This window comes from Sceloporus occidentalis, unplaced genomic scaffold (assembly GCF_023333645.1).
Source record: "Sceloporus occidentalis isolate IW3139 unplaced genomic scaffold, rSceOcc1.0.p SCAF_11, whole genome shotgun sequence".
Taxonomy (NCBI): Eukaryota; Metazoa; Chordata; class Lepidosauria; order Squamata; family Phrynosomatidae; genus Sceloporus; species Sceloporus occidentalis.
Genome location: NW_028316991.1, coordinates 18,762,754 through 18,906,932, shown reverse-complemented (window position 1 = coordinate 18,906,932; position 144,179 = coordinate 18,762,754).

Genomic DNA, 144,179 nt, shown 5'->3' with positions numbered 1-144,179 from the left:
ACATCGTGCCTCGAGAGGGAATTTTTTTTATACGCTTGTGACGCAATCTCCTTATGTCTTCCATGACTGTGTTTGAAAAACAAACACAAAAGTGGCACAAGTCACGTCATTCTTAGAAAATTTGGGGGGGTGCTATGTGCTTTAAATATCCCCCACGGGCACCTGGACGTAACGACTCTCCCTGCATTATGCAGCTTCATGCCTACAGACCATGGAAAAATGTTGATCAGTCTACGGCTGGGTAGACATAATTATGGATCGGCAGTAATTATTATGACAGCAGTATAGCTTCTCAGAAGACCGAGTTACACCTTCATTTCATTTAAAATCTATAAAGCCATCTATTAAGAAATTATTTGAGCAACACAATGGGTGGGTAACATTATGGACTGTAAAAGATTAATTGTAAGGAAGCTGTTAATGACTTTCACCTGACCAGGTTACAAGCGCTGACAGACAACCATTAAACGGTTTGAAATAAAACACATGGTACGCCGGGAAGTTGAAAACTGTCTTCTATTAAAATGTCTCTTTTTTTCCTTATAATTTATATGATTTTTTACTTGAATTTAGGAGCTTTCGTGTTTCGAGATTTCCATGTTTATTTGCCGAAATTCCAGCCTCGTCACGGTTTATTGAAATGTAAACGGCGGCTGCCGTTAGCTCCGTTCATTAAGCAACCAAAATAATTAACGCATTAAGCTATGTTCAATTCAGATTTGTTAACAGAGAATGCCCAGAAAGGAGCAGGTTAGAATGTTGTTACGTTGGAATAAAATGTGTCGTATAACTGTATTAAAACAACTGCAATGTAGTCCTTTGAGTTACGGGCTACGTAATGTATCACAAAAACAAGTTGCAGTCCTCATCTGGGAATTCTATGTAATTCTATGTAATTCTATGTAATTTGCCCCAGGTGGCCTGGGTTTGGCAACTGGTTACAAGACTCTGGGCAAATCTCTCCATGTAGGAGTTGGGATTTTTAGCTCCATCCACTTGATTCACCGATAAGCCCACTCCCTACACAATACACCCCTTTTCCTACCCCTGGCTCCAACAGCTAGACCCAAATCACGGACTGGAGAAGACCCCTTGAGCAATATGGCCAATACTGGTCAACCAATTCTGGGCCAGACACACTTCTAATTAATTGTGTGTGTCTACAACCATAGCTATTTATATATTTTTTCTTATTTCTAATTGTTCACTATAGTGCCATCATATTCAGCATATATGTGAGAAAGAAACCTACATAGCTGAGTAGCTTACACCGTCATCGAATATATATCCACAAGGTTGAGGGTGGAGGGGAACCCAACGCAGCTCGGGGCGAGGGTGATGTTCTGCTGCCTGGAGAGCATCCTAGGACGGCGAGGCAGGGGGGATAGTGAGATGGTGGTGGTGACCTAGGTAAATGCCAGATAGGGCAATAGTCCATACATGGGGAGTGCTTTTGCAGATTAGTTGAAAGCAGATCTCCCTTGAACCCGGCTTAAACTCACTCAAGGGAGCCGGAGGTCTGTTAAAGACCTCCGATACCGCTCCCTTGTGATACGCGCGGCAACAGCTGCTGTGCGCCGGGGTTTGTTGTCAGATCCCGGCACACAACACTGAAGCCGCGCCCACCGCTCTCAGTGCCCTCTGACCCGGAAGAAGACAGAAGAACTGAAGAAGAGGAGCGAAGAGAAGGAAAAGGAGCTGTAAGGAGAAAAGAGGAAAGGTAGGAAAGCATAGAGTGAGAGTGAGAGTGAGAGTGAGAGTGGATTGGTATAGGTGTGGATTGGTATATGTGTGTGGATTGGTATACATGTGTGGATTGGTATATACGTGTGGATTGGTATATACGTGTGGATTGGTATATATGTGTGGATTGGTATATATGTGTGGATTGGTATATACGCGTGGATTGGTATATACGTGTGGATTGGTATATAGGTGTGGATTGGTATATACGTGTGGATTGGTATATATGTGTGGATTGGTATATATGTGTGGATTGGTATATACGTGTGGATTGGTATATACGTGTGGATTGGTATATATGTGTGGATTGGTATATACGCGTGGATTGGTATATACGTGTGGATTGGTATATGTGTGTGGATTGGTATATATGTGTGGATTGGTATATATGTGTGGATTGGTGTATATGTGTGGATTGGTATATATGTGTGGATTGGTATATGTGTGTGGATTGGTATATATGTGTGGATTGGTATATACGTGTGGATTGGTATATGTGTGTGGATTGGTATATATGTGTGGATTGGTATATATGTGTGGATTGGTGTATATGTGTGGATTGGTATATATGTGTGGATTGGTATATGTGTGTGGATTGGTATATATGTGTGGATTGGTATATACGTGTGGATTGGTATATGTGTGTGGATTGGTATATATGTGTGGATTGGTATATATGTGTGGATTGGTATATACGTGTGGATTGGTATATACGTGTGGATTGGTATATATGTGTGGATTGGTATATACGCGTGGATTGGTATATACGTGTGGATTGGTATATGCGTGTGGATTGGTGTGCGTGTGGATTGGTATATGTGTGGATTGGTAAGTGTGTGAGAGTGATGGGTGTTATGCTGTACCATTTCCAATGTCTTTTTCATCATCTAATTATGCTCTAAAAGTACATCATAACTCCCATCATTCTATACTGTTCCATACAGAGCTGGGAGGCAGAGGCCTTGCACCCTCACCGCAGGACTCCTGAAAGGTAAGTGAACTTCAAAGAGGGAAAGGGTAGGTAGTTAGGAGGGGGTAGATAGGGAGAAGGGAGTGAGACAGGGGAAAGGGGGTAGATAGGGAGAAGGGAGTGAGAAGGGGTAGATAGGGCAGAAGAGAGTTGTTATTTAATTGTTTTGTCCTATTTTGGTGTGTTACTTACTTTAAATAAAAGTGTTAGATTTTTTTTATGATGTGGGGGGGTCATATTCGGTTTTGGCCAGGTAAATGCTGCACTTTCGGTTTCAGTCCAGAATTCGTTTCGGTGCATCTCTACTACTAAGCCAGACAATGAAGTGGTAGGCCTACACCACATCAATGTTTGGCGTAGTATATAGTGATTGGGGTTTTGTTACAAGTTTTGTTATAAGTTTTTATTCCTTTCTTTTTTTGGGATGGGGGGGCGCCAGAGGAGTAGTCCGCACAGGGCGCCAGAACACCTAAGGCCGGCTCTGGTTGAAAGGCCCATGGGCATTGCCAATGGTGTCAGAAGTGGCAGATGACCTTCATCTTCATAAAGGGTTGCTTTTTTTCTTTACATCTCTTCTAATTGACACAGAGACATTTTGACCCAAACCTTTGTAGAAGATGTCATTATCATAAAATTATTATCAGGATCCTCCAGGGGACATCTCCATCTCATATCTGAGACGATTTATTGGGATAATCAAGGTTACAGACCAATAACTTGGGGCTATGACACCATCGGAACATGATCATTGGAGCCAGTAATATTGTTTGGTATGTATCTGACCATTTGTATTTTAGAATATAAGCTTTTTTAATCAATTTTTGTGAACTGAGACCTTAGTTGACAGATCCACCCAAAGCAACAGGGATGAGTTATACCTTGAAAGGAATTGTTGACAGCAAAATAATATTTCTCCCATATACTAAAATTTATAACCCCAATAAAATCCAGACCCATGATTCTTAAGACTTGGAAATTATGTAATTGGCAAAGGGTAGGTTGTAGAATTGTTAGATTGCGTAACAGTTTGACTGCCTGCTCCTCTATGAAAGATTTTAAACCCATATTGGAGAATCATTATAAATTATTTTTCTAGGATGCCTACTTCTTGAAGGGGGGGCTAAGAACAAGATAGTCCTTCTGTGTGTAATAGTGTACGGAACCCAGAAAGTGATTCATGGTAAGTAATGTGCATTGGTGTGTTATTGGTCGGGTGTGATTGGATAATGCCATCATGATTGGATAATGCCGTCATGAGATTAACTGGCCAATCGCTTAAAGGGATGTGAATTTTTTTTATTAATCCCGTTTCCTTAAAATAAAGTAGCCTAGGACTTTCTGGAGCCCACCGACCAGTTTTAAAGTACACTAAGTAACCTCTGTCCCTTTATTGAACTCACAACATATAAGTATAAGGCCACTTGTTTTGTGATATTGTATGACATCATTCTCACCTTCGTTATTCTTTTAATAATACACTCGTATATACCATTTGCTCATTCTGTTTTATTTCACATTTTAAAATGTTCACTGCCAGTGGCGGATCTACCGGGGTCGCAGGGGTCGCGACTCCGACCGGGCCCCGGCGGCAGGGGGGCCCAAGCCAAGGGGCCGCCCGAAATCTTTTTTAAGTTTTTTTTTTATTTTTTAAATAAGGCAGGGGCGTCCAACATGCGGCCCGCGGGCCAAATGCGGCCCGCGGGCCAAATGCGGCCCGCGAGACCTCGAGGTGCGGCCCGCGTAAGATCGGCAGCCAGGGCAACCGATCTTACACGAGCCGCACCTCAAGCCCTGCTACTTACTTGTGGGAGGGTCTTCTGGACAGCACAGAGGAAGCGGAGTTCACGTGACATCCTACTTCCTCTGTGCTTTAGCAGAGAAGGCAGAGGGAGGCCGCGCCCCCTGCTGAAGTCTGTGAGCGGCATCGAAGGGAGATGCAGTATGGGGCCTGCACATCACTTACAGCCACCCTGTACCAGCATTTACTGGCTGACTTGGCATGATAGGAGTGTGATTGCTAACAGCAATCACAGCGAGCACAGTCCCATCATGCCTAGGTACCAGCATTTACTGGTTGCCTGGGTATGATAGGAGTGTGATTGCTGTTAGCAATCACACTCCTATCATGCCAAGTCATATTGCTAATTTTGTCCAATTGTGTGTTACCTACTTTTATTAAACATGTGAGTTTTTATTATTATTTTTAAAGGTGGGGGTCATTTTCGGTTTTGGTTAAGTGAACCCTGAATGTTTTGGTCCAGAATTTTCATTTTAGTTCATCCCTAGAATAAATCTAGGGAATCCTGAATTTGTAGTCGCAAAACTTTCAAGGCCCAGAAATCAGTGAGAGGAAGAGTAAAGGTTTTGTGTCATTTTACTTTATTTTAATCTGCATATTTTATTAAAGGCCATATTTTTTGTCACAGTGAAAAATGAGTGCGGCCCGCGCACGTATACAATTCTGATGAAGTGGCCCACTGCAGAAAAAACTTGGACACCCCTGGATTATGCCCTTTGTACATGCGCCCCTTTTTCTTTGATTTTTTTTACAGATATGATTCAATATGTAAATAGAATTTGTTGAATTAGTTGAAAAATAATTGTTGGGTAAAAATCATGTTTTTTGGGGGGGGTGGGGGGGGCCCTTAACAGATTCTCGCACCAGGGCCCTGAGGCGTCTAGTTACGCCCCTGTTCACTGCTATCATTGACTGATTTATAAACAACACCGGTTGCCGAATTAACTTCGCTGCCGTCCAGTGATCTCACTTTTTTTGTTTGCTTTGTGTTTTAGTTGCTGTTAACTTGTTCAAATGCCTTTATTGCCCCTAAGAGATTTGCTTTGGAACGTTTCTTTATTTTCCAACAAACCGTGTGAGATCTCAGCTTGTGAATCAAGGTATGCCCTCTGATTCCAGTTATATGAATAAAATATTCCTTAAGATATTCCTGCAAAAGAAGGAATAGAAAAGTGAAACCTTATGTAGTTCTTAGGATTTTTATCATTTTTTTAAATATAATTTAAAGTAATATTTACATGTGCGGCATGTGGGGGGAGGGGACGGCTGCGGATAGAACCAGTTGCGGAGTAGAAGATGCCACCCCCGGAATCAGTGAATTTGGTATAGCCCTCGCTCCTTCCATAGCAGAAAAATTATCTTTTGGCACTGATACTCCATCACACTATTGGACCTGGCATTGGTCCACAGTCTCCATTTTTGTTGCCATTGGCAACATGCATGTGATCGAGTCCTTGGAGGATCACATGCACAGAAGTGGCTCTTATTGGCTGCTGCTGGTCTGCCTAAGATTCCTGGCACCAGTCCTTCAACCAATTGCTCAAATCAATTCCGGATAATGTACTAAACAGAAAATTAAAAATGGAGGTGGTAGCCATTCTTCCAGACTGCAGCTGAAGACACATAACTCTTATTATCACCATTTAGAGATTAAGCCATTTATCCTGGAGTCCACATTAGGTGGAAATATCATATGTTATGCAGTTATTAGATAAAGCAGCATTTAATTCTTACTACTGAGTAGGCCTGCGTTTTATGCCTTACTTGTAAGTATAAGGCATCCCTGTAGCCTCTTATAAACGCATCCCTAACTTGTTCTGGGGTCATGTTCAGATGATTGATGGACTCCAGGTGTTGCATTTTTCCCCAGTTGTTGTGCAAACCCCTGCTGTAGTCTTAATTCGATCATGCAATGAATTTAACAACAAATCACTCTGTACTGGCCGATAAAGAGTCTGTCAGCCTCCTCTTTCTTCCAGATGATTTTTGCTTCTCGTTAGCCAATGTCAGAATCTATCAGAAGTCTTTACAGCAGAAGACTGGGGAATGGAGGAGGGCGTGACAAAAAGTACCAACCGTGAAAATGTCATCTTTGGTACCTAATGTGCAGTTGAATACGTCTTGAGTATGACATGGGGACCTTTGGGCTTCTCCTTCTGCTGCATGTAATAGCCTCATTATAGGCAGGGGCAATTTGGAGGCTGTTATTCCTTGTGTCTCTTTTCCTGCCCCCCGCTGCTCCGTGGAACAGTGAAGGAAGATGGTAGAAGGTGATGACATATAGAACTTCACTTATTCACTAGTGGATGGGCAGGGGAGGGCTGGCAGCCCAAGGCCTGGGGGGCAAGTCTAGTCAACTGGCCCATTGCGCCACCAAAGCAGCTGCGAGCGACATTGAAAGCGGCTGTCGTGCGGCAGTCACTCCACCGGCGCCTAATGAAATCAAAGCGGCCGGCGTGCACGCACCGCGCCGCCCAATGGCTGTGCCTCAGCTCTTCATCCCACCCCTTTTAAGACGTGGGACAAAGAGCTGAGCCACAGCCATTGGGTCTGACTGCTGCATGATGCAGGGGCGTACCGAGAGTATTTGGCACCTGTGGCATATACTGTATGTGGCACCCCCCACACACACTTTAAAACTGCATAGTTTCTATGGTTAGGCAAACATTGACAGGGGTACAGCATAACTATTATATACTGAGGCACACATTGACGTCAATGCGTGCCTATCACTATACATTGAGCCAGACACTGACAATACTGCACTACAACCCCTATCACTATATACTAAGCCAAACATTGATGTCAGTGACTGGCTTAGTATATAGTAGGGATGCACCGAAATGAAAATTCTGGACCTAAACTGAAAATTCAGCATTCACTTGGCCAAAACCCCCCAAAAAAACAAAAAAAATGTAAAATACTTTATTAAAAGTAACTCACCAAAATTAGACTAAAAAAAAAATCAACAACAATATTAATTAATTTTTAGATAAATATATATATATATATATATAATTAACAGCAATCACAATCCTATCATTCCCAGGTTCTAGCATGTGCTGGCTGACTTAGCATGATAGGAGTGTGATTGCTGTTTGCAATATATATATGTCAGGACTCGGGTGATCAGGTCGGGTAGGAGCCCATGCGCAGGGGATACTTGGGGTTCAGTATGTAACCCACGGTGCATGATTATGCAAACAAAGACACCACAAACAGAAATCCAGGTAATGCAGTGTATTTCATGTATATAACAGGGCCAGCAAATAAGGGTAATATAGTCTAAGCAAGTAACCGGACGTATGGCAAAATAAAATACAGGTAATAAGTCTTTTGGCAGGGAGCCCGCTTGGAAGGGCGCAACAGACAGAGAGCCCGCTTGGAAGGGCACGAAAGGCACACAGCCCGCTTGGAAGGGCACGACAGACAGAGAGCCCGCTTGGAAGGGCACGACAGACAGAGAGCCCGCTTGGAAGGGCACGAAAGGCACACAGCCCGCTTGGAAGGGCACGAAAGGCACACAGCCCGCTTGGAAGGGCACGAAAGGCACACAGCCCGCTTGGAAGGGCACGAAAGGCACACAGCCCGCTTGGAAGGGTACGAAAGGCACACAGCCCGCTTGGAAGGGTACGAAAGGCACACAGCCCGCTTGGAAGGGTACGAAAGGCACACAGCCCGCTTGGAAGGACACAAAGCAGGGAGTCCACTTGGAAGGACACAATAGCAGGGAGTCCACTTGGAAGGACACAATAGCAGGGACCCAGGAACAGTACAGGTGCAGAGCCACAGCAGGAAGGTCCATAGACTTCAATACAAAGGCCCTGACTCAAGGGCAGGGCAGGTTCATAAAGGCAGGGTAATCCAGGTAACAAGGCCCAGCTGGATGTATTGACTAGGGCTTAACCCAGGTAACAAGGCACACCTGAGTTCTGAGTGCTCCAGAGGGCGGAGGGTGGCCACTAGTGGTAGCAGATGTAAATGGCACAGGTATGAAAAAGCCATGGTTCAGGCAGCAAAAAAGTGGTTCCTGACAGTACCCCCTCCCCAAGGAGCGGTCACAGAACGCGAACAGTCTAAACAAAACCTGTACAACTTTAATAAACTGAGCAGAAGGGTGTACTTAATGTGATTTCTTTTTCTTCTTCTTTTTCTTTTTCGGTAAAGCTTGTTCACAGATCTCCAGGTCTTCCTTTCGGATTATATTGCCATTAGGGGTAATAACACAATCAAAGGAGAGGTTATCTGTGGTGCAATTGTAGGTCAAAGTAGGACTGGATGCTGAAGTTGAGGAGAAGGTATGGTTCAGTGCTTTCTCTGTCCATGTACCAGGGGTCACATAGCTGCCCTGTACCCAGGGCACCACTGAGGGCAGTTCAGTATGGGAAGCATTGATGGAAGGCCCCTTCTTACCCAGAGATGGAATAGGGTCATGCATCTTTGTTACCAGTCCAGAGGAGATATTAGGGGCTATGGTAGTCTCTGGTGTATCACACTTTGCTGAGGTAGCAGTGATAGGAGTTGCAATCACGGCTGAACAGAAAGCAATAGGAAGTTTATCCATATGGGAGCAACCCACACTGCCACAGACTGTAGGATCACAGACGCTGCATTCCATCACAGAACAATCATCATCATCAGGCTTCAGCTGGACATCCACTGGAGTTTGATAAGCATTAGGAATCACAGGGGTTGGTATATACTCCATAGGTTCACTGTCCTGGGGAATAAAGCTACTTCCCCTTTTAGCAGAGCTCTGTGGTTGTGACGTAGACTGTTCAACCGGTACAGAGGGTTTGGGAGGTTTCAGAGGACATTGGGTGATCCAGTGTCCCTTTTTGCCACAGTAAAAGCAAGATTCCTCATCACGCCTTTGTTGTAATTCGGTTGTGGTAAGGGGTTCACGTTTCCTAGATTTCCTAGGAGATTCCTTTTTAATACTGGTAACACGCTCGTTGGATTTCTCAGGTGCTTTAGCAGGTGTAGGTGAATGGTCTTCATGAGAGTGATTGGAGTTGGAGTCCCAGATTTGCATTAATGATTTGCACAGTTCAAGCAAGCATTCTCCTATCACTTTGATGACTGAAAGTAACCCCGCAGACTCCTTGTAATGGCCTTTGTATTCTGTCAGGACTCGGGTGATCAGGTCGGGTAGGAGCCCATGCGCAGGGGATACTTGGGGTTCAGTATGTAACCCACGGTGCATGATTATGCAAACAAAGACACCACAAACAGAAATCCAGGTAATGCAGTGTATTTCATGTATATAACAGGGCCAGCAAATAAGGGTAATATAGTCTAAGCAAGTAACCGGACGTATGGCAAAATAAAATACAGGTAATAAGTCTTTTGGCAGGGAGCCCGCTTGGAAGGGCGCAACAGACAGAGAGCCCGCTTGGAAGGGCGCAACAGACAGAGAGCCCGCTTGGAAGGGCGCAACAGACAGAGAGCCCGCTTGGAAGGGCACGAAAGGCACACAGCCCGCTTGGAAGGGCACGACAGACAGAGAGCCCGCTTGGAAGGGCACGACAGACAGAGAGCCCGCTTGGAAGGGCACGAAAGGCACACAGCCCGCTTGGAAGGGTACGAAAGGCACACAGCCCGCTTGGAAGGGTACGAAAGGCACACAGCCCGCTTGGAAGGGTACGAAAGGCACACAGCCCGCTTGGAAGGGTACGAAAGGCACACAGCCCGCTTGGAAGGGTACGAAAGGCACACAGCCCGCTTGGAAGGGTACGAAAGGCACACAGCCCGCTTGGAAGGACACAAAGCAGGGAGTCCACTTGGAAGGACACAATAGCAGGGAGTCCACTTGGAAGGACACAATAGCAGGGAGTCCACTTGGAAGGACACAATAGCAGGGAGTCCACTTGGAAGGACACAATAGCAGGGAGTCCACTTGGAAGGACACAATAGCAGGGAGTCCACTTGGAAGGACACAATAGCAGGGAGTCCACTTGGAAGGACACAATAGCAGGGAGTCCACTTGGAAGGACACAATAGCAGGGACCCAGGAACAGTACAGGTGCAGAGCCACAGCAGGAAGGTCCATAGACTTCAATACAAAGGCCCTGACTCAAGGGCAGGGCAGGTTCATAAAGGCAGGGTAATCCAGGTAACAAGGCCCAGCTGGATGTATTGACTAGGGCTTAACCCAGGTAACAAGGCACACCTGAGTTCTGAGTGCTCCAGAGGGCGGAGGGTGGCCACTAGTGGTAGCAGATGTAAATGGCACAGGTATGAAAAAGCCATGGTTCAGGCAGCAAAAAAGTGGTTCCTGACAATATATATATATATATATATATATATATATATAATTATTCTGTCCAATAAAAGTGTTGTTAACTCACCAAAGTTGGACCAAAAAAAACATTGATAACAGCAATCACACTCCTATCATGCCTAGGCAGCCAGTATATGCTGGAATCTGCGCATGAAAGGAATGTGATTACAGCCTCCCTATGCCATGCTATCACCCAACACTTACACATCCATGCTATCTGAAACCCTCATTCACAAACATTCAGCATAACCCCAATCACTCTCACACACTATCCACTCTCCCTGAATCTTGTCCTACCTTTCTTCTGTCACTGTCACTTTTCCTCCTCCTCCTCTTCGTTCTTCCTTTCTTCTGTGTCCTGTCCTTCCGGTGCGGAAGATGGTGGGCGTGGCTTCAAATCCTGGCGCACAGCCACAGTTGCCGCCCCCCGCCAGGTACGCTACCGGCACGACGGCCACATTCAATCCAGCCGCAAACTAAGCGGCTGCGTTGAATATCCGTCTGCCGGCCCGGATTCAGGGCGGCCTGGGGGGCAATTGCCCCCCTGCCCCCCGGCCCAGCCCGCCCCTGTGTATGGGGCCAGTGAAAGAGCAAGGGTCACACTAGATTACCAGAAATGGGGGAACAAAGGCTTCAGAATACTCTGGGGGTTAAGGGTCTTCTACACTTTAATGGTGAGTTGTTTTGGAATCGATCACATTTTTCTTTGGTATTTATGTCTGTATTTATATCTGTGCTATCACATCGAATCTAGTATTCTAATGACTATGGTTTTGTGGACACATCAGGCACACAAAACATTCCTTTTCTGTCCTCTTTCCCTTAGTTTTGTTATAATGATGTTAAGATTCCATAAATAAAGCATTTCTCTGACCTGCTTGATTGTTCTTTGGTGTCCTTGGTGTTCATCTCCGATTTTTGGCATATAGGACTCAGCTACGTGAAAAATTAGATATTTTCCTACCAAAATTCTCATAGGAAAATCTAATATTATTCAGACTAAATTTTTTTATTGCAGTCCAATGCATTTATTTCATATTTTGAAATATTAACCCCCGCTGTGATGTAGCGGGTTGCCAAATGTGTTAACCAAATGGCTTTTAAACCGGTCCTAATAGAAAACATTACTTGTCATTATTTAAAAATACACTTAATTGAGTCATCTGCATTGAAGTAGGAATATCCGCCATAACATACTGGTAGCCCGTGGAATCTGCCCCTGTACCCTGAGACCCTGATATTGGAGCAAAACCCCTGAGACTCCAGATCAAACCCCGAGACTTTCCAGGTATGCCAATTGGTTACAATATTATTACAACAGCAATAGTCTTATTTATGTTATTGACTAGCAAATGAATCAATAAATAGCACGTATAGAACAATCACAGAAGCGAATCCCACTTGGAATATTGTAGTTCATTCTGTAACACATCACCCACTTTTCCTCTAGGTGGCGCTGTTACCCTATTGTAACCCGTCCATAACTGTGTAGGTGAGATTGGCTACAATCATATGTCTTGATAGTCACACAATTATTATAGCCTACAATTCTACCCCATTTTGGAAATTTTTATAGATAGATAGATAGATGATAGATAGATAGATAGATAGATAGATAGATAGATAGATAGATAGATAGCTGGATAGAGGGAAATAGAGATAGATAGATAGATAGAGAGAGAGAGAGAGAGATAGATAGATAGATAGATAGATAGATAGATAGATAGATAGATAGATAGATAGATAGATAGGTAGATAGATAGATAGATAGATAGATAGATAGATAGATAGATAGATAGATAGATAGATAGGTAGATAGATAGATATGGTTTTAAGAAAGTACAGATTTCCAGGTATGAATGCTTTTTTTTATCATGTCACACTATTTTGCATGACCAAAAGACCAAAACTGTCAAGGCAGAGAAGTACTGGCAATTTATTTTAAGTTATTCTGGATATATGCAGAGTGCCTTGAGGCCAGATGAGGAACAAGTCAAGGTTTAACTAAGGATTTTGACGTGGGCTATAATGAAATCCAACATCATTTATTGAAATCATGGCTGGATTAACATAGAGCCTGATGGAGCAGAAGCTCCAGGCCTGTGTCTCTTTAATAAGCCATCCAGCATGTAGCACAGAGGAGCGTGTAAACATAGGGGAACGCCCGTCATTTTCGGGGTGATGTTTATATTGTCAGTAGGGTACATAGCAATGTACCTAGCAATGTGCGTCATTAGGTTTCTGTAACTTGAAGCAAAAAGGTGAAAACGTACATAGAGCTTTATATGGTTCCATTGTTCCTCCATGTTCTTTACCTACAGAGCTAGTGTTCACTACAGTTGAGTGTCACCTTTCCTAGCTGGTCTTTAGACAATAGGGGGCCGGAGTAGCCCGGGCTAATGTCCGACATGCTGTATCCTAAGCTAGAGTATTATTGCAAACAAAGAAGTGTCTTGTTATTTTTGAGACAATCCGTGGGTGAAAAACACCATTTGCAGCATAAATATATACACGATTACATGTGTCATGTAATGAAGGGCCAGAGAGCAGTACAAGCATGTGGAGCATGGCGGAGGTTCCTGGCCCAGTTTGGGGCTGTATTTCCTCTAATGGAATTGGCGATTTGGTCAGAATGAATGGGCTCCTTAATGCTGGGAAGTTAAGGCAGATACTTATCCACCATGCAATACCATCAGTGAGCATCAGATTGGCCTCAAATTTATTCTACAGCATGACAATGACCTCAATCATACAGCCAAATCTATTCAGAACTATCTTCAGTGTAAATAAGAAAAAGTCCTGATTTCAACATCATCAAGTCTGTCTGGGATTACATGAAGAGAAAGAAGCAACTAAGGCTGCCTAAATCCACAAAGGAACTGTTTGGAACAATCTACCAGCCGAGTTCCTTATAAACCTGTGTGCGAGTGTACCTAGAAGAAGTGATTTTGTTTTAAAGGCAATGGGTGGTCACACCAAATATTAGACTTGGGCACCAGGGGGCTCTTCGTGCTCTTCTTCGGGGAAAAAAAAAATCTTCGTATTCCGCGAATATTCGCCTGTTCCTGTCTTCTCTTTGGGCGAATATTCGTGGACATTCTTCGTGTTCGTTTTTTCTTCGTTTTTTCCGGTTAAGCGGTTAATACGGGGTTAACGCGTACCACAGCAGCTCTGGCGCCAGGAGTTTAAATGCCCGTATGAGCAACTCTATTGGTCGTCAGCAGGGGGCTCGTCTGCCAATGGTTGATGGCAAACGAGCCCCCTGCTGGCGACCAATAGGGTCGCTCGTACAGACTGTTAAACTCCTGGTGCCGTAACTTGTCCGGCAGATACCATTGGTCTCCCTGTTCTATCAGTTAAATGTCCGTACGAGCGACCAATAAAGTTGCTTGTATGGACATTTAACTGATAGAACAGGGAGACCAGTGGCATCTGCAGGGTAAGTTGCAGCATTGGGGTTTTAAAAGTCTGTACGAGCGACTCTGTTGGTCGCTCGTACAGACTTTTAGGGTCCTTAAGGGGTTAAGGGGCCGTGCAAGTGAGCCTATTGGTCGCTTGCACAGCCCTTTAACGGATTATAGGGCAGTGCGAATGAGCCTATTGGTCGCCTACAGGGACCTCCTCTGGCATCAACCAATTGAGGAAGACCCTGCAGGTGACCAATTGGCTCACTCGCACGGCCTTTGTAACCCCTGACAGCGAATCTACGGATTTCCGCTCCCGTTATCTAACGCAGCATCGAAGGGGTTAACGGGAGCGGAAATCCATAGATTCGCTGTCAGGGGTTACAAAGGCCGTGCGAGTGAGCCAATTGGTCACCTGCAGGGTCTTCCTCAATTGGTTGATGCCAGAGGAGGTCCCTGTAGGCGACCAATAGGCTCATTCGCACTGCCCTATAATCCGTGACGGCGAACCTGTGGATTTCCACTTCCGGGAACTGCCGCGAAGCCGCGAAGACAAGGTAAGTTAGAAGAGGGGGGGGGGATGGTAGACGAAGACGAAGAGGATCACGAAGATCTTCATGGTGTGTGTCTTCGTCTTCGCCTACGTTTTACCGCCGCTGTCTTCTCTTTGGCGTGTCTTCGGAACAAACACGAAAACGCACTCTTAGTTCGTTTTCATGTTCGCCCGAAGACGAATGCACAAGTCTACCAAATATTGATTTGATTTCGATCTTGGTTCACTCACTTTACACTTTGTTAAAGGATAAAAATGAATGATTAACATGTCTATTTTTGGTGGCCGGTAGCGGAAAAGGTTGAGAAGAAATCCCACGCGAGGGAGCAGCTCATGGGAGTCGTAACGTGGAGGTTTCCCCCTGTCGACAAGTATGGATGGCAAGCAATCTTCTGTGAAGGAAGCACATTGGAAGGAGGTTTTTTTTTTTCCTCCCATTCACAGTTTGCATTCTGCTTAGCTCATGCCTACCCCTCACTCCCATCAAGCTCATCCAGGCGGATGAAGCTGTTCTGTCTACCTCAAGTATTGAGAATTTTACGTTGCTTGCTTACTGCAAAAGTCACTTTACAGCAGAATGAATTGTCCTGCGCTCATCATTTGATATATCGACGACAGATTCCCATATGTTACTGCTTGTCAAAGACCGCATATTGTTTATCCTTGCCCTTCCCGATGCAGATTTTCTTTTATTTATGGCCATTTTCGAAGGTCAGCAAAAGGCTTGTGTACGGAGAAGAAAACAATACATATTTAACAGCGTCTGGGAGGTAACGGAATACTCCCTACCGACACAACATGGAAAAACCCACACTGATTGTATGAGTTGTCTTTAATTATATAAACACATTGTCTCCTGTAATGAGATTTCGCATCTATATTCCATCACGCATTCAATTTGTAATTCTAAATTTGCATAAGTCAACTTCTGAGATGGCGAAACTCCCATAAAGTGCAGCCGTCACCGAGCGGGACGCGGACTCGGGGCGCTGACGACAAAGATTTATTATCGCAGATCACTAGGAGGATAAAGCAGACAGAGCTGGGTGTAACTTTTAGAAACCATGATTAATGGTCTGGTAAAACACTACCTCAACAAGGATTTTGGTTTTATATTGAACTAAAAGACAAGTGTTTAACTCAGGCTAAGTGATTTAGTCTGCATTCGAATAAATGTGGTTCTGATTATCTGAATTCAAAATGAGCATTGTGGATTTCTTAATAAAATGGATTTTTTCTTAATAAAAATTATAGAAGCTGCACTGTCTAAGCCATGGCTGGAAATGCGTCACATATTTAACCATTGATAGTCGTTCACCAAGATTCCATTATAGTGATTTTCGATGTAGGCAACAACACCCTAATTCCTTATCATACTGAAGGAAACAAGAGAATGGCTCAGTCTTAATCACTCACATGTACGCTCTGCACATGCGCCATTTAGCAGCCACTGGCCTTAAAGTGCCAGGGCTGCTTTTAAACCACTAGTCCAGCCCGCATTAGATCCATTTAGCTGCCGTCATTAATAATGGGCCAAATAAGGGTTAATATTTGAAACGTGTCAGCTCGTTTAGAGAGTTTGCAGGTGTGATCAATCTTTATATCCTGACTTACACCATGAAGGCAATTAAAATGGTTTTCCTGTCGCCATGGAAATGCTTTTGCTCCTTTTTACACTTATGACATCATTTTCTAAGGCTTGACACCTTACTATCGCTTTACGATAATGAGCGAAATTTGAGACGTCATGTTAATTTTGTGTGATTATTAAGCATTATGCATGCCATTTTTTACATGTGACTCCCCCCCCAATGGCTTACGCCTGTGGGATCGATCCCCTTAATGGGCATTTGGCTCCGCTGGGGTCCTAAAGACGGTGGCACGGTTGCTGTTGGCTTCTGCATTTATTTATTGCCGTATTGGGCACAAAATATTCATTATATTTATATTTTGTATTTGTTCTAAACCTGAATGCCAAATGTATTCCACGTTAGCGTGGGAGGGTAGGAACGTTTGTGGGGGGAGGGGATTTTACGTTACACCGATGGATCTCTCATTTTCATTGTCTGTTGGTTTGTGAACATCTGGACCACCTATGAGAATTTTTTTTTTTTTGGACAGAATTTTTGTTTTTCAAGGACAGTGAGATGAAAGCGAGGGGATTAAATCCTAACCTACGACGTGATTCGCAGACAGCAAATGCCTTTTCTGTAACCAACAATTCCATCTACAATGGATCAGTGGGAACGAATTAATGGTTCACTGATCTTCGGATTTGCCGCAGCTTGTAATAGCAAGTGCAGCTTTTTTTTTGTGTTAAAAGGAAGTCTGTACTGGTATACTACGCCCAGAGGTGATCCCTTTCATACCCCAATCCTTTTCTATGCTTTTATAAAGAACGCAGAATGCGCCGATGGTCAATCCCATCACTCCTGGGCGGCTATAAGAAAAATTAACATGACCAGAATGTCAAGACTAAAAAGATTTGAGCAAGGGCCATCGTCACCTTTCCGTAGGACCATATTTGTATGTGAAGCGCTACTTGATATGTCCTGTTTGCCCCCCCCCCCGTACAGCGCTGTGGAACGACACTAATAATTACAATAATAATTATTAATAATTACATTATTATGGGACAGGGTTCTCCCTGTCTGAAGAAGCAGGAAGGATATGTAGAAGGGTCGAAGCTGATGGACATATTTTTTTAACGTTAATTATTACTAAGTTACAACGCACGGGACATATCGCGGCGTAATGTATCTATATTCTAGCAAGAGTAACCAACGCAGATTTAATGAACAAATCCGCTCTAAACATAAAACATGAAAATGGTGTTTAAAATATATATTCACACCAGCCTCAATATCATTTATTGACCGTAAAAAGCTCATTAAATACCTGATTTATTATAAGGCCTGAGACCCCTGGAATAGGCAGATCAGGGGGATCCTTTACTAAGGTCGCTTGATAAGAGCCTCCCAGGCGACCCACAGGGCTTGCACTCACCTGCCACCCGAGACAAGATTAAAATTACTAGAAAAGCAAACAAAATTTACCAAAAGCTATGCGTCACTGCACCTTTTTCAATAAATCCATTTTATATATATATCTATATAAATATATATATAAGGAGTATACGTCATTCTGGATAAGGTGTGCCCAGTTACACTTATACTACACATTTATTTTAGAAGTGGTGCAATCACCATAGCAACCACGGTAATATTTCACTCCACTTCTAACATTTTGTACCATAATGTTATCACAAGCTGACTGATGAAAAAAAAAGAGACATTGTGAGTTTTAAGTACATTTTATTTATTTATAAAGCGCCGGCAGATTCCTGGAAGGAGTGGAGATATCTATTCAACAATTCAATTGATGTCCCCCATTCAGCTAAGAGAGCTCTGGTTCATTCAAAATCTCTGCTTCCCTGGCAGCCATTGCTTATCTTGTGGCACACGGCACTGCCAGTTTTACTGCGCATGCACAGCTATGGGACATGCAAATTTACATGTTATCCTACCCTAGCGGTAGGGGTTATAGACTAAAGCCCATTATCATTTGTCTGGCCCAATATCACCTTATCTGGCTAAATAACAAGCAAAAAAAAGGACAGGGTTAAACATCTCTGCAGAGTATTTCACACAAAAGTGCTCCGCAGAGCATTGATAGCTGAGGAAGGAAGTCAAATGTATTATGTATAAAAGATGACATCACTATTCCGTTACTGTGTTACAATAAACCTTGTGGGCATATCAATGAATCCGCCCCCTGTACTTAATAATAATTTGTGCCAGACGTTACCCCAACAGTTTAGGACCCCTAAAAACCCACAGCCACCTTCATCCTACAGAATCAGTACCGAGCCCCCCGTGGTTAGGCTGCATCATTAACAAGGGGCATTTATTTAGTTAAACGCTTTTTTTTTTTGGTATTTTCTTTCCGTGTTACCACGGCCATTGAACTCGGAGTCTTGCTGAGATTCCGCTCCTGTAATATTTGTATTTATGTCTGGAGAATTCACCCTCGGACAGATGTCGCTGGGATCGCACGCCTTCCCTTTCTGTATGAAGTGCAAAGCGAAGTAATCTGGTCCTGTTTTAACGTTTACAGCAACAGAGTTAAACGAGGAGGAATAACCAGGTCTGTTTTTCTCATGTACAAAAAGGTATTGCACTTAATATCATATTAACATCTTAGGTCTAACGTGGATAATATTTTATCTCACATCATAAATTATAGGGAAATAGCACATTATAGTATTGGTGGCTTAGAGTAAATTGTGCATTGGGTATAACACATAGTTAGGGATAATAAAACCATCATGCGCTGCCTGTATCACACGCTGCCTGTATATGCTTTTTCACTTGGATGATCAGTCATCAGTTGGTCGCAGCATGTTTAAATTTCCTCACTGTATTAACCTCTACCGCCTCTGATGGGAGGCTGTTCCATTTATCTACCACCTTCTCAGTAAAGTAAAACTTCCTTACATTTAAACATCTGTCCGTCTAGTGGTAGATTATGACCTCTTGTTCTTACATTACTTCTCCTTTGAAATAAACTTCCCTCTTGCCATCTCCTCTCTCTCTTCTTTCCTCCAAGCATAGTGAGGCATAATGTCAACAACCGAAAGGGAAGTCATACTGCTTGGCAAACACTACCCGTTGGCTTCTAGCCACTCATAGCTGACTTCTATAAGCTGTGCCAGGGTCCCTGCGCATGTGCAGTGCAATGCGGTGCCCTCTCCTCTAGCTGCTGGATCCATGATTGAACCAAGCGGCTACCTATCTATGCTATTGGCACAGTAGCCTAGATGAGCTGAATTGCCATAAGTACTACTCTACTTATGATATGAGCGCACTCCCTTTATTTATATTGATAAAGCACTATTAACAAGCTCTGGGTGAGTGATCACAAATCCAGTGTTTTGTCAATAGGTTCCCATGGGGTAAAATGTTGGTGGAGACTGGAGCCCATCAACTTCATACACTACAAACACATCAGAGAGTGTGGCAGAGAATGGTGTGTATGCGTAAGAGTATCTGTGTGTACAAGAGATGCCGGATATTTGAATGTGATATTATATTTCAAAGGGAAAGTGAAAGGCTGTGGCACGGTCTGAAAATTCAGAGCCCTGTAGTAACATTAAGTTGGACCGTTTCTGTCTGATACCCCCTACAAGGCACTATCTCATCATGATTAGTTGAGTGTCTCGGAAACCGCAGGAGTGTGATTGCTCTCATGCAGACTGAATGGAAGCTGTTCTCCTTAGCCCCTGGATAATCCGGGGATTACCAAATGAATCTTTTCTATGGTGAAAAGTGACATCTATTGTCATCCTCCTGTCAACCCGAACACGAGAAAGTCCAGAATCCCATTCTAGGTGCAAAGGGTACACAAACAATAAATAATAAAAAAAAACTAAAAAAAAACAAAGAATAAAATAAAAGCTATTGTGAATTATAACAGAGACAAAAACATTAAAATGAAAAAAAAAATAAAATGTAGAAGATAACCTTGAAGGACAGTGGAAGATTCTGCAGAAACAGTTATATTAAGGATGTATATAAGTCTTAAAGCTAAACATCTGAATTATTTCAGGCCCATGAAGCACCTTAGGAACTTTAAGAGAAGATAATTACCCTGATACTCTTTATATCTTAACGCTTGAATTGCCTATCATAAAGATTCTATATAGCGGCTCATTTAATGTGTTGACCAAATGACTTTAATACCAGACCTCATGGAAAACTTGTCGTTATTTAAAGATGCACTTCATTGAGAAACATGTTTTTAAACAGAGATTGAATAAAATAAGAGACTCAGAGTGAACCCCCAGAGAATCTCCCCAACTGGCCACGATGCCTGCGGCCCACCAAAAACAGGACAATGGGGCAGTTATCTGGGACAGTGCCTCAAAACGTGGACTGTTTTATGAAAACTGGGACTGTTGGATGCGTTAATCCCAGTTAGTCAGCAGCGATGAGTCCTAATTACTACTGACGGAGAACTCTCACTTATTGTTTCATTATAATATTGAATATTGATGTTACATGAGCATATGCAGGATGGGGAACTAAACTGGCCTACAGAAGAGACAGTAGGCACTTGGGTTTTAGGATGCAGCAGACAGCTTTTAGTTTAGGTTTGCTCAGACATTATGTTAAGAAGGCAGATTGACCCGAAAGTCAATATTCTGCCCAAAAGCTGAAGCAAAGGAGAAGAGATTCAAGGCTGTCACAATGGAGTCCAGAACGCTTGTCGATGAGAAATCAGAGAGATTCCGGCTGATAAAAGAAACGTGATGCTTAACGTTACCGGCGAATGATTATTCCAATAAAAGGAAGCTTAAATAAAATCATTTCTATCAAGGGCCCACCAATATATTGATACACGCAATACAAGCTGGTTGGATTTGAGGACCGTATTCGGGGGAGAAGTAGGAGCGGATGATCGTAGCTGTACAATGTTACATTCCTTTAGTTATATTATTTATATATTTAGCTATATTCATGTTAATTTAATGTGCCTGCGTATCCCGTGTCAGTATCTGGATCATAGCGAGGGCACGTCAGTCTGGAGGTCCATGTAGTGACATCATAACGTGATTGACTTATTGTAGATATACATATTACATTTGTGGTCGATTTGATGCCGCTGTAGTTCTTCTAATTGATTTATTTACGTTGTTATAATGTTTTATAAAGGCAGATGTCTCCGGCAAAAGAGGAAACCAAGATCTCTAAAGGGAATACGTTATTCTTCTACGCTCCTACGTCTGCCTCATGCAAGGAACAGAAGAAAGAAAGAAAAAACATGGACAATTGCCAGCCTAATAAAACAAAATATATATACAAATGCATCCCGCCAGAGTGATTGAGCATCCTTAGCCGCGCGAGTGGAAGTCTTTTGTACATATAAAAGCGGTATTTCTTTCTAAGGTTTTTGTTGTATATGATCCGGACAGGCCCTGGAGGAAAACGCGCTCCTGTAATCAGGGAAATGTCTGAAATCCTTCATTCTGTGTTGGCAAAATAAACTCAAACTACTGAATGGGTCAGCACATGGCGACCAGATCTAGAAATTAAGGGTTTTCGTTATTTTTTTTGTTTTTTTTTTACGTAAACAATGATGTGGTTACTTTTATATACTGTTAGGTTCTGCTAATCTTTTAAGGATATACAGCACAAGCTTCAAAGGCTGTCAGTACGCTTTCAGCCTACCGCGGGGAATTCTGCGGCTATTATGTCGTTTCTACCGTTCGCAGATTATACGCAAGCCCATTGTTCGCCTATCCGCGCTCTGATGATTGTATAGAAAATTGTAATTTCATTTTTTTTTTAAAATGGCGGTGATTTAAGGCAATCAGACGGTGTTTTAGCTATGGTTCCTTTAAGTCTGATTGCCAAACCCGTCTCTCCCCACTTGTTTATTGTGACAATATATTGGCTCTTCCCCTTGACACCTATTAGTCTGCTTAACCTCTGCAGGGGATCTGATCTTTCTCTTTCATGCTGGCCTTCTGATTACTTGGCTAACCACAAAGGTCAGACCCTCTTGTGATCTCAACTTTTTTCCCTTTCTTTTAGTGGTTTGAGGCTTTTAACAACTACAGAGCCGGGGCATACTTGAACCGATTATTGTTAAAGGAGACAAAAGCTAATCGGGGTGTTTTAGTCATTAAATACAAGCACCTGTATCTGAATCGTCTGCTCCCGTCTAATTGCTGTGACCTTGTCTATTTAAAATTCCTCGCATGGGATCCAAAAGACCATTTTTCTACGTGCAAGCTTAAAAAAACTACCCAAGACCTCGGCGCTTGTGTGGTCTCAAGGGCGGTTAACTCTATGATCAGTAAAATGAACCTTGTTTTATCCTACAGTAAAAAAGTTACCGTCTTTTCCTCTGTCACGCATCCCTTAAGAGTATATACAGTATCTCAATATTTTTGTAAATATTTTATTATATCTTTTCATGTGATAACACTGAAGAAATGACACTCTGCCACAATGTAAAGTAGTGAGTGTACAGCCTGTATAACAGAGTAACTTTACTGTCCCCTCAACTATAACTCAACACACAGCCATTAATGTCTAAACCACGGCAACAAAAGTGAGTACACCCCTAAGTGGAAATGTCCAAATTGGGCCCAATTAGCCATTTCCCTTCCCCCGGTGTCACGTGACTCGTTAGTGTTACAAGGTCTCAGGTGTGAATGGGGAGCAGGTGTGTTAAATTTGGTGTTATCGCTCTCACACTCTCTCATACTGGTCACTGGAAGTTCAACATGGCACCTCATGGCAAAGAACTCCCCGAGGATCTGAAAAAAAGAATTGTTGCTCTGCATAAGGTTGGTCTAGGCTATAAGAAGATTACCAAGACCCTGAAACTGAGCTGCAGCACTGTGGGCAAGACCATACAGCGGTTTCACAGGACAGGTTCCACTCAGAACAGGCCTTGCCATGGTCGACCAAAGAGGTTGAGTGCACGTCCTCAGCGTCATATCCATAGGTTGTCTTTGGGAAATAGACGAATGAGTGCTGCCAGCATTGCTGAAGGGGTTGAAGGGGTGGGGGGTCAGACTGTCAGCGCTCAGACCATACGCCGCACACTGCATCAAATTGGTCTGAATGGCTGTCGTCCCAGAAGGAAGCCTTTTCTAAAGATGATGCACAAGAAATCCCACAAACAGTTTTCTGAAGACAAGCAGACTAAGGGCATGGATTACTGGAATCATGTCCTGTGGTCCGCTGAGACCAAGATAAACTTATTTGGTTCAGATGGTGTCAAGCGTGTGTGGCCGCAACCATGTAAGGAGTACAAAGACAAGTGTGTCTTGCCTACAGTCAAGCATGGTGGTGGGAGTGTCATGGTCTAGGCCTGCATGAGTGCTGCCGGCACTGGGGAGCTACAGTTCATTGAGGGAACCATGAATGCCAACATGTACTGTGACATACTGAAGCGGAGCACTATCCCCTCCCCTTCAGAGACTGGGCCGCAGGGCAGTATTCCAACATGATAACGAGCCCAAACACACCTCCAAGACGACCCCTCCCTTGGTAAAGAAGCTGAGGGTAAAGGTGATAGACAGGCCAAGCATGTCTCCAGACCTAAACCCTATTGAGAATCTGTGGGGCTTCCTCAAATGGAAGGTGGGAGAGTGCAAGGTCTCAAACATCAACCAGCTCCGTGATGTCTGCATGGAGGAGTGGAAGAGGACTCCAGTGGCAACCTGTGAAGCGCTGGTGAAAATAATGGTGGCCACACAAAATATTGACACTTTGGGTCCAATTTGGATATTTCCTCTTAGGGGTGTACTCACTTTTGTTGCCAAGGTTTAGACATTAATGGCTGTGTGTTGAGTTATTTTGAGGGGACAGTAAAGTTACTCTGTTATACAGGCCGTACACTCACTACTTTACATTGTAGTCATTTCTTCAGTGTTGTCACATGAAAATATAATAAAATATTTACAAATATGTGAGGGATGTACTCATTTTGTGAGATACGATATATATATAATATATATATACCGGTGTATATATATATATATATATATATATATATATATATATATATATACACATTTGAAATCAAATAATGGAGAACTTAAAAATGCTAATAAAATTAGATTAAAATTAACAATAGTGCAAAAAGAACATTTGTCCCTTGGTTGCTTGTGGCAAGGGCCCACATTGGCTTCTTACTTGTTGGCGATGGGGATCGAGGGGTAAAACCCCCTCAATTTGTAGCCTTTTTTGTTACAGTCAGTAAGTGTGGAAGGTACACGGTTCTCTGCTCGTATCAAAAAGGTAAGACTCAGAGTTCAGCCAGCAGCCTCCAGTCTTTGGAGAAGAGGAACTCTGCAGCTAGGAGCTTGGATCCATGTGTGTTGAAGTCCATGTGTATCATGTGTGTATTTATGTGAGATATCAATGTATTAATGCATCAGTGGCTGCATATCTGTGTATTTATGTTATTTAATATGCCTTTGGGTGTCAATGCACACCAACTTAGCAGCATAAGGAAAGACGCAATACCTCTGTGTTATTACATACTTAAAGGTTTATTTTTCTAACGTTATCTGATAAAATCTTGGTTAGTTAAAATTAACGTTTATTCATATTTGTAAGAAAAACTTGCTTTTCATGACAACCCCCTACCTCTCCTTACATACGATTCCTAGGAATGCGACTGGCCGGAGTTTTCCGATGCCAGGCTGAATTATGCTGTGTGTCTGTTGTGTGAATAAAGAAATATTGAGAATTGTAGAAGGGAAATTGAGCTATGCTTCTGAGTAGCAAAGAGCTAATACCGTATTGGCTCGGATATAGGCCGCCCCCGTATATAGGCCGCACCCTAAAAGTTTGGTGCTTTTTTAAAGAAAAAGTTTTTTTCTTTAAAAAAGCACCAAAAAAACATGCTGCCACTCTGCCCCCCCCGAGATATGCTGTCACTGTCCTCCCTCCCCGAGATATGCTGCCACTCTGTCTCCCCCCCGAGATATGCTACCACTGTCCGTCCGTCCCCCCCCGAGATATGCTGCCACTGTCCCCCCCCCGAGATATGCTGCCACTGTCCCCCCCCCGAGATATGCTGCCACTGTCCTCCTCCCTCCCCGAGAAATGCTGCCACTGTCCTCCTCTGCCCCCCGACTTACCAGAGCTGACTCCCGGGTGTCTTGCGAGGCCGGCGGGGGACATCTACGCAATACGCGTATACAACTTCCGGTGCCGGAAGGTAAAACGCATCGTGCGGTTAGACAACCGCACGATGCGCTTAGACAACCTCCCGTGCCGGCACCCCCCCCGTGGGAAGTGCTGGCAGGGGAGGCTGTCTGAGCGTATCGGGGAGTAGGATGCAGGTCCCCCGCACCGCTGCGGGGGATCTGTATCCTAACCCCGCTGCCTGCCCGGCGCCCGGGACTGCATGTCCCGGGCGTCGGGCGCTAGACCCCGAATATAGGCCGCACCCCCACTTTAAAGACTTAAAGTGGGGGAAAAAAGTGCGGCCTATATCCGAGCCAATACGGTACTTATATATTATACATACATCCCAACCATCCAGTGTTTCATGGGACATTCATGGTTGTAAGGTATTGTTCTGGTTGTCCCACCAAACACCACTGTCCTGTTTTTGGGATGATGGGGATCATGGGCCAACTGGAGAGATCCTATGATCTCCCGTGAGTGGTCTGGTAAGCCATGACATTGATTGGCATTGAGTAACTCATTAATCATAGCTCCCACTCGACGCATTTCAGCTGCCTCCAGGTCTCCAGACGAGTAAAGTAGGCGGCTGCTACCATTCCTCCAACCCACCCCAACATCTATCCATGCTCCCCAACAAAGGTGTCCAGAATCTGAATAACATGCATTCTTGGTGTGGGGGGGTATTTTACACACACACACACACACACACACACACACACACACACACATATATATATATATATACACATATGTATATACACTACAATTCAAAGGTTTGGAAAGCAAGGGTATTTCTGGCTGTAACATAATTACAAAAGGGTTTTCTAACGATCAATTAGCCTTTTAAACTTGGATCAGTGAACACAACGTGCCACACAGGAGTGATGGGAGTGATAAAGGGTCATTGGAACACAGGAGTGATGGGAGTGATAAAGGGCCATTGGAACACAGGAGTGATGGGAGTGATAAAGTGCCATTGGAAACACAGGAGTGATGGGAGTGATAAAGTGCCATTGGAACACAGGAGTGATGGGAGTGATAAAGGGCCATTGGAAACACAGGAATGATAGGAGTGATAAAGGGCCATTGGAAACACAGGAGTGATGGGAGTGATAAAGGGCCATTGGAACACAGGAGTGATGGGAGTGATAAAGGGTCATTGGAACACGGGAGTGATGGGAGTGATTAAGGGCCATTGGAACACAGGAGTGATGGGAGTGATAACCGGCCATTGGAACACAGGAGTGATGGGAGTGATAAAGGGCCTCTGTACTCCGATGAAGATATTTCATTAGAAATCTGCTGTTTCCAGCGACAATAGTCATTTACATTAACCCCGTCTTCGCTGGATTTCTGATTAATTTCATGTTATTTTAATGGATAAAATCCCCCCCCCCCAACCAAGGACATTTCTAACCGACCCCAAACATTTGAATGGTAGTGTTTTCTACAAACGTCCTTCGCCATTAGTGACAAAGTGACAATCTGTCGTGAAGCGCTGGGTAATGGAGAGATAAACATAAAGCCAGACACATTAAATCACCAGTCACAGAACTGGTGAACGCTTTAACCACTTGAGAGTGATTAGTGGTCCAGCTGCAGAGACATGAGAGATTAGACCGTGAAACATGCTTATAATTGTCTGTCACTTTCCCCAAATACTCTAGCTTTTTACACTACAAAATCCTATATATACTTAGTGTATATGACTTAAATTCTAAAAATAAAAAAAAACCAAAACTTTTCTGCACTAATTTTGCATACCTTAGGCAGCCAATCACTGCTAAATGCACATGTGTACACGGAGTGTTCATAGACCCCTTTTGCAATCTCTATGGTATTACCTGCAAGGCAAATAGCTCGCATCTGATTTAAAAAAAAAAAAGGTAAATTTAAAGTATTAAAGCGCATATGAGGGCTGGATTGCACATTTACTACGCACCTTGTACCAACAACTCCACACCAGCGGGTGGACAGGTACCTCGAACATTACCCTCAGGACGTGGCCCCCAGGAACTTCACCAATAAACCATAGGATGGTGGTGAACACACTTCACTACTGTATTAAATACCAAATATATTAACCACTGTTTTTTTCCATGCAAAGGCAGGGACCTCTTTTTCATACATATCTGTGAAAGTGAAGCAAAAAGGGTTGGAGCGCAGCAGGGACTAATGGGCGTTGACGAGGGGACCCTGGCATTTTAAGGGCAGCGGCAGCCTGATGACGTGAGCACGGCTGAAAGCTGGATATGTTTTTATGCTCCCGTAGCACTACCAGATAATCTGGTGAGTGTGTACCCAGATTTACATGGCGCACCAGATGGCCAGCCTGGGCCTGGAGAGTGCCAATGTACAGGCTGTCAAAAAATTAATAGACCCTGCCTCCAAGCCATGGTGGTCTTTAATAAGGTAACCAGAGTCTAACCCCTGACCGCGTTTTTTCATACCCCATCTTACCCTGACTGTCCAGCCTATCATGAGCCTCTCATTTGCTCCACTCCAGGGTCGGCCATGTTGCCCTTACCCTTACTTGGGCTGGACCAGGGCTTGCTTTCCATAGTGATTGTTGCTGTATAATAAATGACAAAATTACATTATACAAAACCCCCAATGTGTTCAGCCTCTAACTTATCTACAGTTTAAAGTATTACTAAAAGATACACAAAAACCCCAAGGTTTTAACAAAATTCAGAAAAATAATAGTATTTAAATCTAAGCATATGTGGGTTTTTTTTTTTGACCTTTCAAACCAGTGAATCTGACGGGGATAGATATAGATATCTCTGTAATGGTGTTTAATGAGTTCTAGGCATTTTAAGTAAAGCACGATAGTTTTTAATGGCATAAAACACATCATCTATTTACAGGTCACATGAAGGACTTCTAATTTTTGACTCAGAAAAAAAGATCACGCAACCCCTGATTCAACCTCGCTTTGTTTTTCCAGAACATATATACAATGACTCTTAAGACAAATACAATAGAGTGTTCGAGATGGGAGTGTTCATCGGACCGTCCAAGGGTCTGCTTATACCATCATTTATATGACTGATGTGTGCTTATGTGCTCAGGACCGCAGTATACAGATTTAATGTTAATACGTGATTGAATGAAGTATACACTGGGATGCTTACTATAAACTCCTTCGTCCCAGATGATTTCATTCATGTTTTTTTTTCTTCTTTCATGACATTTTTTGAAATATACCAATGTGGCGTATTTATTAAATATTATTTCTTCAGTGGAGAACGTGGGGGGGGGGGGTGACACTAAACTTTTGTCTTGACTCTTAAGAAAATGATTAAGCAAGCCTTACTTATGTCAAAAGTAAGGTTTGCAGAATCTGTCTTTTAAGAGTTTCCTAGAAAAAAGAGTCTATTTATTTAATTACCGAAGCTCACTTCCGTCTGCCGCCTTCTCTCTACTCCTTGTGTAGAAGCCAGACCCCCTTTTTTTATTTGGTTGGGAAAGTCATTTTTTTGGCACAAGCCTAAAAGTTATTTAATAAATGAATATTCAGTTTCCTCAATGAAAGGCCAGATTGGCTAAATCACAAGGACGTGGCGTGCAAAGTTAACCATAATTCACAGACATTCTATGGCGCCAAATTAAATGTCCTGGAGACCTATGCAAATTTTTTTTCAAAGGTCACTTGTAAAGTCATAGTGGAGGATTGTGGTGAGGACGTCACCGATGCCTCGCCATATTGCCCAAAGTTCACGTTAGGGAAAAATAACGGTGCTTTCAGTGATGTCCTCTCCCTTAATTGGAGGATCGGGGAGTGGGTGTCACTGCAAGCGGTGTCTTTAGGCTGAAGTTCCTGGCGGGTTCTGTCCGCTGAGATGCAGACGAAGATAGTATATTGAAGATAATAGATAGAAGAGAAGATAAAAGATAGAAGATGAAGCAGACAAAGATGCTGAAGTGGAAGCAGAGGCGGTCTTCAGAGAAGGTAAGGAAACATTTAGAGAGTATAAGAGAGTGAACAAGAATGAGAGAGTGGGTGAGAGTGTGAGAGAGTATGAATGAGTGAAATTCTGAGTTTTTTGCTTCATTTTGGTCCGCTTTGTGTGTGTGTGGGGGTCTCTGGCCTTGTTTTTTGTGCTTCGTATGAATCACTGAACTTAGCAAAATTTGGTACATTTGCAGTTTGTAGGAATCCAAATGCAAAGTCTAATGTATATATATATATATATATGGTATATATATGTGTGTGTGCACATTTCAAGTGCCATAATTCTATATCAGTTCCACATTGCAAGGAAGTAAACTTCCTGCATTTGCTCAGTTTGAATTTGCGCATTATTGCTAGAACAAGAAATTCCTATGAATCCAACGCATGTATGGCATCCAGGTCATATGTTTCTAATGGCAGCCAGTCAGGAAGTCAGTAACTATACCATACTCCAGACTCCCCCTGTGTGGTACAGAATGTGTGTATTTTAGGATTAATTTATACAAATTGCTCTCCAATAATATTGTTTGTGTGCGGTACTGCATCATTTTACTGGAAAATTTTACAGTTTTTCTGCACATAACTAGTCATTCAAAAAAAAGATATTTTAAAATATTGAGTAAGACTATTTTGTCTGTGATTTACTACATTTGCAATATTAGCACACCTTCAGGTACAGACTGGGGATTTAAATTAACCGCGGCTAGATATTTCAGGACCAAAAAAGTAAGTAGCCTATGTTAAGTTAAGTAGCCTATTCCATCTGGTACTGGCCGACTGGGCATTTGCCCAGATTGCATAATGACCAGTCCGGGCTCCTCATTCTTTTTCGGTTATTTTTCACTGTTAATGGACAATAGAAGTTTTATAAAAAAAATCCACACAAAGGAAAACAAAGTAAAAAAAAAACAAACACCTTAATTTGTGGAAATAAACTTTCTTGGAATGAATTTCACTTCTTCCTAAACCCTTGTTAACATTTATCAAGGGATTAACAGAATGCCCCTATAATAGTAATATAAGCATTGTATGGAATAATTTGCTCCTACTGGAAGGACTTAACAATAAAACATACGGAAATAAAAATAAACAGTAAAATGTATTTTAAAAATTGAAATTCTTTAGAACAATCTCCATTTCTAAGTTTTAAGAATTCTGAGAAGGGATATAGACAATACGTATTTTGATTGGAATAAGCATGATTGCAAGCATGTATATGTATAATGTACGACTGAGGTGTTGGACAAGCTATTTCTAGCACAAAAAAAGAATAATTTATTCACACTGTATATTATATTAAAGACCTAAAAATAAAAAAAACCTGCTTTTAAGATTGAAGATGTATTTTTTACAAACTGCAAAGGACTGCAATTCCCATGGTGCGTAACTAGCCTTAGGCTCTCCAGACCACTAGCTCTCAGCTGCAATTCTCATAAACATAAGGGAAAGGCTGGCTGTCCAGTTGCAAAGGCGCCAGGAAATAAGTTGGCCAAATGGCACACATGGCAGGAAGATATATTTTGCTCTGTCATGTGATGACATCATACTCCCCAAATGTCCCTAAACCTGGAATCTCTGTGTCCCTCTTTCCTAGGAGCTCAGGAATTTGTTCCCACAAAACATTAATTGAGTTTTCTAGCATGTTATTCTAAAGATGTTTTACTTTCTATAGGCAACAACCTATCAGCGTTTGTTTTGTAGCATATTAAGCATTCCCTTAAAAATTGTGAATGTGGCAACATTTACCTATTTAAGAATTATATCTGAAAAAGTATTAATTACTTATTATTAAATGGTGTTTCTGGTGCTGCATTTAGTTTAATCCAGTTTATATATACAACTATCATTAAATCCTAAAGTCACATAAAAATCTCATACCCTCCACTACACCCTCAAAAATGTCCTTTCTTGGCCAGTTAAATGCCGGGACTTGTTTTGTACCAATACAGCCATGTTAGCATTAAAGAGGATTTTAAACTGGGGTATAGTAATTTAATGGCGGGCTAAGAAATAAATGGCCATACAGTGGCGACCACTGGTTCCTGTCACCTCGTGCCAATTCAAAATAGTTTAGAAAGGGCCCCTCTGACCAATGCCAGTCCAGGTCAGAAGGGCCCTTTCTTATCTATTTTGAATTGGCACATGGAAACAGAAGCATGTCAGTGTCACGTTACGTCTCGTGACCCTACGGTGAAACCGAGGCTGCAATGGATGTGAGCATGGATGTGTAATTGTGTATGTATGAGCATGGATGTGTAATTGTGTGTGTATGTGGGCATAGCTGTGTATGTATTTGAGTATGAACATCGATGTGTATGTGTTTGTGTGTAAACATGGATGTGTAAGTGGGGAGAGATGAAATGTATGTTAGAATAAATGTGTATGTGTGTTAGGGAGTATGATTAAGTGTGTGCAATTTGTGTCTTTACATATGTGTGCCAGAGTTTATGTTGGAAGTAGGGGCAAAGAAGTCACAGACAAATTGATTGGGGCAATGATGGTGCAGACAAGCTATTTGAGGGCAATAATGGCACAAATAAGCAGGTTGGGGGCACTGACAATCTGGGCAAAGATGACACAGACAGGCTGTTAGGGGGTTAGGATGGCACTGATCAGCTGCTTGGGGCAAAAGCACTGACAAGCTGCACTTCTGATTACTATCAGTTATTGATTTGTAGTGCACCATGATTTCACGGTGCTGTACGATGGGATATCATTTCATATTTCTACATTTTTTAAAAAAAGACAAGAAAAGATAACGAATATATTCTTTGTTTAGATGTACATTAAAATTTGCTTTCATTTTAATATTCAGAGATTGACTTTTGAAGATGAATGAATTTGGGACAAAGTTGTAAATGTGGTAGAATGTTCCTGTAATTTGCTCATCATGTAGCAATCCAGCCTAATATTACTATATATATACATATATATATATATATATATATATATATATATATATAGTCCATAATCAAAAATGGTCTTTCGATAATGTATATAAAAAACTTTTTTTAGTATTCATAAAAATGATTCTAGTTTTAGTTAATATTAGTTTTATATGAAGGTCTGCGGCAGGCAATATTTGACATTAAACACAGCACATAACCGTAAATATGTAGTTTATTTATCGTCTCTTACATATCTACTTCATATGTTTATACCACGGATGGATGATCTCCAAGACGGCCTATTTCATAATATTCATAGACTAGTTATAGGACGTTTAAAAGCAACTAAAAATCCCAATTTCTGTTCATGGACAAATACGAAACAGATTTTTAACTGCTGTATAACAAGACTTTACAGGTTGTCTGATGGTAATAAAAATAATTACTTGCGTCATTCTCAAAAGGTTGATGCAGCTCTGAAGCATATAATCCCAGGTGTGCCTTTCCACGATCAGAAACCATATTATTTCAGGCCATTTCCAATAATCTTAGGGGGAAACAGAAGTAAGTTTGATAGGGCAACTAACACATGTGGCCAGTTTCTTGAAGAACCCATGCATGGTTGACTCATTTATCAGAACCGCAAACACGTAAAAAATTGTTTGGAATCAATAAAAAAGTTCTATTTTGAGGTCAGGAGGCATAATTTAATTTTTATGTGAATGGAACCTGGGAGCCGTATTTCCAGCCATCATGCTGACATGTGATTTACCGGCTATCTGCTTCAATTAGAAGTGAAAATCTTTAGAATACAGAGGCATCCCCGAAGGTCCCGTTCACCAATACATAATGTAGCAATATACATCGTTTCCTCTTAATCATTATTATGAACAGATGTAGGATGTTCTTTCACTCGTGTGATTCATAGGATACGCAGAATGGCAAACCAGCCAATGGATTCTCGTGAAACATGAAGACAATATCAACATTATTTAAGTTGATACATGAATGGAATGTATCTCATCTTTGGCGCTGCGAAGTAATTGCACTTGATAAACGTCCTTAGGGGTCTATGAGTTACGTGAATAATGAAGGTTGGTGTTCTCATATGTTTTTGCTTGAGGACCTCTTTCAAGATATGTTGGACTCCAAGGACCACCTGCCTCTTGTACTTTTTTTTCTGTGCAATTAAAAAATACATATTCAAAAAACACAATGAAAATAATTAGGCAGTCCAAAATTCTAGGTAAGGTTGCCTTCCTTCTAACCCATGCACACACACGCATTTGTATACACTCCTTGTAAAAGAGGATGACCAAATTTGAAACAAAATTGATCTGAATGACGGTCCCTTATGAATACATACATGTTTCTCTCCTTATTTCCTCTTACTTACTTTTACTGCAAATAAACCTTGGCATGTTTATCATTTTAACTTTCTGAAGGTTTAATCAGATAAAAATGACACAGGGATATATATACATATATATATATATATATATATATATATATATATATATATATATAAAGCATTTTAAGTAACAATTAATTGTTCTCAACTGGATTCTGAATATAACTAATAATCATTTTAGAGAGTTATTTCTGTGAAGGGTCTAGGCATTCAGCAGTTATAGGGGTAAAGTTTCTAATGTTCTATTTAGTAAACAGAATGTTAAATCCAGCAGTGGAACATCATCTTTAAAGTGGAATTGTCAACACTGTACTTTGTTCTTAGAAAAGTATTGTCATCTTGATCATAGGAGCACTGATAGTTGAACCAGGTTTCCGAAACCACCGTCCTGCATGTATTTGATTTCTAACACGGGGGAACTTTTATGGCAGCATCCCCTAGCAGCTTGGAGACCTTGTGATCTCCATAGCTTACCAATACTGTAGATCTGGATCTGCCCTCAACTAAGAGTATTGAGAGTTGGCAAGAGTCCAGATGCCATGTTGAGGTGAATGTTGGTGTTCTTAGTCAATATTATGACCCTATTTGATCAAGAACTCCTATTCTCCCTCTGCTTATTGCTGCATAAGTGCCTACAACTGTCACCACCATGCCAACTTCATCTGCTTCAAATACCTTTGGGTTGCAGAGCTTGATATATCACTCCTGCCCCTATGGCTACCCAAGCTCCCTAAGCCAAGGTCCTAATGGTTTCAGTGATAACACATAATAAAATATTTATTCTAATACAAGAATATCAACCACTGTATGTACAGTGCTACGAAATTTAGAGTTCCCAAATCACCCATATTGATTTCCACGGGAATGGTTAAATAAGCGATTACATAATTGGCAATATGCATGAAAAGAATGATCCCGTTTCAGATCTTTTATCCTTTTTTAGTGCTTTTAGATGCTAAAGGAATCATTCAAACAGACATTCATGGGTGGAGGCTCTGCAGTTGTTTTTATAATACAGATGATATACGTGAGAATCTTATAAACTATTACGCTTTAAAAGCATTATAAATCAAAAGTCTTTACATGTTGCGGATTTGGCACAGGGTTTGTAAAATTTGGAAAAACTTGCATTTTTTTTTTACATTTGCAGCTCTTATATTTGATATTTAAATATAAATAATAGAATGAGAGGGGAAATAAATTGTGCTTTATGTTTTAAAACACGGTACTTTGTCTAAACCACATCTATGCTCGATACAGATACTTCCAAGAGAATCTAATGACTCTGAATAGCGTTTACAATTTCATCTTTTCATTGTTTTTTAAGCTTGAAATGCCACCCAAATTCAGTTTTTTTTAACAGTATGGAAGCCCTGGGGCGGTTCTTACAAAATAATACTACTAAATGATTTAAAAAATACAAATTCTGGTTTTGTTCCCAAAGTTAACCTAAAAAGTTTGCAGTCCGCTTTAATTTATTCCAACATTTATATTGACCTTAAAGCAGTTTTACTACACTTTTAACTGAATTTTAAGAGACAAAAAATTACTTTTTATGACACAGTGACTTTAAATTACGAGGCAACTTGGATGAACAAGTGAGAAACTTGTTGGATAGAAAGCCGTTAACTTAAAACCATAGTTACCTACCGTAAGTGAATACCAAAGATCATAGATCTCCGATCTTTTATCCGATGTTTCCCCTACTTTGGAGTTTTTGGAAAGGTTTTTGGCACTTTGTAGGTGTAGGATGGTTTATTGTTATGTCATTGTATCTGTGGGGTCATTGTCTATGTGTTTTTGGTACTATGGGGGAATGTGTAAGGGGTGACATTGTTATGGTTTGCTGTTTGGACAATGGCTTATTATTGGAATATTTATGGTTTATGTTATGGTTTTTTTATTGTTAAAATAAAGCTATGGACAACATTTTTTCCAACAAAGAATATGTGAGTCTCCTTCGTTGAGGTGTGGTTAGGGACGTTTTGATTCCTTTCCCTCGGGTCCTCACTAGACGATGCGTCAAGGTCACTTTTCAGGACCTCTGGTTACTCAAAAGCTGACTACATATTTTAGTACTAGCAGGCTGGTAACCATCTTTAAACATAGAAGGGCCCAGGGCAAGTCTCTTCTCGTTTGGTCCATGATCTGAGGTCTGTGCAGCTACAAACATAGACCACATTTTTAAACAGATCTCTATAACTATCTAAACATAAGGAACTCTAAGGGTCTGACCTGGAGTCAGTTTCTACAGGTGTGCGGCACTAAAGGCTGGATATTTGAGAAAGCCTTTGCAAGAAACATACATTTGTATTCCTTTTGTTTAATAATAAACATTAAGAAATATGTTTCATAACAGCTTCTAGAACCAAATGCAAACAGATGCAAACCTTTCTTTAGGTTGGCACCATGAGAAGGCTGACAAGCCACCTGCATGGCCCCACTCACCACATGGGAGATCCATTCTCCTCCAACACATGTGAAACAATGTCTTACAGCAGGCTCCAAGCTATGTAATCACTAAAAGGGCTAGAGAGAACCATAGATAGAACTATAGAAGCACAGATTTATTATCCCTCCTCTGTCAACAGTGGGAATATTCAAGTGGACACTTTAGGGGATTTGGGGGTTGGAAATGCTGTCGGTTAGGCCTTTGTTAGACCGCTAATTTCTTCAATGTCCTCCCTTCTACAAATGCTTAAGATCTGCAACACACTCCATGAGAAATTTATGCAGCACTAACTGTAGCTTCACCTGTTATATGACATAGTCTTGTAGACGCAGTCACAAAAATAAGAAGAAGCATACCCAAGCTCAAATGTATGGCCCATAGAATGGGCAACATAAAAGTAGGGAAATAAATACAGAACCCAACGCACAAACTGGCGGGCAGGGCATCATGACCCATGCAACAGCCCATGGTTAGTTATTAGGGGAGTCCATGTGGCACAACCTCAGCAGAAATGGATAGAAGACAAAACATTGCTATGTAAATCCTGACAGGTAAGTTCCATACACTATGCACCAAGAAATCAACCTTTTTCTACTGCTTTACGGAAGGCTGCATATGACAGCATACTGAGAAACATCTCAGTGCTCTCCTCGCCATATCAGCTAGATATCTGTCCAAGGAATCAAGGCGTTACTGTTACTTTAACTATTCCTCCTGTAACCTCTCAACTCAGATAGGAGGTATATTTTTAAGGATCTGATGACGCTTTGATAGAACATTCACCCAAGTTCTTGGGTCAGTAACAAAGTTCTTTAGAACATATACACCAAGTGATTAGACTCATAATGATCTGGAATCTGCTATAAAATGTGTTACATTGGGCATGAATAACATCTAGAGTTTTGTCAGAAAAATAATGAATTTGGGGATTTTTTCCAATAATTCCACAGGCTAATATAAATCAAATAATTGCAAATCTTCCAGTATGCCAGATAAAGCTCATTATTGCTCGCTATCTGCTAGACATATACAAAAGCACAACTAAATGCAAAGGTTGGTTTCCAGCACAAATGAAAACAAAATGTGCTTAAAACTGGAAGAGGATCCTCCCAATGTACAATAAATGCATATGAAATTCAATTTTGGGCACAAAATCATGATCTGGCTTCGCTTTAATTTACTTCTACAATGTCCTTGGCAGAAAATATTAACATGTACTGCCCTTTTGTACAAAAGTATGCTAAACTTTACTTACATTATAATTTTTTTTCTGTTACTAGGACTTGCGAGGAACTGGAATAAAAGGGATAAAATACAACGTAATAGTCAAAATACACCCTGAATTACTGCCAAAGCGTTTCCAGGTCCGATGGGGCTTTCATTTAGTTTCATGAAATATAAATTATGGCCTGAGCCAAAAACGATATAGAAAACATAGACTTGGCCTTTATTTTTGTAAGATTCCTAAAAATATGCAAATGCAAAACTCCTGGACTTATTTGTTTTTTTTTTTATGGATTTCACTTAAAAGAAACCGTATATCAGTTTATTAGTTTATATTCTTTTTCTGTAAATTCTGATAAATAAAATGTAATTAAAATACAGAAACGTGGAATGCTCTTGAATCTTAAATGGTAGAAATCTATAATATAATAATATATTCCATATTATACCTCTATAAAAGTGAGACTATGATCAGAGTAACAAACGGCTCCCGCCTCACCTCTCCTGGCTCTTCTTGGCTGGTAGAGGACAAAAGGAATTTTTAAAATACCGTCCGAAGGTCTGCGGCTTACTATGGGCACTTAGATTTTCTATTTTTCTACAATAGCACTTTTTTTCTGCAAATGTACCAGATTTTGTATTATGTTTTTTTTTTTTTAGTTTTTTGTGATTTTTTTTTTTTACATTTTATGAAGAAACATGTCAAAGGAATACACAGATTTTTGATGCACAAAAGTTTCAGCTTGAAGACTTTAGTGGTCCTCTTCATGGCATGCAGAATAGGACCAAGAACATCTGGACTTCTTCAGGCTTTAGCCTGAGAGGGAAGGAAGGGGAGGTATATTCCTATGGAGAGTGTCTCCTCAGAAGATTTGGGGGTTTTTGTCGAGCCCATTTGGAGTTCTTCACATTTTACATACCGTTTAACTGTTAGTTATTAATAATGCATTTAAACCTTTTTTTCGCAGCACATTATTACGCATTAGTACACATCACTTTGACTTTGGGGCTGTAGAACACTGATAGTCATACCCAATAAACATTGGGAGCTCCTAGAAAAAAGGGACACAGAGATTTCGGGTGAGACCCCCCCTCCCCCTAAAACAATAAATAAAACAGAGGATGGTCGTTGCGTATACCCATAACTACTATATGCCCCCAATAGCCTTGTTGCATTCTAAAACAAAAAGTGGACCAAGGGAAGCTCATACCCAAGGCACGTAAACGCCCTAAAAACATTACCTCACCTCATAAAAATAATAATACAAAAATATTCTATTTAGAAAGCTTTGGGGCTAGCTGAGCATTGGGGATTCGTGGGCAAATACACGGACATGGAATTTACGTTTAATTTGTGATACGCCAGGAAGTAGTTGTCATCCATACTCCATAAAAAATTGTTTATGAAATATTCTGCATAAACCACATTTTGCGTCTGAATGTTGTAATTTATCTCGCTATTAAAATAGTTATGTTTACTAAATACGAAGTGGTTACAATTACTGTTCTGAATACACAGATGTCTATTTAACTGAAACAAATGATACTATGATATCTAAATATTATCTAAAAGGCAAATTCAAACAGGCACAAGGGAAGAACTAATACATTGCGATCGGTCTGGCACTGCTTAAGGATATTTTATTAACACGACTATTACATCGAGGCTGTAAAGGAAACAATTAAATCCAATGATATTTTTTGGGGCGGCTCAAGGTGTTAAGACAGACCAATCACTTGGATCATCATATGTGTTTCCATAGCGACTGATTTGTTAATGTAAAAACAACATACAAAGACATTTTGTTCACGAAAAGTTTTGCTTTCCAGATTTCCAGATCCAGAATTAGTCCTTCTGTTTGGGGAAAATTTTCCGGATCCCTTTCCGCCTCCAATCTAGGCAACCACATATGATCAGATTTCTCAAGAATTTGACTCGACTACATAAAAGAGTAATATACGTCCATGGGACTTTCAGAGAGCCATTAAGGGACCCCGGTGAGTTCCCCCCTTCATGAAAGGTCAAGTTCACTGTGCTAGATTTACATTTCTAGGAACCGCTATGCACGAAGCACGTATACCAACTAAAAAAATGACATTTATTTATCGTGTGCAAGCAGATTCTGTAGTGCAATTAGATAAGGAGAGTGAAGATTAACAGTTACATTGAAACTATTGATGTAAAAATCTACAATGACATTAACGCACATTAAGCCACACTGATATAGAAGGAGAAGAGGGTCCTGCTCTCACGAGCTTTCCATTGATTAAGAGGAAGATGTGGAAAAACTGCATGGGGAAGGGATATTCGATTGTAAGAGGGTCATGTGGAGAAATGTAAACACTTTGTAGGCAGTACATAAACAGAATTGTTGGGACATTAAAAAATTGCCTGTGGAATACTTAAAAAGAGACAGAAAGTCATCCAGAGAGGTAGACTGATTGTCTAGACATGTGGAAGTCATTGGTGTGAAATGTACACCATAAAGTTGTCACTGCCTACAGTTGGTGGCTGGGGGGGGGGTTACCAATAAACTAATGTCCTTTCGCCACCTGTACGTCTTCAGTTATAAGCTTTGTGTGCCATATGGAATCTTTGGGTTTTGTTTAACCAACCCTTACATTCGTGAGTAGACCTGATGGACACTTCCTTTCCTGATCATTTCACAATGGTAGATTAGAAACAGACCAAAGCCATTTCTGTGGGTTGTTGGTTTGTATGGGGGAAAAAAACATTACATTAATAAATGGAAGGACCACATACTGAACTTGTATATTAAAATTATAGGAAAAGAAATAATTATAATTAAAAAAAAAATGTTTGCAAGTAAAGAGAGCAGATCCCACCCAGCAATACAAATATAATTGAATTAATCCCCGCTTAATAAACAGGAAGGTTGGATAATTGTGTACAATTAAAACCAGGAGTTGCTAAAAATAATTAATGTTTCACAACTTTAAGGAACAAACTATGATACTTCTGAAGACTATTTAAGTTACTTCTTAAAGGAATACTAACATGGCACATACAGCCCCACCAACAAATAATGCATATTAAAGTACTTAGTAACTACTCTAATATGAATCCTTTACCTGGAAGAACATATACCTTGTAAAAACACTGAAGCTCTAGAGTGAACTATTCCCTCTACTCTCAGGATTTGAAGCCAGTTTAGATTGTCTAAAGCAGCCGATCATTCTCAGGAAAGCACTCTCATTGAAATCGTTAGACCCCCTGGAAATCTCAGTTCACACTTATCCCTCTTGAGGCCAGAGGTCACCTCCTGGGACCTAAGATGGATCCTGCTGCAGGTACCACTTCTATCAGCAGGAAAGGGCCTGCCTCTAAAGCCTTTCAATGATGGGATGGAAGCAGAGACATGTGCTGAGCGCCAGGATATAATGTCGTATCCCGCAGCGCTGCATGCCCAAAGTAAAGTCATTATGGAGGTTAGGCTAGCTAGGCACAGTGCTCTATAGGGTATATTGGCCAGATACAGGGGGGTCTATCTCCCCAACCAGCCCATGGAGCAGCGGCATGCCAGGGAGCCTGGACACCAATAGGGCGATCTACACCTAGGTTATTCGACTGAGAGGCTGCCACCCCACTAAAGCTACCTCCCTAGGCCAGAATATGCCACTGGATGGAGGAAGTCAGGTTGAAAATACTGGACCCCTAGAAGAAACCAGCACAATAAGTACCAACATGACCTCATAGGGCGATCTAGAAACATCAGTCTCACCACTGTCATAAATAAAAATGTCCTATTGTTGGGCGGCAATTGTTACTAATTAAAAAAATGCAAACTCTATGCTTTCTATGAAGTATACAACAGCTAGGCAGCTAGACCTCAAGATAATGTAGGTCCATAGCCCAGGCTTTCTGTTACTTTGTTTTAGTTCACGGTAAAACATCATTGCAGGAAGAAAATGAAATATTTAATAACTGTTTTCTATTATATTCAATGGTCTAGAACACTCAAACTCAGCAATTATACTCATAGATACATCGTTCCTCTCAACATTTCCTATGTTGTTTTTTTTCTTTGCTCTCGATAATTCAAAATGTTTATTTAAAGAGCTTGTTATGTACCATTAGGGGCCCTCCAGAGGGAAATACATTCATGCATTCTAGTAATTTATGTTCCTACTTATACAATGTATAGCGGAGTTCCAAATGTCACTGTTGTTAACATAGAAAACACAGGGGGAAATGTACTTGAAAGGCCTTCAATTCGAAACAAAATGGGCTCAGTGTTTGTAAATTGAAACAAATTTGTAGAAAGGTAATTTGATATCCATTTAATCACCCAGTTCTGCTTCAGTACGTCGCCATGTATATTATTTACTTCAATTGCAGTGATCAGCGGAAACAATCGAACAAGCTACATGAAAAGAGCAGCTTTTTCCTCTGAGTAATATAGAAATTAGGTAACTCCACCTGCTGGTTGGGGTGGGTGGTCTGTTGATTTCAGACTATGATGTGATACCGCAAAAAAATACTCAGTTAGTAGTCAATATTCTTAACAGTGTCAGTAATACATAGGGTAATACAAACCCAGTTTGCAGTGTCTAGTCTACCTGAAGATGTCCATAGATTATACCTTCTCAGACTACCCAACAGGTGGGTCAGGTGCTGATGCTCAGGGGTACACATGCCGGATAAGTGAAGTTGCTTTAAACACTCTATAGTAGACTCGGCATAAAGTACTGAAAAAATTCCCCAGTCTTACTTGGAGCTTGGCTCACTTTTTTGCTCCTAATGGGGTGGAAAGCCATTCACCATCCATGTACTTACTAGAGCTGAGCTTTGGGTCTCACTCCACTACATTTGGAAAAAAATAACAATAATGTGAACTTGCGTTAGAACCTAGAAGGAGAAGAAGACCGTGTTCTATTTATTAGCTTTATACTATATGGTGTCATCTTGGAAGTACCTTTAACTCCAAGGACCCTGTTGGGTTATGGAATCAACCTGTTTTGCATCCCCACCAAGGTTGGTGTCAGATTTATTAGTTTTTATAATAGAAGGCACCCTTGGAAGTGGGTGAATCTTTCTCCAAAATGGACTGACAGGGTCCACTTTTTAGAAGCCATCGATTGGCGCACCCACTTCAGTTGATGGGCCTCTTCTAAAACATGGCCCACATCAAGAACACCTTTAAATCACTCATTATCAGCTGCATTGCATGTAGAATGGATAACCCCAATCCATAAAAGCTGGGCAGCCACACTGTCCTTGTCACGTCCTACCCAGGCTGCGAAGCTGCATATCTCACTCTTGTTTCAGTTTCCCTGTTTTGCTTCAATCCATTCCTGGATTTCCTTTTGCTCTGTTCTGATCTTCCATTCCTTGCTTTTAGTTCTGCTCTTTGCTTCAGCTCTGTTTCCTTTATAAGGTGCGCCCCACCTGTGTGTTCTGTTTGTCTCAGTCTGCAATCTATGGGTATGTCTCTGTGTCAGCAGGGATTAGCGTTAGGACCCACCGACATTGGAGTACCTTGGCGTAGTGGTGGGCTAAGCATACTATGGCCATAAGATGTGACGGAATCTCCAATAGTTATCAAACAGTCCTAGGCTAGTTTCTGTATTTATGTGTGTCAGTCTGTGATGTAACCTGTGGGGTGTCCTGACCTGTCCTGTCTGTATCCCCGGTAGAGGGATCTCCTGTCTTGTTTATGTCTTGTTCAATGTAGTGCCCTGTATCATGCATATCTTGTCTGGTTATGTTTATTCCTTGTCTTGTGCCCTGTATCATGTATATCTTGTATGTCATGTTTCGTGCCTGGTCTCCCTGTCCCTTGATTGTTATGTTTCTGCTATATTTCTTTGCTTACCTTCCATACTCCCAGCCTGCAGCATCCTGCACGTGATTCTAGTGATATGTTTCATGCCTGCTCCAGGGTGCCTGCAGGATATCACTTTGTTTCCTTTTGGATTACATCTGCTGCTATGTCAGGGACGCTGGTGTTTGGCTGCACAACCCTAGGTGCTCAACACCCGGGTGAGTGCGGTCGCCTTGCACCAGGCCCTGTCCAACAATCTTTGGGCGTGCTGGGTCCTTTCAGTCATCAGCATGGACCCGGTCCGTGACAATCCTTTATTTGCTTGAATATATAGTAACCAGCAGTTGTGTTCCTTTCATACATTGGACACAGCAGGTTTTTCTGGTGTTCCATATGGTAACTTACCTGTTCTAAGATGACAAAATTTTTGGCCGTCAGTCTCTTTGTTATACCTCTATCAACGAGCTTTTGTCTTCTCTGTATCCGTTCAAGAACTTAAAATGCTTTATGGAAATGAACAGTCTCATAAATGTTCAGTTAAACAACAATGACATTTGTTTAATGTCTGTTTAAGTGCAAATGCTATTAATTATATGGTACTCAAACCAGATCAGCTATAACCAGCCCTTATTAAAGCAGGGTAGCAGAACTCGTCTTGTGTCCAACAGTTTCTGAGTAAACATCGTAGAGCGTTACGAGGAACAGACTGCAGGTCCTGGCAGTCACCCATATTTACATGTGATGTCACCTCGGTATTATGAAAGAATCCCTTGGGTTTAATATGACCATTGCAACCACTGCTGATATTGTATTATTGCTGGATGAGTCCAACTTGACTGTGTTGTTGAAAGACAAAACCAATAAGATTCTTAGATTACATTTGTTTTCTTTGCTCATAGAAAAAATAATTTTCCACATCCAAAGCATTAAGCACTTGAAACACAAGTGAATGGGGGTCTGAGGAGAATTCCAAGTGGAACAAACAATGACTTGGAAAAAGTAATATTTGCTCTATGCCGACCCGATTGTTTTGCTGATTTTACAGAACATATTTTTGTTTCTAAAAAGTCGTTTTGGTCTGCTTTTCAGATTTACCTGCTGAGTATATTAACATCCAATGACTTATTCTGGCCAAAGAATGCTCCTGCTGCAAAAATGGGGGGTCGCAATCTTGGGTGACCAAGCACCCCTGGTGTACCGCTACTCAATAGGCCAGTTAAAAGGGAAATCTCCCCAACCAGCCGTTTACATTGTAGAAGCTGTGCTGGCTCAGTACAGCCTCATTGGACTGCACACTTTTAATATATGGAGCATTGGGATATGAAAGCACTGCGCACTTTTTAATGCAGTGAAGATGTTGGTAGAGGGGGGCAGCTGGGGGGCAAAATACTCCACTGTTAACAATGAGACACTGACAGTTGGCTTTATGAAAAATATAAAGGGAAACTGACACCTTAAGAAATGTACACTAAAAGTATTGGGGCACCAGACCATTACATCAACAGGGACGTTTATTACATCACATTCTAAATACATAGAAATGAATGTAGTTTTTTCCCCCTTTGTGGCTATAACGGCTTCCACTCTTCTGGGAAGGATTTCCACAAGATTTTGGAAAGTTTCTGTGGGGCGTTTGTGAGGTCAGACACTGATGTTGGTTGAGAAGGGCCGGCTCGCAACCCCATTCCAGTTCATCTCAAAGGTGTTCGATGGGGTTGAGGTCAGGGCTCTGTGCGCCAGTCAAGTTCTTCCACACTATACTCACCTAGCCATGTCTTTATGGACCTTGTGTACTATTTATTCAGGCTTCATCTATTAGTGAGAATAGTCACATGTCAGACTTTGTCTTGATACAGACAGCAGCAAGGGAGCTCTTTTCTACTCCTGCCTTGAAGAAGACTTCTGGCAAACTCCAACCACATCCTTCCTTAAAAGCCTGGTCTAGTAACACCAGAATAATGCTGAGAGGACCACAGTCTTACAGAGTGCGCAGTGGTCCATGGTGTGTCCATAGTATGTCAAATACCAGGCTGACAGTAGTTACTGGTGTTTGGATGGTGGCAATGATGAAAACATATCACTCCAATAATATTCAGACTAAGTTAATCCTGATACGTAAATCAAACAAGCATCAAATTAATAGATAAAATAATATTAATTAAAAGCAAAAAAAATCAATTTCTAATGTGTTAACCTGGTAATACAACCATGCCAGTTACTGCCACATTCTGCCATAAGAGGGTTGAAACATGGAAACTTCAGATAGATAAAACAATGGACATTAATTTGAAAATCAGCATGAAAATAAGATTGATTCTTCAAAACAGACCGTAGCAATGCCTGTTGGAAGGAAGAGAAATAAATATATTAGAGAAAAAAAAGTTATATTCAGGAAAAAATGGGCCTAGACACACTTAACACATGGACTGGTGATAAAAAAAATGTAAAAGGCTTGATTGTTTTAAAATGAGAGAAATCCTAAAACTCTGGACAAAAATGTCCCAGATGACCAAATTTTAATTGTTGATATTAAATGTACTTTTAATTAGAATAATGTGTCTCTGTCCCTTTGCTTTATAGCATACCCAAAGTTATAGAGATATATATAGAGATATTCATGAAATCCTAATGAAATATTGCTTTGTGAAATTGTCTTGTCTCAGTTCAGCCAAAAAAGATTTTTTTTTGCTTAATAAACACAGACTTTCTCTGTATACTCCCACAAATGATACTCAAGTGTATTATTTATACGCAGTCTGATGGATCCAACTTTCTTAAAAGCAGTATTTGTTGTGGCGATGGTTTCCAAAGAAAAGTAGCATAATACTATGTACAACAGACACACTGCGTTCCACATGTATTATGTTTCTTTGTGAACTATATTCTAGCCTGGGTGTCACAGATACATTTTAGTTTTCCAAGGTGGTAGGAAAATAAATTAAGTAGATTAAAAAAGTGAATTATTATGATCATCATTCTTGCATAATACTCATTCCAAAACGTTTTTTTTTCACAAAAATGTGGACAAAAAAAAGGGAAGATAACCGAGCTAATACCTGGGAAAAGAGGACAAAGAAAGAAGACAGAGAAAAGAAGAAGTGGTAAGAGAATAAGTGAAGCTGTGGAAAAAGGAGACAGGGACACAAAAGTAGGAGGTAGGGAGGCACAGAACATGAGGGAGTGTAAGAGCGAGTATATGAAAGTGTAAGAGTGAGTGAATGAGAGTGTTAGAGCAACGAAAACAAAAAACAGTGGTTTTGTTTGTTTTAATAGGGTCGTCTTATATTCAGGCCTTTTTCTACTTTCAGTAAGGATGTAAAACCAACTTATTTCACCAATTCTAGCCCCAATTTGGAAGATGATTTTTTTGCCACTAGAAGGGACATGTTAAAGGCATCCAAAAAGTCCAACTATACAGAAAAATGTGACGCTAAAGTCTGTAAACACAATTTTTCTTCTTTGATGGCCGAACAGCAGCGAGATCTTTTTGCAATAAAATCTGTGCTGGCACGCTGTATAGTTGGTGTAGAAAGATTTCTTGAATGTTATCCTATGCATGATACAGGGCCAGCTCAACCCTGTTGAGGTCGGCCATTCATGATGCATAGTGATAATTGGAAGTTGAAATGTTCAGCTTTCTTACAAACTGCTGTTTTATTAAACATACCTTTAAGCGCCAAAAGTGCGATTACCATATGTCCGTCCTTTGACCCAAAACACAGCCATTGTTTATACCGGGCTCTAATGCTACTCTAGTTTATTGACTCGTAGGCCTATATATGAATATATAGTATGTACGTATTTTAGTAATTTTTATGCACACATTTACCATAATCGTTGTTATTAAATATAATTACCATACAGTAATAAGTTAATGTTGGGTATAGTTTTGATTAACCGAACACAATTACTTAATCTTTACTTTAAGCTCCATTCCTTTTCTTATGCAGGAGACAGCGGATAAGCTTCACGTCACAGATGTGGATTCCACTGAAGTGGTTAATCCACTAAAATGTCAATTATACCTCAAAAGGAAGAAAAAAGAAAACAAAAAATCTCTCCCATCAAGCAATGTTATCTGACAAGAAACAGGCGGAGGATTTACTAGCGTCTAAGACATAACCTGGTCAAATCCATTGAAATCACAAGTTTAAATGGTCATTTGTCAACACATGGGGGGTGATTTATAGTGGCGTGGTAAGCCCAACTTTTTGTCAAAACATCATGGAAAAGATAGTTGCAAGGGGAACACTTCGTGATATATAGTGAAGTCAGTGAGCAGGAATTACAACTTTCCTGTGGACCCCTCTTTTATGGGATATACCCCACACAGGGGCTTTTGGGATTTTAATGGTCAGGTTACCTTCATGATTACTACGGACAGTTTATAATATAATAGAAAGCAGAAGGTCCCTACAGTGACAGTAGACCGTAACACCGACATTCCAGCTAATATTTAATATATTTTATACAAACGCGTTTAACGTCTCGTTGTTAAAGTGTAAGAATGAAACATACACATTGTGCAGATGGACTCTATCTCACAGATTGAGCAAACAAACAAAGTCGAAGAGTGAGATAATTGCATCCCTATGATATTAGGGGCGAAAGGGAAAAGTTTCATGAAAGGAGAGATTAGAGAAACCGGAAAAGAGATAACATGACCCTCAAGTGCTTGCTGGAACATCTTTATCTTCATGCAGAGCAGACTGCGCTTCCCTGGTGATGATTTCTGTCCCAAGACATATAAGGGTGGGCCCCCTTTTTTCAAAAACTATAATTTATGAGGATGAAATTACTAACGATTTGTCACTTCGGTCAAATTTATTTACACATTTTTTTTTTTCTGCTTTCTTTGTCTTTTGTGGCAACATTTTTAAGGAGGACTAGTGTTTAGCTATATCTAGTAATCATAAGATCGTTTGATCAGTACGCTCCTCACCTTATGTCTCTAAGTCCAAGTTCTAATTCAATATACTACTTGTTATGCCTATATAAACTGAAAAAATAACAATCATTCTCTCTACTATTAAAAGCTGTCTAATGGTCGACCAGTACAGGTATCCCATTTATATCAAATGAAAAAAAAACCAATAAAAAACAAGATTCCATGATATTATAAAATGTAGCTTTTTGGTTTCTTGGACCATCCATCTCACGTGTATCAATGGGTAATCATTTTATCTGATTGAACTATTAAACTTCCCCCAATTTGTTAGTTCAGGGTTTTTTTTCTACATCTCTGGATCTATCAGAATGACGAACTTCCATCATAATCTTGTATGTTAAAAAACCCCTTAAAAGCAGACCGGCTTATCAGTTAGCGATGTAAACCAATATCTTGTTCATCTTAAAGCTCTATATTTCCTCCTCCCTTTCTTTATGGGAACTTAGCTTGTTTTTAGAAGTGTCAAGGAGGTGAGATGGGATCAAAATGGATGAACGTGAATGACCGGGTTTTGTTTAAAGTAATGGAACAAGAATAATGGTTTACACAATTGTGTCATTTTGAGATCCTGTGTAACTGATATCTTTACTAAAGGCCAAGGGGAACCTCTATTTTTTGTCGGACTTAAGTAAAAGATTGGGATGGCCCCATATCTAACAAAAATAAAATTTAAATAAAAAGTTAAATCAATAAGTCTTCTTTAAATATTCATTATTATGCTGCTTTATATAATTTTAAGTACATAGTTGCTTTATCACCAAAATATTTTTTTATAAAAAAAGAATGAAACATATAATCACACACATTCATATTTATGTGTACACCCATAAATAAAATAAATAAAAAGCAGCATTAAAGTACATCTATATAAATTTTTTTTTTTAAATAAATGTTAATTTAATTACCAATTGCTTTTAAACATCAGCATCAACCTCCTTTGCCCTCTAAATATTTTATTTAATGCTCGTAATGCCAGAAAAAAAAAAAAATTATATATATATATATATATATATATATACCTGCTTAGATGAAGACGTGTCTCGGCTTACATCATCATACCTGTTGCAATTGCTGAGTAGAATGTAATCTCCTTCCTCCCCTACTGATGCTCAAGGATCAGAGCTCTGTTATTGCCCTGTACCCATTCCCCCGCCTTCTTGTGAGCGCGAATGGATGAGAGAGTGTGACGTAGTCTTACTTAAACTTGGAAATGTCGAAAGAAGGGCGGTGGGGGTATGGATGGATTGCTGGCAGACATCCTCTGATGAACATTAACATACTAGGACTGGCGGTGCTACATATGCGTTAGCGGCCATGGCTGCTAGTGGGCCCCTTGACCAAGTGTGGGCACTAAGCATCCATTGGATCCAGTTATATAGTAGAACCACAACTATTAAATACATTGATATTGATCCTGGGTGATGACTTAATTAGCTAAAGCTTCATACAATGACTTAGTGCAACGTCACTGAACTACCAATGTATAAGTACCCCTCGTCGAAAAGGAAATGTTGCCATCAAAGCTTTTAGCACAGAGGATAATACATTAAGGAAATGTAAACATCCACATGATAGGCATAAAGCTATCTGGAATATTGGACCAGGGACCTATTAATGTTTGAGGTTTTGCAGCAGGAATAAGGAGCAGACTGGATGGGTTGCCCAAATTCTATATTTTTTATGTCACTAAAATATCTATATCTTGTGTTTTTTTTTAATTTCATTTGGAGATATTTTGTTTAAAGGTTCACATAATGAAATCTGTGTGTTTCAGAGTGGCGCAGCAAGCGGCTTCCTCTCCTGAAGTTCTCTTTACCCACCCTAACAAGGGCTGCCTGAACCATTCCACATCGATCAGCAACTTAATATGTGAGAGATACCATAACGGATGAAAATAATAATGCGGATCCTGTACACACATAAGGTGCAACACGCAATACATTCTACATCAGCTGTGTTAAATTGCATTTAAATGCCTACAGAATCTGTGACAGGGCTGGGTCGCACATAGTAAGTTATTTATGGTTGCAAGTGATAAATCAATTCACAAATTCCTAAATATTACCTGCTGGACTCATTCGTGGAGTAAGAAGCGTTAACCTGTAGCGATCCCTGAATTTATGGCGATTCAAACTGCTAACTATCACATAGCTGACCATACATTACAATTTCTTAGACTGTGTAGTAAAAATCATTTATTACAAGCTACCAACAATCTCCAAAGAAAACAGATCAAAAAAATGATTTTTGAGTCAAAGACCAACATCAATAAATCAGTCAACAAAGCTTTTGATACATTGATCACATCAGTTATGATGATTTGAACTCCATGCACTTTAAACCAAATCCTAAAGCATAAAATATATAGATGATTTGGGGGAAAAATATGGTTTTTTTCTGTATTTGTTTACGGGTCTCAAGGAGATTGGATTATGATCGAGAGGACTCTAAGGAGAGGGGTTTCTTTTCCATCTTCCGTGTAAAGTAGGCTCGGCAATATAAAAGGAGTATTATTTCCCTATTTTTTTACTTAAACGTACTGATATTTACTACAGCAGGATAAAGCCGCAGATAAATCATACACATTTCCCTTGTTATCCAAGGACTCCTTACTTTTCATTTAATGTATGTGCATTTTTCATACGACGTTATTCTAATTTAGCTTAACATTCTTTTGGAGCCTTCAGGGTTAAGAGGACATTCTACAGGGACAGTGAGAACGATCAAATTTTGCTAATGACATAAGCAGATAATGTTTGCTTAATAGTTGGCCTCCAGAAGGCAACTGAAGATATACACATGGAGAACGCAACCATTTCAACGTTTATTAGGTTCAGAAACTGTATCAAAAAAATATGCTGAAATAAAAAGAAAATGTTGGAGTTATGGACTTAATCATTACTCAATGTGTGAATATTTGATCTTCCGAGACAGTTGGGTGTCTATTGCCTCATATATTTCATTGTTGCAGCATATGCTGTAATGCCCCTTGGGTTGATTTAGCTGATCTTTAGTCCATTCAATGTTTTATTTATTTAAAGGGACACTCCAGATATCATATGCACTTTAATGTATATGATAGTTGAATGTCCCCTTTAAATTATTTTGTCCTCCTTGTAAATGCATTAAGGGGTCCTGCAGAATTCCCCCTATGTATTTGCCCCTTTCCCTGCCTGCTCAGCTCCTACGCTTAAATCAAAACGTGGATGAACACCCATTATACTCCCCTCTAGCCAGCTCCAAAGCTGGTCCATGTAGGACTTCCAGGGGATCTAAGGGGACGCCCCCCTACATGCGCAGAAAGCACTCCTAAAGCAATAGGAGTGCTTTCTTGGCACTGATTGGCTGCTTCAAGAAGCAAAAAGTGACACGGATGAACCACTGAGGGGACAGTCCTCCTCAACTTTGGAGCTGCATCTTCTGTCCTACAGAATAAATATGGAAGAATATAAGAACTATATACTTCATCGTTGGGGTTGTATTCACTAGTATTCATTGCTCTGAAATATACGCCTGATTGTTTGACTGACATATTATTTACAGACACCCTACAGGATAGCGAAATAAGAAACTACAATAAACGTCTACGTTGAGCCCTGATAAGGTCCAGAAGCTGCACTTTCACTGAACTGTTTACTTCCGTAGTAAGAACAAGTCGGATCCCCTTTCATAATGATATGTATAGCTTTACTTTGCATGGGTGTAATATGACTTCATCGTTGCCGCAGAATGATTAAACCTTTATATTCAGAAATGTTTTTCATGTGTTACACTTTGCATGCTCCGAAGCTCATGCTGTACATTGATTACATAGTTAGTCTTGATTGACGCACAGACATCAATAATCCGAGGAGCTCAGCGACAAAACAGTTTATCATACAAATCGGTTATTATTTCGCCAGTGTAAGCAATTACTAATCTCTGATGTTCCATCAGCCTATAAGCAAATATATATATATATATATATAAAAAAAAGATGTTTTAAAAGGTTAATTATAATCAGACGGTATTAGTACAGCCTACAGAGGTTTCAGCTCAATAACAATTATAATATCTGGGATAAGGGCTTCAACGGGAACTTTCTCCTGCAAGAAGTTCCTGGATCTTGGCATTTAACCCCTTTCTTTACTTGGGTTATGGTATATACTCACAAAACAAGTAACCTTAAATTTGATTTATGGAATTCTATCCGAATAAATTACCTCTGAGGTATTTCTATATTTTAATTTGTTTGGTCCAATAATAGGGGAACTTTGATTTAATTACGCCATCTTCTCCTAGACCAATGGCTACATCCCTCTCTTTGCCATCTGTCAGGGCTGTGGCCTACCTGCAACGCTTGCCTCATGGTTTCTTTTTGTTAGGCCACACCCACTTCCCTTTATAGCCTCTGACCCCGGCAAACCCCGCCTCTTCCTTCAGGCTGTGGCTATAAATGCTGAGCTGATTCAGTTGCTCGTTGCCCCTCGTGGTATCATATATTCTTACCTTTAGGCTCTTGGATTCTGATTTGGCTTACTATTTACTTGCCTTGTATTTATTTACTGGTAAAGGTGTGTTAACTAGTACTCCTGTCTCTGTACTGATTCTTGGTACCCTGACACCATCACAGTTCCCATATCTCTCGATTTTTTTATTTTTTTTTCAGATAACAAGGTATAAAAAAAACCCCATGTTTTATTTTAAACCGCATACATCACGTGTGTCCTCTTGCACGTACCAAGGATTTTTTTTTTGCTGAGCTTAATACCTTTAATGGAAGCCTATTTCTCATATCACTTCACTGCCATTTTCATAAGGGTTTGCAACACCATTCTTACTTGGCTATAATTTGGCAACATAACAATGTCTAATATTTATAATGCTTGATTTTCATTATGTGACATATGGATCCAGGCCTGGGCTGGTCATCTCACACAACGTAGAACAAGAAAAAAACACCCTGAGGATAGATAATAACCTTATGATGGGGACTAAATAAATACTCTGGTCAGTAGAAACCTTGTGTCCACTAATAAGCTGAAAAATGTTACTCAGATACAGCTCACATTAGCCAGCCTTATTGAATATAAATTAATCCTCTGCTACAGCCCCTAATGATCCCCCATTCATACGTGTGTTAGGATTCTGCATTTTGCGAAATACCCCTATATGCATTTGCCCCCTTGGGCCACCCCCAGCTATTTTCCATGTGGTCAAAAACAAGATAGACTTGTCAACTCCAGGACTGGTCTGAGTAACGTTCTGGAGTGGGGCTGTCTAACAAGATGCACCCATGCACATGTTATTCATTTCAATGGGAATACTTTCCTGCCACTGATTGGCTACTTCAAGCAGCCAATCAGTGGTGCGGAATGTCAGACCACGGAAGGGACGTTTTGAAAGTATTTACATACACATTTATTGTTTAGGGGCTAATTGGGATGCTGGGGTGTCCTTTTAATAATATTCAAGAAAAGTCTTTTCAAGACAATCTAGGTACAAAGTACAAATATAAGTCAAGGCATGTTCCACTCCTTACCTCGCAGAAACCACCACTCAACCCTTAAACCCCTCATCGTGTTTGCCGTCTCGCTATACCTACCCGATATATACTTTATTCATTTTATATTTCAGGGCTGACGACTGTGCATTAAAATGAAAATGTTTAATTCTGCATTTTTTTTCTTTCCGTATTATCTGTGTAAATGTATTTCACATATTTTTTCAGTATTTTCTTTTTCTTATATTTTCCCCCAACATGAGAACACATGTCATCACCAGCTAGATACGGTGGTTGTGTTTTTTTTTTTTTACTGATAACTTTCCTGGTATCCTTTGAAATCACTGCGATACTGAAACATCTTACAGCCATAGTCATCGCTAACACAGTGAAAAGTCTGGTGTTCCAGATGTTAGCTTTTCTAGCTTAATTTGGTAGGATTTACAGGATACCTGGATCTCCCGAAGGTTCTAGACAAGAAACCTTTAATAAGCCGCTATATTTGTTTTATTTTATTTTTCCCACATATCTATGCGCCCCGACCCTTGCCTACATATCATTTGTTTTAACACTTATGAGGAGTGTTGATCAGCGGGAGCAGCAAGATTTGTAGGGTACTGTAATTTATTTTATATTCATTTTTTAAGACCCACCCACTTGTGAAGGTGTTTCTTTTCCGTTCTATATTAGCCACTAATCAGAAGAGTAACCGGTTACGTTTACTAAGCTAGTGTAATAAATACGCATATATAAAAGGGGATAAGTCTCAGTGTGTGTATGTGGATTTATATAGTAGGTATCTGTAGTTTATTAGCTGGAGGGGCTGAGGGGGCTACCGGCCAGAATCTACTAATCCAGCGTTCGAGGTCCGTGTTTCCCAGCTGTTAGTGTCACATAAAAACCCAATTATATACAATATCCGGTAATCTCCACACCAGTTGGATTGTAAACTATTATCCTAACTTGTTTTCCGTTCTCCCATTTGCGCAGAAAAAAAAGAGAGTAGTGGGGTTTATTCACTAATTCGTTGACCCAAGTTAACCCTTGTGTTGCTTCTTTTAAATTTCAATTGCGTGAAAAGTAGATTCTCTGGGATTATGATAATTTAAAATTACGGATTTGTTTTATTTAAAAAAAAAAAAAGAATATACACAAGCATATGAGAAACACAATCCACAGCGCAGAAAAGTCCTATACATCCCAGAATTGGGGTTCATCACTGTTACAGATGCTGGACCCCCATTTTATGAAAATGATTGGGATTGCAATTTTACATTGTTTTAGAGGGGTTAAATTCTAATTTTATACATTTTTTTGGTTTCCATTTCTATATGCATATCCCTTTACCTCTCTTGCATAGTGGTCGTTGTTGGATGTCGGAGAAGATAAGTCTGGATCCGATGCTTTCTGCGTAATCCAATGCTATTGTGTTTTGTGTTAATTATGTTAAAATTTATGCTGCATAAACTATACCTAGTGCCAATAAAGTATGTCCCTGACTGCGGTGTCGTGACTGGTGGTGCGGTTCTTTGAGAGACCCCTTTTCCCTGAAGGAGTGTCTTTACTTTGGTAACTGGAGTGGCTACCCATCCTGTAGCCGGCTTTCACTGTGAGGAAGGTGGCAGCGGCAGCCAGGGACCCCCTGGTTCCTGTTACAATTACCATTTTATATTCTTTCCAAACCATTTTAGCCCTTGGATTATGTAGCAACAGAGGTTGGGGTGTCCCACCAGTAGTCTCATAGAAGACTTTAAAATGAACAAATGTCAGTATTTTTGTAACAATGCCCATAGAGATGTGGTGCGGTGTATCAACAGGCGTTGCAGGCATACAGGTACATCTGTTTTAGTCCATAGGCTTTTGAAACTACCTGATTTCCATTCCTCTTAGCCATTGTGCCCTTTGGGCAGGGAAAAGGGATTTTGCCCTGCTAGCTTCCTTGGGTTTTGCCTGTCCCAATAGATCACCAACATAGAAATCTCTACACAGCCCCCCACATCCAGTACTTGCCTCGCAGATGTCTCTCATAGCCAGATGCCCCCTCACTGTGCTGTGTGCCTGAAAATGGCGCACGGTGTCAGTGAGAGACCTTTATTGCCAGTGCTGTGTTGGAGGAGACCATGTCGCGGGACCCACTCACATCCCGGCTTTGCATGCGTCTGGGGCCCTGGACCAATTGCTCCACGTGCTCCGCCATTGATATGGCCCTGGGCCGGGCCTAGCATGGCACACATCCAAGAATACGCCACTGTCTCTGGACATAAAGCCTCAGTACCAACACATCCTATTTAGCAAATTGCAACATGGTCTAAAAATAATTGCCTGTAATTTCCTATGGAATATCATGTACGTCAGCTGAACATTTAGTAGAATTGTACATGAGGGCTACGGAAACCGTCATGGCACAACAGCGCACATACGCATAGCTCATAGGGATTAGTCCATAGGAGATAGAATAGAGAGGCACCAAAATGGAGATTCAGGTATGATGAGGATTAAAGAATTCAGTTTGGTCACAGTTACATAATACTTTGATCTGGCTTCCAGAATCTTTTTTTCCCCCCTCGTTGATGCAGAGTATAGCTAATGGGTGGTAATTGGATTCAGATTTAGGAAACTTAACAGGAAGGATGCTTAGTGCCTTGGGGGGCATCGAAAGGATCTTTCCAGCTGGGGCAATGACTAAAGCAAAACTCCCCTGCATTGGCAAACCAAAATTATATGTTTGCATCACAAAGGGTCTGCAATCAGAATTAACCCACGTATACCTAACCCCCAAGACTTGGGATCAGCTCATCAATCAGTGTTCTGGTACGGAACAAAGTGATGCACTAGGTTAGTCCGTTTTCTGAATGACACACAAACCCTTATAATGAGGCCATAATAGTCCCTGTTAATAAGAAGCGGTATGCAGAGTATAAAGCGATAATACACAATTTCGCAAGATTTCTTTTACATTAACTCTTAACACTCCTAACATTTAACACTATATATTTTTGACTCTCTAGGAGATATTATAAATCAGAAAATCCGTATTTTTATTAAAGCTGGACACATTATTATAAAATTGGGAAAAAGTGCTTTGACTAAACCTTATCTAGGGCTCTTGGCACCTGAAGCAGGATCGGTAGCCCTGCCCCATGCTAACGTCACATCCACCAAGGGGCACAGGGGCACTGCTGCTGGGCATCGTATGCGCCTCCCTCACCTTGCCTTATCTGTACCAATGGGCTGGTCCCATTGTCAGTCTGTTTCAGTTATTGGGTTTGGGGTCAACTCGCCTCCCCCCAAGCTCATTCTTGACAATATAAATTTAGGCAAACTGTTGCCATGGCTTAAATCTGGTCTCTATGATTATTTACTTATAAAGGCAGTTGCTTTTGTAAAAAAAAAACCCATTAGGAACCAAGGCTATTTTATTCTGTAGGACCAGAGCAATTTCTGTGTTTTTGCCACACAAGTAAGATATTTATATATATATGTTTTTGTTGGGGCAAGTTGTTGTTTTTTTTCCAACTATGTATATATACATACAGTGGTGTATTCAGGTTGTGTGCTGCCCTAGGACTGACTAAACTCATGCGCATCCTAATCTTAATTTGCCCCAACCTTTCCTGTCCAGCACACACTTCTTCCATCCCCTTTCTCTGTAAACTCCATCCCTTTCCTCTTTTGGGTTTACCCCTTGCTCTTTCCCTCTTTGAGCTCCACCATGTCCTCTCTGTATATTAAGCGTGGATACTGAGTACCAGACTGGTTGAATTCGCACTTGGTCAGTCTATAATTTGAGCATGATTTGTGTAACAGCAACCATTGTTACTGCACATTCATGCACCGTCTGTGCTATTCATACAGTGCCACTGTTGTGCCCAAACAGCTTAACAGTATCATCTTTGTGCCCAAGCATTTTAAAACTGACATTTTTGTGCCCAAACAGCTTGTCTCTGACGTCTTTGTGCCTAAACACCTTAACAGTGCCATCTTTGTCTCTAAACAGCCATCTTTGTCCCCAGACAATTTGTCTCTGCCAAGTTTATATCCAAACAGCTTAACAGTGCCAACCTTGTCCATGCTCACACAATTATAATACACATCCATGCTGAGACACACACACTTATATAGATTACATATAGATATTGATGTACATACAGTCATACATACATACATACATACATACTCCCTTCCTTACCCTCTTCCTCTCACTCACGCGTTACGTGACCTCGCTACGTTCACGGATGGTTTGGGTTTTATATATTGATTCATCCTCTTTTCATCTTCAACTTTGGAGAGTTAAACCACCTATTATTGTTCTGCTGAAACAAACAGCATCCTGAGCAATTCAGTCCCATGCCCTCATATGCTAACATTACAAAACATCATAGATGGGGACTATACTAAGTTAAATGTTTTTGTGTTTATAAATAAAAATTACGTGCTTTTATATTATATTATGTCATTATTTGTTTTTTTTCCTGTTGTAGGATGGTATGGACACCCAACCAGGCTCAATGGGTGTGTGGTTTGGGCAGTCCAGTCAAAGATGATACTTTTTGTGCATGAACCGTTGCATGTGATATTGAACTGGAAATATGTAAAGACAAATTAGCAAAAAATACCTATCCAAAGCATAAATATTGGCGATTCCATCCCAGTATATGACCATAACAGGGGACTATCCAAGGTAGGCTACCCAGTGCTCGCCCTCTTCTGGGGGGGGGGGTGCTTTATGAGAGGGGGAGGCTGGTTGTATATGTGGGATAGGCATAGGCATGTGGTACAGGTGTACTTCATTGGTTGATGGCAGAGGAGGCCCCGGCAGGCGACCAATAGAGTTGCTCGTACGGACATTTAAACTCCTGGCGCCAAAGCTGCTGTGTAGTCCGTACCGTGTTAACCCTGTATTAACCCCTTCTAAAAAAACCGGAAAAACTAAGAAAAAAACGAACACGACGAACGCACGCGAATATTCGCCCGAACAGAAGACAGGAACGGGCGAATATTCGCGGAATACGGAGATTTTTTTTCCTCCTAAGACGAACACGAAGACACCACCGGCGCCCAAGTCTACTGTTTAGTATGTCTCTTAGGGCTAAATACATAATAATACACAAATAAATAAAATAATAGCATTTACTAATCGACATCAAGTTTTGAGATTCCACTATTTATTTTTGCAAAATCGCTTAATTGGAACAGATTTCTCAAAATGCGTAGAGGACCCTTGCCAAAATTTCCACAATGCTATAGGTTTGCCCCAACTTGTGCTACCTTTTTTACTGATACAAAAGTTTCCTCTAGATGTCCAGCTACCTAAACCAATCTTTACTTCCCAAATCATTTCATATGACCAGTAGGTGATGCTGTAGACCTTTTTGATTTGTTCCTCTTTGCATTCCGGCTACAATAGGCTTCTGTTCATCATACTTTGGCCATAAAATATATAGTTAGCACATGTGTATATGATGTGGATGCATATAAAGAATTAAAAGACCTCCGCTGCTTCGATGAAACATTATAATTTTACATCAAGAATGAAGCATTCCAACAGGATGGGGCAATCACAGGGCAATAAGTCAAATGGCAACTAGAAATTAGAATGTACTAGTCTTCTGGTATTTCCACTGCAAAAAAAAAATATATATAACAATTAATCACACACCTGCACAAAAGCACAAAAGCAATAAAAAAAACTGTGCCGGTGAATGTGTGAAAAAAAAATCAACCAATTGGTTGGATGCCAGAGGAGCCCCCTGCCGGCGACCAATAGAGTCGTCCGCACGGCCCTAACTCCTGACGGCGAACCTATGGATTTCCGCTCCCGTTAACCCCGGCGATGCTGCGTAGATAAGGTAGGCTAGATGGGGATGGGACCAAAGAGATTAGTAAACGAAGACGAACACGAAGATCCTTCGTGTTGTGTGTCTTCGTCTTCGTATACGTTTTGCCGTCGCCATGTTCGTATGTTCGGTATTCGGGCTGAACAACGAAAACTTTGTTTTCAGGTCATACAATCCAGTGTATGGAAGTACGAGTATAATTTGAAGGGTTTCCAGTGGAGCCATTATTTCTAGCTTATTCCTACATTGGTGTAGAGTGATGTCATTTTACAGAGATTTTCATTCTCTCTATGAAAGTAAATGTTTCTGCCCACAGCAAGACTGAGAGTAGTTAGTGGGCTCCGTGGGATGGTAAAGTAATACATTTTCGTTATAGGAAATGCTAAAACACAACAGGACACTTCATCTATTAAACATAACCCTGGCATGAACCCATTAAGGGTCATTTTTGCCCCATTAAGGGAATATTTTACAGTCCCTCATCAGGTGTTGATCACGTATGTTCAGCACCTTGGTGGCACGTTACACAGTTGGTAAGATGTTAGAATAATATTTCTAAGCTTTCTCAGAACACTTTGTACAGAGATGATTAAAAAGCAATAATTCTTAGCTGGGATAAAATGGATATGTCATTTTATTGCTATAACAGGTTTTGTTAGATTTTAAATTCATGCCATCACCAGCCAACAGAACACATTAGTAGTATAAAGAATTTTATAAAGAGTATTTTCTACAATTGGTCGATAAAAGGCACAGTTCATTATCCAAATATCCCACCCACCCTTGGATCCTATGTGTCAAAGTGCACCCCCACCTCATGTTTATCCCTTACGTACTGAGGGTTTCGAATACCTTAAATACTGGAGTTTGACCTTTTTATTGCCTATTGGTTCCACCGTGATTCCCCTTTTCCATGTTTGAGGTAGGTCTCATGCCGCTTGTTCCCGCCTATCACTGGACAGACTGAGATCTCCAGGCAAACTTACCAGCATGGTCTCCTCCAGTAGAGAAGGCATGGAGACCCGTCTGTGACCCATCGGTGGCCCGTAGAAAGGGGTTTTAAAAAATCTGAGCTGCTATGCAGGAGCACCCTAGTGTGGTCCTGCGTTACCTGTGTTGTGATTTGATTCCTGAACGTTATACCTTGACTCCTAGCTTGTTTTTGACCATTTTCTGCCCATCGATTTTGGACCTTATTAACCTGCTCTGCGTACCGACGTTGGCTTGGCTGACTCCAGCCTGAACTCGGCATACTATATCTATAAGCTAATGGGAAGTATTAAATAAGCAGCTCCTATACACATGAACACACATTTTATATTTGATGTGTATACACCGCTGCATATGTTTATTTAGTGTACAGATCTGTAGCAGGTAGGATCTGGGAAAAGTGACAGATCCACTTTATCCTTGTACTTATCTTCATAGAGCAGCCAATGAAAGGTCCATGATGATTGAAGATCCACTGTTTGTTTAGGGGTTTATTCACAATCTGTGAATTTCATAAAATGCACAGTACAGGATAATTATTCAGCAACATGGAGGCGGCACGCATATTTTTTTGAAACAATTCTCATTTTAATTATATCTTTTTAACTCTAAACACTTCCATTCCATGTCGAGACAAGACTCCATCATAGCATTGTTAGAACCGGTTTTATTTTGGTTTTGTAAAAGGACATTTTACTCTATGTAAACATTCTGGTGTAGAATGAAAATGCTTCCATGTTTCGGTCAGATTTGATCAAAATCAAAGCAATGGAGCGAACGTGGAATTTTATGGCACATGATCTAAGAAAAATATTACTTGATTGCTTTTTGAAAAACATTTCCAAGTATAGTTATTACATTGTTTCTCTTCTGTCAATAGAAGTGGCTCACAATCTACCTAGCCCAACAATATAATATGGAGCACGGTTCCCTCCGTTGGGTGAAAAAAGAAAAAAAGACTCTACTCAGGCTTTCGTTCTGAAGTACAAAAGGCATTAATGCATGAATTGGATTTAATAGCTCTTAACAAACAATACACATAAAATACACAGGCATTTGGATTGGTATGGACCATTTGGCTGGCCCTGTGTCCTTGTTGTGACCTTGTTGTGACCTTGCTTGCTTCCCGTGGCTCCTGATTTCTGGCATCCGATTTCTACTAACATTACCTTTTGGCTAAATGGACTATTCTACCATTATTCGCTACCAGTTCGAACGAGGCACTTGAGGTTCTGGGTGGATCATCAGTAAGTCTTATGGCTGCTTGAACCCAAGGGCTGACCTTGAGGGGAAACCAGTAGGAGCGTGAAAAACTCCACTTTGGTTCCGTGGATGTCTCTCTTCTTTTGGTAAACAATGATCTCTGCTCAAGGGACTGTCCCAGGAAATAAGGGACTGTTGGCAGGTATGCACTTGATGCTACCCATTTTGCATCCCAATTGCTTGGTTTTGCCAAGAGTTTTTGGGGCAGGGGAATAGTGAAAATGTGTTCCTGTGAAAGACCATACCTGCCAACAGTCCCGCATTTCCTGGGACAGTCCCATTTTTGGGTCCTGTCCTGGCATTAAAATTCTGCCTATGCATAGTGCATTACAGTGAGTACATGCAGCATTGTGCTTTAACAGTGTATATATATATATTGCATTATAAACAGTATTTAACCCCTTAATGACAAAGCCCGTACAGGCTCAAAATGCATTGTTTTCAATGGGGTTAGGGACCGCCCATTGTCCTTAAGGGGTTAAGTATATATATATATATTTTTTTTATTAACAGGTTTGCATTTAAATGCCCTCTTTTATATTTCTCCTTCTCTGTTTGGCCCATTTGAATTGAGTCCCTGTATAGCTAAGAACAGTATATAGGAAGAGCAATATATTTGGGTGCCAAAAAGGTTTTCATCAGAATAGAAGAACACGGCCTTTGTTCACATCTGGTAGGAATTACTGAATTGGATGCTGTCTTTAACAACACACTTAACATCTTGTGATTCACTGCGTCATCTCTCTGCATTAGTTAGAGCTGGACGCGTCTCCCGATCAATCACGGTACCATGTGGCTAGTTGTCTGATATATTCCGCTAACTGATGTAAGAGTTACTAGACGGCAACTTTTACAGGTCACTTATACAGAACATTGGGCGTATTCACTAAAGGAGAGGTTGGCTGGAGACTTTGCAGGAGATCCGCTTCTTCAAATTACTGACTTCGCTACGCACTGTAAAGGGTCAAAGCCAGTGAAATAATGAAAAAAGTTAAATTTCTTTAAACTCATCAGTCTTAGGGGTCCGAGAGATTTCTTGTTCTAAAGAGGACCCTAAATTGGCACTAATTACGACCTTTGCCAATGACGTATGTAATTATTCACTGCCATGCTCTAGGTATTAACATCACGGGCATTGTAATAATCACTTAAAACATTTTAACTCTTAACATTCCCAATGGCCGAAGTTTGTATAGCAGGTTGTGATCTGTGCTTTACTTAGCCCTTTTATGTCACTTTGGAACATAATGATAGCTGTTTTGCTAGTAAGATATCTAGAATAAGAATAATGTCATGTACGTAACAATTTATAATTTAGCATTATCAGTAACTACGCTTGTTAAAAAATAACAATAATTCCTTATTATTTAAGTCTCTTTATTGTTTGAATCAGTACTAAAGCACTATTTTTTTAATAAGCAGTTATTGTTGATCCGCTTTTTGTTTTGTTTTTTTGTTCTTACACCTTTATTTTTTCTGTATTATATTATATTACCTGGCGGGGCATTTGTACCATTTTATAAACTAGGCATTTGACCTCATATGGTTCTATTTAACTATTGGTGTACCACTCCTATGTTATATAGCGTAACAATTTATAAACCAAATTTCTGATGTTTATATACACAATAGTATAACTTTTTAGTAATGTAAAACACTGTGATACACTCATACCCAAAAAACATTCAGAGGACCTCCAACAGGGGGACGCTTACAACCCAAACAGGGACACTCGGGTTGTAAGTTGATGCATTATGACCTATGCATTTAAGGTGGGCTCCTGTCATGCTGGAATGACAAATGCCTCTTAAGGGTTAACTCCTCACTTTGTTACGCAGACTGCACCTAATTTTCGGATGGACTGCAGACAGCACAGCTTAGACCATATGCCGATATGGTGGTGATTTCTTACTGCTCCTGTTTCTACCGCGAATGAACGCTAGAGGAGATTTAGTGAAGATTCCCTCAATGGATTTTGTAATGCAGACGATCTAATTGCTTACCTTAGAAGCAGGCAGCGCCAAGTGCCCGGGAAACAGAACTAACGTCTAAAGTTTTACAGGCAATGTAACTAACTTTAAAAGGAGTTAGTTATCTAAATATACAAAGATTGGTGTCCAAATATCACTTAATATAAGGAAAAGTATACCTTACACAAGAGAAGAATCACATTTGGCATTAGAGCAGTAAGATGAGAACGTTCAGTATTGACATTTTCCATATGAACATGAAGAGGTTTTGAACGTACATTAGCAAAAGCAGAACAAAGACATATATCTGTTGTTTTATGTAAGTGGGATTTGAAAAGGAACATGGATCACTGGAAACTGTAGTAAAACTGTAGTAAACATGGTGTCATCGTAGATGGTGTGTGCCAAAGGTGAATCGCTGCATTTGTATCGTGGCCATTGTAACTTCATCTTACATGCAAGGCGATAAAAGTCAGGCTTTTGCTGCAAAGAAACAAAGAATAAACAATCTATCCATCTGTTGACCTATCGGTCTACGTCGATCTATCTGTCTGCGTTCTCTGCGCTGAAAGTTATAAGATCTTAAACCCAAAAATATTATTATTTTTGCCATTTGTGGATTAAAACAAGATTTACCGCAATACTTAATGCTCCTACGTGAAACAGTAATCACCCCTTTAAACTACTTTAAACATACCTTAAAGCTAGTTACATCTTTATCAGCAAAAACTGCAATCAAACGCTGCTTAGTGCTGTGCAGGGGCAGAGCAAGGTCTGGTGGGCTCTGAGGCAACAATGTTACTAGCAGGGCCGGCCTGACAATGGAGCCGAGTGGGGCAACCGCTCCAGGCGGCACTTTTGAAGGGGCGGCACTTTGCCGCCCCAAGCCCTTTTTTTTTTAAAGCGAAAGAGAGGGGCGCCGAGTGGTTTTCGCTTACCAAGCTGTCAGTACCGCTCGGCGCCCCTCTCTCTCTCCTCTGCGGCGAGTCTCCCTGTTCGGTCTCGGTGCCGGCTTGTAATGCTGAGTGCTGGAAGATTTCCGGCACTCAGCATTACAAGCCGGCACTGAGACCGAACATGGAGACTCGCCGCAGGACTGCTGAAAGGTAAGTACAAGGGGGGGGTAGATAATGGGGGGGGGGGCGGCATTTTAAAATTCGCCCCAGGCGGCATTTGGCCTTGGGCCGGCCCTGGTTACTAGGGGCCCCTCCAGAATATTTTATGACATCACATTCTAAATACATAGACATTTTAGATACGTATTGTCATACATTTACATGTAATTGTAAACATGGCATACTTAGCCTGGTTAAATGTGGGATATCTGGTTTGTAGAAATCTTGTATTCCAAAAATGCATGGCATATAGCACGTTGGTAGGATCTGTCTTTGTCTCCTTGGTGGTCTTATCAAGTTCTGCTGGCTTAAGTGTGCAGTCTGTTCACACAAGATTTTATGCAGGGATTACTCTACTAATCTGTTTTTAGCTACCAGAACTCCATGATATACAAGAAAAAGCCCACTACAGCTGTGAAAGCAATACAGTCACACCCTTTGTATGTTTCACTTCTCTTTCATAGTAATTTGTGCCAAAAAATCACATTTGTAATATTCCTTATGGTTGTGTTTCTATATATAATTTTATAGCCACTGGTATGATGAGGATATTTGCAGTAGCATTTATATATATATATATATATATATATATATATATATATATATATATGTATAGAACCCAAAACAAGATGGAGAACAGCAGAGAGCCAACCATCTAAGTAATATAGCATAACGATATATGGCTTTCTAGGTATTATCTGACAACGGCTGGTCTGTCCAGAAGATGGTTATAATGACCACTGCTCATTCAGAAGTCGTGCCCTCGTCCCTTTTTGTTACGATATATGAACTATTTAGTCTTTTTGAAAACTCAGAAGTCTTTATATAAGTTCTAAAGCTTTGCTGTGTTTCCATTCCAAGGACATATTGCTTGGCATTTGTTCTGATTACACGATAATGTGACACAGTATCTTATTATTCCTCTGTGAGTGTAAATTTGGCATTGGGGGGATTCCATCCTGTGGATTTGTAGATCCTCTGTTTTCCTGAAGAGTCAGCTAAATGTGTTTCTGCATCTGTGGTTCTCTTTCGGGTATGTATTCTGTTCACAGAGTTAGTGATATTCAGAAGCATCTGAATATAACCCAAGGGGATGTAATAAAAGCAGTGAAGGCACTAGCTATAGCTATACTAATTCTATCAAAGGAACATAGTGATCTACAAAGTGATTGGCAGAAGATCATCTATCAGTCCATCCATCCATCTATCTATCTATCTATCATCAAGGAGGTTCTAAATGAGACCCAATGCGCTTCTCATGCAAGAAGAGAATAGTTGGCATTTCCAGCCACTACAAGCCATTTTAGCGCTTGTTGATGAATTAAAGTAGAAGGGACTGTATGGGGGGGGGGTTAGATATCAATGACTGACAGGTAGAAGCAGCCAACAAAAAGGGGGAATGGTCTCATTGATGGTTATAGCTGTGATTGATGGGTCTAAAAACCTGTAGGAGTTTTTCCTTACTTTTTTTGTTTTTTACTCTGGCCAATCAGCATTTACAAGGGAAGGGACATGCATTTGAAATTCAGTCCTGCTCCACGGGGCTGCATGTTCCTATGATCGTTCAGTGTCTGCCTGCCCAGGCCCAGTGCTCTACTACTGCTGCTTCTGCACCTCTTTGACCGTGCTAATTCTGGGAGAACCTTTTTATTAATTTCTATAATGAAAGATGAGTCCGAATGTCGTCCTGAATCAAAAACGACCTCAGAATTTTGTCCAAAATGAATGGCTGGGAAATGAAATTCACTGCCTGAAAACAAACGCGTCAAATATTTAGTCTGAATCGACTTTGCTCGCCGTGCACATGTCTAATAGAAAGCCTTCTCCCATTCCTGCTTTATATCTTTGAGGCTGGATACATAAGACTCACTGCTGTGATTGCACTAAAGGAAGAATTACCAGGATCATTCCATACATATATTTATAAAATATATATTGTTTTTGGGCAATCTCACTGATCTTCAAAGGGCCCTCAAAGGTTAATGGGGTATAAATTATAACAGACACTAAAACCATATATTACGGAGCAAAGCATAACAACAATAAGGTCTTTGTGGATCCCTGGAGAATTTAAATATGGGATTTCTATTAGAATATAATGATACAAAATCAATCCACTGCACTCTGCTTATAAGAGCCACAATGCAGAGCCACTCCCATGCCCATATAAGGTTATGCCCATGTCACCAAGGTGGAACACAGGTGATTGTTCTCTGGCCACTGTGATGTCATCGGCTACCCAGCGCAATACATTCTGTGATCTTGGCTGATCTCACTTGTGTTTCGATCGTTCCTGATCACCACACAACTCTTTGCTGAGAGACAACTGAAATTATTCAGTGTTGTAGATTAATAGATACAATAAATATGGAAGCTGTAAGTTCATATTATTATTACCTTTTCAGCCTAAATGGTTAGAACATATTAGATAGAGCTTCAAGGTTTTATTATCACAAAAAGTCAATATGTTGTGTTGTAGAGATAAAGATACAAAATTAACTATTTTAATAGAGCAGTTATTAGGCTAAAATCTTATGATTTACCAAAAATTCCTGCTTTGAAGCCGGGTGAGATGATAGATAAGAAATTCTGATTTTTTTGTGTGCCTTTTTTCCTGCAGAGTTCTTCTTTTATAGGATTTTTGAGGCGCTGCTGTTACTGCAACTGGTGGGGTGCGGAGGATGCAGATGTGAATGAGGAGGCCATCCAGCTCGTCCCTGACCCTCCTGTGAGTGAGGAGCCTTCTGCGAGCAGCGGTAACTGCGACTTCATCGGCAGAGCTCCCGAAAGCAGCAAGTTTGAGGCATTTTACAGCGACACCATCCTCAATACGAGCCTGAGCTCAGAACCCGACGGCGATGTCAGTGATGGCAGCAGCAGCGAATGAGGGGCTCCTCACTGCTGATGAACATTTGTCTTAATAAATGTTTTATTATTATTTATTGTTTATATAGCGCCATCATATTCCGTAGCGCCGTACAATGGGTAGACAGGACATAAGTAGTATATAACATAACAATTTGACTTACAGAAACAACAGGTGAGGGGGGGGCACTGCTCAAACCAGCTTACAATGCATTGTGTTTCACATTACGGGTGAAGTGAAGAGTTTATGAAGTCGCTATAACTTTGTGTGTTACTGGAATTTTAAAAAATCTACCATTAAAATAAAAGCCGCACATAAGAGTCGCAGTGGCGATTATAATTAGAGGACAATATCATAAGACATATTTCCAGTTTAATATTTCCAGGGGCTGGATAAAGATCCAATAAAAGTATTAGGGCAATTACTAACAGAGCTGTGCGGAGCGGATACATTGGTGATAAGGAGTAGGAGTATCTTACTGTGGAGAACCCAGTGGTGAAAATACCTTTCCGAAGGGGCCGTTTTCACTAGACTTGTGCATTCGTCTTCGGACGAACATGGAAACGAACACGAAGAGTGCGTTTTCGTGTTCGTTCCGAAGACACGCCGAAGAGAAGACGGCGGCGGTAAAACGTAGGCGAAGACGAAGACACACACCACGAAGATCTTCGTGATTGTCTTCGTCTTCGTCTACCATTCCCCCCCTTCATCTTACCTTGTCTTGTCTTCGCGGCTTCGCGGCATCGCTGCAGTTCCCGGAAGTGGAAATCCGCAGGTTCGCCGTCACGGGTTACAGGGCAGTGCGAATGAGCCTATTGGTCGCCTACAGGGACCTCCTCTGGCATCAACCAATTGGTTGATGCCAGAGAAAGACCCTGCAGGTGACCAATAGGCTCACTCGCACGGTCTTTGTAGCCCCTGACAGCGAACCTATGGATTTCCGCTCCCGTTAACCCCTTCGATGCTGCGTTAACACAGCATCGAAGGGGTTAACGGGAGCAGAAATCCATAGGTTAAAGGGCCGTGCAAGCGACCAATAGGCTCACTTGCACGGCCCCTTAACCCTTTAAAAAAAAAGTTAACCCCTAACTAATTGAACAGGGAGGGAGACCAGTGGCATCGGTCTCCCTCCCTGTTCAATTAGTTAAAGACCAGTGGCATCGGCAGGGCAAGTTGCAGCATTGGGGTTTTAAAACCCCAATGCTGCAACTTACCCTGCCGATGCCACTGGTCTCCCTCCCTGTACAGAGTTAAATGTCCGTACGAGCGACTTTATTGTTCGCTCGTACGGACATTTAATTAATTGAACAGGGAGGGAGACCAGTGGGATGTGCCGGGTAAGTTGTAGCATTGGGGTTTTAAAAGTCTGCACGAGCGACCAACAGAGTCGCTCGTGCAGACTTTTAAAACCCCAATGCTGTAACTTACCCGGCAGATCCCACTGGTCTCCCTGTTCTATCAGTTAATAAATTATAGAACAGGGAGACCAGCGGGATCTGCCGGACAATTACGGCACCAGGAGTATAACAGTCTGTACGAGCAACCCTATTGGTCGCCAGCAGGGGGCTCGTCTGCCATCAACCAATGGCAGACGAGCCCCCTGCTGACGACCAATAGAGTTGCTCATACGGACATTTAAACTCCTGGCGCCAGAGCGGCTTTAACCCCGTTTTAACCCCTTAACCGGGGAAAACGAAGAAAACCCGAGCACGAAGAATGTCCGCGAATATTCGCCCGAAGAGAAGACAGGACCAGGCGAATATTCGCGGAATACGAAGTTTTTTTTTTTGCCGAAGACGAGCACGAAGACGAACACGAAGAGCCCCCTGGTGCCCAAGTCTAGTTTTCACTAAAGCTCCACCTCTAAAATACTCAGCATTTAAAAGGTTGCCTCGATAGAGTAAATGGGCAGATTGGGGAGATCAGGGATAATGTAACCAGCCCATTGAGCTGCAGCGTAGTGAGGGTCCCAATCGCCCAACGGGGACCGTCCTACCCCTGGACCGGTCACTTTGGGACTAGTTGAGAAGACATTTTTATACACATGTTTCAGTAATAATATTTTTTCACACACTTTAAATACTTGGATGGCAAAATTGATGGATTGGTTTTGTGGTGGAACGGAGTAAAATAGAAACTATCCATCTCGGATGTGATGCAAACGTTGTTTCCTTCTCAACAAAATGTGGTTTATATTTATCATGTTTAAATTAGACTTGGGCACCAGGGGGCTCTTCGTGTTCGTCTTCGTGCTCGTCTTCGGCAAAAAAAACACTTCGTATTCCGCGAATATTCGCCTGGTCCTGTCTTCTCTTCGGGCGAATATTCGTGGACATTCTTCGTGTTCGGGTTTTCTTCGTTTTCCCCGCTTAAGGAGTTAATACGGGGTTAAAGCCGCTCTGGCGCCAAGAGTTTAAATGTCCGTATGAGCAACTCTATTGGTCGTCAGCAGGGGGCTCGTCTGCCATTGGTTGATGGCAGACGAGCCCCCTGCTGGCGACCAATAGGGTCGCTTGTACAGACTGTTAAACTCCTGGTGCCGTAATTGTCCGGCAGATCCCACTGGTCTCCCTGTTCTATCATTTATTAACTGATAGAACAGGGAGACCAGTGGGATCTGCCGGACAATTACGGCACCAGGAGTTTAACAGTCTGTACGAGCGACTCTGTTGGTCGCTCGTACAGCCTTTTAGGCTCCTGGTGCTGTAACTTACCCGGCACATCCCACTGGTCTCCCTCCCTGTTCAATTAATTAAATGTCCGTACGAGCGAACAATAAAGTCGCTCGTATGGACATGTAACTAATGGAACAGGGAGGGAGACCAGTGGCATCGGCAGGGTAAGTTGCAGAATTGCGGTTTTAAAACCCCAATGCTGCAACTTACCCTGACGATGCCACTGGTCTCCCTCCCTGTTCAATTAGTTAAATGTTAAAGGGGCCGTGCAAGTGAGCCTATTGGTCGCTTGCACGGCCCTTTAACCTATGGATTTCCGCTCCCGTTAGATAACGCAGCATCAAAGGGGTTAATGGGAGCGGAAATCCATAGGTTCGCTGTCAGGGGTTACAAAGACCGTGCGAGTGAGCCTATTGGTCACCTGCAGGGTCCCTCTAGGCGTCCAATAGGCTCATTTGCACTGCCCTGTAACCCGTGACGGCGAACCTGCGGATTTCCACTTCCGGGAACTGCCGCGAAGACAAGGTAAGTTAGAAGGTAGACGAAGACGAAGACAATCACGAAGCTCTTCGTGGTGTGTGTCTTCGTCTTTGCCTACGTTTAACCGCCGCTGTCTTCTCTTCGGCGTGTCTTCGGAACGAACACGAAAACGCACTCTTCGTGTTCGTTTCCATGTTCGCCCGAAGACGAATGCACAAGTCTAGTTTAAATGAGCTTATCTCAAGTTGTAACATTTCAAAACCCAATATTTTATTCGAAACTAAGTTCTATGCAATTGAAAAAAATCTATAATTCTGAAGTATTTTTCTATTTTGACATTGAAATGGCTTCCATGGCCTTCGCTTTACATTAATTGTGATAACGGGTTAATTTTCCTCAGCAGCTGCAGTATTTCACAACTAAAGCAGATTTAAAAAGCCAGTTTGAGTCAATATTTTATAAGCTTTATTCCACTCTTTTGGAAGTCTCTTTTACTAACATTACCTCGCCATGTATGTAAATACATTTTGCATTGTCAAGTTGCCACATTTTGTTCATGTGTGGACTGAGTTAAAAAAAAAAAAAAATGTATAATAAAAATAAATAAATATATATATATATATATATATATATATATATATATGTCCATAAGAATTATTTTTACAATCATCTAAAGCAAAGCAGGTACTTGAGCTATAGCACATGTGTGACAACAACATGCCTTGATCAACATGACCAGCAGATGACACCCTGGCCCTGTGTATGAAAACATTTGGACAGAAGCAAAGGTAGGCAAAGTGTCTTTGCAAGAACATAGCGGTCTGCAACATGGCTTGTGGATACTTTGGTGAATATGGCCACCCTAATGGAAAGGCCATCACAAAGCCCGTTTTGTTGCCTATCCCTAAATAATCTTGGATGTCGCTACGCTACCTGAGACTTCATCTGCCTGGATTTACTTGGTAAATTCCCTCCTTCCATCTCCATCCTTGTACTTGAATTATCAATCTCTATAACACGACTATCTCCCCAATAACCGGCCCTGGTGTCTTGAGGCCATTGTTGACTCAGTCCTCCCAAAAATCTCTCTCCCGATCTTGACGCTTGCACCTAAAATATTTCTCACATCTGCTCTTTTTTCTCCACTAATGAGTCACAAAACCCTTAATTCGTTCCCTTATTATCTCCTGCCTCGACCATTGCCAACACTCTTCTGGTTGGCATTCTCAAACCTCTCCTCTGCAGTCTATCCAGAATTCTGCCGCTAGGCTACTCCTGCTTCCCCGCTGTTTGAAGCCCTCCACTGGGTCCCTATTATTGCAATAATTAAATTAAAATCTTTATACTAACACACAAAGCCCACGATGAGATTTCACCTCAAACATTTCTGACCTCATAACAAAATACTCCACCTACTTGATGTTTAAGTTCTTCTCATGGGCTAAGGCTTTCTTCCTCGCTTATCACCTTTTCCTGCTTACAAGACATCACTCGTTCTGCCCTCATACCTCTAGGACTCACTTCCACCAAACCTCCAGCATTCATCCTCCCTCCTAATCTTCAAGAAAAGCCCACTTCTTCAGAGAAGCGTACAATCTTTTCAGCTAGAACCTTATCAGCCACTAATAAAACCTTCGCTATCCCTCTTTCTCTATGCTTTATGCTTTCCTATACCTATTCAGGTGTGAGCCGGGTCCTCTTTACCTAATCTATCGGTTCGTCTTAGTCTGTCAGTTCTAGTCTTGTCAGACCCTTTCCATGTATGGGCTGTAAAAAGTGCTGTGTCCATTGTTGGCGCTATATAAAGATAATAATACTAATAATTAGACTTGGGCACCAGGGGGCTCTTCGTGTTCGTCTTCGTGCTCGTCTTCGGGGGAAAAAAAATCTTCGTATTCCGCGAATATTCGCCCGTTCCTGTCTTCTCTTCGGGCGAATATTCGCGGACATTCTTCGTGCTCGTTTAATCTTCGTTTTCCTCCTGGTTGCCTAGCAGGGGTTAATACGGGGTTAATAACACATCACAGCAGCAGCAGCTGCCGTGAAGGTACGTGTGTGCAGCTCTATTGGTCGTTTCGGCAGGGGGCTGGTCTGGCATCAACGAGTGAATTGCAGAACTGCAGAATGCACTTCATTCGTTGATGGCAGGCGAGCCCCCTGCCGAAACGACCAATAGAGTTGCACACACATACCGAGGTGTACTGTCCATAGATGTTTAATAAAAGAATAGGGAATATTTTACATTTTTAAATTGATTTTGGACCACTTTACATGCCTAACATTTGCTACCTATTTACAATGGCATACTTTGCAACAACCCAACTTACTTATTGGACAGGACTGGAAAATAGCAGGACTGTCCACCAAAATCTTGGGTGTGTTGGCAGGTATGCTGATGGAAAAATGTTGGACAAGAACTAAAAAATAGCTTAGGGTTAATGTACGGTTATGTTTAAGATTAGTAGCAGTGCACTGGTTTGGTTAAAGATGGATTATGTCTAAATAATAATAATTTAATTTTAATGTTTTTTTTTTTTAAAAAATAGGGGTTTATTTAAATGTATTTTAAAGTTAGATTTATTATTTAGTACTTGATTATATTTATTAAATGTTTATAGTAGCGTTACCTACCGAGCTATAACTACCTATGTGTATTTGCATTTTGCATACCTAGTTTAGCTAAATTAGATGGGACAGGACTGGAAAAAAGCAGGACTGTCCCTGAAAAAGTTGGGTCTGTTGGCAGGTATGTGGATGGAAAAATGTTATAGGGTGAAGTGTGAGTTATAGTGTTAATGTAATGCTATTAGTGAGTGAAGGCCAGGGCAAATAACAAGGAAAAGGTCCTTGTGTTTTGTGCATTGTAAGTGTGTGTGTATGTGTGTTATGTGTGATGTCACTGTGTGTTATATGTGTTATATGTGTTATTGTGTGTGTTATGATTGGTTGGTTGTGTATCAGAAGGAAAATAATGAAATGGAAAAGGAAATGGGAAAGGCAAATGAGTGGGCAATTGGCGACCCGCTCACCTGTTTCACCCCAGGGCAAAGCACCCAAACACTGTCAGTCTTAGACGTTTGGCAGCAGACTTCCAGAGCTCAGACACAAGGCCCTAGCGTAAGCTGGCCACTCCGGCGGAGGTAGCAGGCGTTGCCACACCGCAAACAGAGGCAGCCAGGGGGGAGAAACTGCCCTTACCATTAGGGACATTTTGGGCATGACTCTAGCCAGGAAGCGAACTGGCAGAGAAGAGATGCTGGCACCACCACCAGCAGCAGCATTGAAAAGGCGAATGAGTGGGCAATTGGCGACCCACTCACCTGTTTCACCCCAGGGCAAAGCACCCAAACACTGTCAGTCTTAGACGTTTGGCAGCAGACTTCCAGAGCTCAGACACAAGGCCCTAGCGTAAGCTGGCCACTCCGGCGGAGGTAGCAGGCGTTGCCACACCGCAGACAGAGGCAGCCAGGGGGGAGAAACTGCCCTTACAATTAGGGACATTTTGGGCATGACTCTAGCCAGGAAGCGAACTGGCAGAGAAGAGATGCTGGCACCACCACCACCACCACCACCACCACCACCAGCAGCATTGAAAAATTGGAAAGGCGAATGAGAGGGCAATTGGCGACCCGCTCACCTGTTTCACCCCAGGGCAAAGCACCCAAACACTGTCAGTCTTAGACGTTTGGCAGCAGACTTCCAGAGCTCAGACACAAGGCCCTAGCGTAAGCTGGCCACTCCGGCGGAGGTAGCAGGCGTTGCCACACCGCAGACAGAGGCAGCCAGGGAGGAGAAACTGCCCTTACAATTAGGGACATTTTGGGCATGACTCTAGCCAGGAAGCGAACTGGCAGAGAAGAGATGCTGGCACCACCACCACCACCAGCAGCAGCATTGAAAAATGGGAAAGGCGAATGAGTGGGCAATTGGCGACCCACTCACCTGTTTCACCCCAGGGCAAAGCACCCAAACACTGTCAGTCTTAAACGTTTGGCAGCAGACTTCCAGAGCTCAGACACAAGGCCCTAGCGTAAGCTGGCCACTCCGGCGGAGGTAGCAGGCGTTGCCACACCGCAGACAGAGGCAGCCAGGGGGGAGAAACTGCCCTTACCATTAGGGACATTTGATTCATGACACTAGCCAGGAAGCGAACTGGCATCGAAGAGACACTGGCACCACCACCAGCAGCAGCAGCAGAATTGGGAAAGGCGAATGAGTGGGCAATTGGCGACCCACTCACCTGTTTCACCCCAGGGCAAAGCACCCAAACACTGTCAGTCTTAGACGTTTGGCAGCAGACTTCCAGAGCTCAGACACAAGGCCCTAGCGTAAGCTGGCCACTCCGGCGGAGGTAGCAGGCGTTGCCACACCGCAGACAGAGGCAGCCAGGGGGGAGAAACTGCCCTTACCATTAGGGACATTTGATTCATGACACTAGCCAGGAAGCGAACTGGCATCGAAGAGACACTGGCACCACCACCAGCAGCAGCAGCAGAATTGGGAAAGGCGAATGAGTGGGCAATTGGCGACCCACTCACCTGTTTCACCCCAGGGCAAAGCACCCAAACACTGTCAGTCTTAGACGTTTGGCAGCAGACTTCCAGAGCTCAGACACAAGGCCCTAGCGTAAGCTGGCCACTCCGGCGGAGGTAGCAGGCGTTGCCACACCGCAAACAGACGCAGCCAGAGGGGAGAAACTGCCCTTACCACTAGGGACATTTTGGGCATGACTCTAGCCAGGAAGCGAACTGGCAGAGAAGAGATGCTGGCACCACCACCACCACCAGCAGCAGCATTGAAAAATGGGAAAGGCGAATGAGTGGGCAATTGGCGACCCACTCACCTGTTTCACCCCAGGGCAAAGCACCCAAACACTGTCAGTCTTAGACGTTTGGCAGCAGACTTCCAGAGCTCAGACACTAGGCCCTAGCGTAAGCTGGCCACTCCGGCGGAGGTAGCAGGCGTTGCCACACCGCAGACAGAGGCAGCCAGGGGGGAGAAACTGCCCTTACCATTAGGGACATTTGATTCATGACACTAGCCAGGAAGCGAACTGGCATCGAAGAGACACTGGCACCACCACCAGCAGCAGCAGCAGCAGAATTGGGAAAGGCGAATGAGTGGGCAATTGGCGACCCACTCACCTGTTTCACCCCAGAGCAAAGCATCCAAACACTGTCAGTCCTTGGCGTTTGGGAGCGGACTTCCAGAGCTCAGACACAAGGCCCTAGCGTAAGCTGGCTACATTGGCGGAGGTAGCAGGCGTTGCCACACCGCAGCAAGTGCAACCAGGGGGGAGAAACTGCCCTTACCATAAGGGACATTTGAGGCATGACACTAGCCAGGAAGCGAACTGGCAGAGAAGAGACACTGGCACCACCACCAGCAGCAGCAGCATTGGAAAAGGCGAATGAGTGGGCAATTGACGACCCGCTCACCTGTTTCACCCCAGGGCAAAGCATCCAAGCACTGTCAGTCCTTGGCGTTTGGGAGCGGACTTCCAGAACTCAGACACAAGGCCCTAGCGTAAGCTGGCTACACCGGCGGAGGTAGCAGGCGTTGCCACACCGCAGCAAGTGCAACCAGGGGGGAGAAACTACCCTTACCATCAGGGACATTCGAGGCATGACACTAGCCAGGAAGCGAACTGGCATTGAAGAGAGACACTGGCACCACCACCAGCAGCAGCAGAATTGGGAAAGGCGAATGAGTGGGCAATTGACGACCCGCTCACCTGTTTCACCCCAGGGCAAAGCATCCAAGCACTGTCAGTCCTTGGCGTTTGGGAGCAGACCTACAGAACTCAGACACAAGGCCCTAGCATAAGCTAGCTACACCGGCGGAGGTAGCAGGCGTTGCCACACCGCAGCAAGTGCAACCAGGGGGGAGAAACTACCCTTTCCATTAGGGACATCTGAGGCATGATTTCAGCCAGGAAGCGAACTGGCAAAAGATACTGACACCACCACCAGCAGCAGCGTTGGAAACGGAAAAAGGTGAATGAGTGGGCAATTGACGACCCACTCACCTGTTTCACCCCAGGGCAAAGCATCCAAAGACTGTCAGTCCTAGGCGTTTGGGAGCGGACTTACAGAGCTCAGACACTAGGCCCTAGCGTAAATTGGCTACACCAGCGGAGGTAGCAGGCATTGCCACACCGCAGCAAGTGCAACCAGGGGGAGAAACTACCTTAAACATTAGAGAGAAAAAATTTAACTTTCCAAGCTAAGAGCTGGGTAACCCAATTTGGGCAGATTGAATTTAAGAAAGGCAATCTGCTCCATCAGATGAGGTGCCATGCGTGAGCGCTGTGGACTCAGTATGTTTCCAGTCATAGAAAACACGCGCTCACTTTGAACAGTGGTTGGCGGACATGATAGAAGCTGCTGCGCAACCCATGAGAGTGCAGGCCACACACTCTTCTTTTCATCCCAGTAGCTAAGAGGATCAACATTAGGAGCAGAAGGAACTTCACAGAGGTAAAGTTTGACCATTTCAGCAGCACTACTCTCCTTTCTGCTGCTAGCTCTGTCAGATGGTCCAACTATACTGCCAAGTGCCTCTTCCCAAAACGCAGCTGCTCCACTCAGCTGTGTTGTGCTGCTTGTGGCACTGCTGCTGATGCTGCTGCTAGGGGTAGCAGACCACATCATCTCTTCCTCCTCCTGCACCTCACCCTCCTCGGACAGCATTCCCATTTTACGCTGCCAGTCACGCACCTTGTTGACCAATTGCTCCCGGTAGCTACTGAGAACATTGAATTTCAAAGCTAGCTTTCCCTTAATTCTTGGATCACAAAGGCACGCTAGCATCATTTCGGGACTCTCTTCCATTCGCTTGCGAAGGTGTACTTTTAGCAGATCCTTCAGCTTCCTGACTATGGCTGCTACGTCAGGATGTAGAGTGCCACCTTGAACAGCCTCACGGTTTCCAAGGAACACATCCATCTTGCTGCCTAGATGGGAGAACACTGGGATTACCTGGGCCAGACTGGCAGTGTTTGAGCTTAAATTTTCTGTGGCATCCCTGAATGGTTTAAGGACTGCCACTAGCTGGGCGATCACTGTCCAATCCTCCCTATTCAATGGAGAGGTAATCCCAATATTGTGCTCTGAGGCAAGATTATGGATTGCCCTCTGCTGCTCCAAAATCCTCTCTAGCATGTCTAACGTGGAGTTCCACCGTGTACTGACATCCTGACGTAGGCAGTGTACGGGAAGACCTGACCTCTCTTGCTCTTCCCTCAAAAGTTGGCTAGCCTTAACACTATGGTGAAAGTGCCCAGCGATCTTTCTGCAGCGGGACAGAACTACTGCTGCCACATTAGTTCCTTCTGACATTGCTGCCTTCACTACAAGATGGATGATGTGGGCTGCACAGCGCACACCAACAATATGACCATCTCGCAGCGCTTTCACCATATTGGCACCTCCGTCAGTTACCACAAAACCAACTTCAACATTGGTGCCCGCCTCTGCTCCCACCCAAAGGCTAAACATTTTCCTAATCGCATGCAGAATATTTTGGGAAGTGTGCTTTTCATCCATCACTTCTGCATGGAGAAGGAATGATCGGTAGCCTGCTGCAGCAACTTCCTTAGACACACCGGGCTGCCACCAGTGTGCTGTCAAAGAAAGAAAGGCATGCTGGGCGCTAGGTGCACTCCACAAATCTGTAGTGAAATGAACACACTGACCAGCAGCCTTGGAAAGCTCCTCTTTCACTGCTGCAACACAGGACCGATACAGCGAGGGGACAATGTTCCTGCTGAAAGTGGAACGTGACGGAACTGTGTATTGTGGAGCCACAGCCGCCATCAATTGTTTGAAAGGCTCCCCTTCAATCATGGAGAAGGATGCCCCTCCAACAGCAATGAACTGACCAATAAGTCGCGTTACTTTATTGGCCTGCTGTTTGGGCATCGTTCTCTTGGAGTGGAATGCCCCAAATTCTTCCAGGGTGGGCTGGGCATGCAGTGCTCCAACCTGCCTTGGTCTCTGGCTGCCAGCACTAGTTGCTGCTGCTGCTGCTGCTGCTGCTATTGGCTCAGAAGAAGAAGCTGTTGGGGTTTTTCCACGGCCACCAGCTATGCTGCCTGCACTAAGTTTTACCTCTGCATCTTTCCCCAATAGCACAGCGTTGTGTTGAGTGCTGAGGTGATGCTTCATGCTAGCACTGGTAAAATGGCCAGACACTTTCCCTCTGCTTATTAGCTTCCCACAATGTTTGCACTTTCCATAGCGCCCTTCTTCAACATTTTCAAAGTGCTCCCAAATTGGGGCGCGCATAGCCTTGGAGTGTGCCTTGGGTGCTGCTCTTACTGCTCGGGGTGGATGAACAGAGGCAGAACTAGTGGTGGTGGGACTGGTGGTAACAGTACTGGCCATAGTGGGACTGCTAATTGCTTTAGATTTGCTAGGTTTTGCTGCTGCTGCTGGTGGTGGTGATGGTGATGATCGTAGCGGAGAAGGTGGAGGCTCAGGGGAAAATTGTGCACTAGTCATTTGGACACTGCTCCCTGAGGAATCTGATTCCTGACCACTCATCTCCTCTACTTCCTCTGGCTCATAGTCTAGCTCTTCATTAGCCAGATCGAATGGAATTCCTGCTAGGCTGGAGCTAAGACTGATATCGTCGTGAGACTCGTGACTAGTAGTAGTGCGAGCAGGAAGAATAGACTCTGCACTTGGCCTCTCAGTCTCAGGCTCCTCTGCTACCTCGCTAGGTGGAGTTCCACTATGTGTAGCCCTCTCTCTGTCTTTACAAAAATTTTGTAAGGACTTGGTGGCTTGCTAGAGGTACTAGGAGGACATGGCGTGGCGGTACCAGTGGGAACAGTAGGCGCAGCACTAGTGGTGGTAGAGGCGGGGGTGGTGGTGGTGGTGGTTTTCCCTACAAAGGAATGAGATCGCTTTGGTTTGGGACCCCTCTGAGTCTTGCTGCTAATTTGGCTCTGCTTGGTACCTTGCATGCTGCTGGTGGATGGGGAAGATGCTGCTTGGGGCAAAAGGCACTTCTTTTTAGTCACTGGGCTGGTACTACTTGTGCTACCCTTTAACTTTGAACGTGCTTCTGGTGCTTTAGGCTTTCCGTAAAAAACCATAGAGCTTGTGGGCCTAGCCGCACTACTACTGCCTGCTTTTGGTGCCTTTCCTTTACTTGATGATCCTTCAAGCAATGCTTCCCCAAATGATAAGCGAGAGCTTGGCCTACTTGGCCGACTAGACTGACGCAAAGGCTGCATCTTAGAGCTGGTGGTGGTGCTGGTGGTGGTGCTGGTGGTGGTGGTGGTGGTGGTAGATGGAGCTTGTCCCTCCTTAGTCCCAAAAGGAGGATCCATTTCAAATTTTGTGTTGTGTGTGTAGTGTAGTGTAGTGTAGTGTAGTGTTTAAAAAACTATAAAAAAAAAAATAAAAAAATAAAAATAAAAAAAAGGAAAAACGAATTAAAGACAAAAAAATTAGAGGAAGTTCTCTTCAGTGCTACTGCTTAAAAAGTAAAACTATGCACTACTGCACTGTGCTGTGTGCAATCTGCCAAAATCCTAAAGTTATTGAAATTATTAACTCAAGATTAACTATTTAATAACTAGCAGTATTTTATTTTTAATTTGAATTTACACGGGCCTAAGAGCTTAGCCTACCACTATGCTAGCCTAAAGCTATATTTCCTTACTATAAGTCTACCTCTAGGCAGACGCTCTCAAACCCACTAAGCTAAAGTGAGGTTAAATCAGATTCAGTATATGATTTATTAATTAATATTAAGTTATATAATATTAATAGATTAGAACTAATTTACTTATATATTATGTATTATAGATAGAAGAATATAGATTATGAATTAGAATTTAGAATTAGAATTACTTATATTATAGATTATGAATTAGAATATTATTATTTATAATATATTATAGATTAAGATTAAAGAAGATTAGAATTATTTTAGTACTACAGCTAGTAGCTTGAAGCTTTGCTTAGTACAGCTCGTCACAGTCAATTTTTCTTGAAAAGAATTAGAAATAAAATAAAATGTCACAGCAAAACGGTTATCTTCACTGCTTGCTGCACTCACTAGCCCAACAAGTTCACTTCACTGATGGACTGAGGTGAGCAAAACACTAAGGGTACTTTTAATAAAATTGAAATAAAATGTAAAATAAATGAGAAAATCTTTGCAAAACAGTTAACGTCACTGCTTGCTGATCAAAAAAAAACACAGCACTTATGCGGCTGCACTCACTAGCCCAACAAGTTCACTTCACTGATGGACTGAGGTGAGCAAAACAAATGAAATAAAATGAAAGATTAATTAAGAAAAATTGACTTGGTCTCTTACTGTTGCTAAAACAAAGCACAAACTATAGAGCTGCAGCACCAGTACTAATAAGATTAGCTGAACTATACGCTAGTAGTAATTAATTAATATTATTACTTTTATTTATAGCTAATTTAATTAACTATTAAGATAAGAAAGAATTAGAGAATTATTGATATTACTGATTTTAGATTAGACACTAGTAGATGTCTTGAATGTCTACAGTACACTCTACACTAGTATACTATTACTAACTATAACTGACAAATATATATATAATTTTATAATGAATTCAATTATTAATTATATTAATTAATATTACTGATTTTAAATTAGACACTAGTAGATGAATGTCTACAGTACACTCTACACTAGTATACTATAGTATATATATATATATGACTGACAAATATATATATATATAATATTATAATGAACTATTAAATTATAGATTCTATTAAATTGTAATTTATAAATTCTATTTAATTTATTTAAGCAGGACAGGCAATAGGCACTAGTGCCAGCCCAGGGCAAGGGCACCCCAGTGCCACTGAGGCACTGGGTGCACTGTCAACTCAACAGCACTTACACTAAAGTTGATGACAAATTAATTTTAAAAAAATTAAATTAATCAAATTATTATTATTAAATATATTAATTAAGTAGCACTGAAGTGAGGATGAAGTACACAGTGAGAAATGGCAGGCTAAGGCTTACCAGTCTCACACAGAACAGAACAATCTCTCTCTGTAACGCTCGGATGCAGCACAGCAGTGTTGCCAAAGCAGTCACAGCGAAAAATGAATAGATCTCTCAGGCAAGCTCTGGTCTTATAAAGGCGCCTTCAGAATTCAAAAAACAGCAGCACAGGCATTGGACGAGACCCTTAGCGTTACGTCACAAGAGTGAGCTGATTGGACAGACGAGGATCAGCTCACTCCTGTTTGAAATTTTGGCGGTTGCGCGGCAAAAACGAAGACGATCACGAAGAATCTTCGATTCTTCGTGATTGTGAGTCTTCGTCTTCGCCTACGGTTTGCCGGCACTGTATTCTGTTCTACGTTCCTTCGGAACGAACAAAAAAACGGCCTCTTCGTGCTCGTTTTCATGTTCGCCCGAAGACGAATGCACAAGTCTACTAATAATAATATGGTCTCTATTCACAAAGATAGATTGTGTAATCTTTATCTGCAACGTTCTAAATTCCAGTATAGATAAGCATTGCAATTCCTTGTAGACAAAGTATATAAGTCCAAGGAACCTGCATGATCTACTCGATGACAAGATAAGCCTAACAATGCAGGATCCTTAACTTTTGCATTTGAAATAACAATACTTTATGTATATTTTTTTTATTTCACACTTGAAATTGCTATGAACAGTAAAATGTGTGTTGATTACCTCTCTGGGTATCACACATTTTTTTGTGACGCACGTTTTCACAACATCACTAACATCGTACCTGCCTAAACCATATATCAGGATCCAATGGGAATTCTGGCTTGAACGGACCACAAACGCATTGTGTTTGCTTACTGGATGTTACAATGATGTGGCTAAACATTCCTAGAACATTCACAGAATGAAGAACAACTGGTTTTAATTATACTTCCTTCCCAGAAGGTTTTTTTTTTTACTCTTTGGCCATGAAGGAATAATTTAATCTTGTAATTTGTAAACCATTGCAGGAAAAAAATGCATATTAAGATAAGACAAAGGGTGCCGTCAGGGCCGGCCCGACAATGGAGCCGAGTGGGGCAACCGCTCCAGGCGGCACTCTTGAAGGGGCGGCACTTTGCCGCCCCAAGCCCTTTTTTTTTTTTTTTTTTAAAGAGAAAGAGAGAGAAAGGGGCGCCGCTGTCAGTACCGCTCAGCGCCGCTCGCTCTCTCCTCTGCGGCGAGTCTCCCTGTTCGGTCTCGGTGCTGGCTTGTAATGCTGAGTGCCGGAAGATTTCCGGCGCTCAGCATTACAAGCCGGCACCGAGACCGAACAGGGAGACTCGCCGCAGGACTGCCGAAAGGTAAGTACAAGAAGGGGGGGGGGGCGGCAGGGACGGAGGGAGAGGAAGGGTAGATAAGGGGGGGGGCGGCAGGGACGGAGGGAGAGGAAGGGTAGATAAGGGGGGGCGGCAAGGACGGAGGGAGAGGAAGGGTAGATAAGGGGGGGGGCAGCATTTTAAAATTCGCCCCAGGCGGCATTTTGCCTTGGGCCGGCCCTGGGTGCCGTTATGTTATTTTGGATTTATTGTGACCTCATACAGACAATATCCAACCCATTTGTTTTAGGTAACTGTTCTGGCATCACCATAATACATCTTTTAATGGCAGGCCCTATAGGATTTATAAGCTTATGGACTGGGGGTAGGACATACAGAACCCTATAGAGCTGCCATTTAAAGTGGGTCTGTCATTGGAAAATGATGAGGTGTTGCTTTGTAGGGAGTAACTTTTCACCACTACATTGTGCCAACAAATTGGCTTGGAAATGCATCGTTAAAAAGTTATTTAAAGCCTCAATTCCACGCTCATTACCTCTATATTGGCTTTAAGCCGGTACAGAGATAAAATGTCTCAGGATGTATACTATTCTGGAATTGAATAGAAGGCCGTCTGAGTGAGTGCGCAGAACACACAGGCAGCCATATTGGAAACCACTTGGAGCTGCCATAGGTCGTGTTCAGTTAAGTACTATATATATATATATATATATATATATATATATATATATATATATATATTACTGTAATGGTGATCTGGGGAAGCAAATACCAGTAGGGATAAAGCTGTGCTAATCACCAGAGTGAAAATTTTCAGTTTGGGGCATTTACTAAAAATGATAAGAGGACAACTAGGCTTTGGTCATGGAGAGGAAACCCGCAGGGTTCAGAATCTGGCAAGTCTCATAGAATATTATTATTCTTTAATGCATATTACCCAAAAGAATTATTAAAAGAAAAATTAATAATGAAAAACTGAAATTATTTATTTATCACAGCACCATCAAATTCCGTAGCGCTGTACGATGGGTAGACCAGACATAACAAGTAGTATGTAACATAACAATATGACTTACAGAAACAACAGGTGAGGACATTTGCCAATGACATGGATGGGTTGCGGGTGGGCTCAGTTCTCTACCTAACCACCAGTGGAGAATAAATCGGAAGAGCCGTAGTGATGCCTGCCTCTGCAATAAAGCTTCCATTATGCAACTTTCAGAAGAAATATGGTTCCAATAAATTGGGGTAAAGTGAATATTATTTCGTGGCCTCAGTTTTAATGAGTAGTACTGTTATTGTCAAACTTTGGTAAAAGTAACCATATTACTTAACATGCTTTGTTTATTTCCAGCCGGCAATTCCTTTAGAGGAATAAAAGTAGCCAGCGCCATACCACGAATTATATTAAATGACACGTGATATTTTGCCGTTACTCCAGTACAAATGAAAGACACGGGGAAATCAGCGGAACGGTATATCACAGTAGGTCTGATTTTTCATTTGCTCTGAAGTTATTCACCGGAAGGTTGGGTTACTTTGAAGTTGCGAATCACGCTTCAGGAAATCAGCCTCTCTCATCCTCGAAGGATTTTCAGTAAGTCACACCATTAGTACTCCTATGGGAACAGAGAACGGTTAAGTAGTAACGCTTTCCGATTCTGGCAGCGAGTATATTGGGCTACAACATGCCCACTTCTCATTTGTTATTTTTTTCGGTGTAACCTGACTTTGGATCAGGAAAGGGAAATCCATGCATTTAATCCAATCCAATCAGTAGAGGGTCAGGAGGTGACGTGCTACAGGAATAAAATAATAAAAAAGGGGCATAGAAATGAAAGGTAACTGTTTGGATTTATTTCATAGGCTAGTAAAGGTTTGATGGTGAAAACCCACCTGAACAAATAAAATCGGATCCAGGACATAAAGAAGGCATGTGATGCAGTCATATCGTTTGTTTAGAGTGGGTCTCCCTTATGAGTTTTGGTATTGGTTTTAAAAGATGCTTATGACCTTTTGCCTTTGACCCTTTTCTGTCCCCCTGGGAATTATAAGGTTAAAAAAACTTCACAGACGCCGTAGAAAATGTGTTATTTCCAGCAGGTTTGCAAATGATCTGAACTCTTACTGCACACACACACACACGCACACACACGCACACACACACACGCACACGCACACGCACACATACGCACACATACGCACACAAACCCCCCACTGGAGTACTTGTTGCACAGGGGAGATCTCTCATCTGATCAGTTCAAATTGCTTTATCCTGCTAGTGATGGAGGGGAATAGATAAGCCATCCAAAAACATTTCATACAAATCTTAACAATTCACTGAAATCTAAAGTAAATCTAGACACGTAATTATTAAACTGTTTCAATGTGTGTATCTGATCCTGGACACAACGTAACACGTTTTATACAGAAATTATCTACAATCTTGTAAACGAAGCACTGACAGAAGTTGGCCATTTTACTCATTTTTGGGATTAACTTTAGGTACGTTAATAGATTATAAGAAAACTAATATATATATATATATATATATATTATATATACTGTATATATGTATCAATCTTTATTCCCAGCACTCCCTTCGGTGCATTCAAACAGCATCAAAATATCCAATATCGATAATAAAAAATATATACATATATATATTCACATCAAATGTTTTATTATTGATATAAGACCCGTGAGTGCTTTGAATTCACGCTATTCACGCTAGGGGATACCTAAAAGTCACCAGATGTTGGTCGCATTCAGGGTGCAGGACTTTCTGGGGCATTTAAAAAAAAAATTAGTAAATAAATACTTGCAGGGTTTTGCCTAGGTATGGCCGAGATCACATCTGATATCATCATCGTTGAAATTCTATACTAGAAACCCTTACCAGGCTTTAAATAATTGGAAGTGGGATGTGAACCAGCCCTGACTCAAACCTCGCCTGATTGGTGATATAGTATATCGGGGGAGTCTTTAGTCAAAAGCCGATACCTTTTATTGGGCTGACAATAAGGGGCGTGACTGGCATCACAAGTAATACGGCTACTCGCAGACATGGGCGGAGCTAGCCTGAGATATTATGAAATGGGTTGGGAGTGGGAGGAGAATGGGTGTGGCTACATGCTGCTCTATTGCCCCAGAAAAAAAGGAGAGTTGTAGAACTTTACCTGGAGCCTCAGGGGCAAACCCAAGATCTCCCAGATGAACTTTTTGATATTCCATCTGGATATGGGACAATTAATTAAAATTGTGATTTATGTTTGTGTTATTACAGGGTTTGTTCTAAAGCACATCGATGAAGTCCTTTAAAACCATCTTCAAGAAATGTTTAAATCTTATTGTCATTTTACATTTGTAAAAAAATACATACATGTGGAATAAAAGAAGCATTTTTCGCACAGTAATAAAGTGCAACCCTACTGCCCACCATGCGTGATGTGATTTTGTATAGAAATAAAATGCCACGTTTCTCATCCCGAGCACAATTGTATTTTATCATTTGACAATGGTTACCGCTGTGCCGTAGGGACTATGATAAGCATATCACATATATGATGAAAATACAGTTTAAACCTGAAACATGAAGTTTATTCCGAGCCCTTAGATATCAGTGATAATGACAGATACCACCAAGGACCCAAAAGTACAGCATTGTTTCATGCAGAATAAAACTGTCAAATAAAATCTTATCAACTGTTTGCTACTGTGTTTGTATGTATGTGTATGTGTATATGTATATATATATATATATATATATATATATATATATATATATATATATACAAACACAGTAGCAAACAGTTGATAAGATACAATAAGATACAATATAAATACTAAAATACTAGGACAGATAATTAATGTCGGTTTTGTTTTCTGAAATCTTGTAATGTGAATCTACGAGATGGCTTGGCCCTTCCTAATTATTAGTGACGTGGGTGTATTGAAACCTGCTTCCAAACTCACCTGCAAAGTTCCTCTTAAGTAAATAAGTGTATTTCGTTTCCACTTAAAATCTAATCTGTTATAATTCCGTAATGTCCCGTCAAAAGGGATCTGTTTGAACGTCTAAGTACTGCTGGGACTCTATATAGTGAGCCTTTGAGATGTAGCCAGTGAGACATAAATCTTGTGTGTGCGACGCTGATCTATATGCATTCGAAGCTGTAAAACAAAGTAAAGGTTAGGTACCATTCTTTCATTTTTTGAGCATAGACTGGTGGTTTTCAATGACTAAAATATAATGTTGTATATAAATAATCAACTGTTTTTTGCTCTGAACATTTCCACTTGGCAAAGGTCTAGCTACGTAGTCCTTATACTAGCCACAAGATTTATAGATCAAGGGATGTTTGAGTATACATTTGGTATACAGACATAATGCAAGTGAAATTACAACATGAGAATAATCTGTTTTTCAAGTCAGCTACAAGCAGCACCTGTCCCACCATGTAACCTCTTAAGTAACTGTGTTCTCTCTATAACTTATCTGTGCACATTCCCTTGATGTCCTTCTCATGTCCACTTTAATGCATATGATAGCTGAGAGCTTCTTTTCAACATATGAGCTGTTCCCCTTTCCAAATACATTTGGCCCTTTCCCATTCCCTGACTATGAGTTGGACCTTGGTAAAGGTGGGGAGCTGCAGCTTCTACCTAAGGTGGGTAATGCATTATTATTTATTTATTTGGGTATTTTGTACATTTGAAAGAATGCAAATCGAAGTACTGCCTGCAGAATATGTATATATGTGTATATATATGCATTTATTTATGCAAGAAACTCGTTTCATCTGGCTTCTGACCACACAATCTCAAGTGAACCTCAGCCCCAAAGCCATATGTCTCACATATACAACTTGTCTCTTCTCTAGCAAATTACTCTTCCGATAACCTCCAATGTAATAAAGATAAAACGATGACTTTTCCCTTTACTTACTATTACAATGATGATGTTTTTGGAGTCATCGTATCACAAACTTATGGCATATATTTTTCAAATATTTTATCACACACTGCAACACATCCCATATAGATAATAAACTGAAAAACCCATACCATACTACAAAGAGAACAAGAACAAAGTTGCAAGAGAGACTCTTTCTATATTGACAAGCTGTTATGATTTATGTATTTTCATTCTTTGATACTTTCATTCTGCTCCCCATTATTGTCCAACGTTAGCAGTTACAAGACTTTGATAAATTAGTACATAAGGGTTTCCAGAGCCTACAGTGACATCTCACAGCTAGGAAGTAAGTGAAGGCTTCTCCTTAGTGGCACATATTTCATTAAAAATGTTAATCGAGATGGACTCGGTGGACTTGGACCTTCTTTGTGCCCGGAGGTCTCCAATGGTGAGGTGGTAATTTAGCATTCCTGCAAAAAAAAGGGAGCTTTGTTAAAACATCTGTTGAAACAGATGCTTATGTATATCGTACAGATGTCCTCGTGTCCATATTACCGATAAGAGCGCAACGGGCAGATACTTTTCAACTCCCTGCTTACCAAAAGTCGATTGACATTTGATAAAAGGAAATATTTCTGAAAAGGTTTAAAGATTTTATAGACAAATCCCCAAAAAAATTGAGGCATCTAAATTCTCTTATTCGGTTTATTTCCAAAAGTATGATAAAAAAAAAAAAAAAGGACATAGCTTTATTAGATGAAAAGAAAGTGGGGCAAAAGTATTATTTAATATTTCTAAATATTAAACATCTTTATAAAAATTTACAATTGTTTAAAACTTACATCAAAAATACACTACAAAGCAACAATATTCTTACATCAAATGAAACATTAAACAGTAATAACTTACATGAAGAACACAATAATATTAACAGGGTCACTCCATATGCGATTATATGGGGAAGGAGTAATCTCGTAATTGTTCCCTTTGCCCAAGGATCCCTTTAAATAGCCATTCTTCTCTGAGCTTTTATAGTATTTGCTACTTAACCAAGGCAGCCAAACTTTTTGGTAAGTATAAGTAGTATGTTCTAAGCAATATTTCTTTTAAGACCCAATGCCTTTCAGTGGTGTCCAAAATATCTCTATAGATGAATAAGTTGCCTGATTCCAGCTATGATAAGGAGCAATCAATGATGATAAGGAGCAATCAAGCCCTCAACAATAATGGAAGAAGCCCCAAACTTGTGACATTCCCGCCATATAGTAACTTGTTTGGAAACTGGAGCTCTTTGGCACAAAGATATTATGAAATGAGCGGGTTCGTATGTAAAACAAGAGTTGTCTTGTGCGATAAGAAATGCCTTGCATGCAATGTGAACGTTATGCAAAAATTGAAAGGAGGCATATTTATCTCTATTGAATACACGATCGATAGTTTGGATGCAGCTTCAATGCCAACTGCACAGAGACAAGAGAGAGAGACAGTAATCTAACAATAGAAGATAACTAAGTCAATGGAAGACATTTTTATACATTGATGTCATGATAAAACTTTTTCAATGGTGCATAGTCCATTACAAGATATAGACATACGCCATCAAATGGAAGACCAAGTATGGATCATCAGTTCAAACAAGTAGTAGTAAGACAAATAGAAACCAAATAATCCAGTTTATTGCTAGGTGATGCCTTGAACATATAAAGTAAATATTAAGGTAAAATACCAGGGAAAAAGCTAGTTTGACCAAGTAGACAGTATATCAAACCTATATCTAGTAACTTGTTCATTCATATAGACCAGAACAATTGAAATTACCAAAATGTGTATTTTTGTTTTAAAGGTGAGGTTTTCCTAATACTTTCATTTTCTTTCCCATTAGAATCACTTTATTTTAATATAGTATGCCTACGGAAAGAATGCCTGTAGACCGTAGCCAATACCCCATCAGCCAAGTGACTCCGCTCCGCTTTGTATGGCATTTGGTAGAAATCCTGATGTAGCTATAAGCTCTACGTGGTAGCCTAGTCTAAATTGTGATTTGTGGACCTTTGAAGTTGCAAGTGACTGCGTGCTACTGAGATTGTCCTTGGAGACCAAAACTTTTGTGAAGTAAGAATGGCGTGTAGTAAGAATGGTGGGCTTATGTAGCCTACAGCAAAGTCAGCTAATGGTTGGTGCTCCAGCTGTTGTGGAAGTACTATAGAATTCTTCACAACTCCCATTATGATCAAGCTAGCATCCTAAAAGGATAGGATGGTGTTTGTGGCTGGTGGAGCATAATGAAAGATGTTGCAGGAGAACTACCTGCTAGATATAATTGGTCTCAAGGCCATTACCTTTCTGGCTTTGACAAAAGGCCAAGGGTGCACATATAACTAATTATAATTTTATTATTATGTTTTATTTACATAGCATCAACATATAAAATAAAATACATATAATCAAACTAAAATTGTCAGACTAAGACAAACAATACATTAAGGAAAGTGTAGCCTTGTGCGTTCAGATTCTGCAGTTAGTACGAAGCTATGAAAATGCGGCCGAACCCCCCTACAAAGAGGATGAAAACGAAGCAAAAAGCTCAGAATTTTCATCTGAAATTTGCAGGCTCATTCACTCACAGTCTCACACTCTCTCATACTCTGCTTCTTTTTCTATCTCTAAATGTTTCCCTACCTTCTCTGCCAACCACTTACGCTTCCTCGTCTATCTCCTCTCTTTTATATTTTATCTTCTATCCTCTATCTTCATAATCTGGCGCAAACATCCGTCACGTTTGTGCCAGATTATATCTGTGGAGATGCAGACAAAGATAGAAGACAAAAGAGAGAAGAGAGATGATGAAAAAGGGAAGATGGAAGATGAAGAACAAGAATATGTGGAAGTAGTCAGCAAATGCAGGAATGGTCTGCAGAGAAAGTAGAGAAACATTTAGGGAATGTGAGAGAACGTGAATGAGAATGAAGGTGCAAGAGAGAGAGAGTGATTGTGGGCACTGGGCAATGCATTTCATTACTGAATTAAAAATGTCCCCTGATTGAACCGAATGGGCAGGGAACGTAATTCTTTCCCCAAAAAGGAATGGGCCATAATCGTTCAATCGTTTTTGGCTCATTTGCAAATGTTTAGTGAAGAGAGCCCCTGCTGGCAATCTTAATCCAAAGTTTACTGGAAAATTAAATTGTCTAGTTAACCCTGATTTAGTTTTGTACCCAAAGTGGGTCGTCGCAAATACAATGCCAAAAGAAACAAACCAAAAAAAAAAGGTAAAAATCTGACATTTATTGGTTTTCCAAATTACAAGCTCTTGCGTCTTAAATCTCTATTTCTCACAAAGCGTTTTTTCTTCACTGTATCCATTCAGCGTCTGCTTTCAAAGAGCTGTTATCATGAAACATCTGCACCAAATGTACAAACATCTGTTTCAACAAATTGTTTCCTGGTTTTTGTCTGACTCATTCTACATTTCTTCAATTGCATATGCCAAGAAGTTTCATGTTTTGTTGTGTTTTAATTAAGATCAGCTACAGTGTACTTGAAATTTCAGCTGCAAATATATACATTTATAAGAATATTGCCATTGAAGACCCTCAATAATATAGTCTTTCATGTAACAATTGCTTGTCTTTAATGGTAAATGCTTAACCCTTTAACCATTCAGGTGTATAGGGACTACTGTTGCGCATCACTCAACTTTCATACCTGTGTTGGAGTCCATTTTCCAGCATTTAAATTGGTGCAGACATTCTTTATATATTGGAGTTAGAAAATTATATTTCTGTTTCATTTAAAACTCAATTTTAAACATTGTTTAATAAATATACTAACAAGATCAGCAATTTGTAGTAAAATGTTTGTATGTGTACAGAGTTTGGAGAGGGTGTGTGTGTGTGAATGTACGTTTTTGTATGTATGTGTACTACCGTTCAGAAGTCATTTGGAAATGTCATTGTTTTTGGAAGAAAAACTATTTTTTTTTTCCATTAAAATAACATGAAATGGATCAGAAGATGGGGTTAATGTTGTAAATGACTACTGTGGCGGAAAAATGGCTGGCTTTTAATGGCATACCTTCATAGGCGTACAGATGCTGTTTATTGGCAACCATTACTCAAGACCAGCCCCAGGTTAGTAGGCCAGTCCAGCCACATTCCAGGAGCTCTGTTGTGAATCACATTGCTGGGGCCCCTGGGCAACTGCTCAGTGTGCCCATGGGTTAAGACAGCACTAACATTTTGGACTAGCCTTTTCCTAACTAAACATTAGTATCTGGGTTTTTTTTCCAGGTGAAATACAGAGGTCCCTTTACCCCATCCTATTACAAAGCACAGTGCTTATGTCAAACTCCATACTTTGTATTATTTCCATGCACCAATACCGTAGCCTCTGACACTGTCCAGCAAATGGCGACATGTATTACAATCCCATTAAACACAGATAGTCGTTATTGCCCAGCCTTGGGGAGTGCCTTACAAGGTTGAAACATTGCTTGCGTTTCTGTCAGACACTCCACCCCTAATAATAATAAATAATAATAAATAATAATACAGAAATCTAGTGACTTTCTATACAGGATATTGACAGAAGCGTTCAAAATGAACTCCCACCATTGCAAGTATGAGATTTTGTTTTAGATTGTGTGGTTTTCTTTTTCTATAAACTCTACTTTTTGTATAATATAATGTTTTCAGACAGTGGTATATTAGCCATTTATAAGTGTTTTCATACTGTTACCATAACCCGATGTATTAGTCATACACCCTGATTCCTTATAATCATACCTGAGAACTCTCAGGGTTTGGCCCAAAGTTTCTGGGTGATTGCTCCAATCTTAGGGTCTCGGGGGAACGGGCAGATTCTCAGAGCCACACCGTCTGGAACAAACCTATTCTACACGGCTGTGGTCAGGTACAAGCCTGCCAGTTGATGTTTTTGCAACCAGTATGTTATGGTTGATATCACTGCTTGAACGTGGGTGACTTAGCTGAGTGTATCTTTAAACAATGACCAGCTTTCCATGAGGACTAGTATTGGAGCCATTTAAACAACATGGAATCCTCACAATGGAATATTTCCAAGCTATTTTGTGCACACTTTATTTTATTTATTTTATTTCTTGGTGTTTTGAATTATTTCATGAATTGAATTTAATGCACCAAGAAGTTTTTACAGATATATTCCAATTGTTGTGAGACGTATCAACGTATCAATTTCAATTATTTTACAAAGTAACACTTCACAAGTTGGTGTTACTTTTGTACAGCTGCCGGTATGTCACATATTCTACACATATTTGTATGTATGTATGTATGCATGTATGTATATATATTACTGCCTGTGGCAACAAATGGCTCATCGTAGCTCACTCAGCTGGAGTGAAGTCCTTATAGGATCAGTTTTCACGGCATTGCCATAAAGAATCAGCTTGGTGTGGTGATTGCGCAGAGAGATAGTGGCCTCAAGGTCTTCAGATAAAGAGTTTTTGGAGAAAAGGACATAAAACCAAGTATTGTCAGTGCTAACCCACATTATTGTATACAGCACTGGGTTTTATGATCAAGTTGAAAAACATATTTTTTTTCTCTCCCCAGGGGTTTTTCCCTTTCAGGAAGTAAAGAGGCGTCATAGTGGATAATCCAGACACGCCATCAGGATTGTTTTATTCGATTTCCAGCCCAATGGTATTCAGAGCTATATGTTAAACAAAAAAAACTTCCTAATTCTGCCTATTCGATACCTAATGTTTTAACAAACCGGTTTCCAGATCAGAGTCTCTTTAATTCTCTGAATGCATCATTACATTGCAGCTGCTTTTGTGATTAAATTCTTAGACAGTTCACAAAGAATTAGGGGAGATATGGGAGAAAAGTAGGTAGGAGTAAACGGCATTAATGCCAAGTTCTGTCTAAATACTTTGATGCCCGCCTATGTCTATTATTTTTAGGGGGTGTGAGGAGTTCCCTATTGCATGTTTTACGTTTAAATAAGACCTTTGGTGAAAACATTGCACAGGGTAAGTAATAGGAGCCTTACAAAGTCTTTACACAATAAGTTGAAAATAAGCTAACGTTCCAGCAAACCCCAGGGAGGACCAGGTGTTGCCCAGACATCAGCATAATGTTGTTCACCTGTGGGGGGAGGTAAGGCCTGCCTCCACCATCAGCAATCCACCAATGATGTTCACACAGATAAACGGTGAACCAGGTGCTGTGGAATCCTCTCTGACAACCAATCCAGTGAGGAGTTCAGCACAGGGGAGGAGTAGATACCTGCAGCACTATAAAACCCCTCAGACGGTGACCACTTTACTCCAGTGTTCCAGAACTTTGGTTCCATTTTGTCCTTGGACTCCAGATTCCCGTTCTTCTCTGCTGGCCTTGCTACAGACCCTCTTTTGGATTCTCCGTTACTTGACCTTTGGCTTTCCCATTGGACTTGCCCATTTGTCTGTTTCCTGACCCTAGCTTGGAATACCATTTCCCTGATCACCACCGGCCCCTGACCTATTGGACTGTTCCTGACATAGTTTTGGACTATCCTCTGCTCTTATGCTCCAAAACCAATCCTGACACTTGATAAGATAATTGATATTGTAAAATCTAAAGAATCCATTATAATCTAAATAAGACTTTTAGCATGGTTTATGAGAGCTTCTCACCTAGAAGATGGAGAATGCACAGAGCATTTCTGAGCAGTGATTCTTATGGGTACAAGAGATGTACATCGCCTCCTGGCATTACATAGATGTCTGTAGAATCTCTTACACCTCATTCTAAAGGAATTATCGAACATGCCTTTTAATTTGGGATTATTTAACTATTCCTAACCTTCCACATAACATTTTACTTCTTCAAAAGCTTTAATAACTGTGAAGATCTAAAAACAAAAAAAAAATCTTAAACAGATTGTCATGCCTGTCAGTGGCTTACCAGATGCTTAGGTTTAGTTGGAATTGGGCCAATTGTCTACTGATGGGTTTCATGCAAAGAAAATCGGCCCAGGGTGCTATATGAATATATGTGTATAGTTCTATTTGAAAAGTACAGTAATTGAGTTCATGCTCACAAGAAAAAGGAGCAGAATTTTAAAGGTTCTATTAAATTCACCACTCATTATTTAATTGTTGTCTTAGCAGTTCATGGTTTTTCAAAAGAAAATACCGTATTTATTGATAGTTTCATATGGTTTTCTCTATTTCATGTAAATGTAGTGTCCATTATGTTACTGGTATAAGAACATTTCTACTTAACTGCAAAATATATATCATTTGTTCTATATATAACAAACGTTTTCGACAGATGTAAAAAAAATGCTGTAAAGTAAAATTGCTTTAAAAATAGACATGTTAATAGTGTTATGGAATTAGTAATTTAACATTAGTCGTTTAATAAAATGCAAAGTGAATGAACTTTATAAAAAAAAAAATCAAATCAATATTTTGTGTGACTACCCTTTGCCTTCAAAACAGCATCAGTTCTTCTAGGTATACTCGCACATATCTTGGAGAACTAACAGCAGTTCTTCTGTGGATTTAGACAGCCTCATTTGCTTCTCTTTCTGCTCGTAATCCCAGATAGACTCTACTTTAATGTTCTTCTTTATGGCTGGGGTCAATGTCATGCTGCAAAATAATTTCGGGGCCAATCAGATGCCTTCCCTGATGGTATTGCATGCTGGATAAGTATTTGCCTGTACTTCTCAGCCTTAAGGAGACCATTAGTTCTGACCAAACCCCCAACTCCAACAGAAATACAGCCTCAAACTAGCAAGGAACCTCCTCCATGCTTCATTGTTGCCTGCATTCACACTCATTCTTGCACCATTCTCCAGTGCTTTAGTGAACAAACCACCTTCTGCTACAGTCAAATACTGTAATTTGACTCAGTTTATAGCACCTGCTGCCATTTTTAGTGAATATTCACCTTTTTTGGCGAATAGTTGTCGCTTGGCCTTGTTTCAATATAGGACGTATGGCTTCTTCCCGCAAGTATTCCATAAAGACCACTCCTCACCAGACTTTCAGTAGGTGGGTGTACCAGGATCCCACTGTTTTCTGCCAATGCTGAGCTAATGACACTGCTGGGAATCTTTTGACTGTGAAGAGAAGCATGGTGTTCTTGGGGGTCTATGACACCTCAAGGCTTATTGTACTACCTACCATCCATTGCACACAGGGTGGGGGAATAGGCATGATTGCTGGCCTGCTCGGTTAGTAGGTAGCCCTGTTTCAGTTTATTATTACAAAATAGGTTCTGATCATTTTTAACTTAATTTTTGAGAGTTTCAGGTGAGAGCATACACCTTTTTTATTTAACTTGTATACCTTTATCCGAAAATCACACACAACTCGCATATTAGTGAAAATGTGTGAATATTGGCATGTGTAGGTTTGCAATTGAACTTATTAGTGGATAGAATCAGCTGGCTAAACCAATTTCTGCATATTTTCACTAAACAACTAGTAAGTTTTAACCCATTTCTCTATACCTTTTCAAGGAAGAGGACTCCCTAATGTTACTTTAAGATGAATAATTAAGTGCATTAATTGAATCAGGTATACAAAGAATTGTATAGTCCTGCAGTAAATCAGAGGTTCCAGCCTCAGTGTGTAGTCTTTTTTTTTATTTTTATTTTTTTTAACCGGTCACGTTTCCTCTCTGCTTTGATAAAAAGCATGATTCACAGTAAGAACGCATAAGAAAATGTGTTAGAACCCAGTGTTTGAAAAGTACAGTCGTGTATCACCGAAAACCTCGACTCCGTGTTAGCAGCTCAAAGACCTCTTTTTATTGTAGGCTTTATAATCATTTCCAGGAGTTTCTAGCAAGTTTTTTTGGAAGTGACTGCTGTTCTGGGATTCCTCTTAGCATTGACTAATCTTTGTATGCACTTGGACCAAATGTAGCGAAACCTTAAGGAAGAAGGCTATTCATTCAAAGTTGTCAGCACATCTTTTTCAATGAATAACTTTAACTGCTCTTTTTTTTTTTTCCACAATAAAAATGTCTTGCTTTTAATACGGGGCCCACTAAAGGATTGCCATCACAGACATGCACGTAGTTTGTTAAACCACTAACATATCTGTTTGTAAGTCATTTTTTTTATACACAATTCAAGAGGGAAATATAAAAAATGAGAATTTGTAATGTGTGTCGCTAAACACCCTTTTACCACCATAAATTACTACATCCACCTACTTTCCGTAATCATGACGCATCCTACGGGTTTAATAACTAAATTGGAGATTTCAGGTGAGTTTGCAAAAGATTTGCTATTTCAGCTCACTAACGGCACTCCATTATGACGGATCAACGCTGTTACGTTTCTCGGACACAAATCTCTGGGTGGTCCTGTATTATCCGCGGTTCAAATACTGAAGCTTCATTAATCGGGGCTTTATCTTCTTGCAGGAGAAGAGGAGCATCAACCTGAACCTTCACTTTCTCAGGGCACCCAAAGGTCAATGGAAGAGGTAGATGGTGCTGAGGTGCCACTCAAACAGCAGGTCAGACCCAACAAAACAGCACTATTCAAGGTCTATAACTCATTTCCATCAGACCGCTCTCCTCTTTTTGAGATATGATGTCATATCTTGGCATTCAGCTTTCTGAAGCTTTGTGCAGCACAAGCGAGTCTGTGCTGACAGAGGCACAGACCTCCACTAGACCACCATGCCCCAAATGGAAAGGAAGGAGAATGTGGGGGGTAGATGAAGTAAGGTGGGAGGGAATATGTAAGTTTGATCATAGGATGAGGAGAGCACACAAGAACTGTACGAAAGCATGTTGAATGAAAGTGTTCACTCCTTTACATTTTCTACAACTGTACAGGACAATATCCAATGTCTCCTGCTGCTCCCCTCTTTTCTCTGTAGAATTAGATGTAATTTAGGGAAGTTTTATTATGCCGAGAGGGTACAGTAAATAGAAAAAGCCTTCCATTGGATGTGGTAGAGGCTAATAGAATGAGGGAATTTAAACATAGATAGGATATGCATAAATCAAGATCAAGGACTGATTACCGTCTGTGGCTCTGCATCAGGAAAATCGGCGACTAGATGGGCCGAATGGTTCCTACAAATTCCATGTTTCTGTACGTTTCTTTTCTTATGGGTAATTACTTAGGATTGAGTTACCTTTCAGGGAAGAAGAACTTGGCATTGTGCATAGGAAGGGTCTTCTAATTTGATCCTGAGGATGAATGGTCAGGCCTAAGGCAGCTCCTCCATTAATTACATCAAGAAGCTCGGGGGACTTATCTAGCTTTGGTCTTGTGCAAAATGGCATTATCCAAATGGTCTTCTAAAAACGAAATGTAAGTTTCAACCAAGGTTGATAACATTTTTGACATAAATCAAACAGAGAAACACCATGCTTTTCTTCAGGTTTATTTTGTTTACTTATTGATGTAGAAACCTCTTTGGAATGGAAAAAGGGGTACATATGCAATAGTCATTGTTTTCTTCCTCGGACTTCTAAAATTGAGCACTGCGTTTAAGGGTTCCGTGTCTCTGCTGTATGCTAAAGGTTTTCCTTAACATGACACAAAAGGGCTTCTTCACCTGCAACAGATTATGTTCCTCTTCCCAGAACTACCACACAATAATTTAGATCACAGGATGATAGCAGTTAAACATATTTGGTGTATCAGATGTTAGCTAACATATCTCTTTTTAACATGATAGAACAATAAGGACTACATATTGCTTCCTTTCTACAAAGAAACTTACCATGTTCCTCTGGGTATTCGCTTTCATATTTACTATTAAAATGTTGTGAATTGATTAACTATTGTTAATAAAAGTGACAATACGCTTCATTGAAATATGGAGCAATATGTGATATGCAGCATGGGTGTGATGATCTCATGATGTCATAATCTAATACCAAAAATGGCCTCCATCATTTCAAACGAGAAATGAAGAAACACAAAAATACTAATTACTAATAACAAAAAAATGATTTAAAGCAAGATGTTTACCCCTCTGTGTCCTAAAACATGTGAACACCCCATTTGTATTTAAGCATCTGATTAGCTCTTTGCTGGTTGATCTGGATTTTTATTATTTATTTATATAGCACCATCATATCCAGGAGTGCTATACGGGTAGAAAATAACAATTTGCTATAGATTCAGAGAAAAATCCAATGGATGTAGGCCAATGCCTGCCTCTACTTCCATGCAGCCGTCCTTACTCCTGTGCCTTCGGGATACAATATATGTATTTTCCCGGACCTCCACTTTTAAAGGTAGTGATGAACAAAAACATGGAGGGCTGCTTAGACCATATTCCTCATCTTCATCAGGCTCCCTTAATCCCTCCTTCTTGACTTATTATGAATGTTCTAATTCTTGGGGGTTTTGCCTTCTTTTGGATCAACAGCAATCAAATTAACAGATATAGGAAAGGCTGAACTTGATGGACGCATGTCTTTTTTCAGCCTATGTGAATATGTAACCATATAACAATGTAATATAATATTTAATATGCCCTGTATACAGTATAGTTGTTTCAGTATTCTTCCATTCTTTGTAAATGTAAGACTTATTGTAATTTTTCTTCTATCTCGTGTGTGCGTCAATTTTCCCATAATGACCAGTATCACTGAAAAAAATGCACTCTCATCCTTTTAGTCTAATTAAATTCAGTTAAAGCTACATATCATGTAGCATTGTGCATCATTTCAAGTCAACATAATTGTTTTGCGGTTACTTATATTTAAAATAAGGTGTGATTGGAAAATATTAGGGACAAAAAGTGGCAAAAAATAGCACATTCATTAGATTTCTATTCCAAAATCCTGAATGATTTGAAATTAACAAAATCTGCCAGCTTCCATCAATGGGGAACAGCTAATTAACAAAAAGGGACAAATAACCTAACGGGGAAGAAAACCATACCAAGCAGGAGGAATTAGGATGGCAGCTCTCTTAGTATACTTACATTTTTTATGTTTCTAGTTTTATTTATTTTATTATCATTTAACTATAGAACACTGTTATTACTGATAGTTTTTTTTAATAGTAAATACATGTGTAGTTTATACAGTTGAAGGGTTAATAATTGTAACATACCTCCATGAGTCATTTGAGAATCAGTATTGAGATGTAGATTGGCATTGTGCTGTAGCTTATTTACTTTACTACTGACATCTGGATTTCATGTCATTTTGGCATCAGTATGCTTCGCATGGGGGTCAAGCTCCCTCTTCTTTGAGAGTATTTACGCAGTGTTGAAACTCAACAGCACAACGTCCAAAAAGAAGGAATTGCTTCATTATTTCAAAGCAAAATTTAATTTGAACCCCTACAGTATACAATCATCATACCTCCCAACATTACGAGTTATAACTATTATAACTCAGAATTAGAACTATTATAAGTCCTCCAAATCTCGTCCCCCTTGCTCCTTACCATCTTCATGCGCAGAGCGGACTTACTGCATCACCGGACTGTTAGGTAGAGCTTGGCCATGTAGAGCCTTAAACTCGGGACTGTCCCACAGGAATCGGGATTAGGGTTACCACGTTTTGCTGAGCCATTTTTTGGACACTGATAGAGAGCATTATGTAGGGGTGGGAATTCTGCGACTGTCCAGGTATAACCCCAATGGGGATAGATATGAGGTAGGATTCAGTGCTTTCCCTGAGGGGAATGTCATGTGGCATAAAGTTAAAAAATGCTCTTACTGAAGTTACTGTGGAAACTCCCACTCCCACTCACTACCCAAAGAAAGTTCTACTGAATCTAGAAGACCAAGACCAAGGACTATGTTTCTGTAAGTACAAGAATAGTCAAAGTCTTTCTGGCTCTGCATCAAAGAGTAGCCCTGAAATTCTTATTCTGTGTCCCATATCTGTAATCCGCTTTATTCATTAACAACCGTTCCAGGATGTCTCAAACAAGTTGCAGGCTAAATGTAATATTTTTAGGGTTATAGAGGGAACATCTCAAATTATTTTAATCATCTTATCGGACTGAACCTTTTTTTTTAGACCAACCCAAAGAAAGTTACCGCTCTACATCAGAGAACTAATAAATTCCCATTCCAACTTTTTCAAGCATCGAGCAAGGTAGGTGTCTCACTAGACAAAGAAAGCAAGGAACCCATGCGAGGACCATCATTTTACCTTTAGGGTCAGCCCTAAGTGTTTTCTAAATGTGCAGTGTGTTTGTAACAAGAGGAACAGAGGAAAAGCAAAACCTAATAGCTCCCACAGGAGTCTCAAATGTTTCCTACACATTTGAAGAGAGTGAGGAAGGGAGGTTGCTGGTAATGAATTATTATGACCTATGCTAATTCGGGAACCCACATTCCCTCTCACTCACTCCCTTTTTCTCATTCACTCTCTCTCTGTCTCTCTTTCACAATATCTGTATGTTTCCCTTCCTTCTCTGCTCACCACTTTTGCTTCCACTTCCATTTTTTAATCTTTTTGCTCTCCATCTTATCTCTTTTAAGTGCTGCCATTTTTCCCTAAGAAGAACTTCCGCCAATTGGTGCCATCTTCTTCCCTGATTGGAAGATCAGAGAAAAAGTAGTAAGCAAACGCCATTTTGGCAGAAATTCACACCAGGTTATGTCCGCGGAGACGTGGACAAAGATAGAAAATAAGAGGATGAAAAGTAAGATAGAAGCTGAAGAACAAGAAGATGCAGAAGCGGTCATCAGAGAAGATAGTGAAACATTTAGAGAGTGCGAGGGAGTCTGAATAAAAGCACCAATGGATTTTGACAGTTTTCTTACGAATTCGACTGCACAATTCTACAGTTAAAAATATTAAAAACATTTGGGTTGATCATCCCTGTAAGGGAAAATGTGAACATTTCCTACCATTAATATAACAACCATTATTTATATATTTGTCACGACCCTGGTAAGCAGGTCGGGTAGGAGCCCAGTAGCAGGGGATACAAAGGGTTCCGTTCGTACCCCACGATGCATGACGGTAAGTGGGGTGGTACGGACAGGCGCAATAAAACACAGTACAAACTGAAGACGTGGAAAGGTACTGTATTAATATAGGTGATATGACCAGCAAGTAAAGACAGAAAGTCTCTAGGCAGGATGCCCACTGGCAGGGCTGACGGATACGGAGGCCCACTGGATGGGCTGATGGCAGGAGGCCCACTGGCAGGGCTGACGGGTATGGAGGCCCACCGGCAGAGCTGACAGGAACAGGCAGGTAGCTCAGGTACAGGCAGGTAGCTCAGGTACAGGACACGGGTTCAGGTACAAGGCCAAAGCAGAGCGGTCATAACACTACAATGCAAAGGCCCTGACTAAAGGGCAGGGCAGGTTAATAAAGGCCAGGTTCCACTCAGGTAATCAGACCCAGCTGACCTGGTAATCTGATCCTGAGCACTTTAGAGGGGGGAGGGTGGCCACTGGTGGTAGCAACCAGACATAACAGCAAAAAAAATCATCCATGGTCCGGGCTAGCAGGGTGGAATCCTGACCATATTGCCTTTCTCCCAGCGGTAAGCGTTTTCTTAGCATACACTCTGGGAATAAACCGAAATGGGCAGCGCAATAACAGTTGTTATTATTATCCAATTAATGGTACCTTTTTACCGACCTCGGAAGTATGAAGGGCTGGGTTGACCCTCGTATAATCAAATTTTATGTGATCTTACGAAATACATGGCTATTGTTGGTACTATGTAATACTTTGTCATAATAATAATGTGTCATACAGGCTAAAGAATAAATATGGTGCTACAACTTAAATATTTTCATTAACAGCTTACTAAACCAAACCTGCATCCTTAAAGTACTAAATTACCGCTGACACATTTATACGTTCATTTCAATCAATATAATGCAAAAGGGAGCATTTGCTCCGCGTTCTATAACAATCCTATACAATGTAAGTTAAATATTAACAGCCCATGTCTCCTCCATCTTCACTAACACCTTGAGACATGCCGCATCCATTCAGCCCTTTAAAAGACCACACACTGGGCTTCTTCGTGGCATTTATAAGATCGGCTTTTCATAACATTGGAAAAGTGGGGAGAACCGTTAAACGCCGCCACCTAAGCCTGTTGTTTATCGCTAACTTGACAATTTTATTTTAAAATGGCACAACACGTATTGGCAAAGACATTGTTAGATTTTTAGAGCTCTGTAAACTAGACTGAGCAGGAACCTTGATTTTTAATTGAATGTATACAGTATATAGGGAAATGGTAATTCAATCTCGCTCCTATGGAAAGGCAAGAATGTTTCATCAGTTATGGAGTAGCCCTTTGGGAGAAGAAAAGTAGTAAGTGCTATAGAGTCAGTAAGATGCTTAGATTACAGAAGATAACTTGCTGTAAATGTGATTGAAATAAAAAAAATAATAATCAAATGAAAAAAATATTTGTTTGAATATTGAAAATCTATGAACTGGTAATGCCAATCAAGGCAGAATGATAGAATGTATTGTCATAGAGAGAAAAAGTTGCAAGAAGGAGATGGCAGACAGCATTCCAGGAGGAACATCTGTATGATACGATTAAGCAGACATGTGCCTAAAAACGCCTCCCATGCATCTCTACTGCCATTCAGGTGTGTAATCCACCGGCTGGATACGCATGTCCTCACACTCCAGAAGACTCCCGAAAGAGTTCGGTCCTATTTTAGTCCCCAGTCTCTCCCTGGTTTTGATGTTTATTCACTAAAGTGAGAGTCTGCTGTGCAGGCTAGACTATGCAAAGATGGAATCCATGGGAGAGCTGCAAAGTGAAAACAACTGCTGACCAGAAAGCCCAAAAAGGCTGGTCTCACATTTGCCAAGAAAACATCTTGATGACCCCAAAGACTTTTGGGAGAATATTCTGTGGACTGATGTGTCAAAAGTAAAAAAAAAAAAAAAAAAGTAAATAAGAACTTTTTGGTAGGCATGGATGTCGTTACATTTTGCTTAAGCTAACACATCTCACAGGTTTGCTTGCTTCAGGACCTGGGCGACTTGCCATCATATTCCGGCGCTCAACATGAAATGCCGGCACCGCGGCAGAGCGAGAAGACGGATGCCTCCCGCTCTCACCACAGGACTCCGGCAACAAGGTAAGTGGGGGGGGGGGTGTAGTTTGAAGGGGCAGAGGGGGGGTAGTTTGAAGGGGCAGAGAGGGGGTAGTTTGAAGAGGCAGAGGGGGGGTAGTTTGAAGGGGCAGAGAGGGGGTAGTTTGAAGGGGCAGAGGGGAGGGGTAGTTTGAGGGGGGGTAGTTTGAAGGGGCAGAGAGGGGGGGTAGTGAGGGGGGGCGCCAGAGGAGTAGTCTGCACAGGGCACCACAACACCTAAGGCCGGCTCTGGTTATGCAGCGGGACAATGGCCCGAAACAGGCAAGTCCACCTCTGAATTACTCAAAAGAAACAAAATAAATGTTTTGGAGAGGCCTGATTCTGACTTTAATTTGATTGAGATTCTGCGGGATGAGCCTCAAAAATCCCTCCAATGTGGCTGAATTAAAACAATTTTGCCAAGAAGAGTCATCAAAATTCCTACAGAGCGATGTAAACAACACATTGTCAGTTATTGCAACCAGGGTAACAACCAGTTATTGTGTTTAGGGGGCAATTACTTTTTCACATGGGTGATCTAGGTTTTGATTAACTCTTTACCTTCAATAATCTAAAAGCTGAATTTTGTGTTTAGCATTTTTGGACACTCTGGAAATTTAAATGTGACAAATAAGTAAAAACTCATCTGCCGTCACTTTCTTTGTTTCTATATATCAAAAATAAATTACTAAAAAAATAAATATTATTTAGAGGAATCTTTCAGTTGTTTATAACCCATTTTCAGAGTGCGTTCATCCAAAAACTCAGAGTCCTCTGGATGCTGAGAAACCTGCGTGTACCGGACACCGGCGTCAGAAACAGAGAACATGGCCAGCAGCCAAAGATGTCACCAGCCCTCCTGAGAAAAGTATGAGTCCTCTGGATGCTGAAAAACCTGCGCGGACTGGACACCAGCGACAGAAACAACGTAGCACAGGGTCGGCACCCAAAGATGTCACCAGTCCTGAGTTTAAAGCACCAGATTCCCACCCCACATCTCAAACTTCTTCCAAAAACCCTGAGAAAGTTATCAGTCCGTTGGAAGCTGAGATGCCTACTTGCTCTGGACCCCAGCGACCCCACTGTACGATTCGTTTATATCACCTGCAGAATTAAAACATTTGAACTTTATGAGCTGCAGTGTTGAAAAACTGAACTATTTCACATTCGGTATAGAAACACCTGAACTATTTACTGGCTTCAGATAACTAGAAGCCAAATCATTAGTATAAGTGTGTGCTATAGAATAAGTATATAGGATTAGGATGTAGAATAGGTTTAGTATAAGAATATAGGATGGTTAAGTAAATGGGTAAACCAAAACATGTCTCGCGCTTGTGTGATTTTCCATTTCTCTGTTCCAAACAAAATTCTAACTATTTTTTATTAGATGCTCCAAACCAAATCTCTGCTATGGCTTTTTGCAGATGATGCCAAGATCTGCAACAAGGTAGACATTCCTGGTATAGAAAGTCAAATGGCTAATGGTGTAAGTAGATCAGAGGAACGCTGGAAAGCGATGTTGATAAATGTGAAATAATAATGCACTAAAGCACACTAGTAAATACAGGAATTTGAATTTACAGACTGCTATACATTGGCTTCTATGCATTCAACCTGTTAGCGATTAGACATAAATGTAACAAAAAAGGTTAGTCATCTATGTTTAGTCATCTATGTAACATCAGCAGTTTATGCAGCTGAGTCAGAATGTGCTTGATATTTACTATCACGCAACAAACGGAACTGTGATCTGAATTGCTGGTTTACAAGGAGCAGTTAGCGATCAACTACTGAGCTGATGCACCCAACGTCATAAAACATGTCACTGCAGACCACTGCCGAGGATGATGGTTGATAATTGTTCTCAGACATTTATGATCCCTTTCAATTCTCATTGTAGAAAAATGTCAATTGTGTTTTTTTCATTAACGTGAGACTTAGTAGGTGAGTTTCCAAGAGAGTCGAGGTTTCATCAGCTTCACTATGCATCATAAAGGGCCAACTTCAGTGAGCAAAAAAATGCTTGATTGGCCTTGTGTAATACTTAAATCTGTGTGATTTAATGATGGTCACCTCACTGATTGAACTATGCATTACGCAGGGCCAGTGCAGCCTCTCTTGAGTGTAAATCTGTCATTGTTGGAACATTATAATGCACAGTGACGTTAATGAGTCAACATCTCATCTCTCTTGCAAACACTCACCTTTGAGAGTGAGTCTTTATGAATCTAAAGTACAACCCAGGCCACCAGCATAAAAAAGTGGAGTACAACCATGCAATTGCTCTTATAGGTCTTTAATTTTGATGGCTAGGAACTTTCTGGGTCTGACCCAAAGTCTCTGGTTGAAGCTCTGCTTCCCTGGGTAACTTTCCTCTTTCCATTGAGGTGGAGCAGAGTTTGGCCACCCTCTTATTTCCCATTTAATTAAGATTATCTAGGATTAGCACATTCCCTCGTTAAACAGCACTGGTAGCCTTCCCTCGGAAGATCCCATGTATACTATTTTGACATCACTGGGCCAAACTTGGAAACCAGGAATAGTATTCTGATTATTTCAACATGTTGTTTCAGGACATTGGCATTATTGAAATATTCCCAATTAGTCTCTACTATTTAGCTACTCGTCTACAGCACACAGTAGCACTTATGGCTTCTGAAAAACCCTAATTTAAAAGTTGGCCTTATCAACATAGCAAACAAAGCAATGTCCTTACTGACTGGGTGATAAATAGGAAACAGCAACAGAATCTTTTAATTTTTTATGTAACTTCATATGTTCCCAACAGCAACTAATTCTCATAAATATCCTATTATAAAAACATTTTGTGAAATTCTTTAATTGCTCTTTGTGATACCTTAATTATAGAATATTTATATGATGTTAAAATGGTCCAAATAAATAATATTCTGGTTGGAATACCAACCAGAGTCGCTCGTACGGACCTTCAACTCCTGACGGCGGAACTTGACCTGGGGAAACCCCCGCTCCAAGAGTAAAAGGTCCGTGCGAGCGACTCTATTGGTCGCTCGCACCAACCTTTAGCTCCTGATGCCGAAACGTGGCCTGGGAGGGAACAGGAGTTAAAGGTCCATGCGGGCGACTTCATTGGCCGTTGGCAGGGGCCTCCTCTAGAATCAACCAATTGGTTGATGCCAGAGGAGGCCCCTGCAGACGATCAAAAGAGTCGCTCGCATGGACCTACAGATTTCCGCTCCCGTTTACCCCTGTGCGTAGATAAGAAAGGGACCAGGGAGATTAGTTGGAGATATTAACAAAGACGAAGGTTCTTCGTGTTGTGTGTCTTCGTGTGCGTTTTGCCGCTGCCATGTTCGTTTCTTCGGTATTTGGGCTGAACAACGAAAACCCCCCTTTCGTGTTCGCCCGAATAGGAATGCACAAGTCTAGTATAATCCTCTACTACTTCGGCTGGGAATCCGTCCTCACTGGAGTTTACAGTGCGAGGGAACCTAATACAGCATACATTGGGTTAATGACTAGTAAGGGTTCCCTGAAAAGGCAAGTTTTAAGACGATGCAATATTGGAATAGTATTTCAGAACAGTAATGTGGAATTGCTGGTTATAAATTGTAAGCAGAAGCAAATACTTTAACAGCCAACATTACCCCTAGAAGAGATTGAAAAAATACCCCCCCATGAATTTTCCAGGCTGAGGTGCTTAATTCACATGGAGAGCTTTATAAACTGTAATTTAAAGATCAGTGATATTTTCTTTGGCTTCTGTTCAATTCAGTTAAAGCAGAGAGGTAACCTTAAAATTCCATTCTCATCAAAGCAATTTATTGTCTCTGCTCATCTGAGTGTAATTTCTGTAAGTAAACGCACACTCTAAAGCCTCGGAGCAAATTGATTTCTATTTGGAAGACGGCATAACATTCCAAAAAGTGGACATCTTTGATGTAAGTTTACTAACAAATGGGAAACCTTTAAGCATAGAATTATACACTATGAGAAAAATGACACTTGATACGGACACTCAACAGCCCACGGATCTCTACCGTCAGGATCCTTTCCGCATGTCTTCATGGAAGTATATGTATAACTTGAACGTCACCAAAGGGCTACATCTCACAAAGCTCTTTTTTAAACAAAAAGGCAAAATCGTTGTGCTATTTTTTTTATTTTAATTAATTAAATAGAATTAAATTAATTTTAATTTTGTTATTTTTAATTTCGATTAGAATCGACACTTGTAGTTGAGAAATTAAACAATTTTAAGAGACATAGAAATTCTTTTTGTAAAATGTATTGGATTTATTTATGGACACCTTTTTTTTGGCTATAATTATTTGGTGCATATAATATGTTACTCAACCAACTCCTAGGTCCTAGGACAGTTTCCTGGAAAATATCACTCTGGATTGAATAAGGATTTGTGCATTGTCACTGAGTAATAAAAAAGATAAATATCTAGAGCAGGAGAAAAATAAATAATAAAACTATTTAATTTGGGACATTGGTAAATATTAGAATGGTCTTTATAATTCTTGTTGTGAATTTGTGGCAAACCTGCAACCAAATAATACTCCAGGGTCTATGTCCATGTATCAAAAAACACCCTTGGATTCTTTCAAATCCAATGGAGCCATGGAGTACCCCATAGACCACACGTCAAGATCTTCAAAGTGGATCCTTAAGACCAATTTCTATTTTAGTTTCTCAAGCCTTTTGTGATGATTTTGCATACATCTGAAACAACGTTCTCTCTACTCTGTACTTTTCATTGACCAGGGATAGTTGTGGGTGGTTTTATTTTGGACAGTGGATTCCTCTTAAGCTCTTGTAATGAATTATAAGGTAGAGGTGCTAGTAGATGGTAGAGAGCCTCTACAGAATTGTAGACGCCATCTAATGTTGGATGTTTCTAAAGAACTTGGTACTGCAAAAGAATATAATTGTAGATGTGTTCTACATTGAATAAATAAAACACTATGTGAAGTTACAACTATGATTTTATTTTATTCTTTACCTTTTGTGTTCATTACCTAAACAATACCTATAAGTCCCCTCTTTACATTATTCTCCTGTCCTCCTCTTATTTACCACCCAGTTTTTCTCCAACTTTCCCTCTCTGTATGGGACTAAGATTAATGATGGGGCAGTTTGGCAGAAGGCCATACACCAGCCATTCCAACAGGGTCGTTTTACATAATGTTAAGTGTCTCATTACATTTCTACTTTCCAACTTCACCAAATGAGTCTTCCAGAAGTCCCTAGTGGTGACTGACAGAGAAAATTTCAACGTTCTGGCTTGGTACCTGCAGAATAACTCAGCATAGGATGCAAATAAGATTTATTACCGGACGTGGGTCCTAAGCACAGATGAGATCTAGGAAATTTTGAAAGAAAAAATGTTTAAACGCTAAGTCTCGGTATTTTGAGTATATATGAGTATCAATAGGCAATGTGACATAAGCCTAATTTGCTACTCATACAAGCACCGATTTGACTCACACTACATATTCATTTTGTCTTTTGCTGAAATATATAGTTTTGACAAAGAGGTTAATGGCATTTTTTTCTTTTGTTAGCTCATGGAATTCGCTAGGTGTATTGTGTGTTTCTTGGATTGAGTCCTAAACAGTAGACAGAGAAGTTTAGTGGGTGGTCAGGATTTGCTTATCTTCAGCAAGTCACACAATTCCATTGGAACTCTCACTTGCTTGCAGGTGTTAACAACATTCCACAGTCCTAAACAGCTGTTCAAGATATTTATTTTATTCGATGGGAGAGCGCTACAATATTTATTTCATATCCCTATTGTACATCTGACATCTCTAATCAAATTGTGTATCGTTTTGCCGTCTAAAAGTTTTCAATGTTGAATTACTTATGCTAAGTTATACTCCTCGGTTTCCTAAGCCCATGTAACACTAGTCTTACAGTTCTGCTGTTGGATTTTCTCTTTTTTAAATGAAATTCAATAGACTCATTTTGTTTAGAGAGAAGTCGCTCTGCGTTTCTAAATAAAATATACTTGTTAATTTTGGTGTGTGGGGAGGCCCAAATGTAAAACATTAATTCAAAAGAATTGATAGGGCTAGAGTATGTTCACATTTTAAGGCCAAAAAGCCATACCTCAGATGAGTCACTTGACCTTGTTTCCGCAACTATTCACAAAAACACTAGCTGGGGTGCAGAACAAATGGCAGCAGATGCTCTGGTGAAGGTCATTGAATGTTTGGGGCTGTATTTCTGAATTCGGAATTGTGGATTTGGTCAGAATTAACGGTCTCCTCAATGCTGAGAAGTGCAGGCAGATACTTATCCATCATGCGATACCATCAGGGAGGCATCGGATCTGCCCCAAATTTATTCTGCAGCATGACAACATATAACCAAAGTCACTCAAGATTGTACGTTTGGGAGCCGAGCCTCTCCACGTAATGCATCGGTTTGTCTTAGTCTGTCAATTCTCGTCTTGTCATACCCCTTCAATATATGTATTGTAAGAAGAGCTGTGTGAATTGTTGGCACTATATAAATAAAAGATAATAATAATTAAGAACCCACTGCCTAAATCCACAGAAGAACTGCGGTTAGTTCTCCAAGATGTTTGGAACAACCTACCTGCCCAGTTCCTTAAAATGTGTGTGAGTGTACCTACAGTACTGTAGATAGATTGGTCTCACCTTTGAATTAGAATTATGGTGACGTGATGAATTAAGGGAAATTATTATGCAAAGCAGGTTTTGGCTCCCACAATACTGAATACATGGTATAACTGTATGTTTAAAAACATAGCCTTTCATACATCAAGACGGTATAAAAATCCATATGTCCTGGTCCTGCAGGCAGAGATGCTGCTTTTTTTCTTGTGCTGCTACATTAATATGAAGTAGATAAACCCAGTGGGGTCTACCCAACTCCCAGATATCATGATGCATTATCAAGGAAAAATGTACTGAGTTTTCCCTCTGTGATGCATCACCAAATTAGTGAGGAGAGCTTTAAGAAATATTATATTAGATCTGAATATAGCAGAGCCAACTCAACCGTTTTTAGCGTAGGGATATCAAAGAAGTTCATTCTTATGATCTGTGTTCCTGCCGAGCAGCACAGAAATATATTTTCTAGATAGCAGCAACCTAATACAATTCAAGTAGCTAATAAATGCACCATCTTTAACAAAGTTAGTCTTTTAATCAAAATCTGGCACCCTTTAATTTTAGGAATCCAGTGAAACTTTATTGGAACACTGGCATTGCATTCCTTGTCATTGGCACTAATACTAATCTTTATTTATCAGATGGATAACCCTGAGGGTACCAATTAGACAGTAATTTATTGTTACTTTGGAAGGTATAGGGACGGTTGAAATGTAAATCTAATCCCCATCTTTATATATTGAAATATTTATATGTATAAAAGTACTGCTTCTAGTAAATATTTTTTTAAAAGGAGCTTGCAGAAATAAATGGTTAATAAATTAATTCAAGCTGGAATATCATTAAACTCTGTAGTAAAACAAGTAAGATGAAGAGCAAGGCTTCAAAAACTAAACTAGGTGGCTCCATAAATTGTTATATGCTGTCATAACTTCAACTGCGATCACACAAAAATACAACTTACTTTGAAATGGGAACTATACGGAATTTAAAGTTGCATACAGATGTTTGTCTTTGAAGCAGTAGTTGTCTTCGAAAGCCCATGTAAAAGATGTAATCAGGAAAACCGTTAAGGAATTGGTGGAATACGTGTTAGCCTGTGCGCTTTTCCCGGTTCCCAATACAAGCAAGTCAACTAATGAACGTATATCACGTGAGAACATCCTTGTCAAAATGCAACATGCGGTATCTATTAAGTATACATATCTGTAAGCATCAGAAAAATGCAGACTATGAGCACAAAACTTACCAAATACGTCAAAGACATTGAAAAGTGTGACATAAAAAGGCCTTTATGGCTAAATAGCTTTTTTTTAACCTAGTCCTTGGCTGATAATATATAATTTAAAAAAAACTTCACTTTAATATAATAAAATTAGAGTAAATGCCAGCAACTACAAAACGCAAGTCGGAAAAAATTAGTTTATTATTCTACATCAGCGGCGACTCCAGGAACAATATATAAGGGGCAGATACCACAGTCAAAACTGGGGGCACAAATAAGTTCCACCACTAAATTATGCCAGTAAAAAGCTGAATATATAAAAATAAGATGCCAAAATACCAGAGATAACTTTTTTTGGATTAACGTAATACTTAAAAGACAAGCTTTCAAAAGATTTCCTCTCTTCCTTGGGTATTGCTTTAGACCTGAGAAAGAACATTAAACTATCAAAAACTTTTCTTTATAGTTCACAAAGTGCAGAGACAGAACATGAGGCTCTCACGCTACCTGGCGGTTGTAAGCGAGGCAAGAATGGAAAAATGTGCCCAGTCAGAGGTTATTTTATTAACACTGCCTTTACACACACCTGCCCATAAACACACATATACACATACACTACCCTTACACATCACTGCCCATACACACTGCCTTTACACACACCTGCCCATAAACACACATATACACATACACTACCCTTACACATCACTGCCCATACACACATATACACATTGGAGTAACTTCAGGGGTCGACCCTTTTGACCTGGACAGCACCACTCAAAGTTGGGAGGGCCCTTTCTAAACTGTTTTGAACGGGCACCGGGAGACAGAAGCGTATCCGAGTCATGTAACCCCACAGTAAATCCAAGGCTCTGCGAGAGCAGCCAGAGAGAAAGCTGCAGGTGCGGGATTGTATGTTTGCTTGTTTGTATGTATGTATGTATATATGTATCTATGAATGTTAGCATGGATGTCTAATTATGTGTGTGGGCATGCATGTCTAATTGCATGTGTGAATGTATGTGATAGTGAGCATGAGTAAGTGTGTGTAATTTGAGTAAGTGTGTGCACATATGTGCCAGAGTGTATGTCGTAAGGGGGGCAAGGGGAAAAGAAGGCACAGACAAGTTGTTTGGGGGCAATGATGGCACATACCAGCTGTTGGGGGTCCTGGGGCAATTTTCGCACCAGGATCCTGTGGTTTCTGGTTATGCCCCTGCACATACACTGCCATTACACAAGCCTGTCCATACACATACATGTATACACATACACATAATCCTTCTATGGACATTATTTTTAGACTTGTGCATTCGTATAGGGGTGAACATGAAAACGAACACCGAACATATGAACATGGCGGTGGCAAAACGTATACGAAGACGAAGACACACAACACGAAGAATCTTCGTGTTCGTTTACTAATCTCCCTGGTCCCTTCCCCATCTAGCCTACTTTATCTACGCAGCATCGCAGGGGTTAACGGGGGCGGAAATCCGTAGGTTAGCCGTCAGGAGTTAAAGGTCTGTGCGAACGACTCTATTGGTTGCCAATTGGTTGATGCCAGAGGAGGCCCCTGCAGGCGACCAGTAGAGTCACCCACATGGCTCTTTAACTCCTGACGGCGCAACTTGGCCTGGGGAAACCATGGTCTTCCCGCTCCAAGAGTTAAAAGTTCCGCACAAGTGATTCTATTGGTCGTTCTTAAAGACCTTTATCTCTTGGAGTTGGGCCAAAATTCAGCACCAGGATTTTAAAGACCGTACGAGCGACTCTATTGTTAGCAGACAAGCTCCCTGCCGGCGATCAACCAATGAAGTACAGATGCGCTTCATTGGTTGATGGCAGAGGAGGCCCCTGACGGCGACCAATAGAGCTGCTCGTACAGACATTTAAAATCCTGGTGCCAAAGCTGCTGTGTAACGCGTACCGCGTTAACCCTGTATTAACCCCTTCTACAAAAAACGTCAAATGGGCAAATTTTCTTGCAATACGAAGATTTTTTCCCCCACGAAGACAAACACAAAGAGTTAGCCGGCCCCCAAGTCTAATTATATTTGACTTTTGGTGCTGTAGAACACGGTCAAACACTCCTACGCAACAAACAATTAATAAATTATAAAACGTACAGCTAATGTCTTTAAAATTAATACAAGCCACGTATATGAAATACTGTAAACCATAGATAGACAAAAACAGCAGAACTTTTAGCCCTACACCTGCCATCCTGCAGGAGGTAAGAAACTGTATTTCTAACATGGCGGGACATCTAGCAAATAATTGAAAAAGGAAAGGAAGGTCAATATCTGATTGAATCATCTTCGAGTAGGCTCGATATATAGAGGGGTTTAATAAAGCTTCCTATACCGACTGCACATGAAATATGAAATGCAAGATGATAAAGTCATCCATCTTTATTGGACACCAGGGAGGTAAGGTCTGTTTCGTCTTCTTACTTTTACGAAGCTTACTTGTAGACTGAGGTGTGAGTGGAGCGTTCATTTCTCATGGAGTCAGGACTAGAATAACTCATGAAGCTCACCCACAGACATGGCAGTAAATCAACTGCCAGGGAATTAAATTATGAGAACCACAGCAAAAAAAAAAAAAGAAGATGAGCTTCATTGCTGTTCTGGAAATATGCCAGTTCACGTCACCTTTTTAATAAACCAATTTAATCTTTATACCATGTCAGACCCACGCACGCGTCAATGGAACATTGTACTATGTCTGAACTGTAGGCCGTGAAACGGCTTCATGAAGCCGCTATGCATTTTCACAACTTCCTGTACGTAAATAGGGGGCACTTTTGACCCTTAGCATTGGCAGCTCTGGGATTCATTTTTTTTTAGCTTGACAGTATTTCTCTCTCATTTTTTCTCATGTTGTCAGAATCCGAAAGGTTCATTTCTTTAAAAACAGAACAAAAAAAACGTCAAAAAGACCCAACTGAGAAAACTGTGTTTGCGTTTTGCAGAGAATAATGCAGAACAGATCTGGACATGCGAGCGGGAGGCCCCCTGTAAAACGCGTTCCGCGGGGAATATCAATCTTTTTTCAGATATTCATCTGCAAAGTTCAAATGTTTGGAGAATGTAAAGGTACGAAGGTAAACGCTCCTGCAGCGGGCTACATCTGTCTGCACTGATCAGCTCTTATAGCCGTATTCACCAACGGGTTTGCTTTGGAACGTAACGACTCCTAGACCTAAACAGGACCTCCAGCTCAGTTAACGCAAAGTCTGAACTCTTTAGAAAAGGTTGTACAGTCATAACGCAGTTTGGTGAAGTCAGTTGCAGCTGGCAGATGAATTTGATACAACCCCCTCTGTCAGCAGTAGATTAGAATAACACTTAAATTAAAGAAAGCAAGCATTGATTGACACAGACTGATTATTTGATCGGTTTAGCTTGATATAAACATTTTAACTGGGCTGCTGACAAATGGAAGTATTTTAAATGAACCACCTACAAAAAAACTGACATTCTAGCTTTTTTTCTATATTGCGCAATAATTACATTGATACCAGGGTGACAGCATCCGCCATGTTTCCCAGGACACGTATAATGTTTACATATTGCTGACCGGCACAGATAAAATGTTGCCCTGTAGTATGGGGGATGCATAACTATTACTTCCCTTCTGTAAGTCTATACAACCCCCGTACTGCAGGGCAGCACTTTATCTGGGCCGGTCAGCGATATGTAAAAATTATATGTGTCCTGGGAAACATGGCGGATGTGGTCAACCTAATTCATACCTATCTAGCCAATAAAGTATTTATATAGGCAGCAATATGTTAATTTATAGATCAAAATACGAATTGCCATTTCTAGCTATCTAGAAACATAGAATCTGATGGCTGATAAGACCTATTTGCCCCATTTAGTCTGCCCATTTTACCTGATGTAAAGACCTTAATCAGTTCTTATCCTTAAATATAGGATAGCCTCATGCCTATACCATGCATGTTTAAATTCCTTAACTATATTAGCCTCTACCACGTCTGATGGGAGGCTGTTCCATTTATCTCCCATTATTAATATATTATTTATTTTCTTAATTTAGATACGCATTATGCAGCGTAGGTTTTTAAGCAAAGTAAGTGACTCGGGTTACCAGTCTCTATGCCAGAATCGTGGGAATTACTGTTCATTGAACAGTTTCTTTTTTTCCTGCTTTGGCAAAATAACACTCCATGAAAAGAAAAAAAAATATTTAACCTCTGATTGACCCACATTTAAGAAGCAGAGTTATAATCGAAACATGGCTAAGCAGCTGGTAGCCAAATATTTAGCTAAAATGATCTTTATTCCATTGAACTGAGTGCGATCAGAGGCTAAGTCCTTTCTCTCATTCTATCAAAGTCTGTCTTTCCAACAAAAAACCCACAAAAACTGCCCCACAAAAGACACTTTTGTATATCGATGAAGGTCTTTCAGAAACTGTGTATATCAATGATATTGTTGTCTGAAAAACGATAAATTTCTTGAAACAAGACCTGGAATTTGGGAATCGGAAGTTCACGCTCATAAAGAGGTGCCACGAAACGGTGTCGTGTCATATCCAAAGCTTCTGTCCGCGGTATGTGTTACGATAAAACAATAATTGAAACATTGCGGTATCTATAGTCATAACGCGTTTCCATTTGCCTTCCATGCAGGTTTGACCTTCATAATGAATACGAAACCAAACTCGCCTTCCAAGTCCCCTTTACACTTTAGTGAATAGAATTATGTGTTCGTATTTATGTGGGGTATCTCTATAAGAATGGAAGCGATTGTACCTTTTAAGTACGGTATAGCTGCTGTATGTATACTTGCATCTTATGTGCAGTATGCCTTTGTGTGCTTACATGTATCAGTATAACACAAGGTCAGCAGCAATATCTCTCCTTCCATCATATATGAAAAAATATATTTTATACTGTCTTGTCGGATGGGTGCCTACTTATTTGTATGCATTCAGTTAGCTTGGGAACAAAATTGTGCTTTCCATGATGGCCCCCTAGCGTTGTCTTTTTGTGCAGGAGCATCGGTTCCCCTTCCAGCATGGTGGCACATTGTTTTTGTTCCCAGTTACTAGACTATTTGGAGGATGGGTTCAACTCACGGCCCTGAGTGCTTTTTTGGATCAGGCGTTGGCAGATCACTTCTCATAAATAGGTTATTCAGAGCGTTTGGCGTAGGATTCCCCCCTAATATTTTGCACTTGTTTTGAATCAGCTGGTGAAGGCCATATTTGAACCCTTAGGGCAGGTTTCATTGTGTCGTTATTGCCTTCTTAATTACATTGGCTAGATACATTCTAAAACCACATGCTGATACACACCCACATGCACACACATGCTAAAACGATACACTAACACACACTCTAACACCATATGCATACACATACACTCTCTAACACAACACACATGCACACTCACTCTACTATTTCACACAAATTCCTCTCTCTCTGCCTTTCATAGCTTTCACTTATTCTCCCTATTTTTCCCACCTCACAGGTTTCCCTCCCTCTTACTTGGTGCGAGCCCTTTCTTCATGCAGCTCACACTGTCTATCCGAGCTGTCACGCTTCTACTTCAAAGTCATGTAATGTGTTATGGGACCCAAGTTACAGAGGCATCTAGGAGCAGTACAGGGCCTCCTGGGCTGCTATATATACACATACATGTACATACATACATATATACACATAGTTATAGCTAACTTCTTAATTATGGTTTATATAGTCACAATGCTGTATCCTTATCACATCATCTAAACTAATATACTAAGCAACAGGCTACTCAAGACAAGGCGGGTAGAGTTCCATTTTCCATATATCCATCTGGGTGGGTGGAATGAAAGGTGAATATACAACATGCTTTACCCATAAATCTAGGGAACTGTTATCCGTCAACGTACTGAAAAGGAAACATATATGGTAATATTATTTATTTATTTTTTAGCTTTCGCTATAGATCTCACATTAAAATTCTTTTTCTTGAAACATTAACACATACTTTTTGCCCATAGAATGTTCTTTTTAATGACTTATGTTTTTATGTTTTAATAAGAACAGCTGGACCATTAAATGATGTAATACTTACAGAAGGACAGATCTTAGTTTTGATATTACAATTTCCATGTACTTAGGTAAGCTGTCATAAAAATGGCTGCAGTGTTAGCAACACGTGAGTTATGAGGCATAAATACCCGGTTGCTACTTTATGCGAAAAGATCTTAGAAACGTATACTTTATATACAATGTAGACATGGCTTGGTTTATAGTCTAGACTCCCCTACGTACTGAACTTTTAGCAGGTTTGTCTAGCGGCAGCGAGATGTACTGTGCTATGAAATATTCAGGGCCCCACCACAGCTTGATGGAGGGCTGTCAGTCATCGATGGCCCAATGTGGAACATAGGCATCTGTGTCTAAGGAGACCTTATACTCGTGCTCCTAAGCAATCTGAGGAGAGAGGGGGGTGCTGTATAATAAAATCATCCAATTAACATTTCAAAGGGCAAAAAGTAAACGAAAAAGTATTTTTAGCGTCCTTAGAAATGAGCATCACCGTAAAGTTTTCCCCCACTTGTGGGTGCCTCTAAAACATAGTATTACGGGTAATTATGCCTGAGTTTCCTAATGGGGAATTTGCCTTTGTTTCTAAATCTAGTAGAACTTTTCCCTTTTATGTTATTTAAAGGTATTTAAGGTACATTCCCGCCATCATTTGCATTTTCTCTGCCCTATCCCACACAGTTATTGGCAGTCCAGGCTTGTATACGACTTCCATGGAGTCAAACAAGACCCATTATATTCATGCGCAGAACTTTCTCCCACTGACTTGAATGGGAGTCCTTTGCTGCTAGAGAATGGTACGAACAGAAGGAGGGTTTGGTAAAATCTGTATGTTGAAGTACTTCCTAAGTAACAAGCACTCAACATGTGCGGTGGTATACTGTCCCTTTAACCAAACCTCCAGTGAGCACGGACTGATTGTCTAACGGATAGACCCCCAAACATAGCAATATTATGATGTCTTTTATATTGTTTATCAAGACTTTACAAACCTGCTCAAAAGGGGCTATATTATTGATCTGACAGCGTTTTAATCCTGTATGTTACATTTCAACTCTCCACCTCAGAGATCGGGCTTCTCGCTGCTTCAATAGCACATAATTAAGCTCGTACTTTTCTTGAAATATAATATTTCTCCTGAAATAAGACACAATATAGAACAAAAGCAAAACAGTTAATACACCAATCGTCAATTTTCTATGGGGTGGAGATCATTTTCGCCACAAGACAAACATGACATGCCTTCAAAGCAAGAAATGATTTGTTGAAATATTTTAATAAATTACCAAAGATTTTTTTCTTGAATGTGAATTAAACTATGTATTTGCTGTCACTACTGGTAATATCCTGTTTACACATTGTACTGCGCTGTGGAATGATGGTGCTATATAAATGAATACATAATAAATGTATATAAATGAATGAATAGTAATAAATGCGTATAAATGAATGAATAGTAATAAATGTGTATAAATGAATGAATTGTAATAAATGTATATAAATGAATGAATAGTAATAAATGTATATGAATGAATAAATAGTAATTAATGTATATAACATTTCAGGTATTGTGAGAGTGGTGGAGAGAGAGAGAAGAGGCAACAACATGGGGGGTGAGGGAATCAGATGATTTTAACAGAAATTGTCAGGACTAGTGAAAGCGCGGCTGTGCTAGCAGGGTGATGTAAGCCTACGTGGGGAGGTCTGCCGAAGAACTAAATACCCCCCTCCGATTTGTTTTACACCTAAGCAGTGATTGCTTTTTAAATAGGCCAAATTCTTTTCGGAGGCTACACATGTGCATTGTCAAGCGAGCCTCATATTTCACGATCAGTTGTCCAAACCTCTCTTAACTAATGTTTGTTATTATTTTGCATCAATTTCATCTCTCATTTTTGGGCTACTTTCCACAGCACAAAGCAATGCAGAAATGACTCTATTCCCTGCAAGGAACAAAGCAGACAGTCAGCGAACCTGGCATTGAGCCCAGACGTTGGTGCCATTTATTACCACACTTGAGATTTCAGGGCTTCGCTCTCTCCTTTTTTTAAAACGCAGGAAATTAGCTAACTCTGCAGTGGCCTTTCTTATTTCTCAAGGGCAAACTTTGCTCCAAGCAGCAGTTTATAGATCTGCACTACCTTGCTTTCTGTTCCTCTCATGTGGCATGAAAGGAAACCTCAAGCGTTGGGAATACAGACGTGTACCATTCACACTGAAGTGAAAACGGCGAGGAGGAAAATGATACAAATGGTGCTCAAGAACACATTATTACAGATTCATGTCTCAAGGCACGTCTGGCATACACAACGGCCATTGTCCTTTCCTCTGTCTCAAAGGTAACATTGATGTCAAGACCATCTGAACGCTGACATAGAACATAAAAACGCAAAGCCCATCCGATAAACATCAGATCCTTGTCAGGCTGTCATATAAAGTGAACCCTTTCATCAATGTATATGCTTTTTTACATCCCTTTTTACAGAATCAAGAATAAAAAAAAATGAAACGTTTCAGTGAACACCGGAAAAATTATATTGTAATGTTAACAAAAAGACATGGTACAGAACTATATTAGCTGTGTTTATGTTATGCTTGGCCTACAGGAGAACGTCTACCAATTTTTTTTCTTCGAATTTATAAAAAAAAATATTGTTTAATTTAATTTAAGGATTCAGGCTATTTTACGCTACAGGACCAGAACAATTTTGTGTTTTTGCAATGTCTTACTACAACTGATATTTCTCTCTCTCTCTCTCTCTCATTTATTTTACCCATACAAATGTTAGACCTAACTCTATTTAACTAATTCCCCATTAACTAACCTCCACCACACTAACTACATAATATACATTTAAAAAGGACATTAACCCTTGAAGTCAGGTTTAAAAAATAATAAAATAAATTGTATTTCTGGTTTTAAATCTGGATAAATCACTGTTTATTACAGTTTTCTGTCTCTCTCCAGCTCACGATCAGAGACTGTATTGACTGTATGCACGGATGTGATTGGCTGTAGAAGTGATCACATGCATGGAAGTGCAGAGGATCTGCTGTACACTGACTGCTCCGATCATGGAGCAGTCAGCAACATTGGTGACCCTGAAAATGCAGCAAGATGTATCTGGTACGTCATTGGTCTCAAGGAAGATAAAAAGGTGTAGTTTTTGCATATTATGTTTTCAGGCAGCTGCATATTAGCATTTGTATGTGTTATCTGCTCTGTTATCATAGCTCAATCTACTTGGCAAATACAGTGACTTGTTATAGTGCCTGTGGAAAACAATAGAATGGCTCGTTGTTAATATCCTAGCCAGACACTTTGGCTAATTGAAGTCTTTGGACACTGTCATAGGGAAAGCCACACAGAATATGACAAAATTAACAACAATGGCGGCTCCAGGTCTGCAGAGAATGGAAGTTTATTGAAAAAAAAATTAGAACAGATTTTTTGTCAACATTAACCTATATTACAAAGCCTCCAATAAATGTAACCAAACTAAAAAAAAATATGAAACCTTTCTAATTATGAAAAAATAAATGTTTTCACAAGCACACAGAAATCTATAGAACAACACTGCAAACCCGCAAAGAACCTGATTGCCAACCAGACTGGACCCAGGTCTCTGACCTTACACACGCTAGTCCAGAGGGTCTACAGAGGTTGCAGTAAGACAATTGCAACAAGAAAGTTCCTAAAAGTCTACTGATAACTCTTATTTCCATAATAACTCCTGACTTCTGCAGGTATACCATTTTTGAAAACATACTTTGGACTTAAGACTCATAAGGAATCATCAGTTAAAATGAATGTAGATGTGCACGCCTGTCCCAACCGACAATTTGTAACACAGTATCCTTCCCTAGAATTCCCACTGTAGCCAATAGAGTTTCATTGAAAACAAAGGCTACTTGTAAACGGTTTCAGTAGGATCTGAACGCACTAGTGTTGTACATCAGATACCACTGCCCTTGGGTTTTGGCCACTAACTTGGTCTCTAAAAACTATTTGCTTAATGATAAAACTCTACTAAACTGGGATACTAATAGGGTCAAAGCATGATTCGGGGGGGGGGACCTTTAGCTTTTAGCTAAATCAATGTTTTATATATATATTTTAAAAAAGTGTTTTCTTTACATGTTTTACAAGGAACCATTTTTTTCACTAAATATAAACAGTCACTGGTTGGTTTACCTATATGGTTTATATCACTTTCATGATTTATAGTGCCTGAGACACTGACAGAAACACAAAAACACCATTTCTACAGTAATAAAACCAAACATGGTTTTCCGTTTGTTGCTGTAATATAACCAGGTTTGCGAATACCGCTGTAAAGAGACTATGTTGTCCCAATGACATTTGCTGCTGATAACTTATGCATGCGCAATATGTTTCTTATCATATAACCAACTTAGTTTTGTACAAATAAAAACAGAAAAAAATACACATATAAATTAAAACATCACATAATGATGTAGCGACTTCACACATATGCAGTAACATGTTTCTGGAACACAACAGAGATCCAAAATAAAATAAATACACGGAAAGGGGGGACTTAAAGCTTGCAGTGGGAGCTCAACTTTTTGTGTTATCCTCCTGGGTCCTTATTATTATTATTATTATCCTTTATTTATATAGCGCCAACAGTTTACGCAGCGCTTAATACAATACATAAATTCAAGGGATATGACAAGACAAGAATTGACAGACTAAGACAAACCGATACATTTGGTGGAGAGAGCCCTGCTCGCAAGCTTACAATCTAGAGGGAAATGGGGTGACAAACATAAGGCATAGAGAAAGGGTGAGAGGTATTGTGGGGGTTGTATCGATGACAAGGAAGTTCTAGCAGCTAAGATGGTATGCTTCTCTGAAGAAGTGGGTTTTTAGATGTTTCTTGAAAGTTGGGAGGGAGGGACAATGCTGAAGGTTCCTTGGGAGTAGATTCCAGAGATATGGGGCAGCTCGAGTGAAATCTTGTAGACGGGAAAAGGAAGAGGTGATGAGTGAGGAGGAGAGCCTTAGCCCATGGGAGGAACGTAGGGATCGAGTAGGAGAGTATTTGCTAATGAGGTCAGAAATGTACGGAGGAGCAGTATTATGGATGGCTTTATATGTCAGTACCAGGATCTTAAATTTAATTCTAAAGGTAATTGGGAGCCAGTGGAGGGTTTCACAGAGGGGGGAAGCAGAAGAGGAGCGACGTGCAAGGAAGATGAGCCTAGCAGCGGCATTTAGGATAGACTGTAAAGGAGAGAGTCGAGACAGTGGAGTGCCAACCAGAAGAGTGTTGCAGTAGTCAAGACGGGAAATGATAAGGGAATGAACGAGTGTTTTTGTGGATTCTTGGGTGAGGAATGGGCGGATACGAGAGATGTTTTTTAGGTGCAAGCGGCAGGATTTGGCGAGGGACTGAATGTGAGGGATGAAGGAGAGGTTTGAGTCAAGGATGACCCCAAGGCATCGGGCCTGGTTAGTAGGAGAGATAGTCGTGTTGTTAATGGTGATAGAGAATTCAGGTAGTGGAGTGGAGATGGAGGGAGGGAAGATAATGAGTTCAGTTTTAGAAAGATTAAGTTTCAGGTAGTGTTGTGACATCCATGAAGAAATAGCAGACAAGCAATTGGTAATACGGGACAGGAGAGATGGAGAGAGATCAGGAGAAGACAGGTAGATTTGGGTATCATCTGCATATAGGTGATACTGGAGGCCAAATGAGTTGATTAGTGTGCCAAGAGAGGAAGTATAAAGAGAGAACAGCAGAGGGCCAAGGACTGAACCTTGGGGGACACCAACCGAAAGTGGAAGGGGTGATGATGTCTTGCCAGAGAAGTTGACAGAGAAGGAACGGTTAGACAGATATGAGGAGATCCAGGAGAGAGCTGTATCTCGAATGCCTATAGAAGTAAGTGAGTGTAGAAGAAGGTGGTGATCAACAGTATCGAAAGCAGCAGAGAGATCCAGTAGAATTAGAATAGAGAAGTGACCTTTTGCTTTGGCAGAGAGCAAGTCATTGGAGACTTTTGTTAGAGCTGTTTCAGTAGAGTGAAGGGGTTTGAAACCAGACTGTAGAGGGTCAAGGAGGGAATTAGAGGAGAGGAAGTTAATGAGGCGGTTGTACACAATCCGTTCAAGCAGCTTAGAGATAAAAGGAAGCAGAGAGATAGGGCGGTAGTTAGTCAAACAGACGGGATCTGAGGAAGGATTCTTTAGAATTGGTGTGATTAGCGCATGCTTGAAGGCAGATGGTACAGTTCCAGATGATAGAGAAAGATTAAATAGCTAATCTAATCCTAAACTTTGTCGTATTTGTACAGTTTGCAGAATGAGTTTAGCTGGCGAGCCGACCCAGAAGAGAAACAGATTCTGTATGCAAAACTTTTGTAAATAAGAACAGTAACTAGCTCGGGTGGGCAGGGATGGACTGGCCTACCGGGGTACCGGAAAATTTCACAGTAGGCCGCCTCATTTGGTGGATGACTATGGGCATGTTGGGGGGAAAGTACGAAGGGGAAATAATCCTCGGTATAGAGGGAGGGGGACGACTATGGTGCAATACGAGATGATGATGGGAAGGAATATATTGATAATGTGGAAGGTATGAATACGGTGGTTGGGGGACATGATTTATATAAATTAGGATGTGGGTGGTTTAGATGATGGTCAGGGGCACATACATATACACACACACACACCACACACAGCCACTCCAACACCATACACTTGCACATGTGTACATATTTTCTTTTTATTAAAATTGTTAGGATATTTATTAAAAATATGCCATTTCTGTTAATCTATATTTCTTGGTTGATCTAAACTTGCGATGCAGGGTTTGCATGTAATATTTAGTTGACCCGTTTCCATGTTTTCATCTGAACTATACCTGCAATACACTTTTAAACACAGCATCCTTTCTTTGTAATCATCGCATTTCTGAATCATATCATATACTGATTACCCCAAAAAGTTTCAAATCATTTAAAAAAAAAAAAAAAAAATTATTTATAAAACTGACACTCTTCACTAAGGAAAGTCTATAGAGAAAATGTCTCATTGGATAAGCAAGATTTTGCTAGAATTGCCATAAACAACAAGTTTAACAAAAAAAAAAAATCACGCAAAATATCACTCGACGGCCTACAATGGCAGACTCTAAATATAATCTAAATATAAATACTTCTGTACATTGTCAGAGTTATGTACAATCCAAAATATGGATTTCTCATCAGCCTGCAATTCCTTTCTACTTAAATTTTAGTAAGGACATGGTTGCAGGTGTATGTCCCGCTTTGAGCTGTTTTGACAAAACTGAGATATTTTGGTATGTAGAACCCAATAAATTGTCGTTATCGAACACAGCAACTATGTGTGGGAAACATTCAGTCTACAGTGTATCCATCACATTACTAAGTAAAAAAAATAGTGCTTTGGGAACCTGACTTGGTGTGAGAATTACCCAAGGCTGTTGCGTGAGCTGACATAATGTAAAAAACGTAGAATCTGACAGTGCATAGGAACCATATAGTGCACCCATTTTTCCACTAAGACTTAATCCTTAAACCCCCTCGACTTAATTCTGCATGTGACATAGTTCAATATTATTTTTATCCCTTAGACCGTGTTCAGTTGGTTCTTTCATTCTTTGAAAGTGTGCATATAACCTTTCACTATTGAAAACACCTAGTTATCCCATTAATAATGTTTTTGGTTTTGGATTCATTATATTATTGTATAATTGTCTGTCTGTCTTTGGTTTGTTGCTAGTGGGGTGCTGCATAGGTACAGTTTTTCCATGTGAAAAACACAGAAAAGGTATCTCAACAAACAGGTTTATTATATATATATATATATATATATATATATATATATATATATATATATATATTATATAGCTGTATAAAAGCTCAATAAAAGGCAATAAATATATATAGGACTAACCCCATCAGGTGTATCCATGTAAGTAGTAATTGCAAGGACAATTCAGAAGGTTAAGCGTTTCAACTGAACTACCATGTACCATTGAACAATTCCTCAACTATCTACTAATAACATTGTCCTGTGCTGTGCCCAAATAATGAGATTTCCATGAAAAATAAAGTTCCATTGGGCAAATATTAACAGCCTCATCGGACTTGATCACTTTACCATCCTTAGAGTCTGGCTCAATCTTGAAACCAACTAGTGAACCACACAGTCTAACAACGCAGTCTAAACAATATGATATCACAATCATCGCACCATAATATTTTCTAATAACAAAGAAGAACTATGTCAACAGGTGGGTATCATATTTTAGGTAATCTGCCCATTGGAAAATATTAGGGAAACTGAAACAAATCGGGAATTGGCAGAAAATAAAAAATACTGGACAGTAATATACTGGTGGTTTGGTGGCTTTAGTAAGATATACTCAGAATAAAAGCCTAAAGTATAAACAATATTTTTATTTAATAGATGATTATAGATGTAGTCGTATGCTTGATAATAATTTTGTTATTGTGATAGTAAAGATTATATTACAATTTCAGTACAGTCTTTTACTTATTCTTTAGAGTAAAGCCCCCTTTAGCATGACATGCTCACAACATGAAAAGCAGCTCTAACAGACACTCACTAACTCCATACACAGACTCTCACTCTCCTTCTCCACTAAACCTAGGCTCACCCCTGGCACTAAGTCCATATGCTAACATACACACTCACTCTTACACCATATGTCAACACAGAATCACACTAACACCATGCACTAAAACACACACACACACACACACTAACACCATACAGTCACGCTTATACACATATGCTAACACCATACGCTCACACTTTTACCATACATACACTTAGACACTCATTAACTCCTCCTCTCCTATTATCAGTGCAGCTCTCGCTCCCTCCCACATGTGGAGCCCTGTCTTTATTGCCGTTTGCATTCTCAGCCCAAAAAAACAGAATCAACTAAAGACTCCAATATTCTCATGGATCAATACTGTTATATTCATTTCCCGTATTAACTCCTATGACCAAATGTCTGGTTGTCATTCATTTGTATTTATGGTCTTACCATATGTAAATGACGTCACACCGGTACTTACTCTGATTTCCAGGTCTGACTTTAGTGGTTTTATGCTTCTATTTATTGTGGAGTGAAAGTAAACCAGGAAACATCAGCACATGTGTTAATCAGCCTAACCATCTTAGAGTCACTGACCAAACTACTCTTTGTACAAGTTTTAGACTGATATGTATCATGCAATTCATATGCATATCTCCTCTGATTTTCACTTGGTAAGAAAGTTAAACATAAGGAAGGGGGGGGGGGAGTTTGATAAGTAGAACTGCAAATATTAGCAAAATTCAGCCCAGATGACAACAGGGGGATAGATTTTTTGAATTTCTTTCTTCATGTTTACAAGGCAATCAAACAGTGAAGACAGATGTTACAGTACATAAAAGCACTGTTCTCCAATGCAACACATATGGATGAATTATGCAGATGCTTTAAAACTAAATGATGGTTACGTGGACTTTTTAAAATACCATGGCATATGTACCACGTGGGTGCACTCTTAAAAAAAAAAATATATATAAATATCATTCATTCCTAGAAATCAGTTTGATATTATATTTTTTGGTTCCAAGTATGCGCGGCTCTGTTAAAAGTCATTAGGCGCACAGCCTCTGGCTCATGTTTTCCAGGTTTGTTATCCTGCGCTTAAAGGTAACCTGGCACATAAATCAGACCTACTAGGCCTATGGCAGAAGGTCCAGGGGAGGTAGGTCTTCAGCTACAAAAACATGGGTGATCAGACATTTCTGGTGTGCCACTACTCAATGGGGAGTTGGGGATGATGGGGATCTCCCTTTTACATAATTATGTCCTGGTAACCCGGTGGAAGCCATGGTCAAGCACTGGAGACAGCTGGGTTGATTGAGAGACAAGATGGGGTCAGTAACCAATAAGGATATACCTGTGGTCAGGTGAAAGCCGAGGTCAAGAACTGCAGACCACCAGATAGGTCAAGAACAAGCCAAAGTTCAAAATGGTATAGCAGAAGAAGCGTGGTGCAATACAGGAGTCAAAATGCACAAGGCACTATCACAGGCAACAAACAGATGTATACAGAGGGCTTAAATAGTACAGCGCTTGTGGGTAATGTTGCAGTACTCTGTGCGGCCCAGGATAGCAGAGGTGAGGCTGCCTGACGCCGACATTCCCTCTTATCTCTTGCACTGATCACACTGCAATCAGCAAGGGTTCCTTAGACTTGCATTGCTGATTGCAATGGTGTGTTTGGCCAGCAGAGGAGCAATTGACAGACTTTGATGGCTCTCTTCTCCAAAGAGCTTTTGGTGGGTGTCAGCAGTGGCACCCATAGGAAGGCAATGCATGATCAGACGTTCCTTCTGTAACTGTGTACCAGCGATCACACCGAGTGCCATTATACATGATCAATCAACAGAAAGTCAGAGATGCTCGCTTCTGCCGATAAGGGGAGCCCAGGCTGATTTCCCTTGCGCTGCAGGAAGATGCTCCTGCTGTTGTGAAAAATGCTTGACATACAGATATATCCTATAGAACTATAGAGTAGCCTGAAAAAGTGTGGAGAAGTAGTGTGGGAAGACTTTGGCCTGACCGTGTCACAAACCTTGAAAGCTTTTGTTTTGCTGACAAACACGCGGGGAAAAAAAAAATCTGCAAGCAATTTATGCGCTTGGCAAATTGATTCATTGTGAAGGTTTTGATGATATGCAAGAGAAGGATGTTAGACATTTTAATGAAGCATGTGGCAGAGTTCACCAATAAAGAACTGGATATGATAGCTCTGCAGGGCCAGTGACCCCAAAGACTGGGTGACGATGGTGGGACAGCTTTCCAAAAAGAGAGGGATTTGATCCAATGCTGGAATGCAGCCTCTGGTTTTAAACGGCAACTGGACTTGACATTTCTTCTGCTGATGAAATACTGAAAGATTTCAGGATGAGATTAAAACAAACCACACTAACAGAGTACTTCCAGTCAGTTCTGGTGAGAAAATCACCCACACCACCAACAAGTCATGTGGTACTGAGTACGAAGGAGGAGACAGCCGATGTTTCAGATGTTGAGCTGCTGTCCATCTCACATCTTCATCACCCACTGCAGCATGCTCCATCCCTTGGTTCTTTTGAGGGCAGCCTTGATTGAGATGATTACAATACAGTACCGTGCCCTCATAATGCTCTCACTCCTATTAAGGGTTCATTAACTTTTGTTTCTTAATGTTACATGTATTCAGTGTTAATGAAGTTGTATTTATTTCTGAACTTTAAATGTTCTGTGTAAATGTTTGTTTTAGAATGTGTGTGTGCATTTGCATGTGGATATGTGGATGTGTGACTGAGTGAATGAGCTAGTGTGAGTGAATGAAATATATGAATTTTTGGTATTTTTAATGTGTTTGCACGGATCCTAACTCCAGTAAATAGCAAGGATTGATTGAATATAGCTTTCTGGTATCTAACAGCATTACTCAGGCTAGTACTAAATTTCATTTATAAAATGGTAAAAATGATAGATCTGCTTTAAGGCATCGCTGTAAATGATAATGTATGTGACATTGCTAACCTCATAGACATCTCTAAACCTGTAATTCCAATAAATCTGGTTTGCATTATCACAATTATACCATATTCATGCGGCATTATCTCTTGTGTAACAATTTTAAGATTCAGAATTGGATTATTTCCATCTGATGTACTTTTCCTTTTTATTCAACAAGTACGTGATATTCAAACTTAAATACTATTAGTGTATTAGTATATTTGTATACTATCATTAGTATATCAGTGTCTGGAAAATACTACAGATAGATCCAAATCACATTTATCCGTGGAAGTAGGGATGCTGTGACACAAACTCAATGTTATCTAGTGACCAGGATGAATTATCAATATCTTGGGTAGAAAAAAAAAAAGAAAAATCAAATGTTAACAAATTGTATAAAGCAGTTCTAGACAAACTGCAGAATGAGCAAACAAGGAAAGCACCAAAGAAAGCACTTAAAGCTTCTGTTAAATTGTTTTGTCATGACAAACAGCACACTATGTAACTTTCCAAAAAATCAATTGCCATCATCATACCATGGTTATTACTGGAATGCAAAGGATTAAATATGTTCCTGTTTCAAAATCACGAGTGGGGCATGCCGCAATGCCACTCCTGCGACCCGCGGTGCCCGTGGTCGTCCCGTAGACTGCAGGTATATGGTCATGAATCCCAGAAGAGAAGAGCTTCATGTAAAATCTAGTTCTAGAGTCCATACTCACTTCAACAGAACTTTAGCAACTGCGACATTTATTTATGAAGCACTATTGGAATACTGGGACAGTTAAACAATAACATTAAACTTGACAAAATATACAAACTGAAGTGTATTGAGCCCATTGAAGTCAATGTAGATGTAATACAGGCCAACACTGGAGGCTGCTGGTGCACATTAGTACCGTATATAAGAATGTACCCGCACAGACAGAAGCCGTTTCAGAAGATAGTGCCAACAAGCGAAGATTATTTGTTTTCGTTATTTTTATTTTGCTTGGTCCTTTTTTCATTTTTTCATTTTTTTCATTTGCAGTTCCCGAGGAATCCTGAGGACGCAATTTTTTTTGAATTTTTTTTAAATATTAATTTTTATTTTTTTTTTCTTCTTAAAAATAGCAGGGAGGGGCATAATTTTGCAAGTTATAGTTGAGGACATCCAAGTTAACTTGGACTTGTATGCCCTCGTCTATAACTCGGAAAAGCGAAAGTTGCAGGCACTTGCAATGCTTGGCAAATTGTTTTGCAAGTGTTACAATCCAAGCGCATGCTACAGAAGTCATGTCTGGTCAGTTGAGTTAACACTTAACTAGGCTGACCTCTCAACTTCTTATTTAATAGATCTAATTGACCAAGATCAGAGTTCCCAAATATGATGATATCGCAAAACCATTCAAAAAGACAGTGCCTCTGCACTCCTGACAACCCATTAACAGTTCCTCTGAAGCCCAATTTCAGTAACTAACTTATTAAAGAGTGGCAGATGAGTAGAAGAGCCTCCCAGCATAAGTGGTAGAGGCTAAAACAAGGGAATTTAAACATGCATGGTATAGGGATATGGCTCTCCTGAATCGAAAAAGAGACCAAGCCTTGATTAAGTTCTGAGTTTTACATAAGGAAAAACGGGCAGGGAGGGTTGTTCCTCCCATCCAGAAAGGACTGGCATAGTTTATGATTAGCCCCAAAGGGAGCCTGATTATATTTGGATGCTGTCCCTGTTGTAGAGAATTTTTGGGGGAGGTGGAGTAACCTCCATAGCAGAGTGGAACCACTGAAATTGTTGTACCCTCACAGTCCAGCACACTCCCTAAGTACCCTGAGACTGTAGAACGAGTGCCGCTATTTATACATGTATCTAGTCCTTTATACTTTTATTTTCATTTATAAAATGTATATGTCCAGTTGCATGAAATAACAGTTCTAAAATTGCAATATACAAATATTCTTTCAAATGTATTCTGAAATATGCTTTTGTATCTTTGTTGCATGCTTGTATTATGATTTTTGTAAAGGCATGACATTATAGTATTGTATTTCTGACAGCTTGTGTTCCATACATATTTACAGGAAAGGTCCTCATTGCTACCCAATTGAAAGAATTTATCTAAGGGAGCCCCTTCTGGGTTCACTGTATGTGTGCCCATAAGCATGTGCTCATATGGGCCAAAAGGCATTCTCCCTAGCAGGTAAAGCCACAACCAGTCCATGCCAGGCCAGATAAGTCTTGGTGGCTCAATGATTCAAGTCAAGAAAGGAAAATTGACTAAACAAAAACATAGAATCTACATTTTTTTTACAAAAGAAACAAAACATGACTAAAACATCATATTTCTTATATCAAAACTAAAAATTTTACATTTAAGTTTTTTATATGTCGGCTAAACCAATGAATGCATTCTACACAATGGCTAAGCAATACATTAATAGCAGGATTTTACCCTTAACCCTAAGCTATCATGCATCTATCTTTGCCTAAAATATACCTATATTCAAGATGTAAATATGCATACATTGTTTAGTTGTGATATTTAATGAAATACTGTGCTTTCAGTAAATATTTTTAACTGGCAAAAAATTACTGATGTTTTATGCCACCGGATGCTAAAAATACAGTTCATTTAGAGAAACAACTAAATCAATTTACAATTTATACGACTGCATATGTAAAAAAAAAAGTTAAATTACTTTTAAAAACTGAAAATAACTTAAAAATGTGTACACTTGTTTCACTCCAACATGCTGACGGGACTTAATTAAATTGAAGTGTATCTAAGCTTCTTATGATCTGTCATGGGACAGCATTAACTCAGAGGGCAGTAAATAAACTTTCAGGGATAATTAACATTTTATGGCTAATAAGCACCCAGTGCGTGTTTGATCATTGCTACACACCGAGTACTAGGACCAAGCCAGCTAGCAGGTGTTCCTGGCCGTAGTGAGCTTTCATAGCCAATTATGATTTCAACAGCTGTGAAACATTTGAAGTATACAATCCTTCACCACTTCTTAAATATGCCTCTCACGTCTTTCATCTCTTAAGACCATCTAGAAAGCCCAGTCTATCATATTTTAATGTTGAGATCACGTTAATGTATAGTAAATATTGTGCTTACCCTTAACTTGCATGTTTGGTTGAAAAATCTGTGTGGGGGGGGGAACCCTATGAATTCATATCACTTCCATATTGTGAAAATCATTCCATCAGTTCTGAGTCACAGTTATTAATACAATCATTTACGTCAGAAATGGGCACCACGATATAAAAAGTCTAGAAATTGTTATAAATTGTGTCTTGCTTGTTCCTGAAGACTGCAAAAAAGCTAAAATATAGCATGGGGACATAGGGGTGATAAGATGGTAAATGACATATGTATATGAAGATAACCAGGTGAAACTTGTATACCTATGTATACTGTATATATGTATTACTTAAACTTATTAGTGTTTGTCACACTTAATTGTATGTTGTATGCTTCTTTAGTTGATAAACTGTACAATTGTTATTCCAAACAATGGAGAGTATTTTGGTTTACATAACAAAAAAAAGGAAATGTTACAAATTATTACTTTGTAACTAACGGGAATTAACAAGGTGGACTTAGCTGTTAAGTTGAATATCTACTTAAATGACTGCATGACAAGCCAGGGAAACGTAAATAAAAGATCTTTGTTTGCTGCTATGTGAACGTTATTTATATAATAGAAGCCAATGATGCAGACGTGACGTCAGATTTCAAGGTCATTCGCTTGTGCCAACTTTCCTCCTAGTTTGGCTGGGAAGGTTCCTGGTTTCCCAGGAACAACTTGGCCTGGGAGAAACAAAACTTCTTATTCTCTGTCTAGACAAATGTAGAAGCTCCTACAAGTGCTGGGGAGTGGAGAAGTGTTGAAGGAAAATGCCACCTCCCAACCTATGTAATAAGCACTCTAGTACATTTTCCTTTATGCTAATGTGTTCATCTTTCAGAGCTATTAGACAAATCAATATAGTTTCGTGGCGGTAGAATATCTTCAACTGGGGCCCTGCCTTCTTCTGTTAAGGCATGCTTAAGTAGAAGTGTAATTTTCTCTCTTATAAACAGGAACAGATGGCTTAAATTTGAAAAAAATAACTTCAATATACAATAAAAAAATAAAAAAAATGTGAGGACTGGAATGTCATTGGTGGGTCTCACATGTATCCATAAGAACTACCTAGCTGTATGACTACTATATTGTTAAGTATAAGTGATTGTATTATAAGTGTTATAATCCAATTTCAATACCAGATATCTTACCCGACTAATAATTTTGTTCATGATATTATAACAATAGCAAATGCGCGTAACAATTCCGTCCATCTTGATATCACCCAAGATAACCTCACGAATGGCGGAAAACAAGTGTAAATATTTAGACTTTAGTTTTGAAAGCCTAAGTAATGCCTTATCCATTATAACGTACGCAAATAACCTTGTGAAACAATCCTTTGTTTATGTTATATGCAGATGTACTTTAATTCATCAATGTGAAATCTTTATTTTTTTATATAAAATCTTAAAGCCAATCAGCTGTTAGCAACTATTTTCTCGCCGCTAATTCTTTTCATACGGAGAATGTCAAAAATTGTATAAATAATTAAAAAAGTAACAGGCGTATTCAAGACACGTGTTTAATAATGTGTGTAAAGTGAGTAATATCTAAGAAATTAATTGAATAAATATTTGCAATTTTAATGTATTACTGGGAAATGTTTGAATGAAATGGTCTATCTAGTGTGATAAAGACCTGGATATTAATAAAATTATCATGCAAACTCACTGGATTTGGCCCTTCATACTGCAGAGGACTAATGAGGACTAATCAAAGTTTGGGGTCTTACAGCAGGCAAATAATGGGCAAACTAGAGGAGTAGAATGGTACTTACCTGCCCCCAGATCCAAGGTTTCCCAGTCTAGTTATTTGCTTTGAATTTGCGGGTTTTATTTGAAAAATCATTCCTCTTCATGGAACCATATAACATTAACTTTTTACAGCAAAGTTGTGAACGTCTCATTTTGAGAAGCTGACAAAAAAATAAAATAAAAATAAAATAAAAAAAGAAGAAGAAGAGGAAAAACATTTTCGTTATTGGAACCCAAAACTGATATCACTGTCTGGCTTCCATGGTAAGGCCTCGAGGATCCTACCCAACTCATATTGAGAAGAGCAGGCTCTTTATGTATTACCTACCAAGTAAATGTTTAGAACTAAAATGTGATTCGGAAAAAAATAAAATACAATATCTTAAGCAGAAAACATCATTCAGTAGATTTTTCCTATTGGAAATATGTTAGAAGCCAGCTTCAGGCTTCCCTCCTAACCTACCTGCAGACAAACAGTAAAAAATATCTATTATTTTTATAAGGTTTGGTTTATAAATTCATAGTAATGCCAACATCTTTGCATTGAATACATGTTCACTGGAAGTACCGGTGTCATTAAAGGATGAGGTTTTTTTTAATAAAACAGTTGCTGGCCAGATGTTTGCACTGATCCCAAGAGACTCCAAAACTCTAGAATAGATGCAGTCTTTCTAAATAAGTTTTTTTTTTTTAAATTAAGCATAGAGCCCACTGCCTGCTTGGAGGGAGTATAATGATGTAATAATGTTATCTGTTAAAATACCTAATAGCAATGGGCTACATCATTATGGATACAGTGATTGCCTACAATAATCCATATCATTAGGGTAATAATGAAAATATTTTTAAACGTTAATAAAAAAATAATTAAAAACACACTTGGACAGAAGTTTGGATGGGACATCATCATAGCTAAAATATTAAGAATTCTAGAGAAATAAATACCTATAATTTGTTTGCCAATACAATACTGACATGAGTTCCTATCCAATACATCAAATTAATGGTTACTTGGGTACAATCAGTTTCTGGGGTACAGTCCAGTATCAAAGGAGGTGATGGGTTCCATTAAAAACTTCAGAGAGGTTTTTAAAATTCAACAAAGCAAGGAATCTGAGGCATAAATATTGGGGATTCGGGCACACAATATGACCATATATTGTTTAGCCCACCACTACATCAAAGTACCCCAAGTTGGGTGAGTCTTATCTAATTTTTCATGGCTACATTGCTTGCCAAGGAGCCCAATCAGTGGGACCGCCCAGCATTTTAACCCACCTACCGCACAAGGTGTCACTTATAAGGCATCTATGTGGTAGGATGGGTGGTCTACCCTAAGGTTTGGTCATTAAAACCAGTCTGCCATTTATTTATTTTTTTAGCTTTGGCAACTGTGTTTTTGTGCAGGTTTTGGGAATACGGCTTGCCTCGTCGTGGAAGCTCTTTACAAACCAAAACAAATGGCATCACATCAATATTTAATAAAAAATTCTCATTCTGCTCTATTTTAACCAAATCTGCTTGCACAATGAAATGTAATAAAAACATTTTTGGATTAGCATTGGAGAGAAAATCCTGTTTTGATAAAACAATCACATATTTTCCTTAATATATAGTAATGAATCATGCTATAGCAAAGCATAAAAATAATAATTAATATTTTTCTTTATGTAGAGTATACTCCGCTATGAATACAATCATTTTCAGACATCAAAGACAAGGAAAGTTTCCAGTGCCATGTATTTATGCCTGAGGCCTCTTAAGATTGAGTCAATTACCTAAGGTCACCGAGGGCAGCAGAAAGATCGAATCCATATTGTTCTAACAGAGACTTAGTGTCTGGTCTGCTACTAACAGTGGAAATCCCATTTTTTTTTTTATATCCTAGATATTTTTCATACGGGGCATGTATTTCTATTGGGAAAGATCAACATTTTTGATACACATTTGTGTTTTAATCTAAAAATCGAATTAATTCTCTGTATGCATACTTAGAGAAAGTTTTTTCCTACATAGTCAATGCAGATTTCCAGAATTTTTTTTCAAACCTAGTACCAACTAACTGCTCGTCCCTACTATGTCCAAACATTGTATTTATAACTATTTCCATAGGTAGAATATAGCACGATTATTGAATATGGGCTCCTAGGATATAAATCTTGCCCTGTATGCACAACTTCATAAAATCGTATTTATTTTCTAAAAGAAACGGTGAGTTCTCAAGTAACTATCTCCACCTAATGTATCGGTTTGTCTTAGTCTGTCAGTTCTCGTCTTGTCAGACCCCTTGAATATATGTATTGTGTTAAGCGCTGCGTAGATTGCTGGCGCTATATAAATAAAAGATAACAATAACAATAATAATAAATAATAATAACTAAACATTAATTGTAAAATACTGTACAAGTATTATGAAGAGCTGGCCCGTGTCACCACTGCCTGGTCTAACCCCATGCACGGCAGGACACATCAAAGACCAGGGCATATGGATACTATAATTACAAGGACTGCAATTTTCTTACCGTGTTAAATATACTTGGTTGTGTAAAGTGCAAATGGTGGGTTCTATTTTCTCTTTATGTCTTCCCTAGGTCAATGCTCTCCGGCATTATTTTTGGCCCCTGTCAGTGTTCCCTGGATTATAATATATTGGTTCTTTTATCCTTGCTGCAATTATTACCTTTAGATGGAATTCACACAAGGTGCTTGACCTTGTTATTGTTACAGGTCTAGATCAATGTTAAGTGTCTAACAAAACAGAAGGACATGTAGGAAATCCTGTAAGAAAGGTTATGGAGGCAAAGTTAATTGTCAGACTCTGTATTTCTGGTAAAGATCTGTTCCACTAGATATTTAAGATCATGCTAAATATATGGTGGATGCTTGATATAAGATTAGCATTCCTAGCCCGTCATTTAGAAGTCAAGAATCTATTGGGTTTGGATTATGAATTTGCTCACTTTTGTCCATGTAATCAAATAAGTTATTATTAAAACAGGTCTCTAATTGTTTTAACTTTGGCCAAGTGTTATTCAAATCAGTTCATACATGCATGTAAAAGGCACATAAGTGTGGATCATGAAAGTGACTACGGTACACATGCATATACTTGATTGGGTGGAAGGAGACAAAGTTGTAGTCAGTGTTGTATATTCAGAGGAAGGACTTGTTACTAGTGGGGTACAAAATGTCTCACAGGTAAGGTATATCTTTTTGCAGATGAGAAACGTCTGCAGCTAGGTAGACATCAAATGATTTAGGTAAATTAGAAGAATGATTGAGAGTGTGACAGCTGTAGTTTAATGTTGATAAATGTAAAATAATGCACTTGGGATGTAAAAATTCAGAGGCAGAATATAGCATTGAGAACACTGTTAAGCAGCAATAAAGCATCAGAAAAAGCAAGCAGGGTGCTGGGTTGTATAGCGAGAGGCATTAGTAGCAGGAAGAAGGTGGTGGTTCTGCCAGACCTAGAGTATTGGGGACAGTTCTGAAGGCTACGTCTCCAAAAAGATATTAACATTTTAGATCTCGGTAAGGGATCTCAATATGTATGGCTTGAAGGAAAGAGAGATGGGTGATGTGACACAAACAGTTATGGAACTTAAACATGAATGGGACAGGCATAAAGCTATTCTGAACCTAAGACCAGACCACCAAGACTGATCAAGGTCTGAGTCTTTACATCAGGACTAGACATGCCAACTCGTTCTTATTTGCTGTCAAGTATGTTTCCATGTTAATCCAACACACGGTAATAAAAATGCTCTGAGAAGAGAGAGCAGCGTTAAAAACACATTACGAGGAAGCTCAGCACATAAGTTGCACAGCAGGTGGCACCTAGTAGGGTTTTTTCCAATTTAAAATAATAACGTTTTGGATTCAGCAAAAATCTAATTATAAAGTATATGGATTGAGACGTCTTTCTATATTTCTTTAAGAAATGAGATCACTTTGGTAGTAGATAATAAAAGTACATTGAAGAATATTGATTGAAACGCTTAAAAAACTTGTGCATCTGTTTAAAATAAAATATGTAATCTAAAAATGCATGTGTGCATGAAGTTCCTGTATTTCAATTCTTCCATCAACTTTTTACCTGATTTGCAGATATAGGCTGTATCGTATGTACAATAACATATTTACAAATGTATATAAAATATTTTGACTAATCTACAATGATGTATATGATTTTTTTTAAATGAAAATGTATATAAGCCGGTAGTTTTGACTTTTTAAAATTCTAATTGAAAATATGATTTTCAAGTAGTAGAAGTCTCTTTTTTTTTTAATAAAAAGAGTAATTTGTAATATTTAAAATGATTACGCTGGGTTTATTGGCCAGATCATGACAGGGTAGCTATAGCAGACAGTACAAGGTAAGAAAGTAGAAAAAGGTCCAGGACTTGAGATCAGGATTTTAGGATACAAAAGTATGTCCGCCACCGACGTATCCTAGTCCTAGGGAGATCTTTGATTAATGTATTACTATACAACGACCACAGAGGGGGAAGCCATTGGGGCCATTGAGGACAATGCAGTACAAATAGAAACCAACCACACACAATGCATGCACCAAAGAAACGTATCCATACATGTGGTTTCATGCAGAACATCAACACAACCACACACATGGTCCATAGACACGTATCACGGCACAAGTCGAAAGCAGCATGACTAGGCTGTGTTGGTGTTACCTGGCGCTCCTCAGTTGGCAGATGAGGTAGGTATTTCTAACTTGTATTGTTATTACAGCCAACTTGAAAGTAGCTCATCATGGCTGTAATCGGGTTGATGCAAATGGTATTTAGGGAAATATTCCACCTGAAATGATGAACAAGTCCACCCATGCCCCCTAACCCCATATTCTAAGGGACAGAGTAAAAAAGTTAACTAAATTGATGACTCTACTGCAAGCAAATCGACCCTATTAAAATTGATTTTGCGCTGATGCTTTTTTGGTTAGAACGTACATAACTTTTACCGGCGCAATACAAAGTGGGTGTTGATGAATCACATCTAGACGTGATTCACGAATGACGATGCCGTAGCTTCATAGATCCAAAATGTTATTACATTTCAGCCTTTACTGTAATTTTTATGGATAATATAATTATACAGCTTTATACCTAAGGCAAAACAAATTATCTTCATCTAAATTAGGTTATTTATTTGTTACATCATATGAAAGTAATTAGGATTAAGAAAGTTTTTAAAACCATAAGGAAAGGTATAAAAAAGTTCATATTCAGATTAAAGAGATATTATTTAATACATTTAGCAGCCGTCAGCTTTCAGACCATAAATGATTTTGTATCAATATATCAGAGAAAATTCAATTTTTACCATTTTTTTTTTTGTTTTTTCTTAAATAGTTTTCTAAGTACTCCTAAAGCATTCCAAAACACTAATAGCTGATTGACTTAATTATCCGCACACGATAGACAATGTTAACGTCACAATCTTGTTAAATTTCATGACTTAATGTACTGCATTTGAGAATCTTTTGTTTTAAAAATAGATAGATATTCTGCAAAAATCCTCGCATCTATCAGGAGAGGGAATTCATGGTGTTCACAGGCGAGGTGCTAAGGTATTTTACTTACTTTATGAGGGTTATACATTTTATGAGATAAATTAGGTTCATGGGGACTGTAATAATTCCTAATAAACTTGGCAAAGGGGCTTGACAATAAACAAAAACAAAAATCACAGTATCCACATCACAATAAAATAATAAAGGGGAAATATAGTGTATATACAGTATATGTATATATATGTATATATATATATATATATATATATATATATACATATATATATACACACATATATACACACACACACACACACACATATATATATATATATACTATATATATATATATATATAGCTAAAATAAGGTTAAAAAAAGATGCTATATTCTCTCATTGTGTTCCTTTATATTGTAAACCAGATTGTTTTATGAAATATCTCTTCAGCTCTGATACGTTCTTGTATCAATAAACTTTGAATATCTATTAAATGAACATGAGTCGAGGAGAGATTGCTTTGATCTGCTTTAAGAACACAAATTATATTTTACATAATAACTTCCTTATTGCATTCATAACACGAGATACATTTTATCTTGGTATCACATGGAGTAACACACAGCTGGCACATAGCATGTAAAATAACCCACTGATTGCCAGAAAAGTACTACAAAACACATTGAACACCTTTTGGCGTAGTGTGCGAGCAACACAGAGTTAAGCAGCGGGCCTGTGCAGAAGTGGCCACAGGGGTCTCCAGGGCCCCCTAGTGTGGAGGGCCCTGTCACAGTTGTGAGCCCTGCGATTGTGGTTATTGCAGGCTCAAGGGGCAGCTGCTATAGGCCCCCCAAGAATGACAGGGCCCTGGGATAACCTCATACCCCATGCATATTTAAATTCCCTCAGCATCTACCACTTCTGATGGGTGAATGTTCCATTTATCTTCTACCGTTTCAATAGAGTAAAACGTCCTTACATCAGATCTAAGCCTCCAAATCTCTAAGAATTTTAGCCTCGTGTCCATATTAGATCCTTTTACTTCACATCACTCATGCATGTTGATAAAATGGCACCAATGGGATTATGTACAAATGGAATAATTGTAAAGAAAGTCTGAAAGTGGACATATCACTTTGCAACAGAAAATATTTATACATAGCCTGCATAAGCTGTTACCTTTAAATCCTCAATGTAGGTGACAGATGGATTCCACTCAACTGATCTAGTGATGATCAGCAAAACCATTCTCATCTTCAGAAAACAGAAAAGGGCTATCCAAAAATGTAAATTTAAAAAGTCTGATGTGTAAGAAGTAAAAAAAATAAATAAAAATAATGGCAGTCTGCGACCTATGGCAGCAGGTTCTTCATGGGCATTGGTTGCACAGGAGAATGTATGTATACTTCTGTGCTGCAGCAGCACCTAGTGATTGGAGGATGCATTACATCCTCTTATTATTTGAATGTACCCCCATTAACTTTGATTAGAGTCATACATAGAGCAATGCATACTCCAACTAATTGGGGGCACTGGTGCATGGAAGTATTGTTATGAATATACACCCCCCCTTGGTTAACAGGGGGTCCTGGTTCCCATATTTATTTTTTTATATATTTTTTTCTGTGTTTGGGGAGGTGTGGTAGAATTGTTTCACATAATTATGATAGGCAAATCATATCATAGGTAAACAGTGAATCTTCTTTAATAACGTTTGATTTTTATTAATCACAATTTCTCTCAACCAAGTACAACTACTAAAACTGGGATACATATAAATATTTCCCGAAACTATTATAAAGCATGCCTGCATACAAAAGTGCAGTTTGAAAGGAAATACAAGGGCTGAATAGATCAGCATCCTCAAAGTCCCGTTTCTTGGTCTATTGGACCAGTGAGAACTATTTCATGAATACACTTATATGCATATCAATGCAATATTCTCCATTTTCCCAAGGAAGTGCTATTATCACATGATCATGAATGGGAGCTTACAGTATGTGTCCAAAATAGATCATTCAAGGCTGAACACCAGATCTAATTAATTCAAGTAATGAGCTACAGTTGGCAAAGCTTTATTAATGTACTTTTTAATTAGACTGAACCCTGCTTAGTGTATTTCATTGCTGGGGGAAAAAAAATCACATTAGTTAATCAAATGACATGAAGAAGGTTATTGTTCGCCCCCAACAGATGTGTTCGAATAACCCCCTCTTTGTATAACTTATCAGTGTCTATGAATTGCAGCCATTAACCAGCCTTACAAAAGAATACAGTAGAACTTAAATATATACGGTAAAGTAATCTGGTTATTTAGATAATCTATTTTCCTGAACAATTATTTTTCTAAAGGAAATTAGACAAGTTTCAATATTTTCAATACCCCTTCTTTTTTTCACTCCGCTGAGAAATCAAGAATATATAAATATATAAGGAGACAGTACATTCTTGATATAGAGTTCAAAATGTATAGCATATAAAATTCTTAGAATGCATGCTCCTGGGAAGGGATTTATTCCTTCCAGATCAGCTGAAACGGTTACCCCATGCCAACTTTATGTTGTATTTCAAAAAACCTGATTACTTTGTTTTACTTTTGGATCAGATTAATGAAATAAAGCTTGCACAAGGCCAGTTTATGTTCGTATATGAAACAGCTGTTTCAAATTATCCCCCTAATGCATGGAATCAGTCATGATCTAAGGAGAGAGGCTAGATGTTCCCTTTGCTCCTATATGTACAGACCACCTTGGACCTTTTTTCTTGTCCTCTGGCAATGGCATATTTTGAATATTATTATAACGTCTGATATTCATAAAGTTGGTTACCCTATGCATCCCTGTGTTAGGACATCAGAATATTGCGGGATTCTGTTGTCGTGTAGAGAGACTCTTATAGTAATTAAAACCATAGCTAAACTGTAATATGGTAACTCCACTATTAAATTAGTGGTTAATGCATCTCCCTTTTTAAGCCTTTGCCCCTGTAAGCTGGTGTGGTCTCTTCTTATCCAAGTGGCCTCTCTTTTAGGACCCAAGGGGGTCTCTCTACCTTCCGGTTCCCCATCTCTATGAAGTACAGTCAACTCATTACTGGAGGGACAAAAACAAAAGTAACCAGTATCCTGCTGTATCATATATCTAAACAAAGTTCTGTTCAATAATAGTTCTCTTCTAATATGATTCTTGCATATAATCATATCACTCACAACCACGGCAAAAAAACCCACATAGCAGTCCAATGTGTCGTTCTGTGTTATTGGATGTAATAACAGCTCCTATTGGTCAGTATAGGAATTTTTTATAGCCAATGGACAAGCAATCATATTGGCAATTTGTTGTGCATAATAACCATTTTTTTGGAAATGCATGGGATGATTTTACAAAACACCCACAATATGCGTTTGTCCCTTTGCTCAGCTATTTTTCTTGCAGGAGACTTGTTGAGCATGAAATACTTACCAGCTCTGACTCTGGCTTGGGCAACACTGAAGGCTGGGGGACCACTGTGTGTAACCATTTCCTGCTTCTAGCACCCAATCAATGGGAAGAATAGTTAGACTATGCATGAGCACGGCAGCTGCAGCTTCTACCAAGGTAAGTGCTTTTTTTCCCATTTTTGGGCAATGCATATTAAATCAAGTACATTGGTTGAATATGCATTATTTTTAGTGGGGCTGTTTGAGACAGCAAACTGTTCCTTTAATAACTAATTATTTTATTAGGGAAGCTTAAAAATCATGCATGCTACAGGAAAGCAATCATTTTAATGCAGCCTTTCACTGTTTCAAAAGCAACCATGGGGAGCGTGGTTCGGCCTACGAGAAAAATGGACGCTTCACTAGGCCGAGGTAGATAAAACCTTGCTAAAAAAGATACACACGGGCAAAGTGACATAAGAGGTGCAGTAAAATCATGGTGTCAGTCCCACAGAAGTAAGATTAGTGGTTGCTTCACTCTGAGAGGTAAAAAAGGCAACTTACTGCTAGAAGAGATTCCAGATCAAGATGGCGTCTCACAGGAGTGGGATGGATCTAGCCCGCCAAGATCACCAGCTTCCATTCTTGAAACTCCACAGTGAAACTCTCCCCTGCACCGAGAGATCCTGAGAGAGAGCACATTAAACAGATATATCCCAACTGGCCACAGCATTC